Genomic DNA, 144,179 nt, shown 5'->3' on the forward strand with positions numbered 1-144,179 from the left:
GCCTGGATTCAGTAGCTAAATCAAAAATCTTGATTCCGTAATTAAGAAATAGCTTACAACTAAATAGCTGCAAGCTCCTTTGCAAACTCACTTTTGCATATTGCAGTTTCTTTTCCTTTCTCTTCTTATTTCTCTTTCTTCTGGTATCCCTGGACCGACCTCCCTCTCTCTCTCTCTCTCTCTCTCTCTCTCTTTTGGTGGTTTCTGTTGTTGGAAAACAATGGAGGATTGGAATTTAATATGAGGAGGATCATACAGATAGTACCTAAGAGAATTTTCAACAACAATGTAGTTAGAGAGCCTATTAATTTTCAAGGCTGCTTTAATGAAAGGACACAAACTTGGTGGCTTAAAACACAAGTTTACTCACAGTTCTGGAGGTGTTCCGGAGGCTAGATGTCCAAAGTCAAGGTGTCAGCAGAGCAATTCTTCTTTGCGGGCACTGGGGAAGAAAATTTCCATTTCCTTATGGACCCAGAGGTCCTTGGCTAGTCGCAGTAGGACTCAAATCTCTGCCTCCATCTTTACATGGCCATCATTTCTATGTGTGTTCTTTTCATCTGTCATTCATGTGATAAGGACATCAGTCATTGGGTTTAGAACCCACCCTGAATCCAGAATGCTGTCGTTTTTTAGATTTTCAGCCTAAGTATCCAAAGAACTCATTTTCTTCGGGATGGGGGCTTACTGGGGACTGAATTCAGGGCACTCAACACTGAGCCACATCCCCATCCCTATTTTGTATATTATTTAGAGATAGGGTCTCACTGAGTATCTTAGCATGTTGCTTTTGCTGAGGCTGACTCTGAACTCAAGATCCTCCAGCCTCAGCCTCCACAGCTGCTGGGATTACAGGCATGCACCACTGCGCCTGGCCAAAAACCTCATTTTTAATAAGGTCATTCACAGGTATTAGGGACTTGGATGTGATGCAGGATTGGACCCAACACAGAGAATAATGACAAATATTGTCTGAACAATACTAGAAGATAATGTTTTTTCTAAGGGCTGTTTAACACATTGTGATATTATTTCCCCCCAATACAATTCATATATCTTTAAAGCACAGTAGCCACATTAAAGGGAAACTGCCAAGGAATGTACTTTAGACATATTTCACTCACAAGTTTAAAGATGAATAAAAAGATGGGTAAAGCAGAGCAGGAAACAAAATCTCCAAAGCTTTGATGCTTTTCTCAAATGTTGATATAAAAAGCATGCATAATTAAATTCTTAGAAATCCCAGAAATAAAATATGCTTGCATAAATTGTCAGAAATAAGCAGTATTTCTTATATATTTCCAGCTTAAACCACAGAGAAATACACACACACACACACACACACACACACACACAGAGAGAGCTAAAATTTAAAAAAAAAATTAAAATAATTAAAAGCCAGAACATGAGAGGTTTGAATATAAGTAGAAAAATCAATAATAGTGAAAAAAGAAAATCTTGATGATATGTGTGCTTGGCCATCTTTTTTGATCACAACACTGTACATTTATATTTGAGTGTTAAATTAACTCTTATATTCCTGGCATTCAGAAGAGATAGAAGGGGAAGGAGAAGAAGAAAGAGGAGGAAGAGAATGTGAAGGAAAAAACAATCAGTAGCAGTAATTAGTTATCTACCTTCTTAATACATAGAAGAAATACTACTTTTTAACTAGCTTCACAGAAGAAAACATTTTTCTCTATGATGTAGTTATACAAGTAATTGATCAAAAGGAAACAATATAGAGGCACAGAGTAGTTTTTGAAGTTTTAAAAGTGAATACAGTAATAATTTTCACATGACAGTTTTTCCAGTGGAAGTTTATAAAAGCAAAAACCCAACTAAGAGAAGGTGACTCTAAACAGAATCAAGGTAATTTTGTCAGGCTTAATCCAATTCAATTTAACTTTCTAGAAGGGAATGTGTGCTTTGTATTTTTCCAACTCATTAAAAAAAAATAGCTCTTTTATCTTTCTCACCTTTGAAGAGAGTTATCTTGAGACAGTCCTACTCGTTGATGAAGGCAATAGGTATATTAGTTTGCCACAAAGCTAAAGGCTTAACACAACACAAATTTATTATTCTCAGTGTCTGTAGGTTATGGTTTCTGTGGGCTTAGGTATCTCAGCTGTAGAGGTCAGACGGGCTGAAATAACCTGTTTGCTTAGGAGTTCCTTCTGGAGGCTAAGATTTGTTTTCTGGCTTCTACACGTAGGTCACTGTGAAATTCAATTACATGCAGTTGTTGGGACTACCTGGCAGTGCGGCTTGTTCTCAGCTTCAAGAGCAGCTTGCATTCTGAGGCTCCTAGCTTTCAAAGGCAGCAATGATGGCTGATTCATTCTCATACTTCTCTCCTGCCTCTTCTTTGACTCTTCTACTCCTCTCCTTTCCTCCTCCTCCTCCTCCTTCTCCTCCTCTTCCTCCTCCTCTTCCTTTTCTTTTTCTTTTTTTTTATCTTCAGGGATAAGGAATTATTAAAAATATGTTTGGATTTTGGATTGGAGGAGAAAATGGAAGATATCTAGCATACAATATCATCTCCTTCAATTGATTATTGTAATAGATTAGTAAATTAAACAATTTATGTAATCCAATTTCACTTAGAAAGGTACATGTGATTACATTGGGCCCAACTGACAGCTTAGGATAATCTCTCTAATTTAAAATCAGCTGATAGCAATTGTAATTCTATATGCAAAATACCCTTTGCCAAGGAGGATAGCAGACTCATAAGTACAGTTGGTCTTCCATATCCATACATGCTGCATTCCCAGATCTAAGTGACTACAGACCAAAATTATTTTTCTAAAAACATTTGTACTGAGCATGTATGGACATTTTTCTTATCTCTATTCTCAAAATGATACAATATAACAACCATAACAGCATAGAATTTACAATGTATTAGATATTATAAGTCATCTAGAGATGCATTAGGGTGTATAGGAGGATTGGGAAGATAATATGCAAATTTTTCACCACATTATGTGAGGTACTTGGATGTCTACAGCAGGTTCTGGAACTAATTGGTAGCAAATAACAATGGACAAGTGTCCCATAACAGGAAATGAAGATTATGGGGACTAATGTCCTTGCTATCACGTTACTCTTTGATCATTAGATAATGATTAACATGGGAACTGGTTTTGTTCAGTGGTAGAGTGCTTGCCTGCCATCGTTGGGTTTAATTCCCAGCACTGAAAAAACACCATAGATATAGATATAGATATAGATATAGATATAGATATAGATATAGATATAGATATAGATATAGATATAGATATAGATATAGATATAGATATAGATATAGATATAGATATAGATATAGATATAGATATAGATATAGATGATATAGATATAGATATAGATATAGATATAGATATAGATATAGATATAGATATAGATATAGATATAGAGATAGAGATAGATATAGATATAGATATAGATATAGATATAGATATAGATATAGATATAGATATAGATATAGATATAGATATAGATATAGATATAGATATGTATGTATATTTTAAAGAATGGTCAGCTTGGGATAACACGGCTTTCCTTACTCTTGCCAAATTAAAATAGTCACATCTATAAGTAAACTAATAATATGCCTTATATAATATACAGATCAATTGAACTTTGGGAAGTAGTTTTAGAGTAATCAGTACCAGGCCAATCTTTTTGAGTGATCTATGTTTTTATGTTGGCTTCTTATTAAGGTGTTATATTATCTTTGTTTCTTTTTTTTTTTTTTGCAAATTTTTTGTTTGTTTGTTTGTTTGTTTGTTTGTTTGTTTTTTGCACCAGGGATTGAACCCAGGGTTGCTTTGCCACTAAGCAACATCCCTGGTCCTTTTTTACTTTTTAAATTTGAGGCAGGGGCTCGCTAAGTTGCATACAGCCTTGTTAAATTGCCCAGGCTGACCTCAAACTGGCCTCCTGCCTCACCTTCCAAGACACGGGGGATCACAGGCATGTGCCCTCAAGCCTGGCTCTTTGCAAGGTTTTAATGACCACACAAATCACTCTGATAACATGGTTTCCTGTTCTTATTCAGTTCCTTATTTTTGTACATTATACATTGCTAGTTGTTTCTTATTATCAAAAATGTAGACCATATTGCTCTCATTCTCAGGCATTGAGTTTTTCCTTTGTCAATATTTGGTGTATTTTATATATGATACCTTTGAAGATATGAGATTATTGCTCCAAGTGAAATGAAAGATACTTTTTGGTTGTTTTCCAGGAAGAAATCAATCAACACTATCACCAGTGATGTAGGGTAATATTAGTTTAACTGTTATCATTAATATTAGTTATACTGTTATCATTTTTTATGTTTTATCTAATTTGACAAATATCTCTATAATTTAAATATGGTAAAATTGAGTTTAGGTTAATTCTTGCTCTTTAACATTATTTTTTATGGTTTTTTAAAATCAAGTTTCTGGGAATAGAGACAAGAGTAAATAGTTTCCTTGGGAATTTTATATAAATATCTTTTTTAGGCTAAAAATAGTTATGCATCTCAAAGGAAATTGGTCAATTTATAATTAGAAATGACTAAATGTTAGTCACAGTCTGAATTTTTAAAGAACCAGTCTTAATATAAAAAAGATGTGCTTGATTTCCCCCCTTAACCTACACAATTGTATTGAAGGAATGACATAATGTTCCTAAAAAATGTTTGGCTATTATGATGGAGTTACATAAAACTGTGCTGTTTAGTATTTTATTTTAAATTTAGTTATAGTAAAATGAGTACCTCAGGATATTTTCCTTTGCTTATTTGAAACTAATAAGCCTCACCTCTTTTTTATTTGTATATTTTTCTTCCCAAATCACACACAAACCTAGATTGATTTTTGAAATTAGTAGACTAAAATAAAATATTGCCTTCATCCATTATTAATTCATTTATTGGTACATCATGTATTTATTCTGATCCTAAATTACCAGCCCAAGTTGATTTATTCACAGCTATAAGAATAGTCAATAAATATTTCTGAAGTGTACTTAAATTCTTACTTTCAGTAAACACATAACATCTATAAAGCAAGAATGGATAGATGTCCTGTACTTTTGTTTCTTTTTCTTTAATTAACTTTTAATTTTAGAGTAGGTTTAGATTCAAGAAAATTTTTTTAATATAACAGAGAGTTCTCATATACTCAACAGTTTCCCTCATTGTTAATAACTTATACTAATAAGGAACCCTTCTAACAATAAGCCAATGGTGATATATTATTAAGTAAAGTTGGTATTTCATTTAAGTTCACTTATTTTCACCTAGTGTCCTTTTTCTGTTCCAAGATCCAGTCTAGAAATTTTACCACCTTATTTTAGCCTCCCTGTCTTCTCTTGATGGAGAGAGTTTCTTAGACTTTTCTTGTTCTGGGTAAGCTTGACAGTTTTAAGGAGTAGCAATCAAGTATTTTTTTAAAATGTCCATCGGTTGAGATTTGTCTGATGCTTTTCTCAATATTGGACTGGGGCGATGGGTTTTGAGGAGGAAGACCACAGTGAAAAAGTGCCATTTTTATCACAAGGGCATACACTAAAATATAATTCATGACGACTTCCGTCTCTCGTGACCATCTGATCAAGGGTTTGTCAGGCTTGTCCCTGTAACGGTTCTCTTTTCCTCCCTTCCCTGTACTGTACAAGGTAGAAGTGAGACTCCTGCTCCTCCTCTGTGACAGTGGGAGAGCTACACCATTTGGTAGATAGGTCTCTTCCATTTATTTATTTATTCAATTATTTATTTATATTAGCATAGTTATTCATTTTATTCTTAGTGTTAGAATTCAATATTGACAATTTGTGCCTGAAATTGTTCTTTTGGCCACTGAGAACGCCTTCAGTTGGCAACTGTGTACCTTCAATATGTCCCCATGATTGTGGGCCTTTGTTTAACTGTTATTGGACCACTTCCTTACTTTGGACATCATGAGATATTCCAGTTCATTTCACATATTCTCTAGCGTAGCTTTAAATTTGGCCATTTCTTCAAGCAGCCCTGGTTCCTTCTACTGAAGAATGGTATTAGAAACCAAGATCTGGCCTGTGAGGTGACTTGGGTTATATTAGATATCTAAGTCTGTCCTTTACACCGGAACTCTTGGAACTATAATCCCAGGTGTCCAAAAGGATCATGGATGGCTGGTTGCAGGCCGGAGAAAACACAAGGTGCCATTCCAAAGGAGCGAGTTGGTGGTTTTATGATTTCCTGACACTGTGTCCCATGGATATACATTGGTACATCTTGTATATCATGTACCAACATGTCTTCTTTTCTGCACAATGTGGAATCATGAAAGGTAAGAATAATTATAATAGTGAAGGGCTAAGATTGCTGACTATATATCTTACTCTCTCAGCTACCCCAGGCACCTTCCTGTGGCACAAGATACCAAAATATTCACAATTTCTGATGCCGGCCAAACCCACAGCAGAATTACTTACCATGGCTACAGTCTACTAATTCTTCTATTGAATGAAAATCAATTGAGCATTTACCACACACCAAACATTATTCTAAGCACTATAAATATAATACTGAACATAATAGATAAAAGTCTTCTCTCTACAGAATATACAGTCTTACAGAGAAGATAAGGGACAGACAGGTAAACAAAGAACTAGTTGTAATCCCAAGAAAAGATCAAAACAGTAGGGTATTTCGGATGTTCATAACTGATACCCAAGTAAAAAGGATTTAGTCAAATGCCAATTTTATAGATGAGAATTCTGGGAAATAAGAGCAAGTATAAATACCAAAAGGTAAAAACAAGCTCAGTGGTTTATAGGAACTGATTAAAAACCAGAGGGGCCAGAGAGATACAGAAATATAAAAATTAGCACAAAACTGAGGCAGTGAGACTGAGTGGGACAACTTCCTACATTGATTCTGGGAGGTGAGAATTTAGTAGATGATGAAAGGGCAGTGGAGACTCAGTGGATGGTATGATGCAGGGGCACAGCGTGGTGGTTTGATCTGGTTGTCACATAGTGAGGCAAATATAAGGAACAAATTGTAATAGCTAGTTGTAGCTATTATAATTTATCTAGCACTTATGACATGCCAGGTACTCTCTTACTGACTTTGCATATATCATTTCAGTCATTACTTTAAAAAACATTATGAGGTAGGTATTAATTATCCCCATTTATGTTCCAGGAAATTGAGGTTTAAAGAGATTAAAAAGAGAAATGAAGACCACCTAGCTAGTAAATAGGGGAGCCAGCCAACATTTGAAACTTACTGAATTAGCAGGCATTACACAAACAAAACAAAACAAAACAAAACACAATGTTATTATGCAAATTGAGAAACGATATGGTCAGTTAAATGTTGAAGAAATGATATATTGAAGCTGTGATTTTCGATAACATTAATATATTTTTGCCAGGCATGGTGGCACACACCTGTAATCCCAGTGACTCAGGAGACTGAGGCAGGAGGATTGCAAGTTCCAGGCCAGCCTCAAAAATTTAAAATGGGCTGCAGCAATTTAGAAAGACCCTGCCTCAAAAACTAAAATAACAATAACAACAACAACAATAATAAATACTAGGGATGTAACTCAATGGTAGTGTATCCCTGGTTCAATCCCCAATAAACAAAAAAGAAAAATACTTTTGGCTAGTAATGCTCTTCTAATTCTGCCCTCATTCAAATCAATTCTTCCTTATACAACAAAATGATAAGATACTCGCCCCCACAATGTGACTGTCTTCTACCGGAACTGGAGAGAAGCCCTCTCAGACCAGCAAAGGAGGAGACCAGTGCCTCACCCAAGCTTTAGGGTGGAGTTCCCTGAATTTTATAAAATACAAAGGGTTTCCCTCAAGTTTCTAAAGGTTAGAAGACTGTTAAAGAAAACTAAGCAAGATGATAATTATTTTTGGAATGAAGTAAATTAAAACAAAAAATCTATACATGAAATGCAACACCGTTAGGAAGAGGAGCAACTGGGCTAGAATTGTTTTTAACCAATTTTATTTAGTTTGATGAATAAAAGCAATGAATACCAATTAAAATCTAATATGTCCCATTCTAACGAAGTATGATAAATTAAATTAGAATAAACAGCCATGAACCATGAAGAAGATGATTTGAAATAGATATTTAATTATTGAATTGCTCTTTCAAAGTTAGACTCCATCAAGCCTTCTGATATTTAGACCCACAAATTATTATACTTTTTAACACAAATTCAAAATTAGTATATGAATTTATGATATAAAATAAAAGAGCGTTTTCTTTCTGAGAACAGTTTTTTTGTATAAAAGAGTAAATAATTTAAAGAAGACTAAATTATTGCATTTTTACTAAAAGCTCAGGTTTTATTTTTTTCTTTTTTATCCTTTTGATATATTTATTATTTTTGTTTTTAAAGCAGTGAAGTTGTAAGAATCTCAACATAGATTAAAAATAAAAGAAAATTCCTGAAAAAAAATTTTCTGCTCATCCTTTCTGTCTTCACATTCTTTTTCTCTAAACTTTTTTTTTATTACCAAAATATTATGATAATTATAATACTATGGCACGAAGGTGCAAGGTTCAGATAGATGTTTTTATATCAAAAGTGGAGAATGAGTGACTTTGAACAACCCTGTAGTTTTCTTTGAACTGAAGTTGAAAGTTTCATGTTATTTATTGATCATTTCCTGAAACACTAGGAGTTCTAGTCTTATGATATCATTATTCTTAACATACTATTTGATGCTTTCAATTCAGAACATTCTATTTAGATATCACTTCTAGCTTCAATAGACTATCTTGAAATGAAGGATTAGTATCCTTGTTCTCAAAAATACTATATATAAACAAACTGTATCAAATACATGCCTTTCATAACACACATACTAGGGTGACTTTGAATGATGTATATTTGTTTCCCACAGTATTTCTCCTCCCCATATTTAGGAAAATATACATGAATATTTATACATTTAAAATGTTCAACATCATATATTTACATATATATATCATACCATCGATACACTTATATACATATATATATATTTATATTTACATGTACATGTAAATATATATATATATATATGGAATTTTTCAGAAAGTAAGTAAATTTAACTGTCAGAGTTATTTATTGGACGCACAGTTGCATGGTAATTCTTTAGCAACCACTATGTGCAGGTGTTGAATGTTAAAGGTACTGAATGTGTGAGGCACTGAATGTTAAAGAAGCATGTGAATAAATCAAATGAACTGATTTCCATAGGAACCCTTGCCAACTTTAAGTGATACCTATGTGAGAAAAAAAGATCTACTCTGAAATCGACAATTTTGGTTGCAATCAAGTAAGAAAAATTAAAAGCGATAGCGAAAGGGGCAGAAATAACAGTAGCAATAGGTTTATAAACGAACAGAGAAATAATTTTTATTTACTTTTTTATGTAAATATTTGAGAATTGTCCACATTCAACTGAGGTTCTAGGGTGGTCCAAAGAAAAACTAACCACCGAATGAAGCAGAATAGGATTGAAACAGAAAGCACATCTTGTCTATATTAGGAAATGGTCTTGAACTTATGCTTATACTAAGGCATTGGATGTGATTTAGAGTTTACATTAGTGGTACAACTGAGAAGTCGTGGACTTTCCAAGCTGCAGTCCCATGAAAAGCAGAGCGCAGAGATGAGCTGTGAATGATTTGTGTGGGAAAAGAAACAGACCCCAAATCCTTGCTGCTCTGCTCCCCTGGGCTGGGGTAAGCCTGGAGCTAACACAACGGAGGCCAGAGTTCAATGCCTGCAGAGCCCTGTTAGTTTTCATATACCCCATGGATATGGATTTTGTTCCTTTCCCTAGCCAGTCATTTTGTAAAACCTACTATTTGTCACAACAGGAACTAGGCAAGTGAAAGTATGGAAACCTAGAATAATGATGTGTCAGCGGCTTTATTATTTATCATGTACAGAGGACATGACCACATTATATTTCTACGATACTTCTCCTTTTTCCTTATTTACTGCATAATATCAGATTAGATTCTGGAAAAATATTTCTAATGTTTGAAATCCTAATGTAGATATTTTGTATAGTTTTAAGTGCTGATACCATTTTGTGTGGTATAAATAGCTTCATTTTCTGTTTTTCCCCCCATAATAAGAATACGATATTTATTTATTTGTTTGTTTGTTTATTTATTTATTTGCCATGTTGAAGATCAATCTCAGAGCCTCACACATGCAAGTACTTCTGGAGCTGGATTCCCTAGCCCAAGAATATGATAATTTTTATCAAGGAATCTTTGGTTTAATATTATTATGCATGCTTTGGGGGAATGTCATGGCTGTCTTGCATCCTCAAGGATTTAATCAGTGGTCTCTTCTCCCCTTTTGAAAGCAATATTGAAAGAGTATTAATTCATTTGTCCGGTAGTTATTGAGTCCCTCCAGTTCCAGAGGGCATAGTGGTTCCTAATTGTACCTAATAATAAACCAAAATAGGCACGGATCCTGACTTCAAAGAACTTACAGTTTAAATGATAAGAAATATTTTTATAACCAAACCAAACCTATAACTAGTGTCCTAATGTGATATAATGAAAAATGTAGCAAGGGCAAGGAAATGTATAGTATGTGTTGGAGTGAGATAGAGTATTTGACTATGCAGCCATTCTCCTCAGACAGAAATACTTCTTTACATCTGGCCAAGCACATATAATACAGAAAACAATGAACCCTCAAGAAGATAATGTTCCATGTGCATCTTGATTGTTTCAAATTAAGACTTCTGAAATATTAAAGTTGATCAAATATTAACATGGTGCCGGCATCTGTTCGGCAGTTTCTATGGATACAGAATGAGACACATGTTTACTTAATAATCTAAACTTCATTGTACCTCAGAGAACTGCCTTAACTTCCTGTTCACTCTCTAGCACCATTTCAGTGTTGCCTGCAGTCTGTAAAGCGTTATTGTCTGAGTTGTACTTACCTAGGGACCACTTATCTGCATTCCATAAAGCAAACTTTGGAGCAGTTCTGCTGACAGTCCTAGTCTCCATTCCAAGGGGCTGATGAGGCGGCACAACTCAAAGCAAACTGCTTGAAATCTGTGCTCCCCTTACCTGCCTTCACCTCCCAGTTGCTGTTCTCAAACTTAGGAGACAGAGAACACCTGTAAACAAAGAGACTTTCATTCAGTTTTAATTTTGGTTAACAGTGTGAAAATATTTATTACATGTAACTGTGATATTGACATGTAAAATATATATTCAATAGTCTATTATTTCAGAAACTTGAAATAATTATTTCCAAAAACTAACACAGAATACTATAATACAGAAATATCTTAATAATCAATCCATGCCAGTTCAAGGAAAATAAATATATAACTCTAACCATTATTTTAGAAAGGATGATTTACTGAGAATGTGCTCCAAGCATCATTTGAAAATAAACTTGTGTAAGTAACCCTAATGAGGAGGTAAATTTATGCAATGTTTTGCTTCAATACTTCAAAATACTGATACTAAACTACATAATTGTAATAAGAAAAAGCTAGATGGGGAATTGTAGAATTATAAGTTTATATTATTTCATTCGATAAAATTGCCCCCAAGTATTTCACGTCAAGTCTATGAAAAAGAAGAAAATCAGTATTATTTTTTAAAGCACTATTGAAATTGGTATAGTTGTATTTTACTTTTCTCAAGTATATGAATTTTTTTTTCTACAGGAAGTCACTGTTTTTCTCTGCTTCTGTTTTTCATAAATAAAAGGATAGGAATACACAACAGTATTTTGAACTTAAATTTTGGCCACATTTTCTAGGATATTAAGAAAATGTAGTGTGGCCCACATGAATATTGCAACATTGCAAAACATTGTGTTAATTAATTGGGTATTTTTTTCTCCTTAAGACACTGACTAATCTCAGTGCCCAATTTCTAGAACCTCTGTAAGAGTATTGTCTACGAGGCTCTATTTTTCCCCTTAAACAAATATCATTTTTTAAGTGAAATGTCATTTCAAAGTTTCAGGACTACAGAAAAAAAAGCGTCAATTTCGGTTCTGTAGGAAGATTTACCTCTATACTTAATTACCTCCACCATCTATTCTATCTCTGCTGAACACAATCAATTTATTTCACTTCCATGGTTATTGCTTGTGGTACAGTGAAGCATAACAGAGTAAAATGAAACTCCAGGAACAAAACGCAAAGGAGGTCAGACAAAAGAGGAATATAAATGGCAGGGGGCCACATAGAGATGTTGTGTGATGATATTCATATTTTAGGTTTACTGCTTCAATACATGGCTTGGCTGCCCCCACAAAAATTATTAAATCTTATTTTCAACTTGCTTATTTGTTTAGAATTTAGTTTAAAGAAATAGTCACATAGAATTTTTTTACCAAAGGGAAAATAATTGTGTTCCTGAGATGTTGGATAGAGGGGACCAAAATTATTGGTTGAAAGTTGAGAGAAGATTTGATGTCCCATTCTCCTCTGTGTCAACGGATTAGGTTTGAGAGGTTGGCAGGCATCATATCGTGAAGAATGTAGTTCAGCAGAATTATAGTGTGAAAATTAAAGGGAACTCTGCAAGAATTTTATGCAGAGAAAAAAATATAGTACATCAGGAAGATCAGTCTGTTCTGTAGATCAATTACAAGAGAAGCAAAATAGAAGTACAAATCTGTTAGGTGACTAAAACTAAGGCTAAAAAAAATGGCAAATTGAACTCTAATAATGGCATTCACACATCCTATTACTCTTTCTCTTTATTTTGCTGAGGTGGAAGCTAAAATATAGAGCAGTTAAATAACTTGCCCATGCTTACACAATTAGAAAAGGGCAGAACCAGAATATAACCAGTCTGAGTCTGAAGTCCTCTGGATGATACTATTTCTGATTAGGGATGGAGATGAATCTTACTTTGCAGTGGATCTGTACATATAATTAATAGGAGTTGGTCACTGAAATGATGTGAAACGTGGATGAGGACCTAGGCTAGATGATATGTAGGTATAGGGACAGATAGCATCTGTTGTTCTTCTGAGGCTATGGAAAAGAAAAGAAGAGCATATATAGACTAGAAAGAAAAAGCATCCAATAATGGTACCCTAGAAGACCCAAGATTATAAGTGGACAAAAAGGAACCCATAATGATGATTGGCACAGAAACCATAATGTCACAGAAACACATGGAGGATGGGATCTCAAGAAGGCTGCTGCCAACGATCCAAACTCTACAGAAAATATGACAAATACATGGTGAAAATTTCCCATGCATTTTGATTTATTCACAAAGAGGTCATTGGTGACCTTGGAAGGAATTATTTCTGGGCAATTGTTGAGGCTGATTTAATTAAGTATGATTAGATATAGCTGTAGACATGAACCTGAACTTTATGATTTATATTTTGAAGAAAAGCAGAATAGAAAAGGAAGCTTGTGATGACTTATTCACGGTCTATGCTAGAAATAGATTTCACCTGGGAAAGCATTTTTGAAGAGAAAGAATGAAAAACCACGAGGATAGAGTAAACTAGGAACATTTTTGGAAGAGAGAGAGAGAAAGAGAGAGAGAGAGATATCGATCCAGAAAGTAGAAAAGAGCTGATAGAAGGACAACATAATGAAGGATCCGAAGGGACCATGACATCTGTCTGCATTACCTGAAAAACTCACCTTGCTGAAATTCATATTGTGTGGGATTGTTCACACCCTGTGTTTTCTCCCAGGAAAAAATAACTTTTGAAAAATAACTTCCATTCCTTTCCAATCTTTGTACTATCACTTCGGTGTTCCCGAACAGAGTCGATACCCTCAGATATTTTTGTGCAGAAAATAGTACTAATTTGCACACATGTGTATTTGTGAGAGACAATGTGTGTGATTATCTGAAAAGGATCTCTGCTGGGAAAATTCAGTTGCGTTTTATACTATTCCCTTTAAAAATGATGGCTACTTGAAGTCTGTTTCTAGAGGTTTAATGGTTTGAGCCACACTATTTGCTAAATACTCAAATTTGGTATGCAGCTTTATGACAGGAAGTTGGCCTTCAGAGCAGGAATGTATGTAAACAAAGAAATGTGGCTCACAGGAAGGTTTAGTTAAATCAAATCCTGAAGGCTGCCCCCTCTCTGAGCTTCTTTCTGTATCTTGATTATTTGCAGATGCTTTCCACAAAGCTAGAGATGAAACCCAATAGTTAACCTCCCTACAACTCCCAAGGCTGTTCGCTGTCAGCCCTGAGTGTGGACCAGCTAAACCAAACAATGAGAAGGAAGTAAGAAATTTAATGCTATCCTGCTTCAAGATGCAGGAAGTACTTTTTTTCTCCCTCAGGAATCAAATCTCAAGACTGAACTTTTAAAAGAGAGACTGAAAACAAGTAATACAACTGCCTGGAATCATCACTATAAATATGAAGGGTTATAAGTTATAGTTGTTTGGTCCTTTGACATTATTATAAAATCACATGCCTGCTGAGCTTCAAATCCTATTGTCTTGCCAGAAGTGCATAGCTCTGCTTTTCTTGGCCATAAAAATGCTAAGATGCCAAGGGCTACAAATTGTCTTATATAAAGTCATGGAAATTTTATAGGTTAAAATAGATAAAGAGGAAAAAATGACATTTTTGTCAGTCTCAGAAACTCTGTCTTCATGGGTAAATGGAGAAAATTCCCAGATTCCTGCTATGTTGTCTAATACCAAGATGTAAGTCCATTCTTCTGGAAACTCAGAGCTGCTTTGTTTTCCCTGTTTAAGTTATTGGGAGGGAAGGGGTCCTAAGGAGATGAGACTGCTTTTAAATGATTGGAAGTCTTCTTGATGAGTTATCTTTTGCTAAAGGAACACTGGAGAAACAAACTGTGGGAGAGATTGCTGGGACCAGCCTAGAAGAGAAGCCAGGGTCACACTCCCCATGGGCAGCAGCCATCTTCCCAGCAGTTTGAGAGGTGAACAATGTAGGTGCCCACAGGCCCTACAATTTGCCTCAAGTTAGATGCAGTAGGAATCAATAGTTTTGCTGAGAGTGTTGCCAAGAGGGTGGCTGCTTTTGACCACCCACCTTCAGGAGTTCTGCAGGAAGAGCAGAGGTGAATTCTCAAGCATCTACCAGTGCCTAAGGGGGATGAAGAGAGCCACCATGTCTCCATGCTGAGCCTGGGGACAAAATGCCAGAATGGTGGACAGGACAGTGGTGGGGAGGGAGGGGAAGCGGGCAGACCTCAGATCTGGAAAGTATCTGTGTTTTCCTCCTTCTTCCTACCCAGGACCTGAGATGCTAGCACCATGAAAAGGGAGTAGGAAGAAGTCTGAGGGCCACATTGAGCCCACCCCTTCTTGTAGTCATTAATGTTTCAGCTCATACATAAATAAGGGAAAGAAAAGAGGTTTTTAAAATGTGAAACAAAGTTTTAAAATGCACACTAAAATGCGAAAGAATCACTGAAAGTGGTTGAAAATAATGGACTAGGACCAAAAATTTATTAACAAATGTGACTTTGAACCATCAAAACATGAGCTTCAGTGTTGCCTTGATTTGGACAATTACTAAAAACTAAAACTTCCATGGTTATAAGTTGGTGATTTGAGATCATTCAATAAATCTATGAGAAACAATAGCTCAACTTTGGAACAAGTGCCTTTGGAACAATGATTTAAGATTCTTAAATTATTATGAAATCTCATTTTGTTTGCTGTTTATTGACACTGAAAAGTCTGAGTTTTTTATTTGTTGGTAGTTCATGCACTTATTTATCTGGATATTTACTGGATATGCAGGAAAGATAATGCACATTATCTTTTAAAAATAAATATACATCATTTCTCACTGTTAACATGTTGAAAATACTCTACATACTATAGACCTACTTTCCTGACTTTCACAGATTTTTTTTCTTTTCTTTATCATTATCTTTATTAAATGTTTGTTGGGAAAGTATTTTGTCTAGAAAATGACTTCCTTTTTTTTCCTTTAAAAAATGGTTCTAATTAGTCATACATGACAGTAGAATGCACATCATAAATAAATGGAGTATAACTTCTCATTCTTGCAGTTATACATGATGCATAATCACACCAGTTGTGTAGTTATATGTGCACATAGGGTAATAATGTCTGACTCATTCTGCTGTCCTTCCTACTCTATACCCTCCCCCTGTTTTTACTTCCCTTTGCCTAATTCAAAGTAACTCTATTCTTCCCTGACTCCCTGACCCCTTACTGTGAATTCAAGCTCTACTGAGTAACATGGTCCATACAGTACAATGGGGGCAGGTTCTGTATATGTGGTTTGATGTAAATGGACCATAAGAGCAGTGTCCTATCCTGGTTTTCAGTGCCCCTTTCATACCACGATGAAAACCTACCATAAGAAGTCTGCCAGTCTCTCCTTCCTCACTAAAAAGAAGCCTCTGTCTCTCAAAGCTCAGTTTTATAAAGTTGGGTATTTTTCCAACTCTAGGAAATATTTAAAACAATAACAGCTGAAAATTCAGTATGGTATATTGATGGATCAGATATGACTACTTAAGCCTGCAGATGGAGAAGGTGGTCACATTACTGATCACTGTCTCCAGATGGCCTCCTGAGATAATTGGAGCAATGGCTAGGGACACAGGCCAACAACACCAGGGCTCAAAGTTTGTCTTGGTTTATATGATGCAACTGTCAAGATAGCACCTGTTAATTTAATTCTTTCGTAAAAGAAAATGATTAATATTCTACTTCTAGTTTATTTTAAGTTTTTCTTATTTCTGAAATTTATCTTACATGGAGTTGGTCACACCCACTGTCTTCTCCCAGAGAAACATGACTTTCAAGCACTAACTTCCATTCCTTTTCAGTCTTTGCTCTATTTTGCTTTGGTGTTTCCAAACTCCTTATTTACAGATATTTTTGTGTCTGTAAATTTTGTAATTTAACTGATGTCAAAACTTTCCTCTTTTGGGCAATACATAAAGGTTCTCTTTTGGCTTAATTTGGTTTGTTGTAGGTAAGCTTCCATTAGTGGAAATGTCATGGTATTTTATATCCATCTTCCCTAGCAAAACTGACTGAGAGAAGTGGACTTGCTAATGTTGGAAAATAATAAAACTATACATGTAGTTTTATGGAAAAAAGGACAAACTATTTTAGATAAATGTTTTAGTCACATGAAAAAGATCTAATAAAACTGAACATAGACTGACATGGCAGCACATGCTTGTAATCCCAGCAACATGGGAGGCTGAGGCAGGAGGATCCCAAGTTCAAGGCCAGTCTTAGTAACATAGTGAGACCCTTTCTCAAAAAATAAAATGACTGGGGATGCAGCTTAGTGGTAACACAGCCCTGGATTCAATCCTTAGTACCAAAAAAAAAAAAAAAAAAAAAAAAAACTGAATATGACCACAGAGTTAACTCCCTAGATACTTTATATATTTTTTAAATATTTATTTTTTAGGTGTAGATGGACACAATACAATATTTTTATTTTTATGTGGGGCTGAGAATCGAACCCAGGCCCCTCCGGTATTAGGTGAGTGCTCTACCACTGAGCCACCATCCCAGCCCTGATACTTTATATTTTTGAAACTAAAAAAAAGTATGGAGAATTTTTTTCTGGGGTCACCCAATTAAGACATAAATCCACTTGTCCACCATGCCCAGTGTTTTGTTTTCTCACTTTTTCCCCCTGACTTAACCACCCAATCATCCCTTCAACTTTGTTTTTAAAGCGTACTGGATTTGGCCATTCAGTGGAGAAGACGTTCTGAGAAGAGAAGGCCTTATGATGCTGTGGGCATGGCTGGGATTTCAGCTTTGGAAGTAATGATATGGCACACTGACTTCCATGGGAAAAGGTTTGTGATGGGAGAAACGGAGAAGCAGGTTCTAAATTCAAAGTGCAATTAATTGCCTGGCATAACTTAGGAGGCAAAGTGGAGTCATAGTCATTGTGAATTCTTGAAAAACATTTCTCTTTGGAATCAGAAGTTTGGCAGCAGGACATTTGAGTCTTGGAACCAGAGTTTCATTGAGCTGTGAGGACTGGAAATGCTATTTAAGTAATCAGCATAGAGGAAATGTTAGAAGCTATGAAAATTTATGAACTTTCTGGGGGAGTGAACTTAAAGGGCCATGGGTAAATACACAGCCATGGAGCAACTCCAACATATGGACGAGTGGGAGGGAGAGAAGAAATCAAAAGTGAAAGAGGAGGAAGAAAATGGAAAAGTGGAAAAAAAGTAGGGAAAGGTTGAAAAAGACTCAGTTTTGTACAGTGTCAGAGTAACGAATGAGGAGACAATTTGAAGGAGATATCTATTAGGTAAAATGATGGACATTTAAAAGAGACCTTAGGATGTTGTGGTAAAAAACTTTTTTGAGCTTCCAGATTCAGTGTTTTTGGCAAACTACAATTACAACTTTTCAGTTGTTTCAAAGGGGGAAAGTAAATTAAATTGCTTAGTCTTTCTTTTATTTATCCAAAATTAATAGATGAACAACTTTTTTTTTTTTTGGTTCGGTGTATTTGATGATCTTTTTGTGTCTCTTATGAGAAACTTGGGAAAACCCCTTCATCCTTGAGTTTTCCAACCAGTTTATGTCTAATGGTTGTGTAAACTTTTCAGTCCAAGCTACTCAAAAATGCCGTGATCTCTTTGAATCATTCAGTCCAAAAAAACTCTCAGACAATGATTTAAGACCATTCTATCTTTAGAACTGTATTTTGGCCTCAGCTGGGGAGAAATATTTATGCTTCCTTATTAAATTTCTGTTGAATTAATTGGGAGAACAACCATTGTGGCTTATAGGTGAAAAGGTTTTCCTTTTTATCTTTATACTTTTATAGAAAGAATCTTTGAATATGTCTCCTATAATTTCTTATTTAGTTTGCTAAAATAGAAAAAGCTAGCGGGACAAGTAACAAGGCTCAATTTGCATGAATATTTCTTTAACCCCCGGAGCAAAGGCTTCTGCAAAGGATACTTCTTAACCTTCAGGTCAAACTTCTCAAGAGACGCTGAAGATTTTTTGGAACAGAATGTATAAGAAGGCACAGATTGAGATCACAGGGAAAATATAATTTTAAGTATAACAAAGATTATTTTACTCCAGTTGACTTTTGATCCAGTTACTTAGGAACCTTACTCCAGAGTTTTGTGTCAGGGGATATAAGGTCCATTCACTCATTCCACAAATATGTAGCAAGCACCTACTAGGTGCTAGCTAACAGAGTGAAAACAGAGAGCTGGAGAGGCAAGCTTAGATTTTAATGACCCTCATGTTTTAATGTGTAGAATCATGCAAAAAATAAACCGCCAGTCTTGCAATACGTGATTAGAGCTTGGACCTGAAGTGAGAAAATGAGTCATGGGAAGGTCTCTGAGGTCTCCATCACTAGGGCTGGGTCATTGGGATTTTATTGCCATGGCTAGTGGGACGCCACTAGAGGGTTTTGAACAACAGCATGGGTCTATCTGATTGTATTTCTAAAAATATCCTACAACTGCTTTGTGTAGAGTGATCCTTAATGGGAAAAAAGTTAAAGGAGAAGACTCCGTTATTGATGTGCAGGAGAGAGTAAATTGAACTAAGATGGTAGCCGTGAAGGGTAGAAGTGGCTGAAGTCAACACATGCAGCATAATCGATAGCAAATTGAGAGTGCCAGCCTATGTATTTTTGACAGATCTTCTTAAAAACACAGAAGAGTATTATTCTTCATGTCAGCATGTCAGTGCGTGGGTCAGAACAGAAAAAAGAGCTATAATCTTATAAACAGGGGTCCCTGGAAGGAGAAAAAGTCACAAAAGGGTAAAACTCTGGTGGCGAATATTGATAAAGGGAGAGGCTGTGTTTCTGGGGGAACTGGTAATCTATGGGAAATCTCTGTGGTTCCCCCTTTAATTTTACTGTGATTTAAAAATTGCTCTAAATACAAAGTATATTTAAATAAAAGTGAGACAGTTTCCTTAATTTAACGTGAGCTAGACAAAAAAAAAAAAAAAGTAGGAGTTCAGATGATAATAAAACAGCAGGATTTTGGGGATTTTATAGACCTTAAAACAAAGACCAGTATTGTGATGGTTGCTATTTTATTTCTTCCACTAAATGCATTTAAAAATTATAGCAAAGAAAAAAAAGCAGTTCTTTTAAGTCCCTTTATCTAACTATGTTTCAATACCTTGTCTGTCTGTCCATCCTTCTTCCTTTCCCGCACCTCTGCCGGCCCTCTACCTTTGTGACAAGCACATCTTCTTTTTCCTTGCTGCTCATGGACAATTTAAAGCTTCATCTTCTTGCCTCTCCAAACTGCCCCAAAGGTCCATATGTCAAAGGCCTGGTGGCCAGCCGGTAGTGCTGTGGGGAGACCCTAGGCAGTTAGCTAGCAGGGGGCCCTCGTGGGAGGAAACTGGGTCTCCGATAGCATCACCTCCTCTTCCTCTGTTTTTCCTTCCCTGGTTGCAATGAGTGAACAGAAGTCCTCAGCCACAGACTTCCACCACGAGATACTGACTGCTCCATGCCAAAGCAATAGCACCAATTGTGCACTAATCTCTAAAAATGTGAGAAAGATATGATTTTCCTCTTTTTAAATTTATTATTTCAGGTATTTGTTACAATAATAGAAAGCTAATAAACACGCCTATATGCTAACAAACTTTTTTTTGTGTGTGTGGTGCTAGGGATTGAACCCACAGCCTTGTACATGCAAGGCAAGCACTCTACCAACTGAGCTATATCCTCAGCCCCACTCCTATATTCTAAAGACTGACCACAAACTTTAAAATTACTTTATATCACATTATTATGATTATTATTCTTGAGGCACTGTGGATTAAACTTAAAGGCCACATCTCCAATCCTTGTTATTTTTTTATTTTTAGATACAGTCCCACTAAGTTGTTGATACATCCATAAAATTGAGATCCTCCCGCCTCAGCCTCCTGAGTTGATAGGATTACAGGTGTGAACTATTGTGCCAGGTTATAATAGTACTTTTGAAGTCATTTTAGCACTTGCAGGGTTACGGATAGCTTTGCTTTTAGAGAACTTTTTAAATATCAAAATTATGTTTGCCAGAGAAAAGAACAACTGACCAGTTAAATTTGAATTTCCAATAAACAACTAATGTTCTTTTAGTATAAGTACGTTCCAAATATCTCATAGAACATGCTTATACTAAAATAAGTTTTCTATATTTTTATTTTCCAAATCTGGCAACCTTAACCCAAGTTCTTTCAAGAAACTTTCAATGCATTTTTATTTTTGGTTTACCCTATATTTCTTACTGTCAAAACACATCTATTTACTGTCGCCAAGAATATCTGTTTATGTTAGAATTTGTAGACTCCCAAAAGGAGTGTTCTCCTGGTTCTTATACCAATCTCTCTTTCCTTATCAGCATTTTCTAGTTAGTTTTAAAGAATGCAGTTCATATAATGAATGCAAACATCTTAACTCGTGACCCCTATCCGTAATGGGGGCAGAGCCTGTGACTTTGGTGCATATGGATTGAGGAATCTGAGCCAGTACTTCAAGTGCTAAAAGGGAAAGCATCCTTAATTCTCTTTTTCTCCTTGAGGAATTTATTTTCTTCAATAGTTTGACCAAGCTTGTACTTGAAATAACACATTTTCTTTCTTCTTGGACTTTGTATATACCATACATCTCCTGCAAGGCATGAAGTGACTAGCTGAATATTTTTAAATAATTGGGTTGGAGTGAGTTTTCCCCTCTCATGAACATACGATTGTCTTGCTATTGCCCTAGGTATTGTATTGCTTTGATTATTTTTCTTCCTCACATTAAATGCAAATGCAGTGGACCATTTGGTGGTTTTTCCAGCTCGTGGATAGCATGAGACTTATGATTCTTAAGAAGAAATGCTTATAATATAATTTCACTTTTGTGTTTTTATGTCTGGTTCTGTTTCCTATCTTAAAATGGCATCTTGAATGAACTTCATAGAGAGGCAATCTTTATCCTTATTGAAACCTCCTTCCCCCTTCCAGAAAGGAGAAGAAAGACTTTTCTTTAAATTATACTTTTCATCAAACTGAAATAAACTCAGGCAGTGAGTCTGGAAGTCTTTGAAGGGAGAGAGAGACACACACGGAGTCAGAGAAAGAGGCAGACCTTGTTTCCTTGCAGTTTGCAGATGTTAATTACCATGAATATGGGGGAGGAAGCTGAAGCAGCTGGCATGGATTTTTGACAACCACATTTAAATTGTTTATAAGAAACTCTCTCCAATAAACATGGGTGTTCAAGACGCAAAGATAGATTGTGGCATCTGAGAATTTTTAGAATTGTGTATGCCCAGAGACTATGCAATAGAATGCAAAGTCATCTAGAGAGAGAATGAAAACTGCACAAGTCAAGGGTGGGCCCCTTGAAGAAGTGTTGAACACTGCACTGCTTTCAAGGTGTGCAAGTCTTAGATGAAACTCATGAGAGGTCTATTGTGAGAAAGGCCCAGGTAGAATATTCTAAAAAGAAATGTTAATATTAACTCTCAATATTCTCATTCAGAAATGCAAAAGGAAAGCAAAGGAATTCCTTGGAAAAATAGAAGCATTAGAATTTTATCATCAACAAGAAAAAGTCATACTTCCAATCATACAGAATAAATTACCTCTGATTTAAAAGATAAATATTGTAATAACTTAACACTTTGTGAAGGAATTATACAAGTTGAGTGTCCCTGATCTGAAAATCCAAAATCGGAAACTTTTTGATTGCCTACATGATGCCACACGTGGAAAATTCCATACCAAGAAGCTTTATTTCATGCACAAAAGTATCTCAAATATTGAAATCACCTTCATGCTATGTGTATAAAATATATATGAAACATACGTTAATTTCACATTTAGACTTTGGCCTCCTTCTCAAGCTATTTCATGATGTATCTGCAAATATCCCAAAATCTGAAAAAAAGATACTAAATTCAAAACAATTTTGGTTTGAGCATTTTGGCCAAAATATATTCAACTTGTATTAATATACCATCTTCAACATTTGGGGAACTTTTGATATTCCAGTTCAGATTATCCTAAAGAAATAGAGCACATGAGGAGAAAGAATCACTTATGAGGCAAAACAATTTCATCAGAATGGGCAGAACTTGGACCTCCAGTCACCTGCTCATGTGTGTATTATAAATATGTGTCTAGAGCCTACTCTACCCAGAACAGCCGCAGACCCTGGAGATATAATGGGGAGGGCCCAGGAAGGTCCTGCATGGCATCTCAGAGATCATGGTTCTAGGGATAATCAAATGTGAGGATAGTTCACAGACTATTGCAAAGGTTTTAACTTCAACTTCAGTTTGTTCTTCTAAAAGAAAATTATACATGTATATTATACATATTATGTATATATTATATATGCACATATATACACATATATAATTTATTTCAGGTGATTTTTTAAATAAAATATGCACTGTAAAATGATTTTTTGTGTGTTTGTGTGTGTGTGGTTACTATTGACAAATGTATGCTGTAGTGCAACAATCAACACAGGCATGGTATGGAACATTGGCAATTGCCCTAAAATGTGCCTAAATGTCACTTTGTAGTCACTCCCTCCCTGAAACCCAGTCCCTGCCAAACACTGATCTGCTTCCTGTCACTATGGTTTTGACTTCTAAGATTTCATATAAAGGTAATCAAGCATTACATTTTTTTTAATGTCTGGCTTTGTTTGCTTAGAAGATTTCTTTTAGATTTTAACTGTGCTGTTTTGTGTACCAACATTATCTCATTGTATGGACATTCATGGGTGTTTTGAAAATTAAGTAAGAAAGTTCATATATAGGCTAGTGAGGTGTTCCTGATTAGTAATTATTGAATGATTAGTAACAATCAAATCACAAATAATTCTCATACCCTAGATATTATTTCCCATTGATATTTAAGGAATAATATTGTATTCAAGAAATGATATTTTGGGTTTATCATAGAGGTTCAGTTATAAATGAAATGAGAAGTTGGGAAATTTATCTGGAAGATTGAGGCTTCCTTTGATTCAATTAGTAGACATGTTCTGTAGATGGATTTACTAAGTTACATTCCTTTTCTCAATTCTGCTTTCACTCTCTGTGTGTGTAGATAGTGCCATACTTAGAAATATATAATCTCCAAGGGTCAGCTTTTATTGTTGCAGACGTGACAATTTATGTTGTTGCTACTTCAGCAATCAAAGAGTCTGTTAATGGCATCATAAAACTTGACACACCATTTTTTTTCCTACAGGGAAGAAAATTAGGAAGTTTAATTTCAATACAGAGATGGAACTCAGAAAAGTGACCACAGATAAATCTACAAGCTATTTTCAGAAAAGAGGTTTAATTTCCCATGTCTTATTCACTATGAGTACATTCTCTGAAATTAGCTCATTTTTATGTGTGATCAAAATCCAAAGAAATATTCATGTTATGATTTCTATAATCCCCGAAGTCTAGTCTCTTCTGTGCCAAGAATTTTGAAGCTAAATTTGGGGCATAGCTTGACCTATAATATATTTCTCATTTAAAAGAGTATATAGAGTGGTTCAGAGTTTGAAATTTGGATTTGGAGTTTGCTTTTAAGAACTGGTGATCAGGATTTGCAGATTTCAACCTCAACTCCCAAGTGAATCCAGGATGTATTATTGAGATCAGTAGGCTGCCTGCAATTGCAACCCTTAGGCTTGATGCTTAGACTTAAATACCACTTATCTGAAAACGGCTTAATCAGAACTTGTGGAAATGTCACTGCCACTTACACAAAACATGTACTCCATCAAGTGTTACATTCGTCTTTAAAATATTACTTCGTGTGCTAGTTTCATCGTTACTATGTTATTGATTATCAGAAGTTTTAATCTTAACTTGAGGTTTTTAACCCTTTCTATGCTAGTCCTCCCTTGAAGCTAGGGACCACTGTTGTGTACCCACTATAGCACTGTGGGGAGAGCTCAAGAAAGTACTAGTGTCCTTTTAAAAGTGTGTCCTCCTCAGCATGAAAAAAAAAATGACAAAAAGGGCATAATTAGGCTGGAAAGGAGCTAGATTTAGATCAAGGCATGACCAGGATTCATTTTGTATTTCAAGTTAGGTCCATTTCATCTATTTGAAATCCTACCATGAAAAGAGTCTGTAGTTCAATGCTTGGAACTGTGAATAAAATGAGGTAATAAAACTGTGAATAAAATACCACCACCTTCCCTTTTTCAACATTAGCCTAAGAATTCCAGTCTCTCTTCTCTCATTGTTGACACTGCCATCAGGAATCAGTGAGAGGGTAACAGTAATGTGTGTGCACTTGTGTGTGTGTGTGTGTGTGTGTGTGTGTGTGCACGCACGCATGCGTGCGCATGTTCCCATTTTTCTCATCCAATTCAATATTTTCTATTTAGTTTGGCATTATAGTGAAAGGCAGAGTAAGTCACAAACAAACTTCAAACTCGAAAAAGGCATAATTATTGCAAAAAAGTGAAGGGAACATAAAAACAGTCAGAAACCTTGTCTCTACGACACAAACTGTCCCCATAAAATAAAGCTTTTTGAATTGGTCACTATGATTCATTTAAACAACAAAGTTCCATTTCCAAAGAAATTTTCTGTGAAAATATATTGTATTTAAGTATCATCATATTTCTTGCAACTAATCTTTGTACTTTGTTTCTTGTCTTCTTTCTGCCTCACATAGGATAAATTCCTTAGGGAATTTATATAACCAGTGGCTTTGTTAGTGTGACTGCAACAAAAATGTGTTTTGTATTGGAACTGGATGCACAAATATATACTTGAGTAAATGTATCAAGTTATGCATATTAAATGAAAATTAAATGTTAGTTTTATAAAAACAGTAGTTACATGTACATCATGAGTGATAGCTGTTCTGCTTCATCCCATTCTATTTAATTATTTTTAGAAATGTCCTTTATAACTTACTGCATTTATCTCACAACCTATCAATTGTTTTGGGAATCAGGTATTAGGAAACATGGATGTACATGATGTATTTATCCCCCAATGGCTTGGAAGAATCTATGCAGGCTTGCAAAACCTTTCATAATATGGTCTCCCTGCAGTATATAATTCTGATTTTTATAGGAAAGGGCAATTGTGAATTTTGAGTAACTGTTGTCACATTGAGATTTTTTTTTCTGCATCTAAACTGTTATTTAAATCAGGAGTCCTGGCTTCTAGAATTTTCCCTGCTATATATTAGTAATGTGTTCTTGGGCACTCATTTCACCTATAGGAGCCTCAAGAATTCTCTATGTGTTCACATAAATAGATGCATAGATAGATAATGTGTATATGTATATGTTTATACACACAAACATATAAAATACATTACATATATGCATATTTGAATTATTTTAATGTTTTACCCTATGCTTGAATTATTTTTGTAAAAATATAAAGAAAATGCATAACTTAACTTATTACTTCTAAGTTTCAGTTTAGGGTAAAAACAAGTTGTGGATTACTTATCAACAATAAGTTTTAACCATGTGGTTATTTCCATATTTCCAATCATTGACCTTTCCATAGTCACCATAGAATTCCCCAGCTCTGCTGCAGAAAAACAATGTTTTGGCAGGAATGTAGCTCAGCAGTAGAGGGCTTTTCTTCAGTTCCAGCCCCAGCACTGAAGAAAAAAGTTTCCATCTCCATTGGCTTGTTAGTAGAGCTGGTAAACATTAGGAAAATCCTAATTAGAATTCAACATGCAATCTTCACTTAATGTCTAGCCAGTAGCCACTAATCCTGGCCCTAACATTTCTCTCTTCCTCTCTCTCTCTCTCTCTCTCTCTCTCTCTCTCTCTCTCTCTCTCTCTCTCTCTCTCTCTCTCTCTCCTCTCTCCCCTCTCTCTCTCTCTCCTTTCTCTTTCATTAAGAAAGAAAAGTATGTTCCTGTGTTCCTGTTAACTGAGACTTCTTTATATGAGACACTGAAATGTGAACCATGATGTACAATGCTTTTCTTCTCCTCTATATTAATTTTTTTTAATTGTAACTTTTCTTAAGGCTTTATTTTATTAGAATAATTTTATGTTCACAGCAAAATTAACTTTCAGAGAATACCTCCAAACCCCATCTCCTCACAGGTGTATCCAAAGAATGGTACAGTTGATGAACCCACACAAGCACATGGTTATCACCTGCAGTTCATAGTCTACATCAGGGTTCACTCTTTGTGTTGTATGTTTTGTGGGTTTGGGCAGATGTATAAATGGGCACTCATTTCACCTATACTATGACATTATACTATCATACAGCATATTTCCAATACTTCCCAAATCTGCTGTGCTCTATTAAACCCTCCTCCACCCTACCCTTTGTCAAACATTGACCTTTCATAGTCACCATAGTTTGGACTTTTCCAGACTGTCACATTGTAATCATGCATACGTGGCTTTTCAGATTGACTTCTTTTACTTAGAGGTAGACATTTGAGTTTCCTCTCTATCTTTTCATGGCTTGATGGCTCATTTCTTTTTAAAGATGATTAGTATTCCATTACCTGGATGTACCATACTTTATCTATCCATTCACCTACTAAAGGACCTCTGGTTATAACAATTATAAATAAAATTCCTATAAACATCTACAAGCAGGTCTTTGCACAGATATGTTTTCAACTCCTTTGGACAAATACCAGTATGGCCAGTTGCTAAATTCTATAATGAGATTAAGTTTAGCTTTGTAAGAAATCACCAAAACGTCTTTCAAAGTGGCTATAACCTTATATCCAGCAGAAAATAATAAAAGTTTCTGTTGCTCTGCATCCTCACCAGAAATTAGTGTTATCAGGATTTTGAATTTCAACCATTCTAGTAGATGTGCAGTAGTATCTCATTGTTGTTTTAATCTGGATTTCCTTGATGACATATCAGGTGGAACATCTTTTCAAATGCTTGTTTTCCATCTGTGTATCTTCTTCAGTGAGGTGTCTATCAAGGTTTTTGCCCCATATTTTAATTGAGCTGTTTGTTTCCTTATTGATAAATTTTAAAGTGTTTCTGTATTTTCCCTAACTATTCTTTATCAGATCTACCGTTTGCAAATGCTTCCAGACTATGGCTTGTCTTATTCTGTTGACCTTGTCTTTGTAGAGCATTTTTCAAGAAGAAGTAATGCCTAAGAGATCAAAAATGTAATCCACACTTAATAATAACCCAAATACATGGATAAACTTCATTTGCATGTTTTTAAATTATCCTTTTCAGTAAGAGTGATATTTAACTTGATGTAGTGAAAATCAATATAAACATAAAGCTTCCTTTAAATTATCATTGGAAATGTTTCACTTAACATCTTTCCCCAAAAATTTTAATGTAAATAGTTTAAGTTTTCTTATACATTATACTTTAGACCCAAAACATTAAGATGTCTCTATTAAATTTGTTAATCCCTATTCAAGACATATAATTTATTGTTTGACCAAACACAGTACGCACACACAGGACACAAACTTCATGTTTCTGGGCTGTGGTTAAGCCAGCTTTAAACATCAAAGATTCTCATTATACTGATGTGAATTGAACCACAGAGCCAAAGAATAGCCTTTTGTGGGGGAAAATGGAGCTTAAAAGAAATAGCTGAGCAGTTATGCTTTGCCCTGTTAGAGAGCAGATTTCATAGTGTGTACCATGAGATCGTCTTTCTCTCCACAGCCTCATTCCATGTGCCTGCTGGGGTGAGATGTCTTGTCTCGACACAGTCCAGACAAGTCCTCAAGAGCTGGAAGAGTGTTACCGTACATCTCTCAGTCACCAAAGTGGAGACTTTAAATTAAAGCCCATTTGGAGATATATATTGAATGTTCACATAAATATTTGATTTAAGGGTAAAGTTTTAAATTATTAATTACATAAATACTGTGTGATGGGCGTAGGAATCTGAAGGAGTAGGAGGGATGTTAGGTACCTTAAGTCATGGTATCAAGGGCCTCAGGAGATAGATGCTTTGCTTTCTCTTTTTCCAATAATAATACTTGTCTCCACTTGCAGATGCTTTATAAGGACATTAAATGACACATGCTGCTTATAAGTCTATAAAACTCAGTCAGACAAAGAAGAACCAAAGAACTGGAAAGTGCATATGTGCGCACCACTAAACTAGTTTTTGCCAAGGGGATATCTAAGGCAAAATTTATTTTTTGTCATGAATAAGCCAACTCAAAAGATGATTCTGTCCAAAGTGAAGGGTGATGCAGCAAGTGATAAATCATGGCACAAATTCTAGATCGAACTACTCGCACTCGATTTAAACACACTACAGAATAAAGTCAAGTAACTTTCCTCTCCAAAACAGTCCTTCAGATGAGAAGGGCATAAATAAGATTGGATAAAATTTGAGATTCCACAAGTCTAACAGGAAGCCAGGGAAAGTGTCCAAATGGTTTGGAAACTTGAAAAGTTAAAAACTTTCAACCGTAGGGTTTCACTTATTTAAGGCTATCAATTTTAATAAAATTATAGCTACTAGCTAATAAATTATCTAATCAGGTGACTAATCTAATGCTGATTAGGTTATTGTTATGCATCAGTCACAATCAGTGCAGGAAACAGAAACTACGCTAATTAAAATAGAAAGGGGTTTAGTACAAGTTTGGGAGCCTAGAAAATCATTTAAAGCCATAAGGGAATAAAACTTGTGGTCTATATGGAGTGTCAGTAGGTTTCAATTTGGGTCCAAAGTATCAGAAATATGTTGTTTCTCCTTCAAGTTGGAATATTATGGGAAAGAGATGCTAGTGGCAGAATTGCCCAGTGACCTCAAGGTTAGATAGAGGAAGTAGAGGCCAGCCTTCACATTTGTCAGAGCTCATTTGCTCACTGCTCTCTGCAGCTAGAACTAAAGCTATACAGGTATGGCAGCAAGGCTGGTATGTTTGTGTTCGGTAATAAGAAAAGGTGAGTAAGCTTATTAGCACCCTAGAAGAAAATCCACTCAACTATTAATGATATCTACATTGTGAAAGGCAATAAGATCTTGATCCTTAATGAATGTCAATTTTTTAACTGAATAACTCATCAATAATAATTCCATGTCTACTGACATATTAATAGTTTCCTATTAATGCATGTATTAATACTTTCCTATTAATAAATATCAAATTGTTACAACTTAATGGCTTAAAGCAATCTACTTATTAGCTAACACTTACTGTAAGTCAAGAGTCTGAGCAGAGCTGAAATCAAGGGGTCCTGAGGTTTGGGATCTTCCAGGCTGGATTGGAGGAGACTGTACTTCCACGCTGGCTGAATTACTTTTCTTGGAGACAGAGAATTCATAGAGCTTGCTTCTTCGAGGTTTCTCTGCACTCAGGGAAAGAAGTCCTGCTTTTAAATGACATATTTGATAAGGTTAGATCTTCCCAGGATAATGTGTCTTTTATTAACTCAAAGTCAACAGAGTAGTCCTTAATCACACCCTTTACTATATAAAGTGGCTCAATCATGAGATGATATCCCATAGTGCTCACAAGTCCTGCCTGTGCTGAAGGAGAGGAGACTACATGAGGACATGAGCCATGCAAATCTGCCTAAAATGCTACCTACCCACAACTGGAAGAAGGGAGAGCTTACTCCACTGGGAACTTTCAGCCTTACACTAAAGAATACCCCATCTCTAGGGGTTCTTTTGATGGCTTTCTGAAAGTATCAAGACAGTGCATTTCTGAGGTGCAAAGTGAGGGATAGTGACAAGTAAAACTTTTCTCTATAGCAGAACGATCAATTGAATAGATACAATTTAATTCCAGAATTTTCTATTACATTATTCCAGGACTGTAAGTTCCTGTAGGGTGCATCTTGGCATTTCCTGTTAATTTAAAAGCAAGGAAACTGAGAACCAGAATATGGACTTTACATTTTCGCATCTAGTTAGAAATGTAGCCATGATCAGAGACAAACTTGACCCTTTAAAAGTCCAATGATATTTGCCATAATACCATGGTATATAAGCCATAAGATTTTCATGGGAAAATTTTCTTGTTAGAATTGCATATAATTTTCAATATATGAAAGGCGTAAGACACCAATCTTGTGCCTGATTAACTGTTTTAACATTACATATTTACAAATGGGGACTTGTGATTATTCTATTTGCTACATATAAACAATGAGTATTTATACAGTATCAAAAAAGGTATGTGCCAAATATGAGATCTTCCCTGATGATATCTCTCATCTCCTTTGACCTTTTATCTAGGCCAGTGTCATTTTGTGATTTAAACTGTAAATACTCCCCAGTTGTCTCAATTTCCTTTTCTGCAAAGGATTTGTTGTCAGCTAATGTGTAACCATTTGGGGGTTGTTGTTAGTTTATTGTCAATTTCCCCCCAGCCAAATTGCAAGCTGCCTGATGGCAGAGACTTGTCTATTATGTTCACTGTTATATTATCTAGAATGATAATTGGCACAAAGTAAGGACTCAACAAACAGATATTGAAAGGAAGAATGACAAAAAGAGAAAGAAAATAAATGGATGGTTGAATATTTAGTTAGGAGGTCAAATTCATCTTGGGAAGCAGCAAGGCTAAGAAAATACAAACCAATATAGCCACCTGCCTGGGTAAAATATAAAAACACTGGAAACTCTTAGGTGGTATCTGAGAAGTTTAGACCCACTTCTTCAGACAACATAAGGTTGTCACTAGCTCGTCTGTCTTGGAAAACCAGGCAGTGAAGTCTATGATCCAATGAGCAACTTCTGCCTCTATTAAATGTCTAGCAAAAGAAACCATTGTTATGGATGATAATTTAAGGAGACAGGATATATATATATATATATATATATATATATATATATATATATAGAGAGAGAGAGAGAGAGAGAGAGAGAGAGAGAGAGAGAGAGCACTCAGACTGTCACATAAGCTCTTCAGGTGTTGAAAATCACTCCCATTTAATTTTACCTTCACTTAACCTTGACCTGTCCCAGCTTAGTTCTTTCCCTTTCCAAAAATCAATATAAGAACTAACCCTGCAGATTCTGTTGTTGTATTTGTTTAAAACTGACATAGACTCCTGTATATCACTTAGTGCCTCCTAAATAGCACTTCAACTAACCAACTTCTCTCTCAGTTCAACAGGTGGTAAACACATATACACCAAGGTCCATGGGATCAACTATATTGTATTCCTCGAAGTAATGAGTTATGATAAATAGTGATTTTTCACCTTTGCCTTGCCTTCCAGGACATTCACACCTATTGTTATCTTCTAGGTCACCAATTGCCCTAGTATTCCTGAGTTTCTCAGCTCAGAGGCCTTTCAATACTGAAACCATACAGGTTCAGCCTTATGGTGTTGCTTGGTTACTTTTCTTTCTTTTCTTTTCTTTCTTTTTTCTTTTTCTTTTTCTTTTCTTTTCTTTTCTTTTTTCTTTTTTTTTGTATCTGAGATTGAACCCAGAGATCTTAATCACTGAGTCACATCCTCAGCCATTTTTGTCATTTTTTGAGACAGGGTCTCCCTATGTTGCTTAGGACCATACCAAGTTGCTGAGGCTGATTTTTAACTTCCAATCCTCTTGCCTCAGCCTCACAAGCTGATGGGGGTTCTTTTGATTTTTTTATTATAAAAAAGAATATATGCTGCTGGGTATGGTGGTGCACACCTGTAACCCTAGCTACCAGGGAGGTTGAAACAAGAGGATCACACATTTGAGGTCAGTCTCAAAAACTTAACAAGGCCCTAAGCAACTTAGCAAGACCCTATTTCAAAAAAAATCAAAAACAAAAACATGCAAATATGCTGCATGCCTTGCAAACTTTATAAAATAACAAAAAGAGAACAGAAAAAGAAAACAAGACAAATTTCAAGCACACAGTCTAAGTGGGAAATTCTATTTGACTTGTTGGATTAAGGAACCATAAGGAAGGGTGAGCCAGGATGATGAAAGGAAAGGGTTTTAAAGTCATTGATGGGGATGGGATGGCTAAAGAACAGATGGTCCCTTTATGTGCCATGTAGTAAAAAGCAGGCCTCTGTAGGAGAAAAACTGAAATTAGTCGAGGAAATAGGAAGGGAAGCTTCTCTTTTTATTGTTATCTAAAGTTCTTTTATTTCTTTTCAAATTTTCTTATCAAGATGTCATTTTGTTAGATAATTTTTAAATTGTTTCTTACGTTCATTGTTTTAAACTGAGACTGCCTACTCTTCAAAACTGTTTAAAATTAATGGATTATCTAGGCGCTGAATAAGGAGAAAATGTTTCAACTAAGATATCAGTCTAAGAAGTTTTGGCCTAAGTATTGTCACTGAAAAGTAACAAAGCTCTGAGCAGAGATGTTTTGGTTGGAAATGGTGCAGAAAGAATTCCAGCCCCTGCCACATATTGCAAAGAACTCCCTGGTGCCCCTACATCACCACTTTCTCAGCCTGAACTGAGCCAACATATTGTTTTTCTGTCCAAGTAATTTTCAGTAACACCCACAGAATCCCCAGCAGTGATTGCATCTAACATAACACCTGGCAAAAATTCAACTTAATATGAGCAAAATGGAATCACAGAATTCATGACTCTGAATAAAACTTCCTCTATATTCTAAAAGAGAGGCAAGGAAATGAAGAAGCCTGTGTTTATGAAATTAAAAAGTCTTCAGCCACTAATTCCAAGATGAAATAAATAAATAAAACATGCATTTTTAATAACCTAGTTACAGGATCACTAAGAAAAGCGAAATTATCCAGTTCTACCCAGAGAGTGTCTGCATGGTAGTAGTAGCTTAATAATTAAAACCAAGTCTCTTAAAGAAGCTGATTTCATCAGATTCAAGAGACGTGTAAGGAGTCTGTCTTGTGTTGTAGGGATTGAGCTGGCTTCTTCCACTTATGTTGTTATTTCCAATCAGAGATATTCCACCAAGCATAAATGAATTGCCATTTTTTAATTTCACTTTGTGGCATACTATTATTTTATACTCTGTAAACTAAGCTCACAATTGAACTTAGTTTATCATTCAACGAAAGTTACCATTGTTCGACAAAACAGACACTAAGAAAAAAGGGGACTGCAAGTTGCCAGAACATTTGCACCATTTTGCTCAGTTTTTGATGCAATAAATTGCTCTGTCACATGGAAAATCGGTCACCTAAAGGTAGATTTTTCATGCACGAGACTGGATGCCCACAAATCCCATTACTACATAATAGGATCTATGAGGCCTCATTTGAAAATGTGCCCCCCCATGGTCTAAGCTGAATTTTGTCTCATGCATTGTCATATGAATAGCCCCACTGTTGGCTCCATCTCCACAAGCTGACAGCCCAGGCTTGGCTCCACTATAATGTTTTTTTGTTGTTGTTGTGTTTTGTTTTGTTTTAGGTGGAGTCCTTAATCACATTAGATGCTATTATAATTCCTAGGCCAATCAGACAGCTTGCCTTTGGTGTGGCCATTCTTCCCGGGTCCCGCTACTTTATGAGTAATAGACTTGCATGACATGGGCGAGATGACATTATTCTTGCAACATAGTTTCTTTGTGTCCAAGAGTTGATGCTATTTTTCTTTCTTTTTCTTTTTCCCCCCTTTCCCATACAGAAGTCTGGAACCCACAGGAGTGTTCAAATAGTTACAAAACATAAAACTTATCCATACATGTTTGCTTGTGATATTGTACTATTTTTCATGTGTTCTCTGAAAGCAACTCTCTCAGTATCAACCCGCTTTTCTATTTCTTAAGTTAAAATGGGAGAAAAAAAAATTTGTAAAGTAAATTCTGCATTTACATTGCAAAAATTTCATGTCAGTTTTGGGTATTATTAAAACATAATGTTTAAGAAAATGGCCTCAAGAGTTAAGGAAATAATGCAACTATGATTTAATACTATCCCTGTCTATAGAAAGTCTGGTTAAGCCTTAATCATTGTTGCTATTTGAAGACATTATGAAAGTAATTGAATTTCTTTGCCCATATAGAAAATTAAGATAGCAGTTCACACCTTTAACAATGATGAGAGATGTGTTCTATGATAAAGTTGTGCGTTTTTAAAGAAAGTTCACATAAAAATATGCAAAGAAAATGAGGCATCCCATGTAATAAAAATATTGTAATTTTCAGTTATTCTGGCAACATTCTGCTTTTTATGTTCCATGAATTCTCTTAAAACCTTATAATAATGTTTTGCAAATGATGTAATAACATATTATTCAGAGAGACCTGCTTTCCCCAAGCATACATGGATATATACCTAAGGACCATCCATAAAAATAACGAATGGGAAGATAAGAAAGTAATTCCCCCATGCAACTTCCCAAAGGAACTCAAAGCATATCCATCAGGAATGAAATAGGCTTCTAGCCAGCACAGAAAAACACCTGCAAAGATTATGAAACATAAGACACTAACCTCTTTGTTCTATGACAATGTAAAAAAAAATCACACCTTTTCCAGAGAGTTCCAACACCACATGGGAAAGTAATGGATACTGCACACCAAGCCTGCCTGCTAGACCTGTGGTGGCCCCAGACATAGTTTCCTGTTGGCATCTTAGAATCAGCTCCAGCAAGAGCTGCAGTACTTTCTGAGTCCCTGTGAAATTAAACCAAATGAAACCCACATAGAAATCTTATATCCACTAGTGTTTTAAAAAATCGTGGTCATGTGTATAGTGTCTAATAGAGACACCCAGCCTCTTTCTGGCCCATTCTGAGAGGGTGTAGAGGTGACTGTGTGACAGATGCACAGTTTTGCCACATAGGATGCAGAAAAACCCATGAGTCAAAACAGTCACCTTCATTCTGTATCTTACTGTTTGACAAAGTAGACAATGCTCTACCCTCAACACACAAGCATGCCAGCTACAAGGATTTTTTTTTTTCCTCCTAATCCAGGAGGAAATTTGGACCAATTACATTTTCTCTTTATGCAATGGGGCCAAGGCAAATTCTTTGGGCAGCCTTATTCCCAGAGGTGCCCAAGGGATCCAGCTTCTTGTTCTTGCCTGATAGGAGCATGGTTTTTGCTCGGGATCTCTGCTTCTGCTTTAACTCCAGCATGTGTTGATTGTCTCCCTCCCACACAGAAGGAAAAACAGATGGCAAGATGATTGCCCAGATTTGGGCCCCAAGAAATAATGCTTGGAGATTGTGGGCCAGTATAGAGGGTAGTTGTTAGAATAAATCAGAAATAGGAAAAGAGGTTAGAGACGTCAGAGTAGGAAGGATTCAGAAAAGAGGAAAATGAAAAGCAAAGGGGAGGTGGAGAATTTGAAGTTTTTAAATAATTCTAAAACTAACAAAGTGACCTTAATGAAGGGGGTTCATCTATAATGTGGTGTGATTAAGGGTTTCTCATATGATGGAATTATTTGGAATATGTTCAGATAATAGTTTGAGAAAATAAATCTGAGACTATTTCACAAAAATCATCTGTTGCTTGCAACAGATGAAACACAAGTTTTAGTTGTAAGTTGTTTCAGCCATTTACCAAATAGAAGGCCTAGAAAAGGCTTTACAGGCTATGAATCATTCTGTACTTTAGTCACTTCGATTTCTTTCTGATTAAGAGAAAGTCCAGGATGAAGCCTGGAGTGTAGGTACTGAAAACATCATTTGCCCAAGATGTCTCATACCTCTTAGTCTTTTAGGTTGCATGGCAATGACATTAATACTTCTTTAAGTCCTAGAACTCTATATTACTTCCATTGTCTATAGATTCATCATATCCCTGGCAACTGAGGATTGACACAGCGGATTTGAGACTCAGTAGGCTGTACTCCCCTGTATGATGAGTCAGAAGTCAGGTCCTTACAGTATTTTCTCTGCAGTTGGAGATTCTGCTGGCTGTAGCCACTGGCTCAAATGACCCCAATACTTTAGGTGTTCTGGTATGTCTTCCCTTTGCCATGTGACTCTAAAGTTCTTCCTACCAGAGGGATATGGCATATCCAGTTTCCTGGCTGTGGGTCTGGCCATGTGACTTGCTTTAGTGAATAGAACATAGCGGATACAATGGTGTGCCAACTAGAAGTCCAGGCCCCCAAAAGCCTTACCCCTTCAGTTTGGTCTCGTTGTCCTCTGTCACTGCTGAGTAGAATTTGCCTTGGATACCCAGCTTTGCCAGAGAGATGACAAGTGGAGAAGAGCCACATGAGCCTGGTGTAACCAACCCCAGGAGATCCCACAGATACATGAGCTAAATCACCGTTTTAAATGATACTGAGAACTTGTGGGTATGTTTTACACATGATTGTCATAGCCATATTTAACAGATAAACTGGCCCTCTATAATCAATCAACTCTTTGGGGACCAGGTGCATGGGGACAATGCCAAATATTCCAGGCCACCCTCTCCTTTCCACTGGTCTTTTTTTGTCTCTCTGTTCTGTGTACAGTGGCTTCTTATCAAACTACAGATTCCTTTTTACAACTTTGCTTAATCTTATTTTCATTTTGAAATGATGAAAAATACATAGTCCATTTAAAGGTAAAGAATGGATACATGCAAACTACATCCAGTGTCTAAGATCATTCAGATGTAGAATCCCTAAAACAAAACAGAAACTTGAAAACTGCCACTGAATTATCAGTCTCACCTCTTGGGAGGATACAAATTAGGATGAGTAAAGAGTAACCAAATTGCATTCATTGCTGAAGGTGGAGGTGTCTTTGGAACCCAGCAGAACTGGGTTACTTAAGCTAGGCACCAATTACTTATATAAGCTTTGGAAAGCTAAGTAAATTTTTCAAACATCTTTGTCTACTTGTGCTAAAATATGGATATCATCTCTTTCTCAGTTTATTAAGAGGACTAAATGAGAAAAACATTTGAGAGCACTTGACAAATTACAGGAAACCAGTAAATGTCAGCCCTTTTTCTTTTTTTTAACCTGATATGTACCCCGTTGTGTTTCCAACTTTATGACACCCTCCTTGTATATTTGTTCAAAGAAACATTGTATTTCATGGTCATTATTATTGATAAACAGTACGATTTACCACAAGCAATAAGAAATTTAGTATTATGTCATACGGAACTGTGTGAGACTCAGCCAAAGGAACCTGAGCACATGTTGATGCAGATGGATACACCCCTTGTTTTACTTTGATTTGAGATTCAAGAGAACCTAAAAACTCAAAACAACAATCATAGAGGTATGTCAAGTTTACTTTTTCTAATTGTTATTGAGTATCTTGTGTTCTTTCCCAAGTTTCCCAAGGGGATAGACGAGAAGTTGTGACCTCCATCTCTTGAAAAGTTAAGATCTTCATTTGGTCTTTGCACATAAAGACAGGCTCTCCACTACTCTTTAAAAATCCATAGTTTAACATTATCTTAAGTACCCACTATGGGCGAACAAAAACATGTTAATATGATTGTGTAAATGAACAAACAAAAATTGGAGGTATTTGAAAATATTAATGTAGTATTTCTTGTTTTAAAAGTTTAAAAGTATAGTAAGTTACTGTTTTTCTCTTAGAGCTTTTTGCAATAAGTTGTAGAAAACATGAGTAACTATATTTCAAGATTTTCTCTTCTATATAATCCCCTCTCAGATGTTTTCAGACACTAAAGAATTTTCCAAGGATTAACCTTTATAAAGCATCTTTTAGAAAAGAATACACAAAAGAAAAAGAAAACTATGTGAAATTTCCCAGAGAAACTCTGATTTACACTAATGAGTGTACAGGTCATATGGAAAATTAAACACCAAAATCTAAATTTTCAGGGCAAGGGAATTTATGCACACAAATCCTATTACCAGCTAATGGGATTTGTGTGGATCCCCAGTGACCTATTTAGAAAATGTACCCCCTGCTGTTTAGATGAATATATCATGTGAACCAAACCTGAATACATAGTCCTTCTGTTGGCTGCATCTCGGATCTGTCAAGTGATCCCTCTATGATTTCCACAGGATGCTGGCAACTAAATCAGTAAGTATATCGATCTCACTGACAGTGCAAAATGACATCTATATTTTCTCCCTCCTCTGAAATTTGTTTCAAATAGTTTTTAAAGGTTTCTTCCTCCCTTCTCTCTTCCTTCTTCTCATCTTGCTCCTCTTTCTCCTTCTTGTCTACCTCCTCCTTTTTATCACCTCCTTTTTTCTCTCCTTCTCCTGCTTCACCTTCTCTTTTTCTTCTTGTCCTCTTCTTCCTTCTTCTCATTCTTGGATTCAGAAAGGAAACAAAGGAACCATTAAAGCATTGGTATTCTTTTTATCTGGGCTTCATGAAGAGAAAGAGGCTCTTGTTGCAACTGCGGAACACATCACTGGTGTGGCTTCAGAATTATCTGTGATATATATATATATATAAAATTTTGTAAAATTCTTTGTATTTATAAGACAGGCACATTGGGCATGAAGAAAATGAAATCCCTGGAGCAATTGCAGATGTGGTAAAGTTTGCTCTTGGTGACTTTGAATTCACTTTGTGCAACATTCCTTTTCTAAATTGCTATTCTTTGTGGGATAGGAGCACATACTACTCTCATGCTGCACTCCGATGGGACCCAGAATCACACTCCAGATAAGTTGATTGTATTCTTTCAACTGATTTCTGCTGACCAGCTGATATAAACACTCATTTTCTCAAGTGTACATCTCAAATTCTTTTTTGGCACATGCAATCTGAAAAAAAAAATTAAACTAAATCAAACTAATAAACAATTGAAATATTTCTCTTTAAGTGTCTGAAATATGAGTGTGTTTATAACTAAAGAATTAAACTATTTGATAATGATAAAATAACAGCTTATATTTTAAGAAAATGTAAGGTAAGAAAATTTGGATAATCAATGTTTGTTGGTATTCCTCAAATCATAGCACACTCTGGGAGTAGCCAGATCATTTGCATCATTCACCTTGCAGAGGGCTGCCCTTTGAAATAAATCCAAGATGGGCAAAACCTAAGGTAATTCAAATTTATACTTATATGAGGCCTACATAATGATTTACCATAAAATAAGATTCCTTAAATCTCTTTGTTACTTAATATGGAAAGTCTAGAATATTGATGTTTCAACACCAGGAGCTGCTAAAACTTACTAGACTCATAATTGGTTTTTTGCATAATTGGTTTTTACTACACTTCTATTTTACTTATTTCATGTGGAAGTGTATTTCCACTTTAACATTTCATGATATCTTAGCAAATGCACTTAGTACAAAATCTTCGATTGCTTCATTTTCTGTTGATACAGGTATCTATCTCCATGACCTCCTGGCTTTATCCCGTTAACTCTACCTGTTAGAGCAGGGGTCATTGAATTCAATTTTAATTTTTTTTAAAAAAAAGTACACTTTATAAGGATTGATTTTTTGTGACTCTTAATTCTTTTTTAAAGTTTTCCAGAGTTCAAAGAGACATTTTTTAACACAATGAAATGATTTGTAATTACCATATGGACCTATCAGATACCTTTATTAAAAAAGAGAGAGAGATGTATTGTGGGATCTTAATAATCTATTATTTTCTTCATGGACCATGAGACATTTTGCTATTTCATAATTCTAGGAATTATTTTATCTTTACTCATCAATCATTTCCACTGTGTTAAAATAACTAAGATACAATCAAGAAAAACAATGAATCATCTAAGGAATGATACACAAGTGAAATTCAGTTTAACTGTTGTGTTCACAAAATTATTGGGCCAGTCACAATTTTTGTAGTTTGCTTTAGCTTTGACTGAACACAGTGAAGATTCTGAATGTTTATTTTCTTCTTTTTATGTTGCCAGACATCAGAGGAAGATATTTCAAAGTAATTTGGTGAACGGGATGATGAAAACAGGCAGAGAATAGCATGGTACACTATGTGGTGGTACATTGGTAATATAAACTGAATTTTAGATAATGGCTTTTTAGGTTGGAGATAGCGCAGAAGAATTTTCTTAAACTCAACCCTAATGATTAAGAAATATATTTCTAAAGAACAAAGGTAATGTGATTTTCTCACCCAATTAAAATTATACATATACAAGTGCACCCCTATATAATCAATAGGATGGATTTCATAACACAATTTTTGATTAAAAAAACACTACACATCCCATTTTGCTACAAAGATGTATGCCTATATTATTTCTATATATTTGATGGTATTTTATGCCAAAAGTCGCTGGCCATAAACACGTTTGCTATCATGACATTCTGATTAATTTTTAAATTCACATTTTAATTAAAAAGTTTGTCAGATTACTTGCAAAAACTCCTAAAATATTTTTTGCAATTAAAGAAAAAGTACTCATTGGACTCAGTAAATGTTTTTGTCTATTTTTCTAGGCTTTTGTCTATTTTTTGAGGGCTAAGCTGCATATATTTCTAATGGGAGCATTTATATGTTCCAAATTAAACCTTTCTGGCAAATCTATTAAAAGTGTGCTGCTTCTTCTTGCCAATTAATATTGGTTAAGGGAAGAAAGGGCCCACAGGATGATCACTGCTATCCTTGAACCTATAGGATATGAAAAATGTTAGGGCAAAGGGCCCAAAGGAGTGGACAAAGATCCTGGAGTGACCCACATTTTCTCTGAATGTATTTGTGTTTTCACAACATTTCCCAAATTTATTTCATATGGAACATGTTACTGTTGAGTTTGGCATTTGAAAGACAAATGCTGCTAATCAAATTACCAACTAGTTGGTTTAAGAATTTTCCAACAATACTTTTTAGACTCTATTCCCCAGTTCATCCCAGGACAGCAACATCAGCACTCATGACAGCTAAAAGGTAATATAAAAGGATCTTTTGTTGTTTTATGAGCATGTGCCAAGCCAAATTCCCATTGTAAACCTACATGTCCAATTACCAGAATCACTCTGTCAGTTCAGGCTCAGTGCACACATATATTTTTCCTTATTTGTAGACTTGTAATTGCTTGCATTTAGCTCATACTTTCATCCAAGAAAAGAGACATAAAATTGTTTATTGATTATACACATGCAAGTAGGTTTTATTTAAGCTGCTGAATACAACTTATCAACCCAATTAAATTAACCCTATAGCTATACTGAGTGGCAGAGGTCTAGATTCTCTTGATTATGTGGTATTAAAACACATCCACCGAGTTCCCAGTTCTAGTCATGTGTGTCAAGGACATGTGTCATACAGATGGCTTAGTAAAATCACATCTACTTTGTTTTTATCTGGTAAGTTCTTTCAATCCTCAACTACAACTAGTAGTAAACAATTCAAAGTTTCAGAGCTATTATGCCTCCAATCTGATCCAATCCCTTAATTCCTGTTATAGATTTCTAACCTTTTTTCTTTATGGGTGACCATTAGGATCCTACAACTCCTTTTTAAGAAAGGCAAACTGAGAGTCTAGCATTGAAGTTATGTTATTTTTTTCTCCAATTTTCTAGTTATTTGTTTAAATCATACTTGGATCATTATTTTCAAATGGATTTTATATAAGGAAGGGATATAGGAATACTTGTATATAGTAAAGTAAACTATAGCAAGCAATGCAGATGAACTTGACTTTTATAATCTAGGATATATTTTGGAGGACATATTGTGCATTGGGTTGTAGGCCAGTCTCCTGAGAAAGATAAAAAAAATAGCAACAGTGAAAACGGTAAGTCAGATGTCACACTGGAAGTTTATGGCAGACTTTAGCAATGTCTGGGGCCTTCCTTGTGGAAGGTCAAGCTCCACGGAGCTCAGGGAAGGATGCACAGGGAGGATGGCTGGTCTCAGACACTACTGTTCAATTGAGCGTCTGTCACGTTGGTCAACTTGCTCCTCCTCCCAGCTGTAGTGCTCTATCCTCTCTCGCTGGACTCCTGGCATTTCCTTTTATTTTCAGACCAGAGGTATCCTCCAACAATCCCTTGCAAGTATCTCCTGCCTAGCTTTACTGTTCCTTCCTGGAAAAAGAAAAATGCCTGGGATTTGGAGGCCTTTCTTGACGAAATTACTCTTATTCAGTTCATCTAAATGTGGATGTTACTCACTAAAACTCTTCTTCCTCTTGAAGAAGTTACCTCACTCCCATTTCCTTCCACTGATGTCTTTTCTCTTCCTTTGAGACTCCATCCTTGCAGAGCTTAAGGGACCTGCAAATTTATCAGCAAGTACAGAGTTTAAAACAGTTTTTAAATTTGACAACTTTTATAAGACCAAAACAGAATGCCCAATAAATCTGGGTAGGAGCTGATTACTACATATAAATGCTTTACAGTTTATTAGAACACCTCTATTATTTTGTAAACTGCCATGCTTCTAATCGACAGTGGAATGAATGTTAGATTCACAAGCATTTCTCTTGTGTGTTCATTTTACCTTTTAAAGAACCATGAGTGCTATATATGGCAAGTTAATTAGTAAGAAATAGACCAGAGGAAGCAAGCTAGGACTTATTGGTGGCTGCCAATTGTAAAATGCAAACTTCACACTATGATAAAATTCTAGAACATTCCTTTGTTTTTCCCAGAATCTCAGGTTTGAGAGGAACACATGTTGTGCAGGTAAACAGAAACCCATAGCCAGTGTGTATGGAAGGACAGACTCACACAACCACCTCACCATCAGACTTGAGCTTTGTTAGATCAGAGACCAGTTGTGTCCACCAAAGATTCCTAAATGAGACAGACCCACAACAGGGAAGGTACGTTAACATAAAGTGTGTTTAAGAGTCAGCTGAGGATCTTTATTTTCAAACCAAAGATTCCATGTTTTGTCATTTTCTACTAGCAGTAGATGACTAATGAGTAATTTGCAAGTAAGAAAATAAGAATAACTTTAGCAACTGCCAAACATGTAAGTGTTTTGTGAAAACTTCATCAAAAATTCAAACAAAGCCAGTTATATTTTTCAATGTGCAAAAATCTGTCTCTTTTAGCTTATGTCTTATCATTCGATTATAAGATTTAAGATGAAGTGAGTTCTCTTCCTAGTGGAAGTCTGTATCTAGTCCATCTTGTCAAGGCTGTATTAGCTTTTAATTCATTACAAATATTTGGGTTGTTTGGGTTTTTCCTCTTGAATATAGGAAACAAATCAAAACAAATTTAATTCAGTGAAAGATAAGCAGATATTTCAAGAGACAAATTGAAACACTTTTATTCCAGTTGCTATTTAAGAAAACTTGCTCTTAGTGTGGCCTCATTTGAATAAATGGCACATTCGAAGGTTTTGACCTAATTTGCCAAATTATAGAAATAAAAAAACTAAGAATCTGGAGGTGATAGGAGCCATTATAAATATTTTTGTCATTCCTTTTCTCTTGATTTCTCATCTTTGAATATATTTCACCAAGGTTTTCTCTTTTAAACTATTTTTGTGCTTTTCCATTCTGGGAAAATCATTGTACTAATGGAAAAATATTTCTTAGTTGTAGTCCCAACTGAAACAAGTTTGGAACTAGAATATCTTTAAGAAAGGAAGACTATCACATTCCTAATTTTTTTCCCTGAATTAATTCCAGGGTATGTGACAACAGAGTTTTCTTATTTTGGAGAATTCCTAATGACTTAGGCTGAGTAATGAAAGGGGAAATCTGGGTACCCACTTTGACTCTACTCAGGTTAATTTGTTTATGTGAAAGGACAAACATTGGAAAGATCTGCTTTTGAAGGGGACCCAAACAATCCTGATCTGATTTTTTAAAAAAATATATACATAATTTAACTCTTAGCAACTACATTAAAGAAGGCATAATTAATAATTTCCTCTTGAATTTTGAATGTACTTCTATAGCATAGCACTAAATAGACTTTGTTTTGAAAGCTGCTATTGTACATTTTATTTAATTTTGACACCATGAACTACTATAATAGAAAAATACAATGCATATACAGGTCTATATGTGCAGTCTAGCTCAATTCCTAGTGAAGTCTAGGTGTTAACAAATAAAATGACTATAGATTTAAGGAGAAATGTTACGGTTGAATATAGACTTTTTAATAAAAGAAAACTAAAATACTACACTCAGAACACCACTTCTCTCAATAAATTTTAAAGTCTTACTTTGCTTTGGATTCATCAGAGAAGAAACCCTGACTTGAATTATTTGCTTCCATAACTTCTTGATTCTATCAGCAATCATATACATCAAAGGGGATTTACAGTTTCTTAACACATGCTATTTGAAATGCATCTCATCTCAGCCAATGTGGTTTTTAAATGCTTTATTTTTTCCTACATTGTTTTCAAAGAATCCTATAATTTAGTATATAAAAACGTAAAGAGCCAACGATAAGATAAAATTGAAATTAGCTGAACTAACTCTAGTTTAATTAGCTATTTTTCCTACTTCCTTCAGTGGAGATGCCTACAGAAATAGTAACATTTTCATTAGAAGCGAGAGACCTCAAAGTGAAACCATATGTTCCACTGAAGCTAGTCCTTAAGCTCAGGAAATACCAATTATCTTTGTTGTTGTTTTTTGCTTTTAACTCCTAAAAATTTAAACATGGTTTTGCATTCCAGTTTGGCAACTACATGCAATTCTCCATCAATGTCACTTATTTTTGTGCCTTTAATCTTTTTTTTTTTTTGTTAGGTTTGATGTTTCCTCAAAGAATTTTTTTTTCTGAATGAAAGAGAAAATGTGATTTTAGTTCACACAGTTTATTTTGTATATTTTCTCACATACTCAAGCTGACTGTGAGCAGGATTAGAAATACCTTCTGTTCTCTGTGTAAAATAAGTTATAGAGGTTCTTAAGACTGCTCATCTATTTTGAATTTTGTGACTATTTTAGGGACCAGAATGTCCTATTTCTTGAATATAAATTTACCACAAATTATGTTCACATCAGTTCTAGGAAATAATACAAATAATTAGAAATAAAAAAAAAATGCATGACATGGCTGATCCTCACTGGATGATGTTCTACAATTCTCTTTGCTAAAATCTCCTGACTAATATATCTAAAGTAACTCAGTTCTGACCTTCCTTTGCCTTTAAAATTTTTTTTGTGGGCCCATAGTTATTCATCCATTCAAAAGTATTTATTGACTGACTGTATGAGATGAGAAATGTGGTGGTGGAGAATTCTCTCTCTCTCTCTCTCTCTCTCTCTCTCATCTGTACACTACTGTTATGGGGCAGTGAAGGGTTTGCATTTATTTTTCTATCATTCATTCTCTTATTTTCACATAAACCAAAAGATGGCACATAACATAAATTTCATCTGCAAGCTACTCTTGTCCTGCTTCTGATGCAGGATGTCAGTCGTTTTCAATGATATAGATTTTGAAATCTTATGTTTAGCCATTCAAAAACAATCTAATCTAATGACAATCACTACCTTTGATATAGTAACATTCAGTTTGCCATTTGCTCTTCACAGATAGTACTTGATTTAATTCTCACTAAAATATGATGGTTTGGGTTTGTTATCCTTTCCTCTTGGATGCTATATGAGGGTAAAGTCACCCAGTTAGGATGGAGTAGAATTGGTGCCAAACCTAGGAGGAGTTTTGACTTTGGACTATATTGTTTTCCTTCTTATGATCTCCTCTGTCTCTGAATTACTAGTGTGAGACCGTCCAGTAAAATTTAAGAAAATGAGAAAATAAATTTGATGCCTATCTTGATAAGTATGTTTAAATATGTAAATCTTTTAGATTTTAGTTTCTTAATCATCTGATCATAGTTATTTTTAACTTACCTCTTTCGTACTTCATTCATTATGGATCTGACCATGGATCATAGAACTTTAAAAACATGAGGAGGCTTAGATAGGATTATGTTCATCATTCATGTCTAAAATCAAGTTGTGCATGAGATGTTGTTATATGTGTATAATGCAAGAGAAGACAATCTGGCTGTTGTGTCAACAGAGCTACCAAAGGCAGTCTGCAGTCTGGAGGAAATCTATGCGATTCAGTTTTTCTTTTGCAGAATAGTGTAAGTCCTCCACCCTGCTTCTTTAGGTCGTCCTGAGGATCTGATGAGCTGCTGTGTGTAAATCACTTTCTAAATGTAAAGTGTTAGAAAATAGAACCTGTTATTATGAAGTATACTTATGGTGAGATTGCCACAATATTTTATTTCTAGATAACACAATTGCTTCTTACATTTTCAAATGCAGGGAATATATATTTTTTTTAAAAATACAGTTTTGTGTGTGTGTTAAAAGAAGGCAAACTGACACTTAGTAATGAGCAGAACTGGGAAAATAGTACAGGCTGCTGGCCCCCTAAAGAAATTTAGCTTGTGTGTTAAGTTTACTTTAAAAATTAATGAGAGTGTTGGAGTTCATAGTTAACCCTCATTAGAGCTCCTACTGGATAGACTAGAAAAAGGACCAACTGCTACCTATAAGCATGTTTTTCAGATTTCTGTTTCACAAAATAGATTTGAATCCCTAGCTCTTAAGGAGGGGAAAAAAAAATCTTCCAAGCTTGCCAGCCGCTCAGAGCAGTATAAAACAAAATGGAGGTGGGAGGACAAAGCCTTTCAGGATGGAGCAGAGGCCATGTAAACAGATGTGGGTGCAGTGAATAGAAAAGGTTGAATAGTTGCTTTGTTTCTTGCTCTCTGTTTGTGCCACAGAGGGTCCTCTCTATACAAGTCTTTCTGGCAGATGATGTGCCACATCACTCTTCTGCTGTAGAAACATACAGAACCCGATATTTGCTAAACATGGGCACCCTTAGCTCTTGGCTCTGTTTATTTTAATGAATGTTTATTTTAATGAATGTTTCCTATAAGACCAAACACTTATGGTAATTTTGAAAGAGAATTTATGAAGAACATAATTGAAAAGCCAAAGTAATTTTGCTTTTTCATCTACTGACAGATAACCATCAGTCTAAGGCTGCACTGTACAAAGAAAACTAGTGTTATGTGAATTTTAAAAACTTGCATCCATCATGGACAGGCATTAAGTGACATTACAGCTAAAGTGGGGGAGGTATCTTCATAATAAAAATATTTCCGAAGAGCAGTCCTGTTATGAATGCGGGCAACAGTGTTGAACTGAGAAATGTAACCTTTCCTCTATTCTTAAAGATTTAGATAGAAAACTGCAGGCTATTGTTGAAGTACTCTACACATGTCCATTGATTTATTTCATGAGGAACTGTTATTGTTGCTTACTTGTAAAAGGTCACAGACACCAGAATTTGGAAATCTGCCCAGGTTCCTGTAAATATCCCCTGAGGACTGGCATTTGTGGTCCAACACACCACACTGAGAGTGGGTGGGTGGGTGGAGATGTGGGTGGTGGTTGAGAGGTGCGGGATGCCTGCTGTACTTTTTATTATGCTCTTATTCTGAGCCAAATAAAATCAACATCAACCCCTAAGGCCAGCAGTAGCCTACAGCAATAAAGCATAAAAAGCTCCTTCATAAATGTATATGGTCATATTCAACTCTTCCTCTGCAGTAGATTTTTATTTCATATGGAACAGAACAAATGAGTCTCCTGAAAGCCAGAGAATTTACAGCTTGAATTTACTATTCTTCTAGCATGGTGTTAACTTCGCTAATACAAATGTTGTGACTACTTTGCAGAAATTCTGCACTGAAACAAATCATGCACACCCAAGTCCAAGAAAGGGGTACAACTCCCACCTCAAAAAAAAAAAAAACACAGGGAAGATGGATGAAATTGAGAAGGTGCCCTTTTGTTGAGTGGCATAATGACTAATGAATAATAAAAATACATTATCTTAGAATCTGCAGTTAACTTATAGATCCAGAGAATTCCACCAGGAACTCCTGCATCTTTTTGTGATATCCAATTATTGTTCTTTCATCGGTGACTTAATTTGTGTAAGTGTGTAGAATAATTCTTTAGAAGGAGGGGTTGGGGAAAGGGGATGATCCTTTGGGAATTTATCTGGTTTTTCCTTCTGTGTTTAAATACTTGCCTAATTCTCAAGAGGTTTGGAGCCATTTAGAAGTGTGTAAATAAGGTAACTTACTTCTGCAATTTCTTGCCCTGTTTTGCACTCTGACTTTGTGTGTGATAAAATAACATGATTGGAGAACACAACTAAAAAAAAAAAAAGCATATCAAAAATCAAGGGAAGGAGAGGAGGGACAGGGACTGAGAGAGAGAGAGTTTAACAGGCTCTCTGTGAGCTCCCTCTTTTCTCTACCTAAGAGGAGGCAGCCCCACAGCCTCTCCTCCAGTCCTCCCTGACAGGACTGGAGGCCCTTCTGTACATGCCCCTGTCTCATGCATTCATGGGCCGCGGTGACACCATGGCTCCTTTTGTTTGGAGCCAGATAATTGCCCTCTCCTTCTCTCAGCTGCCATATGGTGCAGTGGAGACCAACTTACAAAGACAGACAGGGAGAGTGAGGGAGTGAAAGAAGAAGGGAAGAAAGAACATGGAGGGACAGCAGATGAAACTGATTCATGTTCAGCGTTGATGGGGCAAGTGAGCAGGGTGGGACTGGGGAGCCAGAGGGTAAGAGGGGGACGAGCAGGGAGTCTGCCCAGGCGGATGTTCTTGGAATAGGAAACTTCACAGATGAGCAATTTGGCTGCTTCCTGTGGGAGGCTGGCTCTGCTAATTCTCCAAATATGGCACTTAAAATGGAATGCCGATGCTACCCTCATTTATATTTTGGCCTCAGTATTAAAATGATTTCCATTATTCCTAATTGTGCGTGCTTACTTTATCATCATCATAATAGTTCATTCTCTCATATCTGTGCCACGTATTATTTAATATTTTTTAGAGCTTCTCTCTTCACAAATTTCAATGTGCACGTGTTTCTCCTTAGCAAGCAGATTCAATCCCAAACAGTTCTATCAACACCGTATTCTATTTCAACGACATTTGGGAGCCTGCTTTTTCCAGGAGTCTAGAGTGTCTTGTGTTGGCATAATTTGTGTCTTTTATTTTTATTTTCATTTTTTTGGGAGGTGGGAACCATATGAATACTAATTTGTGGATGTGTTTATAATAATTTTTAGATTTTGAAGCTAAAATGACCTGAGTCCACTATGCAAATACATTTTGACACTTTTGAAAATGTTTGTATTGATTATGGCAAAATTTTTGGTTTTCCCTCTATTTTCTACGTTATATAATTGCTACTATATTGATAATGTTTCGTGAGTCAAAAGAGGCAGAGGTACACCACTTGTACCATAACGATAGCTTAATAGTTTGTGTTATTTCATCAAAGAAACAGCAAGTAGTGCCACTATTTTATACTTCATATACTGACATGCTTATGTGACATAAGGTGATATTACTTGAAAATGCTAATTATTAGTATACAGACTCTAAGGCATATTTAAACTATCAAATAATAGGGGAAGGTAAGTCAGTCATCATGTATTTCAGATAAAATTAGTTATTCAACTGATTGTAAAGGATACCACCTTGTCTGCTCCAATCCTGTTTTCACTTGACAGTCAACACACCACACTCTATCAATTTTTATTCTGCTTATTCACCCAACAGTTAGTTTATATTGCTGATCATTCCTAAATTCTCCCTTAAACTTGAAATGTACCAGAGTTCAAACTTAGGACTTATTTTTATCTACATCCTTGCTTACTTCTTTGAGGATCTTATCTAATTTTATGGCTTAAACATTACCATAGAATGACTATATCCACACTCACGTCTCCTCGACTCTTGGACTCTTGACTGTGTCTTTCCAGCAGCCGTCTCAACACACTCATGTTCATGTAAAAGGCACCTCACACAAAACTACATTTTTGATGTGTCCTCACTTAACCTGCTTCTGCCACTGGCTTCCCCAGTCACTTAAGGACAGCGCTAACTGGTCTGTCTCTCACCCCAAATTCTAGAAATCATCCCTTGTCCTCTTCTGCTCACACCAAACACCCACTCTATCAGTAATTCCTGTTGATTTTACCCTCAAAATACATCCAGAGTCTAACCACTTTTTATTAATTCCATTGGAATTATATTTGGCCAAGCCAACATTTTTAAAAATTATTTTAATAATCTACTTAATGGTATCACTGGTTTCATTCTTACCCTTATACTATATTTGCAATAAAACAGCCAGGGCATCTTTGAAATGATTTTTATGTCATTTCTTGTCCTTCTTGTAAACAACCTGGCTGGGGGTATAGCTCAGTTTGTAGAGTGTTTTCCTTGCATGTACAAGGCCATGGGTTCAATCCCCAGCACCACCAAAAACAAGCAAAAAAAGAAAGTCCTAAAACCTAGTTGCCATTCAACAATGAATGTATCAAGAAAATATAGTACATATACACAGTGGGCTATTATTACCCAGCCTTATAAAAATAATGAAATTATGACATCTGCAGGTAAATGGATGGGACTAGAGAATATCATGCTAAGTGAAATAAGCAAATCCCCCCAAACCAAAAGGTGAATGTTTTCTCTGATAAGCAGATGCTGATCCATAGTGGGGTGGGGGGATAGGGAAAAATGAAGGAACTTTGTTTTGTGTAGAGGGGAGGGAGTGGAGTGGTGGGGCTTAAGGGGCTGGGAAGGATGGTAGGAGGAGACAGACATTATTACCCTATATACATGTATGATTGCACTACTGGGGTGACTCTGTACCATGTACAGCCAAAGGAATGAGAAGTTGTGCTCCTTTTGTGTACAGTGTGTCAAAATGTGTTCTACCATAAAATAAATAAATAAAATTTTTAACAAAATCAAAAAACAACAAACCTGGCTACCAATGAGCTTTTGATTCTTATCTGAGCCAAACTGGATTCTTTCCTATTCTGAAAATGCAGGAGTAACATTCCAGTTTCAGGGCCTTTCTAGAATATACTTTTTCCAAGATTTGCTTACTTCCTCCAAGAGTTTTCTTGCATGACATCTTCTTGGTGAGAACTTCTCTGATTTGCCATTAAACTATCAACCATACACCAAGTACACATTATCCCTCTTGTGTGTAATTTTTTTCCATACCACTTTTCACTTTCTGAGCTCCAAGTTAAGAAAACAAATCATCCTATGAGTAGAGTAGCACCAGGCACTAGAGTCATTGATAATAGGTGATATGTTTTCATGTGAAATCTAAACAATAATCACCATATCTAATTTCTCTCAGAAATGGACTAGCCAAAAAGAAATAAGTGATTTAATGTTCTTTCTGCCAAAATCTATATGATCCATCAAAATATATAATTCTACTATTCTTTTTTCTCACCCGTTTCCAAAAGAAAAAAAAAATCAGTATGTCAGATGCCAAGAAATACATCTACAGAACATTTCCCAAACTGAACTGATCTTAATGTGAAAGGCAAAATACTAATAAAGGGTAAAATTTAAAATTAATATTTTTAGAATATTAATGAGAAAAGAACTGATATTTAGGAAAATAAAAGTAGCAATCTAGATTTGTCTCTTACCTCTAAAAACAAGTACTGTATTTCACTGCATAATTGTTGCCATTGCATTGCCATATATTCATGAGCATTCTGTGTCCCCTAATCTTGCACCAAAGACAGTTTAGTGAGAAATAATTTTAAGTAATACTACTAGCACAATTTTAAAAATTCACATAATTCTTTTGTAAAAAGAAGATTGGCATAAGATCTGTTAATGATTATGCTCTGAAATATAGTAACTTAAATGAAAAACTTGGAAATAAAACTTAAGTTTCACCATTATAACCAAAACATTTTGACAAATGGTAATACATGGTATTCCTCTGTTTAGAAGTAGACAAAGATTCTAACTGGCCTATTTTTTGTCCTTATTTCTTGTCTTTTGTGATCAATATGTATTGCAAAAACTTGCTGTGGGTACATTCTCTAGTGAAAAATTACTCAAAACATGTCAGAAGATCATTTGAAGTCAATACAATCAAATAAAGTCATCAGAGACGTTACTTTTACAAACTGAAAAGCCTGGCCCTTGGGGTCAGCAGTGTCTCTGTTCAAAAGTTTGGATGCCTTACGTGTTTCATGAAGGTACTTAATTATTCTGAGTTTCTGTTTCCTCATCTCTTAAATAAGAATAATAATATCCAACTCAAATCATTGTGGTGAGAGGGATAAAAACGTGTCCAAGGCACATATAGAATGCTCACAAAATGTGTATTTATTATTGGTATTAATGTAATAAAATTTTGATTGATAGGCAAAAGTTAGAAGTTTAGAATACATTTTTAGTCATTTGTTTTCTTTTAAAATTTAGAAGAAAGATTTTAATTTTATTTTACATCAATTACTCTTTAATGGTTTTATAGACTGATAAAAAGAGAAAATAATAGTGGGACATCTGGCACCTAGATCATCACTGTAACATGTTTCTTCTCAAAAGAATCTTGAAATATACAAAATCTCTACTGATAGCACATAAAGATAAAGTGACCTGACCCCAATCTAATGTTTCCCAGGGGATGAAGTTTGGGTGTGGAGAGACATTCAGCCCCAAACACATCACAGCAGAAGGTCTGGGATGGATTTGCGGACGGATGGCAATTACTGATAGGAATGGTGATGCTGATTTGGGATTACAGGCTCCTTCCCGGATGGCTCCCTTTGCATGTCTGCTTTTTATTTGTGTAGTTGTTATCTAGATTTTGTCTAATCTACCCACTCCTCTTCTCTGCTTGTTGAATTATTCTGGTGCTACTGCTGTGTTTCAGCACATGAATGCCTCGCCAAGTGGTTGGCACATGACCCGTCTCCCCTCCCTACCTGTGATAGTCTTCCTCTACCTCACCCCACATAAACCATCTCAGCCGCCATGATCTAACCTGGACAAATGACCAGACCAATATGTCAAAGATGTCAGAAGAACGACATTTTGAGGCCTTATTATTGGGGAAACCCACTACAATCATGTAGCATGTCCTACTAAATTCTATGTACAAGGTTGTAGAGGAGGAATTTTAATTGACTTCCCTTATTTAATATTTGTATTAGCTTATAGGACATATATTGGTCTTCCCATTTATTAGCCACTGGAACATAAGTGATTAAAATATGTTGTTCCACAAAGAAATAATAAATGTTGGAAGTGATGAATATGCTAATAAGCCTGATTTAATTATTACACGATGCACACATGTATCATAATGTGATATTGTATCCCATAAAGATAAACAATCATAACCCACCAATTAAAATGAAAACAAAATCTTGTTTCAAATCATATACCTAATACAAAAAGAGAAAGGCACATATCTTATGACTTCAACTCCAGGCAATTCTACTACCCAAGCTTATCAATTAGGACCTATAGACAATAAAAATATTATTTTATCTTGAAAGATCACATTGCTCAATCATTTTGGAAGTTGGATGCCCCAGTGCATTACACAACTTAAATTTAGAGTTCTGATTTCCTTTCTCCACACTGTTCTGTAGAGCATCTTGGCCTTCTTGGCTCACTGATTAGTTTTAGCCATGCATTATTACAAAATTTAGGTCTAAATAAAAGTGCAACTGATAAATTACAATTAAATCTTGAATCATTGGCCATCTTTAATTTTAACTACTATTTTTAATTAAAATGCAAAGAAATATCACTTGAGCTATGTCATAGAACAAAAAAGGGCTAGTTGTGTAGTGCAGGCTTATGCAATTTATTTGAGTAAGTGCTCTGCCAAGTTCATTTTCACCCATAGGGACTTTATGTTGTTTTTACTGCACACATGGGAAAATATCTATTCTTATTTCTCAGATGTCACTGGGGACGTCACAGTTCTTCTACAGTTTCCAGTATTTTCCTCATTAAGAAATGAATGGGTAAAGGGTGAAAAATGTAAACATGAAATTAGGTAGAGAGAAGAGTAGAAGAGGTGAGGAACTTGGTAGTCAACAAAGTGCTGAGGTTTAAAGAGCATCCTCTTGTTCAAATCCTAGGTCCAAAATTCGTTACTAGTAGGACCTTGGACCTCTTTGAACTTCATTGTTCTTGTTTCAAAAACCAGTATCTTAATAGTATTTGAAACCCTCAACAATAGTGAAAATGCTCAAATTAATACAGTTAGTGTGAAAATGTGAGTGAAGTAGAAGTGCTCAACAAGCACTGGTTTATCTTCTTCATGCATCTGTGCTTATTTTCCCAATTCCTGTATAAATTCCCACAGAGCAGGATCTTCATTTTAACATTCTGTATCAAACAAGGTTTAGCAAATTGTTGCTCACATAGCAATCACTGGGTAAGTGAAACAACACGAAAGGAATGTAATAACAAGAGGTGGTTGGAGAGGAAAAGGGACTCACATGCTAGGATATCTCTGGAAAATTCTCTCCATTTGGACAATGCTTTGCTTAGTTGAATTACTCAACAGTTGTAACATCAAATAAAGTAAATTTTTCTTCTTCAGCCTGTTCAATAATGTATCTTATTCCAAAGAGCACCTCTCCCCACCCCCACCAAACTATGCATTTTCTTCTTTAATTCATCAAAATAAAAATTTAAAAAATGGGAACATTTGTGCACCAAAAAACAGGGCTTACTACATCATCCATAACACATACACACACACACACACACACGCGCGCGCGCGCGTGCTTTCAACGTTTTCATGAACTCCTTTCTCTAAAAATATCTCATTTGAAACTCAAACCATATTGGGGAAATTCACAAATTAACTGAGGTGAAATAATTGCTTTCATTTTCCTCTGTTTTTCCAGGAGGGCTGACACATGCTGACATGAGGAAATATGACCTCCTCCACGTGTTTTCCATGAGGAATATGTTTGTTCTGCAGCCACTGAGTTAAAAGCAAGCTTCATTCCCTCGTGTGCAAAGGTAATTTGGAAAAGGAGCCAGAGGAGTCAGGGTTGCTATTTCTCAGTCTGCTTTAGCCATCGATGAGCTATTTTTATACCAACCGCAGAGATGTTCAGGTGAGGTAGACACCCCAGAGAATACAGGGGAAACACATTCACATGAGTATTATGTTATGCTTACTCACTTACTCAAATACCATAATTCTCATTTCAAATTTAAACCAACTTCTAGACTATTTGATCTCGTGCTTGAGTAGTGTAATCATGCTTTCACCATCCGGGTATTCAGAAAGGAAACCTGAGTGAGAATTGCCCTTCGCTCTTACTTGAATACAGTAATGAGGGTGCCATCTCTGTGCTCTGGACTCACTGAGGTATCCCTTTCTGTGACAAATACCCAAGTGGCTTAATGAGGTCAGCGTTCCTACTTGTCTAATTAATTTTTATTTTCTGGTTTTTACCCTGTTAGTTTCCACTGGGATGTCTATTTGAAAAACAATGTTCATTATTAAATATAGAGTAAAAGTTGTCCCTATCTCCATAGTTGAAGGCATTAAAGGATGTGTATAGCTTTCAGTGAGATTATAAATAAATGGATCATTCTTTCAAAGGTATTGAGTAAACTTGAGTTTCTGGGGGTTTTTTGTTTGTTTTTGTTTTTGTTATGTGGTACTGGGGATTGAACCTGGAGGTGCTTTATCTGAATTTATGTTCTGAAAAATACTTCTTACTGTATCTTTATTTTTATTTGCATTCTTTTTTATTTATTTTCAGAGCTACAGATCAACCCAGGGCCTCACATATGTTAGGCAAGTGTTACAGCTCTGAGCTTCACACTCAGCCAGTCACTTGGATTTTTAGAAGCTGTCTGTGTAGTCTGATCAAAATCCTGGTGGCACCCAATCTGTTAACCATAATAGCTCTTTAAGACTTGGATTTCTAAAAATTGTTCCTAAACTTCTTGAGAAAGAGACCTCTAACCTTAAAGATATTAATATTGAATGTGAAAATATAGACTCTCTGCTAACCATGCAAAGAAGCAAATGTCTTCTAAATGCTTAAATCAAAGGATCCCTTTGATTATACATTTCTATACAAGACTTTTAAAACAGTTCAAACCTCCCTAAAAAACAACCTTTAAAAAAAATGAAGTTATCCCTTGAAGTGCCACTTTTCCGCTGAGCACAGGTAGATATTTATGCAATTGTTTGTCGAGTGCCCAAACTGTGAACATATTCTATGTAATGGGCAAAATCCACCACTCTAGCGAAATTTCAAAGCAAGGCAGTTTAGAATGATAAATGTCACGTCAACAATTTGCACAACTTTTGGAAGCGTGTGGTTTTCACTCTGAAGTTCATACAGTAAGACATAACTAAGGACAACATTAAAGGGGCATTTCTCTTTCCACTTTTTTTTTTTTTAAAGAGTTTATGTCTGACTATTCCCAACATCATTCTGCTCTAGCTGCTTGGTTAATGGCAGTAACTGCCTGCTAGTAATTTGTTGGTTTATAGCAATTGCAAAAAATACTACTTGAAATGAAACTTCCATTTCATTATTCTGTTCCTAATGCCAAAGCCTGTTGTGGCTATATTCTTTAAACCTGCCTTTCATTACTGCATAGGAGGTCAGTATTATATGTCTGAGTATATGTCCTGTAGTATGAACACATACTTTTCAATCTCATCTTTAATGCATTGAAACTAACCTGAACTTTGGATTAGCATACGTTTGAAGTCTCAATAATTGAAAGGCTTTTATGCCTATGAGCCAAAATTATTTTTCTTTTAGACATTGAGATAAGAAACAGACCAACTTCTTGAGAGAATTGAATATGAAGTCTTTTAGATTTGTCCATCTTCTTCCCAAGCAGGAGCCTCTCTTGATGAACAACTTCCTCCTGGCCTCCCAGCCCCCGCCTGCCCCTCCCAGCAACTCTAAACTGAAACCAGATTTTAAAAATACAAACCAAGGCTTTAGGATGAGATTCAGCGCTCATACCATATAAATCTTCAAGAAATGTTGAAAATGGGGGTGCGCAAGAAGGAGAATTGTTTTTTATGGGCTGGCAGATTTTAGTGTTAAAACTGAAGCAGAGCAATTACATTCTTCATAAAACTACAATTTGGTGAACTCTGACCTTCTCCTCATCCGGTCCCCAAGAGTTCCTCATTCGAATAGCAATAGCATAGGGAGAAAGAAAAGAGAAGAAAAAAAGATGCACATTTACAAGAATTTAGCTTCTGGCAAGAATCAAATTAAATAATTCACTTCCTGGCTCATGGTTTACTTGACCTATCTTCCCTTGCTTTTCCTCTCTCCCACCCTCCCCCTCTCCTCTTCACAGCAAGAGGCAGTTTAACCATTGCCTGGGCTGCTTCCTGCTTCCTTTGCTTTCTGTTTTCAAATTCATGGGAATGGAATCTGCTCAGAACTCAATATTCACCCACCCCTCCACACCACATTGTTCAACCACACCAGCCACCTTTGACTTAGAAAAGAGTTAACCTAGTTACCTAATTCAGGAATAAGAATGTATCATAGAATATCAGCTGTGTTAATCCCATGTGGTGCCTGGGGTATTCCTTGCTCTTGGAAGATGTTCCATGAAAAACTGTTTTTACGTTCAGGTCTAATTTTCTTTTGGGGCATAAAATATATGGTTTCACATTTAATTAAGGAATTATTTTAGCTTACGATTTTTAGTACTAGGTCTATTTCTTGTATTCTATTATTTTAATAACTCCAGAAAAAGTCTCACTCAGTATGAAGAATCAATTTTCAATATTTGTCCTATCAGGAAATGGGAGAGTGAACTTTCCCGCGAAACATGAGAAACAAAACTAAGTCCAGTTGAATCTCAGTTTATAAATTCTATGTATCCTTGAAACCTTAGGAAAAACGCAAAAGAGGATCACACTAGTAAATGTTGACAAATTATTTAGATTTTTATTTTTAAGTGAATAGGATTCCTAAGTAGTTTCTTAGTTTGAGGAATTTTTCCCTTACAAGTAAATTACATACTTTAAAAAATAAGATCAAAAGAAAAGGAGCAACAATAATTTAACCCTGAAATATATTTATTATATTCTTATATTACCCATATCAATTTATTTTTCAAATTGAAGTGTGAAGACACTTGTTTATAGTTGGGTATAAGAGCGTACAATTAAGTGTTCTTTTTAATTGTATGAAAGGAAACTAATTAGTTCCTTACTTCTTTTTCTAAAAATATGATCATTTTCCACTCTTGATGTATGTTTCTTATCTTGTTTTCTCATTTCTATTTCTGCTGCTATGTGGTTAGTTATCATCACATTTTTTCCATTTATATTCCTGTGAATAATTCAGCATATTACCATTCTCCTTCCTAGGCATAGTTTTCTGTGCAAGATGCTACCAGATTTGCTGACTTACATGCCTCTCTGACAAAATCTGTGGTCATTTTCCCAAGAGATGCCCCAGGTTCACCTACATCAGCAGATGTTTTCAGGGGCACAGTTTCAGTTAGATGAGTTGGGAGAGCGCAGCAGCACATACTGAAATTCACGTCTTGAACAGTAGAGAGTCTCTGGGGACTGGGCACAGGTTTGACTGAAGCAAAGGATGTCAATGAGAACAATAGTGGTGAAAATAAAGCTGAAAGAAGTCTCATGACAGGCCTCAGGGACAACGATGTCCTATCAAAAATTTACAGAAAATGTTAAGGAAAAGCTATTGTCATTACTTCACATTTGCATTTTGAAAGCACATTCATACAAATTAAGTAGATTCCTTGAATTTCATGCACCGAGTGTCAGATCTAGAATAAAAGCCCAATTGTTTTTCTATAACTTCATAATCTTGTGAATTCAGTCTATATACTGCAGAATCTGACCATGTGTTATACCATATATCATTCGATGTTTTCTATGCTTAATTTAAATTGAAGTTTCTGACTTTTTCCTTTATATTTTAGTTAGTGAATGAAGCTATTCAAAGTTATTGTCATATATTGTGTACTTATTTATTCTTTCATTATTTTTCTTCCTTGGTCTTCTCTGAATTGACCTATAGCTATCCTGTTTTCAATTCTTGCTGAATTTGAAAAATTTCACATCAATTTGTATTGTATAGGTTGTTAGTCCAAATATTAATAGCTTTATTTTCATATATATATATATATATATATATATATATATATATATATATATAGTCAAACTCTATAAACTTACTTATACTATAGACAAGAACTTAAGCAAGGTTGTAGATGAACTCTCCCTAACTGGGTTATGCTAAAGTCATTTGAAAATTTACCTGCAGGGCTTCTTAAATGTTTTGTTTAATTTTAATAATATTTTCTTTGCATTAAACTTTCTAGCCTCATTATAGCTAATGTTTCACACACTATATATTTAATGGTATGTAGTAACCCATTTGTGGTAGTTATGCTTCATTTATTTATTCTGTGGTGTAACTACTGCCAACCACATTGCAACTGAAATAGAATTCCTTGATCATGAGTTTGTAAGTTCGGGTTTACCTGAAAAAGTAGTTATAGAAATGCATTAGATGAGATATCCCAAATTCTTATCATTCTTTAAAAAATTATTTCCATTTCTTTGACTGCTTTTCTCTTCTGTGAATTGACTTATCATATTCTTGAAAAATACTTTTATCATATTGTTGTCTTTTCATGTTGAATTATAAAATTTCTATATATATTAATGCTATTAATACATTGTCAATTAATGTTCTTATCCTGTTTATAGGATCATTTGTAAACCTGAAGTTTTAGTATTAACATGGCTATTCTATTGTACTTTAATACTAGTATAATCATAATGATACTCTTTTCCTTCATTTTTGTTTATTGTGATGTACTCAAATGATCTTTTTCTGTTTGACACTATAAAGATATTTGTGTGTGTGTGCATGTGTGTGTGTGTGTTTATATATATATATATATATATATATATATATATATATATATATATACAGGCACCTTGATTAATGATGGGGTTAAGTATCAGTGAACTTATAGTGATAATTTAAAACATTGTCAGTTTAAAATGCACTTATCACAGTACATCTTAAGAGCACTCAGAACAGTATAAATACCAGTTGTTTACCTTCATAATTGTGTGGCTGACAACACAATTGTGTGGTGCAACTCGCCACCATCACCCATCATCACTCAGGGAGTATCACTCAATATTTTCCCCTCCAAAGAGTTGCATCATTGTTTAACTTCCTCTTGTGTCACTTTCACAATTATATCCATAAATTCTAAAACTACCTCCAGTTATCCCAAATTTTGGGAGAGGTAATCTTTTTCTTGTGCCTAGTAACTTTACTCCATGGTATACTGCTTTTCCTAAGGCTCAAAAGTTTTACATAATATAATTTCAAAAGTTTTTTTCTTTCCTCTCAACAATCCCCATGGCTCAACATGGTGAAAGTGCCCTATTAGAGCCACTTGACTCTTTAGCCCTGCGGTGGAGTAACACAAGTGTATATGGTTATTTTTTGAATTTGAGTTTTGACATCACATAATATTGTGATTTTAAACCTACTTAAGTACACAGATTTGGTTTTAATTTTTCACAGAACTTTTTCTACATGTAACCATGAGTAGAGACAAACAGCCTCCTATTTTATGTGTCAGTGTGCAATGTTTCTTGACCTTTGTTCAGGGAGAGGAGATCCATTCCAGGGCACCTGTTCTTCACATGAGTCTCGGTTCTAGGTCTACCCTTCCTCCGCTGTTTTGGATCTAAGAACTGCAAACCCTAAGACTAGAACCCTTATCAGAGCAGGTAATGCTTGGACTATTGAGGGTTTTATGCATACTTTGGACCTTCATCTTTCTGGCATCTGGGATCTTTGTTCTTTTTCTTAAGAGTTGACCTTAATGCCATGCCATCCCTTGCCTCCTGTTCCCCTCCCTCCGTCCCTCCCCCTTCCTCTCCCTTCTTCTCTTCTCCCCTACTTATGGATTCATCTCATCTTATCTCTCTTCCTTCTCTCTCTCTCTCATTTTACTCATATTATTTTCTTGCTGTTGTTGTTGTTATTGTTGTATAAATGTAGATTTAATGAGCTTTTATTGAGGGCCTTCTTTATGCTAGATTCTCTGTGTAGATCTTTTTTAAAATTAGTTTTTAAATTTATATATGACAGTGGAATGTATTACAATCCTTATTACACATATAGAGCACAATTTTTTACATATATTTTATCTGGTTGTATACAAAGTGTATTCACACCAATTCGTGTCTTCGTACATGTACTGTGGATAATAATGATCATCACATTCCACCATCATTTCTAACCTCATGCCTCTTCCCTTCCCCTCCAACAATTCTGCCCTATCTAGAGTTCGTCTATTCCTCCCATGCTCCCTCTGCCTACCCCATATGAATTTGCCTCCTTATATCAGCGAAAACATTTGCCATTTGGTTTTTTGGGAATGGCTAACTTCACTTAGCATTATTTTCTCTAACTCCATCCATTTACCTGCAAATGTCATCATTTTATTCTCTTTTATTGCTGAGTAATAGCCACTTGGTACAGAATAGAGGACGCAGAGATTAACCCATAAAATTATAATTATCTTATATTAGACAAAGGTGCCAAGAATGTACATTGGAGAAAAGACAGCCTCTTCAACAAATGGTGCTGGGAAAACAGGAAATCCATATGCAACAAAATGAAATTAAAGCCCTATTTCTCATCAGGCACAAAACTCAACTCAAAATGGATCAAGAATTTAGGAGTAAAACCAGAGAACCTGTGTCTAACGGAAGAAAAAGAAGGCACCAATCTCCATCATGTAGGATTAGGCCCCAACTTCCTTAATAAGATTTCTTTGACGCAAGAATTAAAATCAAGAATCAATAAATGGGATGGACTCAAGCTCATATTATTTTTTACATTGAAGGATGAACTCAAGACATCATATTGCTTGAACTTTCTTCTTTTGATAGACTATTTCAATATAATTTCAACTTTTGAAATAATTTAGTACTTTCTCTGGTCTCTTCCAATCTTCTCCATTCTTGGCACAGTGGATTTAAGATACTCTTCCTGAAGAATATCTATTAGCATGCCAAGAACCTTTAGTTTACCTTTTTTTGTTCTAATCTAATCTGCAAGACCAAGTTTACCAAGGGGATGGTATGTAGTCCAAAGTACCTACAAAAAGTGTTTTTAAATAGAATATTATACTCCTTAACTATGAAAAGTGTCATTGAAAAGGCAATGCATTAAATAATCATAATAAGAAGGAAGATTATTTATAGCTGTAACAATTGAGATTCTACATGAAAGTAATGATTAGCAATTACTGCCTCTTTAAAGACTGCACTTAAATTTTATGGACTTTTCAGACAGACAATTTGTAAGTGTCTCATTGGTGATACAAGTGGTTCTGTTTCTAAATTCTCAGAAAGTGATAAAATTTAACTCTTTATTATCTGTTCTAAAATATTTAATTTGTCACGTATGAAATTGGTTCATCTATTTTGCCATGCGTATATTACAGTTTTGATGGGTTTTCTTCCACTCAATGTTAAATGAGTTTTCTTTTCCTGAGAATACACATGTTCCTGATTAAATGGGAAGTTAAGCCTGCTTATAGATTCAGCTAAAAAAAAAAAAACATAACATCAGCCATATATGGAAAAATGAAAAATGGTCACTAGTAATGTATTCACTGGGACTCCACTGGGATAAAAAGTGGTTCCGTTTCCTCCCTGACAAGACTCTTTCTCTCCATTGTGTCTTTCCAGAGCTTCCAAGCATGATCTCTCACTCTACATAGTAGTTTGTATTCTAAAGACTTATTCATGACTCATCTAGGAAGTTGTACTACCCTATTCATAAAAATTTTAAACAATAGAACAGTTCATGTATAGTTATAAGTTCTTTCTGATTTGCAAATTGAATATTTACAGCAGTCCTGAAAGTCAGGTACAGATTCTTAACATCATTTTACACATGGAGAAACTTGTCTAAGATCACAGCTGGAAAGTGCGACCACCAGGATAGGACTCAGACGCTCTGCCCCCTGATTCTCTGCAGATGTCCACTGTGCCTGCTCTTCACCAGTTACAACTCAAATCACAACTACTAAGTCGAAATCAGTGATGCTGCCCACAGTTTCAGATCAACTCGTTGATATGATTAATCACATTTCTGTTACAGAATTCTTTTATTAGACTGTAATTTCCAAAAGCATTGGGAAAAATGTATTATTCAAGTAATCTCTGTATGCGGGAAAATAAGTGTCATATTTCTTCTTTTACTTATGACACCAGAAAAAACTGATTAGAAATCTTAGAAATGAACCTAGAAAAGCAATTAAAAGAGAAAAGAAATAGTTAATTGTGTTAATGCACATCTCTCTTTGTTAAATGCAGATGTTCACAAAGTAATTGAAGAAATATTTATATCTTCCCAATGGATGAAATGTACACAACACTAGTTGTTCACCTGCTGCAACTGTTCTGGGCTTTATATTTATCTGACTATAGAGGTTGGTACCAAAAAATCAGTAAGAGAAACTCCTGTAGCTAAATGGAAGAAAACATTGTTTCATGAACCCCAGCCTCCACTTTGAGTTTTATTGTAAACTCTTAAATGAAAAGCAAGTAATAGACACATGCCACTTCTATTTGTTTAAAATTGCCAGTTCTAATGTTGGAAGGTATGCTTGTCATTATCACATAATTCAAGCAACATAAAATATTTTCCAGATTCCCTACGAAAACTTTTGAAAATGTGGTGTGTGTTGGCTTCTTTCATTTCTAAAAAGGTGATTAGAAAAATGAAGAGTGGAAAAATAGTGTGCTTAACAAATCTTTGAGTTCCACAACCCCATCACCCATTTCTGCATTTAAACTGATCATTTGCTGGCAGCAGATGGGTAATAGGATAAAAGTTTCCAATATGGCGTGGTGGGGATATATATTTTCAGACACAACATGAGAGAGTACAAAGCAGAGCTCTTAATGTGATTAACAAAGAGGCATGGAATCTGCTATCAATCTTCCTTGTTACTGTCATAGCACTTCCCAGGACTGTTAGAGAAACTTTACAATAGCTGAATGCATGTTGCACATACAGATGGGGAAGTGCCTCCGGCAGTTTAGGAAAATTTACTAGGAGTCCATTTTTTTCAATGTCTCCCTTCTGAGTCACCATTATCAGTCTGACATTTTCATCTCAAAAGTCCTACTTTAGCATTGACATGGCAAATAAAAGCGGTACCATCGTTTTGTAATCATAATTACTGCATTTGAAAATTTTACCAGCATCAGTGTATTTCACAGAGATTAACACTCACAAGACTTAAAGTATCTTTATCATTTTGGTGCTGCAACATTCCACCCCCATCCCCTGCAACAATTAGGGGGATCCCTTCGCATTTTTAATTTTTCTAATGAAAGAAAATAAAGAACTTTTCTATCTTGAGACTGTTTTGTGAAATGATGTTCTAATTGGTGTGCTATTTGAATAGTAAGGTGCAGACAACTCAAATGCACTATTATTTATGGTACTTTTTTGTAGATAAGATACAGAAATACCACAGGTATTGTTGTTTGTTTGCTTATTTTTTTAAAATTTTAACCCAGTCTTACCTGTAAAGCTCTAAGCTTTCAGTAGAAAATAATCTCTGCTTTCAGTCAGAGCCATAATATTAAAACTTTGATTTTAAATGCCTAAGATTTCCAAAAGAAAGTTGCAGAATAATGTTGATGGGTTTTCCTATCAGGTAAACTGTGGAGAAATTTGCTTGGGTTTGTATTACTTCTACATAGGGTCCAACAATACCCAAATGGATTCTTACTTCCAATTCGGTAGAGGTGAAGAGCCTAGATAGGGGATGGTACAGTTTAAGTGAGAGAGGGAGATTGAAGGAAATTATTTCATTTAACATTAAATTAGGTCCAAATTGAGTAGGGGGATAGAATAATTTCAAAACATGAAGGGAGCTTAGATTAAATTTAAGGAGTCTTGGAAAATGGTTCAAAGAGAAAATACTGAAATTCAGAAATTTCAAAAGCATTGGGGTTCAATGAGCAAGGAAAAAGAGCCTACTTAGCAGTTGTGCTGACCTACATGAGATTGCTCAGCTTGGATTTGTGGGGTGTCTAATCAATCTCCTTTGGAAGAGCTCTCTGCCACAGTCCCCAGACCAGGAAAGGGTTGAGAAATTCAATAGGAAGTTATGGCTGATAATCAAGACTATATATTTTACAGTCAAGCAGAAGATGGAAGGAGGTCAAGTCCTGGCTTGCTGACTAGACTGAGGATAAAATTTATTTCATGAGAAAATGAGACTAGTTAGTAGAAATGAAGGCTAGGACATCTTAGAAACCATAATCGTGGAAGACAGAGAGATTAGAATAAGACGAAAACAAAAGTTGGTGCCACAAATATTATGTCACTTGTCAAAACTCATAGACACTGAGAAATCAAGGAATTATAAGGACAGGTAAGGAAGTTATCGTATTTAAATAAGGTTTGATCCTTATTTTTAAATGTTATACATATTTATAAAGTGTTAGCTCTAATTACCAAGTACATGCTTGATTATTAATTTCACTCAAATGATATTTGAAGGGCGAAAAATGATTCTCAGGCATCTTTTTTCCATTTCGGGTGTTAAACTAACCATTGCCTGGCTGAGGCGTCTTTCCAAATAAGAAAATATTAGGTATGTGGACATGACTTTCCTTCTTACCTAGGAAGGGGAAGAATCGGACATGTTTTGTTTTTTAAAAATAATGTTTACCTCTCCTTTTATTTACATCTTTTCCATATCTGGTCCCCCTCCAGAAAATATTGGCTTTATATATATGTCTTATATTCATTAATGACCATTGGGTGAGTAATTTTCTCTCTCTCTCTCTCTCTCTCTCTCTCTCTCTCTCTCTCTCTCCCTCTTTCCGATGACACTTTAATCCTACTGACATCTTTCAACACATAATGAAAAATAGCTCTTCATTTTCCTGGTTTCCTGACTACTGAGTACTATGGCAACGGATGCTGGTTGACTTAGTAAAACTTGAAAATGTCACATTGCTCTTCATTCTTTGATGAATGCACGTTCATGAATATAGCTCCATGCAGAAACAATTAAGGTAGCCTTTAAAGGCACCATCACCAAAGTCACCCTAAAATGATATTCCCCAGGTGGTGTATTCAGAGCAAGCCATTCCTGGTATTAAAAGACAAGTCTTTTTGCCTCTGAAAACGATTAGCAATCACTTGTAGAAACATTTCTTGTGAAACACAGTGATTTCCGAAAATAAATCTTAACTCTAAATCATGAAACTCACTCAGACTGCTTTCTACCTCCAAAACTCATACAGCCCATCTAGAAAGAGAGTGAAAAGAAACAAATAGGCAAAGTATTTAACACAAACATATATTAGAAATTAATCAATTTTATTGACACATAAAACAAACACACATACACCTCACTAAACTATAATTAACCTAATTTTAACAAGAATTTGCAATACCAAAACATACTTAAGATTGTCTTGTGATGTACTGGAAAATATCTGCCTATGAATCAGAGATTGATTCTGTGTTACTAATCTATTACCTAAAATGGCTACGTGAATGACAATAGCGGTAATATTGAATATGTATTATTTTTACATTTATGTAGGAATAATTCACTGAACTTATACAAGTGGAGCATCCCTAATCTAAAAATCAGAATTCTGAAATGTTGTAAAATGTAAACTTTTTTGAATGTTGATGTAATGCCACAGAGGAAAACATATCTGACCTCATATATTCAGTTGCAATCAAAATACATGTGCGTTAGAATATTGCATAAAATTACCTTCAGAATATGTGTACATGATCTATAAGCAACCCAGATAAATTTCATGTTTAGTCTTATCCTCAAGATATCTTATTATATGTGCAAACATTTCAAAACCTGAAATTGGAAATATTTCTTGTCCAAGAATTTCAAATAAGGAATACTCAACCTGTAATGAGTATACACTTTTTCATTGTCTATACCCATTTTCTGATATTGCTATGATCTTATTGATAATTTCATATTAGATAACACTTACATTCTCATTTGTATAGGGTGCTATGTAACAAAATGTATTCAACCATAATTACCTCATTTTCATTCCAGTTATCTCAACATCTGTGCCAAAAAAATAGGTGATATATTGTATTATTTACATTTTACAATTGAGGAAATACTTGAAAGCTTAAAATCTAACATCACAAGTTCACAAAGTAAGAAAAATTTTACTGTTACCTAGTCCTTCTGACTGTATTCTTTTCTTATTATACCATTCTTTCATTTATAACTTAAATGAACCTTCTAAATAGTCAATATTCCTTAGAAAATTGAAGTTATTAAATAAGAATGTATTTTTAAAATTTATGGGTTCTTTCTAGATATACATGACAGTAGAGTATATTTTAACATATTATAGAAACAGAGAATGACTTGTTCCAATTAGGATCCCATTATTGTGGTTGTATATGATGTGGAGTTACATTAGTCATACATTCATATATAAGGATAGGAAAGTTATGCCCAATTATCCTACTATCTTTTCTATTCCCAATGCCCACCCTGCTCATTCCCCTTTGTCTAGTACAGTGAACTTCTAACCTTCCCTTCGTTGTTGTTTAGCATTCACATATTAGAGAGAACATTCTGCCTTTGGTTTTTTGGAACTGGCTTATTTCACTTAGCAGGATATTCTCCAGTTCCATCCATTTATTGGAAAATACGATAATTTCATTCTTCTTTATGGCTGAGTAATATTGCATTGTTTATACATACCACATTTTTCTGTATCCATTCATCTGTTCTGGGGCACCTAAGGTTGGTTTCATAAGCTTGGCTCTTGTGAACTTAGCTTCTATTAACATTGAAGTGGTTGCATCACTGTAATATGCTGATTTTAAGTACTTTGGTATAAACTGAGGAGTAGGATAACTGGGTCAAATAGTAGTTCCATCCCAAGTTTTTCCAAGGAATTTTCATACTGCTTTCTAGAGTGGTTGCACCAATTTACAATCCCACCAGCAATTATAAGTGAGCTTTTTCCCCCCACATCCTTGCCAACACTTATTGTTACTTGTATTATTGGTAATGGCCATTTTGACTTGGGGTGAGATGGAATCTCAGTGAAGTTTCGTTTTTGATTTCTTAAATTGCTAGAGATGTTGAACATTTTTTTCATGTTTTTTTGACCATTTGTATTTCTTCTTCTGTGAAGTACCTTTTCAATTCCTTTGCCCATTTATTGATCAGCTTTTTTCTTTTCTTTTTTTTTTAAATTTTTTGAGTTCTTTTCATATCCTGGAGATTAATGTTCTATCTGAGGTGCAGGTGGTAAAGACTTTCTCCCATTGTGTAGGCTCTCTGTTCATGTTCTTGATTGTATTCTTTGCTGTGAAGAGGCTTTTTAGTTTGATACTATCTCTAAATAAGAATATTTCCAAGTGACCAGTGATGAAGACAATCTGACAACAGTCATGACATTGAGTGACATGATCCCTGGACTGTGACAGAGAAGACTTCAAAGTCCATGGAAACACCATATTGGAAAGAAGCAGAAGCAAAGAAAATGACCAATATATTCAAGGCTTGCTTTAATTAGTTAATCATAATTCATGGAATAGCATAATAAAATGTAGAAAAATGCTACAATTTGGGAGTAAAAGCTATAATTATATGTAATAGACTGAATGTATCAAAAAGTGGAATTGTATTTCAAGCTAGCATTTAGCACATGTGCACTAGGGAGTCAAATGAAAATATTCTCTGTTGATTTTCAGTGTCTCCACGAAAGAAAGTTTTATTATAGTGAGCCTATAATAGAACCCAAAACATGAAAATTAGTACAGCTTTAAAAATTCAGTCATTCTCTGCAAGAAAAAGTCATAAATAAGTTCATGAAAGAGAAGATTAAAATAACTGTTTTGACCTACCTAACAGGATGCATGTTGGCCTCACAACCATGCAAGAGAAGTACCAGCAAGCTCATTAGAGAATGTCAAGACTCACTCAGAGACAGTGAAAGAGAAAGGGTCAAGAGTGTACACTCTGAAATAAGATGATCATGTAAACTTAGTCAAACATCTTAACCTCTTACACCCTAGTTCCCCCTTGTGTAAGATAGGAATGACAATAGTAATGCATCATATCACAGGATTGTTCTAGTGTTAACAGAGTGAAAGCAAATAAATCATGTATTTGGGTCCCATCAATAAAAATATTTTCAGAATGAGTAATACTCTAGGGATGGTCAAATTAGTGGAGCAGCTGTCGGCAGCTGGTATTCCTGAAGCCTCTTCAGTAACTTTGTACTAGTCTGCAATGTAACAGAAAAAGAAAATGATTGCATTGAGTGCATTTCAAAAGTATAACAGTATCAGAAAGTAGAATGACAACACTAGAAGTGAGCATATGGAACCAAATGTGAGTGGCTAAAATACCACAATCAAGATTGAAAATCCAATGAAATATTGGAAAAGAGAGTTTGTGACAAATAAGAAAAAGCAGTTTGGATGCCTTTAGTAGAGTATACAAACAGCTTTGTTAGTTGGTTAAAATAAATTTGAGGGATGAACAGATGCTTCATAAAATCTGGGATTGAAATAGGTAGGTCAAAAGACATGAAAATATTTTCAACTTTATCATAAACTAAAGGAAAGCATTAAAGTCACAAGACCAAGAGCCAATAGAGAAAAGAATATAAGGTGCTTCCTATCTTGTTGGTAGGACCATCCAATTTAAATATACTTCCAAAAGGATTTTGGATTACACTTTACCCAGACATTCTATTGTTCAAATTCACTGTTGAAATTTACCAGCATTACAAGTTATTTAAATGTTTGTTATTTAGAAAAAAGAACAGAAAAGCGTACATCATGAGAAACTGATTAAATACATTGTAAAATAAGTATGTTAGTGCAATTAAATTCTGCACTTTAAAATAATGATGTAAATTTGCATATATTGTCAGAGAAAGAAATGTCTGATTTACTAGTATTAAATAATAATTAAATATATGATTTTTTAGTATTAAATATTCAAAGATGGCTACAGAATTATGTAATCATTCTTTATAACACACAGTAAAAGAAAAAAACAACAGGTAAGAATATAGGAAGGAAGGAGAGAAAGAGAAGAAGGAAAAGAAAGCAAATTTAGAAACAGATATAAAATTTCAGTTGATTAGACATGGATGACTGTGCTTTCTTCTCTAATGAGAACTTATATTAAATTGAAAATAAAACCTTTTCCTTAAAAAACAACAACATAAGAAATATTTTGTCCACAATTATCCTAGATAAAATAGTTTTCTGGATCATTACACAACTCTACTCCTGACCAATAATCTCAATATGGTAGCTCAGAAGTAAAACACAGTGTTCCCTGTATGTCAGGTTTCAGGATGGAACCCTTTAATCCTCAGGGTAAATAACTTACCTTTCTGGCATGTCATTTTGTTCAAAGATTTTGAGCAAAAATGAATTTTGTACTCTTAATATACTTTCATAATATTCGAGTATCTTCTCTCATACACGTTTTGTAATTTCCCCCATGTGTTCATTATTATAAGCTAGAAAAATATCAATGAGTGGGTATTTTTCTTTAACAAATTCACATTTTTGGACACAATGATAAAAAAAAAAAGTGGAACTAATTTTAAACATCTACCTTTCCAGACACCTGCTGGCTTTCTTAGCTGAATGTATATTGCTCAGCCAACTTTTTAAATCAATTTGAATGATTAATTTTTCTCATAAGGAAACAATAAGAAACAAAAATCCCCAAAGTATTATAACAGCTGGATTAATATAAATAAAATCATCTTAATGGAAAAGAGAGGTTAAAAATATTTCATTTGGTGGATTTTAAACTATTTTTGTAAGCAGCAGCCGACTACAGAAATTTAAATGTGAGAAAAGGACAAAGAAAATTGATTCTGGAGCATATGAATTATTTAAGATGCTTAATTCATTTACATAGTCAGAAAATATGCAATTGTTAGTCATCTTTGTCCCCAGAGAAAGCACTTTGACAAGCATTTCCCAGACATAAGAAAACAGATGGGGTGACTAGTAAATCAGGTAAGTTGGTCAGAGAACATTCTTTGTGCTATATAACCAATCAGTTTTTCAGAACACTAGTTCCTCTGAATAACTCTTTCACCTTTAAGCCAATTTTATTAACTGCTAGCCTCTTCAAAAACTATTACAAACACATGAGTATACAAATGACAGCCTAATGTTGATATTAGGATCACATATTTAGAGATCCTTCTCCAAGTTATCCACAGCATTACTACTCACCACCTGCAGCCTTCTGAGAAATTTAGATCTGATCTGCCCCAGGTTTCATGCTGGTTCGAATGTGAAACTTGAAGATGTTAGGCCCCTTCTCTCTGCTGAACATTATATGACTAATAATCAGGAATAATATGAAATGATTTCATGTGAAGCAGAGGATTAAAAAACTCAATGAGTGGGTCTTGAAAAATCAATGAAGATTTTTCTATACCTTATGTTTGATTGTTGTTGCTCTTGCTCCTGATATCTTATTCCTTTGTATCTCACAGTAAGTACAGCAAAAGTCAGTTAATGAGTACACGGCCAAGATTATTCTTGCAAATCACAGATATTATTTTCTCCCACATCTTTTTTTTTTTTTCACCGTTTCACTATACCACTTCTCCACTGCTTTGACTTAAAAATAGAAAGAGGTGTGTCAATTAGTAAGATAAGATTAAATGTAGTTAGGTTACCAGGTTCTTAGGAGAGTTAAGCTGAATAATGTACTGCAAAATCGTTATTGAATTGCTAAGACCACAATATGTTGGTAACATCACAAGTCACTCCTACTTTTTTGGCTTCTTTATTATTTAACGATCTAAGCATTATGTTCATAGAATTCCTTGCTCTTTTGTTGGGTAGTAGAGATATATTTCGAAGCTATTCAACATGTAGCTCTTGTCTGAGAATGAAGGCAGATGTGACGCTTGATTCAGAAGTACTGATCAAACAGGGGCACCGTTGTCTATTACTGGTTTTTCACTTTGCAAAGAATGATTTCACATGAAAAATGACTGGACTTTTATCAGTTATGCTTCCTCCAAGAATATTTGAAAAGCAGTCCTTTAAAAAATGATGTGGGTTATTTATAACTTCCCGTATTCCTTCCTTCTTAATGGCAACACAATGTACGATATTTTATAACCCCTGTAATTTCCATTATCAGTCTGCAACTCTGCATTTCTTTCTTTGTTGACTCATATATTTGCAAATTATTTATTCATCCCAAGATATATCCACAGTTGAAAGAAAAGAATAATGCCAAGGCTGAGCATGAGTAAAGCTGGTTCAGTAAAAGGCACATAAATCTCCCCTTTTTTTTACTTCCCGTGTCTCAAATTAGAGAAGTACCAAAGTTTTAGAACTACTTTTAGAAATACTGAAAGATGATTTCTGTGAAATAAAGGTTCATCTTCCATATTGAAATGTCACTTTCTTTTCTGTCTAGTTAATCTTAGCTCAGTTTCATTCTCTACTCCAGGTAATGTTTAACTGTGCTGCAAGTAATTGTTTCACTGCTTTTTTTGAGATTTCTCATGGAAGTATGAGTCTTATTTGGACTTTTATTTGTTTTTATAAATTTAGCATTTCACATGAACTGTTTTGGAAGAACATATCAGAATGTCTTTATTTTCAACACTATTGTTTTTGCAAACTTGTCTAGACTTTATCTTGTTTGTTTCTTCCTATAACTGGTCTCATTTGATTATTTTAACTTACTCTTCATGCTCTTGAAGGTCACTGGCTTCCACTTACTTCCTTGAGAACTTTCCAGTTTTGCATATTTTGTTTGTAACACTGTAATTGACTATCTAAACTTACTGGGTAACACTATTACAATGCTCAATGTTCAAAAAGTGCTGGGTCCTAGGAAGTTTTTCTATGCCCAGAGTATTTTCTTTTCCCTTTTTTGGCAGTAAAACTCAGTCTGCACATTGACAACGAACTGAATCTCGAACTCAAATAAATTAGTTTAGCTTACTACTTATTATCTTCATAAAAGAGGAGACATATGTCTACCAACATCACTAACCTTTATTTGACTATTAGCATTGTGACATCTTTTTGGCATGAAGCCCACATAATTTTCCATACACCTATGCAGTCTAAGTGTATGCATGATTCCATCCATTTTCTAATTTTAACACAAACCAGCAATTTATAGGTTGACTGAGCATAATAAAAACTTAAGGAAACTGTTAATTTTATAAACATTAAAGTACATAGAACACATCATCAGCTTTCAAGTATAGAGATTTAAAAATGTTTCTATAGAAGGTGAATTTTACACAGTACATAAAAACTATTAAGTGCTTTAGGTCAAAAGAGAAAATGAAGAATATCATATTTCACTTAGCTAACAGTTATTTATCCAGTAAGTTCCAAGTTTTCAATAATTATGTGAACATAATAACTATTCAAATACTCATTCATTCATTTTTTTCTTTCTTTTTCTTTTTTTTTTTTTTTTTTTTTGGTACTGGGGATTGAACCCAGGGACTCTCTACCACTGAACTACACCTCTAATACTTTTTAGTTTTTATTTTGAGATAGGATCTCACTAAGATGCTTAGGACCTCACTAAATTGTCTGTCGAGGCTGTCCTTGAACTTGGAACCCTCCTGTCTTGACCTCCCTAGTCACTGGCATTATAGGCATGAGCCAATGTATCCATCTTCAAATATTATTTCAAAGTTATTGTAAAAGGTCTGTATTTATTGCTCAATTTAAGTTTTTATAGCTGCTGCACATCTGGACTGATGGGGCAGCTTGGGTTAAACATAGGAAAGTCAATGGTCTGAATCAGGCTCCAAAAATACCATTCTTAGGTCAAATAGGTGGATTAAATGAGATACTGTTAGAAAGGAATGTATTAAAGAGACAATTATTATAATCTAAGTGAGAGTACATAAACAAAAAAAGCAAGATATGTTGCAGTATATTAATTTTTCAGTTGATTTTAAATTGAGAAAGTAAAAAGGAAAGATTTAAGACTGAGTCTAAAATTTCAAGGCTTTGAATGGGCAGCTTAGCATTCATGGCACTAGCAAGGTAAAGCAGCTTTGATTCCAATTATTGGTTGTCATTTCTTCTCTTCTGCCAAATGCTCAATCTCCCTCCCAGTGCCATTTACTCCCAATAAAATTCTACTACATTCTCCTGTCCCACCAGTCTGTTAAATGATGGTAATAGGTCCACCTCATGGACTCAGAAATTAGTAATCTCTGAATGAATAGGAAATTCCCATTTTGCTGCTTAATTTTTATTCAGTGCCAATTACTCCAAGTATATAATATTCCTCTAAATAATTACTCTCAAATGTCCATTTTAAAGACCCCTGGAGTCCTCACCATACCTGCTTGGACTTCTGTTGTTTCCCTTTTTTTCCTATTCTGTTTCAAATCTAAATTTATTATCAAAATTCCTATGTAATAGTGCAGTCTAGGATTCAACCTTCAACCCTTACTGCCATAATATTGTCTTATTCTTACCTTAAATTCTTCCGGAATGGACTGACTTCTGGTCCTATCTTGAGATCTGTTCACTTTTGCAAATCTCAATCTTCGAATTTTGCCTGCCCTTCATAAATGCCTAGTGTGATGAGTGCTATTATAATATGTTTTGGAAATTGATAAAAAGGCAGGGTAAATGATAAATGCTGAACATGCACAGCTAGTTTAACTGTCTAAAGTTAGTCCAAGTATTGATTAGTATCAGTCCTATATCTGTGTGTGGATCTTATTCCAGGTTCTATATAAAATCTTCTCCTTCCCAGATACCAGAATATGACTTGAGATTGCATAGATATTAAAGGAAATGTGGTGCTTGTTCTGTGGGGGTACATTGATTCCGGCAAAAAGTAGAACATTCACATAATAATTCCCATCTGGAAGTTAGATTTATGGCAAAATAACCATAATGTGAATATTAAAAACAAAAGACTAATGAGCTTATTTGGGGGGGGGATGATGGATGGAACCCAGGGGTGCTTAAACACTGAGCCACATCCTCAGCCCTTTATATATTTGATTTTGAGGCAGGGTCTCACTAAATTGTTTAGGGCCTTGCTACATTGCTGAGGCTGGCTTAAAATTTGTAATTCTCCTACCTCAGCCTCTTGAACGGCTGGGATTACAGGCAGGTGCCACCATGCCCGGCGGAACTTCCATTTTAAGGTGCAAAATTTGCCACATTCACTCAACTACTCTCTTTTAGACATCAGCAAAATGAGGGTAAAAGACTTTACTTTGAAAGATACATAACAAAGGGAAGATTGCTCTACAAGGAAAAAAAATATGAATGACGGAGTGATAACAAGATATTTATATAAGTCAGTATAAAAACTGTTTTCTATCCTGAACTATTCACAGAATTCCTGACACCAAGTTTTTGGTGTATGACAAGAATATTGGAATTTAATTCCTGATAATATTAAATAGAAAGATTTAAAGGCTAGGAACATTAGGTTTGTGAGGGAGTAATACTGAGAGTCAGTTTGCTACCAAAAGAGAGAAATTGTAGGCCTATATATGCAAGTTAAATTCACTGGAATTTCCAGAGGGATGGCTGATGTTCAAAATAAGATCAAAGGTTTAAATGATTAATTCAGGATTTTTGATATTCAGGTACTTCAGAAAGAGAGGTCAACATAAATAGAAGGAGGGAAATTACCAAAGGCACTATACAGGAAAATCCCCCAGAACTGAACAAGAGACTCCATGATAAATGGAGCCCAAGGGATGATCAAAGGAACTACATGATCAACATAAGGGCACAATATTACACCTTCATAGGATAAGAGGAAAAGGTATAAGTGATCAATACCCAAGCATCTTCCAAAGATATGAAAACACAGCATAAATAAAAGAGGAAAAAATGACATTGCGCTTCTCAATAACAATGCCATACACTAAATTAGGACACTGGAAGAGTAACTTGACATTATGAGTAATTAAATAAGATTTCTGACCTAGAATTCTATATATAGCCAGCCACACTTTCAAGCTATTTGAGGAAAGGGAATATTTTTACATACAGTGTAAAAGAAAATTCAGTCTCTTTTGTTATTAATCTAATTGAGAATATGTGTGTGATATTCTAAAGGAGGAAGCCAGCTTGATTTTATCTACAGTACTAATTAATGTCATCCCTGTATCCATGTCTTCTGACAGCTTGGTCCCAAGCCTACTCTGCATGGAGCCCTGTGTGCCTTGCTTTGAACAGTGGGGTAACAATAAATCTGATGCAAAGAGAATTTTTGGAAGCATGTCTGCACATTTTTCCTTCCTTTTACTTTTGTATGTTGTCATGTGAATGTCATAAGAACCAGACTAGACTATTGGAGGTTTTGAGAAACTTGTGCATGTAAGAAAGCTGGAAAGCACAGCTGAGTCACCAGCAAATGCCATACTAGATGGTCATGGCCCCAGTCTATCTACCAATTAAACCTAAATCTATGAGTGAATCCAGCCAATGTCAGTTAAGCCCACTCAGCCAGCAGACACACCAGCCAACCACAGCTTTGAGAAAATAATTTAACTCTGTTTTTTTTTTTTTTTCAATTTTACACCATTCAATCACTACATTTTGGAGAGGTTTTTAGATTTATCTAATACAATGTTTAAAATTATATAGCAACAGAGATTAGTGTATACATTCTGTAAGAGGGTGATCCATCAACAGAAATAAAAGGTAAAAATTTATCCTTAAACCAAAGGGTAAAATTAGCTTCCTTTTTTATTATAACTTTTTAGTAGGAACTTTTTAAAACCATGAACTTATTTTAAACTCTTTAAATCATGAGAGATTGTGTTTACATAGTTTGATATCAAATAAGTTTTATTCTGTATTTTGTTGCTTTTCTTATTTGAATGAGAGAAGGAAAAAAAAGTCTAAAAATAAACTTGGATTACAGAGCTAAATATTAATGCTGTATTCTAGCCCAAAATATGAGGATTTACAACCATAAGTAGCTGATAGAAACCTGGTACCCCAGGAATAGGGACAAGATTCTATTGGCACAAAGACTGAAACTGGTGTGTTTGTGTGTGAGCACACGCAGGTTTGCATGTGTGTTCTGGAGAATGGAGCTTCCTGGGGAGCACAGATGGTTGTTTGTAGGGGGGGTTATAGAGACAAAAATTGAGGGTTAAGTGTTGTAATTTTGCTCTTGAAGTATTTTTGTGTGTGAGAGAATTGGTTGAAAATATCTAGTTCTTTTGGGGGGGCACATGGGTTTATGCACAAATTTTATGAAGAAAAAATTTACTGTGAAGAATTTTATTCAGCTCATGCTCTAACTGCAGTATCACATACACTGAAACATCTGATTGTGAATTAATAAATTGATGTTTATATGTGAAGGCATGGATTACAGTTGTTGTTCAAAGAAAATATTTCTCTCAAGATAGTGAAAATAGAAGCTTTTCTCTTATTCGGAGAGTATATGGGAAGAAAATACATGATTGGAAATTCAAACATATCATTTGAAAAAGCAAAGTTAGCTTTCAAAGTCTCATTTAACTAGAGGATAAAAACTTTTAAGTATAGTGTGATTTAAATGCACCCAAGTAAATCACTGTGCTTTGATGGAGCAAAGATTATCATTTAAAGTAGAAGTGTATTTCTCCTTCTGTATGAAACAGGCAGTACAAGAGATAAACAAGGCAACTGCATGATCATTAAATGAGGCCTAAAATGTTCAGTGATTTTGTATTTTGTGAGATTGTATTAACAATAACTTCACATGTTTCTTCTCCCTATGATCTCCTTAGGTCCCTGTTAACAAGAAAAGAAAATAAACAAAACAGACTCCCCAAATCTCCAATCTGAATAAGCATAGGAAAATACGAGTTCAAGATGACTCACTTAGTCTTTATTAACTACATCCCCATCCTAAGCCTCCTATATAGACAGTGTTCAATAAAAAGAGGGATTTCCCTGCCCACTGGAACCTACTTCCAAACACAGTTTGAGTCAAGCCCTGTATGTATGTATGTATTGGGCTCAAAACCACAACCAATCTCTCTCTTTCATTTAATATATTTGATAGCTCAAATAATTCAGATTAATTTTATATAAATTCTTCGAACAGCCGATGTCCTTTAATAAATGATGACTTGGCAATATGATATCATCCAGTTACACAAAGAGAAACATAGAACATTGTGAGAGTTTCTGCTAACCTGTGTTTTCCTATAAGACCAACACAAAGAACTTTGGCTATCTGTTTCCTCAGTAACAGGCTTAATGAGATCCCTACTCCTGCAAGAAACAATGGATGCTAAAGATTGAATTCCTTAAAATGTGTACTATTTGCTATTGAGAGAAAATAAAAGGCACTTTCTTTTGCTGTACATAATTCTTTATACAACAAATTGAAAATATTCTTCTTTTGTTGTAAAAATGTTATAAAATGGTATTTATGAGAACTCAGTATGAGAGTAACCCAAAATCAGCTCTGAGGGTATATGAAAATTCAGAACCAGTAATTTCTGTCAATAAATTTGGAAGAATTCAAAGGCATCAGCACCCATTTTGGTTGACCATTATTTATGGATGTGGAATACAGAGAGAGAAAAAGAAGGTAGCCCGTTACCCAATTAAAGAACTGAGCATAAGACATATAGGGACTTTTTTTAAAACAGCACTTAAAATTTTTTTTTTAGTTGTTGACGGACACATATAGGATAGGTAATGTAAAATATGATGTAAATTTTAAGTAAGCTTTATTTTTTGCTTCTGAAACTGAAATAATGCACAGATCTCAATTTTGCTTAAACTATGACTGCAGAAATTGTTTATGAGATGTTTAAGGTAATTTTTATGTTGCCTTAAATATGTGTATTCTCATGAAATATAAGTGTATCATTATTTTATCTTCATATTGAGGAACTTCTCAGCATCATCTTTATTTGATTAACATTTTTGGATTTTTCAGGATCTGGATTTCCAAACTTTCTTTTTCTAAGTTTTTCCCTCCCTCCTTCCTTCCCTCCCTCCCTCCCTCCCTTCCTTCCTTCCTTCCTTCCTTCCTCCCTCCCTCCCTTCCTTCCTTCCTTCCTTCCTTCCTTTTTATAATTTTGCCAGGGATTGAACTCAGGGGCACTCACCCACTGAGCCACATCCCCAGCCCCTATTTTGTATTTTATTTAGAGACAGGGTCTCACTGTGTTGCTTAGTGCCTTGCTGTTGCTGAGGCTGGCTTTGAACTCGTGATCCTCCTGCCTCAGCCTCCTGAGCTGCTGGGATTATAATCATGTGCCACCGCATCCATCTTTTTTAATTTTGTATAAGAGTTTTATTGAGATTTAACTCATACACCAAAATTTATTCATTTAAAGAGTACAATTAAGTGATTTTTTTTGTATTTTTCAAAGTTGTGTAAACATCATTAATATGTAATTCCAGAGCATCTTCATCTCACCCAACAGAAACTCTGAACCTACTAGCAATCAAACCTCATTTCTTCCAACCCCCAACACCTGGTAATCATTACTCTAAATTTGTTTTTAAGTTGTAATGTTTTTAATTGACTGAAAACATTGCAGGTTTATACTGTGTCCATGATGCTTTGAAGTAGATAAGATTTCTACACTTTTAAGTGCTCAAGAGCTGTTTGATAGAGTTATTTAATCATAACCTTGTTTCTATATGATCTTGTGAAAAAAAATGATAGGAACTTTAAGAACACACGGTATAATAGTTTTAAGTGATATCTTAAGTTTTATTCTTCTTAATTCAATAGCAAAAAAGTGCTGCAATTTTCTTTTCAAGGACTAACAACTATTACTGAGTTTAGCAGAAGTGATGAGGGGGTCATCTTGTGCTGCATTGTCTGGCTCTGTGTGCATGTACGCATACCTGTGTGGGTGGCATCAGGGCTGATAAATGAGGACACAGGAGCAAAACTGAGCTGACATGTTGTCATATATTCTCATCCCCAAAGAAGGGATATTTTTGCACCAAAATTTATAGTGTATTTTGAGATTTTAAACGTGACTATATGGGCTGGGGTTTTGGCTCAGTAGTAGAGGGCTTGTCTCACAAGTGTGAGGCACTGGGTTTGATCTTGACCTCACCTAAAAACAAATAAATAAAATAAAGGTTCTGTGTGCATCTACAACTGAAAAAAAAATATTTTGAAAAATGAATACATATACCTCAATTTTAAATGATCTATAGTGTTTCTATTTTTCTAATTTCACAAGAGGCAAGACACTTGGTTCACTTGGATCACAAGGATGAGACAGTGCCAGGTTTTCCCTGGTTCCTTCACTTCTGACCCAGAGGAATACATCCTGATGACACATCACAGAGTGACGCTGGCACTGTGCAGGCGGAGCTTGTGATCAATTAGACTGATGTGTGCACACCTTGTATATGATAATATTTTGGAAAAAAAGAAAAATAAAAACTTTTGCAGGGTTTGATATGATAATGGGAATGAAGTAATAAGGTCCTCATTAATAGGCAGCACAGGGAGGAATATTATACAAGGAATCTTCTGAGGATCTGGTTTGTATTCTAAAACACTGTTGTTGTTTTATTTTATTTTATTTTTTGCTTAATCACACCATTTAAAAATATACTCAATTGAGTTCTTATCTCTGAGAATGTCATCTTATATTTCTGTTAGAAATTCCTGAGTTTTTCTTCTCTGCTTGTCACATCTAGATCAAAAGTCTGTGATCTGTGTGAACTACAAAACTTCTATGTTCACATGGAGTTCAACGGCAGAAGAGGAATGGGGCCAGCTCCTCCAGCTTGAACAGCTTAAGGTCAAAGGGAAAGATAAAGGGACTAATTTATACAGGATTATTTTATTAAAAAGAAAACAAACTAATATTAAAAAAATCGCTGTTTGTTTGCCCAGATTCAATGACACTATCCTCCATTTCCTTTCAGTAATAACTTCTGCTTGTCTTTAGTTTTAATTTTTCTATTTTTTCCTAAAGTTGAGCACTGACAATCATTAAAATGATTAAACTGTGGTAAAAAGGAATTTTTAATACCTACATTGATATATTTATTTTCTTCTTTACCTAGATTCATTTGTATTTGCAAGAATGGATAATGGTGGATGAGATTTTAAAAGACTGAATTTTTTTGTGTCAAAGAAGATATGTTCACCAGCAAATTTCCACAAGGGAAAATAAGTAAGCCCATACAGAAGGGGAGAGACCACCAACACAGGCCACAAAAGAGCAATTTAGGGTTGTATCAGAAATTGGAAACTGTTCTTTCTCTTCCAGCTTTAGGATTCAATTCTCTAGAATTAATTAAGTTTTCTGTGTAAAAAAGATAAAGTTCAGAACCTAAGAGTCTGTTAAACATGAGATTCTTTTTCTTTTTTTTTTCTTTTTAGCAAAATGCTTTTTTCCTAACTTGCACTCAAAATATATTTCTTCTGCCTTAGCTGACTCCAGTTTGGCAAATGAAAACTTAATGGAGATTATGGAGCATAATATGTCTTCACAATGGCAGTATTTACAGAACAAATTGCTTTGCTGCTGCAGCTGCAAGTAAGAGTTCAGAGGAACTCTAAATGCCAGGAAACTTACAAAATGAAGGGCCTTTTAAAATCAGGATGTGTGTGCGTGTGTGTGTGTGTGAGTGTGTGTTGTGTTGTGTGTATTAAGGGATCTCATGATTTTTCTTATTTCCCGTAAATTTTTTTTTGATATTTCAAAATACTCCAATAGATTGATTTAAATAGATTGAAATATACATTGAGAAGAAAATCTGACATATGATTGAATATTTAAATATTTTCTGTATCCTTTAAAATGCCTTTATAATTAAGCTCTTATTCAGGTAGCCTTAAAATTATTTCAGAAGCATGAGTGTTTAATACTCACATCATAGTTTAGAAAACACAATCTAGTAGAATCTAAATGATCAATGCTATTATTATAAAATATCAGTGTAAATTATTTATCATATGCCAATTGTGATAGATATATTTAAGGTAAGTAATAAATATTGTGGTTGCCCAGAAAGCTAAGTTAAAAAGGAATATGAGATTGTCCCTTCTTTGACTTCATTTGTCAGGAGTGCTATGACTGATAACCAATACAACCTATGGGAGGGAAGTAACAGTACTTCTGCTTCATATATGTCATTCGTGTTATGATATTAAGTTTACTATGATTTATTACAGAGGGCTGAAGATGTAGCTCAGTGGTAGAATGCTTTCCTAGCATGCAGGAGGCACTAGGTTCAATCCCCAGTACAAACAACAACAACAATGCGCCCCCCCCAAGAACTCGTAGAGTGATTCATTACATAGAAAATAAATATACTTACAATCAATGTCTATTAAAATTTCTATATTTCTCAGAATATTTTCAATGTTTTCCTTTCACTGGTGTTTTTCTCTGTGCTTTCCAATATTTGTAACTCAACTTTCAAGGGAAAATTTATTTGCCTCTACCCATGGCCCCATCTGGGAACTTTTTATTACCTGGAATCCTTCTGCTTCAAAAAAGAAAAAAATGTACTGTATCCATCTGTATTAGGGTTTTCCAGGGGAACACAATCAATAGGATGTGTATGTAATTTGCAGAAGGTGTTTATTAGATTGGATTATACAAACAGTAGCTGAAGCATCCTACAATATCTGTCTGCACCCTGGAGAGTCAGAATCTTATATCCATGCAGGATGACAGCAACAAAAGAATGCTCTGGTTCGGGAAGAGTGGAACTGGTACATGTGTGGGAGTTTCCTCTTCTGCTTTTGGATCCATCTGGTCCCATATCCATCAGCCTGAGTCTCCCACATTCAGGGAGAGTCTTCCTCACTCAGTTCACTGACCCACTTGCCAATGGTCTCTGAACTCCCTTGCAGACACACCCAGAGGTGTGTGTTTTACCAGTTTTCTAGGCGCCTCTCCATCCATTCAAGCTGACAATGAAAACCACCATATCATCTTAGACTTTCTCTAAATCAGTAACATTGAACGCAATTATTCTTTTCCCACTAGGACTCTACATCTTGATTGCTAGGTTGCATACCACTTTATCTGCTGTCTATGAAATTGATAATATTTCCTACATAGTTAGATTCTGTGATCTGTTAGGACAGACATGACTATGTTGCTGATTTCATAGTCACCCTTTCATTGTTGTGACCAAAATACTTGACAAGAACTACTTAGGAAGGAGAATCTTCATTTTGGCTCACGGTTTGCGATGTTCCATTGCTCTGGGCCCCAGACCAGCAGGGCTAAGGGCATGACCAGAGAGCACTGCTGTGCTCATGGTGGTCAAGAAGCAGAAAGAGAGAAGGAAGAGCCAGGGAGAGGAGATAAAACCTCTGAGGTTGTGCCCCTAGTGACATACTTCCTCTAGGCACACCACACCTGCCTACAGTTTCCACCCAGTTAGTCCTTTCCAATGATTATTCCACCAAAGGAATCGAACCACTGATTTTGTTATAGTTCTCATAGTCTAATCATTTCACCTCCTGCATTGACACAGGAGATTTGTGGGGACACCTCATATCCAACCATAATAGTCTACCCTTGCTCCCAAAACCTCATGCCCATCTCACAGTGCAACATGCATTTAACCAATCTCTAAGAGTTCCCACAGTCTTAAAAGTTTTGGCATTGTCCAAAAGTTCAAGTCCAAAGTCTTCTCTGAGACTCAAGGAAAACTCTTGTCTGTGAGTCCCTATAATAATCAAAAGCAAGTTTTATACATCCAATATATAATGGCACAGACTAAACATTCCCATTCCAAAAGGGAGGAAATGGGGCATAGAAAGAAGGGTTAGGTTCAAAACAGGACTAAGTCCAGCTGAACAAACATTTTATGTAGTTCCACCTCTAGCATCTGGGGCTCATGGTGACAAGATATATACTCTGCAGGGCTTGGGCAGTCCTGACCATTTGCCTTGTTGGTTGCACTGCTCAGAGCATCATCTCTCTCAGCCTGTGTGTCTGCAGACAGCAGCTTTGCTCAGGAGAAGAGTCCATGTTATTGGTATTTCTTAGTTTCTGGATTCTCCATTCCAGTTTTGGCTTCAGCGTTACACCTTCATGCATTTCCCTCTCAGAGGGTGCCTGCAGGAGTTTCAACCCTGATATATTTTGGCTGGCATTTCCCCAGGTCTTCCTTAGAAATCTTGGTGAAAACCTCCATGACCCACTAACACCAGCATCCTTGCACTCCTGCAGAACCAGCACCAAGTTGATGCCAAGATCAGCTGCAAGCTCAAGTAGTACCTGGGACCCTTAGGACTGCAGTTTCAGCGGTGTCTGAGTGCTAGGAGCAAGGTGGCATAAGTCCTCGGTACACAACTTCCTGGGTACTCCTGTATAAGAAGGGTGCCTTCATTTTCTTTTAAAGTAGTTTTCATTTCTAAATCCTTGGATCTTGGGTATGGTCTTGCTGATTCCTGAGCTGTCCTTAAGGCATCGTTCCTGTTGACTCTGTACAAACGATCTCTTTAGTGACTGTAATCTCTTCAATAACCACATCTTCCTAGACCCAATTTTGCACACACTTTTCTGAACAAACTGCAAGTTTTAAAAATCCTTTTTTCTCTGCTTCTTGCTCTTGATTCTTACAGTACAGCTAGCTAAAGACTGCCAGTAATATTAATGCCACAGCCTGAATGCAGTGCTGCCTTGACATTTCCTCTGTCATATTAATTAGTCCATCACCTTTAAATTCAGCCTCATAAAAAATCTCAGGACATGGACAAAAATGCAGACAAGTTCTTTCCCATAATGTAGCACAGGTGGCCTCTGGTCCAATTCCCAACAGAGTTCCCATTGCTCTCTGAAACCTTGTGAGCACAGTCTCTAGTGTCCACATTCTTAACAGCATTCTGGTCTTTTGAACTCCTACCAGAATCACCAATTAAGTTCTTCTTACAGTGTTCTAAGTCTTCTTGAGCCTTGTGTCTCATATCCAACTTTTCCAGACTCCTCCTACAGAGCAGTTCTAAAGGCTTCTGAACCCCAAGGTCAGGTTAGTCACAACAATGACTCCACTTCTCAGTATCAATTTCCATGTTAGTCAGCTTTTTGTCACTGTCACTGAAAGAACTGACAAGAACAAGTTAGAAAACAAAAGTTCTTTTTGGCTCATAGTTTGAGAGGTTCCCTGTACAGTGGGCTGACCACTGCTTTGCCAAAACTGAGGTAGCAATTCATGGCAGAAGGGTGTGGCAGAGAAGCACTGCTGTACTCAAGACATCCAGGAAGAAAAGAGAGTGAGAAGGAGAAGCCAGGGGTCAATGCATAATTCCCAAAGGCATGCTCCACCTCCCTACTTAGTCCTTTCAGATTATTAACCTATCACATAAATTAACTCACTAAGCTAATCATTTCACCTTCTGAATTTGTTACTATAGGAGTTTTTGGGGGACTCATATACAAATCACCACAGCCACAGAGAGTAAAAGTCATAAGGAAGTTTGGCTTCGTTCCCCACGATTCTGCTCCTTCCATAAATTTCAATGTTTTGCTCCTCTACCCTCATCCTTATACATAATTCTTCTGGCCAAGAGAATGGTGTATCCATCTTCACAGCCCAATCTTCTAGTTAGGTTTTGGATCCCAACTCTCTGCTTCTGCATGATTCTGCTATTAAAATTTCCCCATTTTCCTTGTGCACATCACTGCCAATATATTGCCCAGCAATTGAGCAAACCTATTCCTTCTTTAAAAATTACAATCATGCCCAAAGGAATATCTCCTTACACTATACATCACCTTCTTATTCTAGGCCTATTTCCTTCCCTTCTCAGGCAAACTTCTCAAAGTGGAGACCATATTCTCTGTTCCATAAAAGAGGCAGTCCACCATGATGTGAACAAATGGATCTGGAAGTCAGTGGAAGCTGGAATCCTGTTCAACAAGTTGCTTGCTTTCATAAGGCAAGTTATGTAAACCACCTTTGAACTTTCTATATTTATGAAAGTAGAAAGTATATGCTTTATATGAACATGTGATGACTAAATTGCAAGGACTCTGCAAGGAATTTAGCATGTAAAAGTAACTGCTTTTATACTGACAAAATGAGTCTTTTTTAGCAATTCTTTCCACATCTTTGTCCACTCCCAGCAGTGCCATTGGTTATATTTTTTTATTTCTTACCTGGAATATTAAACAACTTCCAATTTGTAATATTTTCCACTACCTATTTGTTTTAATTTATTTTTTAATAAGACTTCCATTATCAAACAGAGATTTAAAAGTTTCATCTAAATCTAAGGGTGTACCTCACTGGTAGATCTAAGGTTTAGCATGTGTGAGGTTCTGGGTTAAATCATCAACACCAAAAAAAAAAAAAAAAAAGGATCTAATTTATTTGCATTATGTTGCTCAGTGGTAGAATGCTTGCCTAGCACATATGAGACACTGGATTCAATCCTCATCATCACATAAAAATAAACAAAATAAAGGTATTGTTTCCATCTACAACCAAATAAATAAATAAATAGATAGATAGATAAATAAAATCACATCATCTTCTGTTTAAAATGAATATACTAAAGCCATATTTATGGAAACAGGATCTTTAGGCAACTATTATGCAACATGGCTTTACAAGTTGGATTTTCATTTGTCATTTACTTTGCATTAAATGTAAGGCCCATTTTTACCTGGCCATTGCTCTCCTTAAACATCTTGTTATAGCATACAGAATTTCTATTGAAGTTTCCCAAATAGAACATTCTGTCATGTTTCATGACCTTTGTGACTCTTCAGCAACCTAGAATATTTCTACCATTATTTGATTAATTTTGAAAGATTCCTCTTCTCCAAGAAGTTTCCATTGACCATAAATTTCTATGTTTTCTATCCTTACGTGCATTTAATGCTCTTTGTGTATTTATATTCTATCTTTCTTATCAATCTAAAGTATCTGTGTTCAGTTCTATAATATACTTATCACTTTTCCATAAATTGTACTTTTGTTGAAGAAAATTAAGTCTTATCTTTGAATCTTCACTACCTATTATATTTTATTGTTCACAATAAGGACTAACTCATTTGTCAGAAATCAGTCTACTTACCTATATAGTTGTGTATGCATTTACTTGTATATTTATTTTTGTTTGTATATTTATTATAATAACACTAGTTTATATAACTAAATACATGATACATATAACATCTATATAAAATTTGATAAAAAGAAAATGAAACCACTTTCTTAAATGTAATCTATATTCAATCCAAAATTTTGATGCTTACCCTAAAGATTTACATTTCTGTATTAAGACATGTGAGATTTGTCTTTTTCAAAATGTCCACAAGAAAATCAATCCTATCAAACTATTCGGAGAGAATTCTCCTTAGCTCAAGAATACGTAAATTAAAACAAAACAAAACAACAACAGAAACCACTTTTCACAATGACATTCTGCTAAACCTATATGCTATTTCTGTAGAATCCAGCAACTGTATATTGCAGAGCAATCAAGTGAAGCCATTTCTCTGTCCAGTGCAATATGGGATAAATAATGTTCATCCAATCTTGGCACACCCCTAAAATAACTTCCATGAGATCTCTCAGGCTAGCTCCGTTTCTTTTCTCTGATCCAGATGCAAAGGAACTAGAGAGAACTCAGACCCTTAAGATGGAAAAGCCACTACATATACTTACCCTGAGTTTTTCAATCACCTAAGAGAACCTTGACCAACTAGGCACAAAGTAATGAGAAAACTTTTATTCTGTTAAGTTACTAAGACTTTTGTTTTAAAGTATACAGAAATCAGCCTATTCTAGCTAATAAAAAAACATTGTTATAGTAGATTCCTCAATGAGTGCTTAAATGCTTTTGTTTTTATGATAACTTTTGACATAGTAGCAAAATGAAATAAATCCTTTTTTTCTGAAGTTTCAATGAAAGTACTGGATAGAGAACTATCTGGTGATCTAACCAATCTTAGAGTATATTCTCAATTTGTGAAGAGTTGATTAAATAACAATGTTTTAAATTTTTTATTTTTTTTTTAGTTGTAGTTGGATACAATACCTTTGTTTTATTTATTTATTTTTATGTGCTGAGGATAGAACCTCGTGCCTCACACATACTAGGCAAATGCTCTACCACTGAGCCGCAACCCCAGCCCCACAATGTATTTTTAAAGTCATCTCTCAGTGTTATGTTTCTCATTTTGGCATTTGATGAATTTTACTTGCATGTGAAACAGGGCACTTTACATTCGGGTGAAAGAGTGAACCCACTTAATATATCTTAACTTCTTTCTATATCTACAGGTGTGAGAGCAGAAAACACAGTAGATGGAAAATAGAACAGAGGTCAAAATCTTCTGCATATGAAGAAGAAACACTAGATTTAAACCTATTTAAGAACAGATTTCCAGGAATGGTGTCCCTATTCTTTAAAGCTGCAGCATTAATCTTTCTGCTAATTCTGATTCCAACCCTATCCTTCAGGTAAGCTCTAAAATGTCCTGAGGACATAGAGTGACATTGAATACAAATCTAGCTAGAAATTGGTAAGAATCAAGTTGCTTTTCCCCTAGTAATCCTAAAGGTATTGCAGACATTCAGGTAAAGGAGGAAATCTCAGAAGCAACAATATCTTATGTAAAAGTTCATTTAAGAAAGTTTCACAAAGAGACATGTGTGTTTTGGAGGACCCTGGTAACAAATATTGAGACATGAATATTCAGTGTGAATGTGTTCAAATCAGGAATGAAGTCACTGATGGGAGATCCTTTTCAGAAGCAGTGATTAGTTTCAATCTGGGTGGAGACTACGTTTTATTTTCTTATTCAAAACAGGTCTCCACCACCATCCCCTCTTTCACCAAAGTTAAGGCAGTAATTCTTGCACAATTCTGATTTTCTCATCAGATTGAGTACTTCCTGTTCCCGTTAGTAATCTGGACAGTGTGACAGGAAGTGCTTCCCAATTTTCCCCTGTGTTCCTTCTGCAACAGAAGTTAAGGAAGGGTGTAGGCATGTGAAACAAAAAGAAGTAGGGAAATGGATGATAATAAATATCTGCAGTGTCTTTAGTAAAGGACTGGGTCCGTTTTTCAGTTTATTCCATGTAGACCCCATCCTTAGATTTTTAAAAGCACCTACTACAAGGTCTATGAAAATGGTAGTGAACCACAAGGCACCAGAGATACAAGTTTATCCGAGAAGGTCTGAGATTCCCTTCATCTTCCTCATCTATCAAAATGGGGCAAAGTACTACAGCCTTTTCCTTTTAGAAAGTGTGATAGCTTCAATTACTTCACCAGGCCGTAAGTAAGTAAGTGGTGTCTATAAAATTGTGAAAGTAGTTTCCATAAACCATTCTGAGAAAGCAGTCTCAATACGGAGGTCTCACTGACCTTGCCTAAGGGAATAAACACAGGTCCAAGTCACCCTCCCCCTGGCCGGTGTCAAACACCTTGTATGGTCATTGTCTTCCCAGTCTCTTTCTCATTTGCATGCCTCTTGGCCTCGGTTTCATTAAGCTGTCAGTGTCCTGCAGGAGGAAACATCTCCTTATCTGAGCTGATAGATAGCAGTGAAGCTTGTTCCCTTGTGTCTGCATCTTTCAGTGAGGAAGCAAGATTGGGAAACAGATTTATAACAATACATGGATGCACTGAATTAGAAAAGACAGTTTCAGAGCAATGACATGCTTTTTTTCCCCTCTAATGCACACTCCACCAAGATATGTCAAAAACAGTGCCTTAAAGCTTTACGAGTTCTGAAAGCTTCCCCGACCTCCTCCTTTTGTGGTCTGTTTGCTGTTGTTCTTTTCACTTCCCCTTGTTGTCTTTGTTTGTGTTTCCTCGAAATTAGGAAGACCCTTTCTGGATTGCTGTTAGGAAGAGGGTTATAAATGATAGCTCCCACTCTTGCATTCTAAGCCTAATTGCTAAAGAGAGGATCAGCAACTGTATTTCTTGAAGGAAAAGCTTTCAAAAAAGTGAATCTGTCATGTCAGCAGAGCAGGCCACATCCATCAATACAGGATGAAGTTCTCCCGGTTTATCATAAAGAGCTGTTGCTGGAATAAAATTACTTTGAAGATCATTTCAAAAGTGAACTTATTCACTCACTTGGAGGAAATAAAAAGTTGGACAGGGCCTACCTGTATCCTAAGTTTGCAATCTTCATAGCCACCATAATGGAATAATGAGCATTTGATCGATGATTTGTTGTAACTGATATTTACCTGATTCCACAAGTTCTGCCTAAATATCAAGGTTGTTCAATCCTTATACAAAAGAGAGAATAAATGTTATGTTTTCAGATGTCACTTACCAGGTATTACATTTTCCTAAGCAAGATTAAACTAGATAATAAGTTTCTATTTGGTGTCTGCGAATGTTCTTGAACCCAGTATCCTTGTAATATATGAATGTTTTCAACAGTATTCCAGATAGACTGGGCATACAGCCTGTTTGCCACTCTCCCCTGGAGCTCTATGAGCAGACTGTTGAGTTGGTAATGACCTTCCATTCATTGTAGACCCAATTTCTCTTAGAGTAATAAAACAACTGCCTCAAAGTTTACCATTACTTCTCTGTACTCCAAGCACAAACACTCGATAGAAATCCATTGAGGTCTAGGAACGTGGCAGACAGTCCACTCACTGTTGAGACATACAGATCTTACCTCACCATTAGGAACCTTATAATCTTACTTGGGATGTAAAATATCTGTAGGTTATTACAAAATAATGTGACTTATAACATGATAATGATATACACAGATGGCTATGGATGACTATGTGAAGTATATGTGAAAATGATGCCCCATTTTGTACTGGGGTTCCTGAAAAATTCCCTGAGAAGAACAATGTATATAATCAGATTGTTAAATCCTAAAGAAGAATTAGGAAAATGAAGCAAGAACACAAAAGAGAACCACAATTGTGGTTGAAACCAGTCTAATGTGGCTGTTCTTGTAATTTTACTAAGCAAATTATAGTGCTCCTATATATATTCGTTACAACAGTTGAATATAGTTTAAACTCTTAAATCCTGCTTACCAGCAAGGAAATTAAAGTTCAGAGAAGTAAATGGATTATCTATGACCATACAATCAATAAATAGAATATCGAACTGGTGAACATCTTTCTCTAGGAATGATTGTAACCTCAGTGAACAACGGGGCCATTGCACATGGGATGCACTATATTTTTGACCGTTAAGTTAATGAATGATTTCAATGCCATTCACTTATTGTTATATTATACCTTTATTTTACTGAGCAGAAAAAAAACATTTATATAAATGCTTGAATGCTAGGTTATGCATGATTGATGCTTTTAGAGATTTGAAAGTGCTTCAGCTTAACTTAAACTTTTATTTCTTATTTTAAAATTCCCAAATGTAGCATAACACACTTTTTCCTTTTAAATTTTATCGACATTGTATAGGATGATAGAAGCCTGTTACCTATTATTAGATGTCTCCCTGAAACTGTGGTTTAGGAAGTAAAAAGTTAGATTTCAGTTTCAAGGGAGCCATTTGCTAGATGTGTAATCATGGAGAAATAAAAATATGAAAGTTTTCCCATGTGTGAAATGTCATAAAATGATATCTGTCCACCCGCTTATTGCAAGGTTTAAACTGTGCTGCCTATGTTTGTTCTCTTTTATAGTACCGGCCAGTACCAGGCACTCAAAAGATTTTGGTATCCTTTTTCTTGCCCAATTTTTGAGTTGAATTTATTGTTTTTCATGAGTTGCTAGTATTTTGTTATACTATATATAAAAACCCTACAAATCAGCTTTTCCCAAGCTTTACAATAATTATTCTAAGGTTTAATTTTTTGGAGGTAGAAAATACATTTTGTAGACCTGTATCTTGCAGTACCTAAACTCTAACTTTAGTATTGAATATAACTTTTATTATAATATTTAACATGATAAAAGTTAATATAACTAATTTCTAGTCATGTGATTTATTTGAATGAAATCTTCAAATCATAGTTTACTTGTCTAAAGAAAAAAAAAACTGCAATTATGAACTGTGTGGACTTTTGTTTACCATTTTTCTATATCTATATGCATGGATACCTAGTTGGTACAAGGGACTGTATAAGATGCCACAAGACCTATAAGATGTGCTACTACTGGTCTATATAGGATGTGAAACAACTAGAGTAGGATTGGCAAGAAATGGTAAGAGGACAATGGGAAAGGTGTTTTGGAACATAGAATCACATGATTTAAATAGTGATTTATGGTTGCTAGCTCAAGAAGGTAAAAACTGAGATATGACTAAGGCTGTATACTTTCTAATGGGAATGGTGAAGTCATTAATGGAGAGGGGAACTGAGCAGAAGGAAGGTTTTGAGAACACTGAGCTCAGATCTGCTCTTGTTGGACATGAGATGGGTAAACTGAGTTGTACTAAAGGACACTTGGAGTTTGATACATAAGGGAGAATTTCAATGCCATTTGACAAATGTTGAAGTGACCATTAAATGGGCTTTGTGTGAGAAAAGATAAACAATGGTAGGTATCTACAGACATAAATTCTAAAAGTCCACAATGGAACCTGAACTAAAGGCATATTTTTACTTGCAGGGTTGGAGGGACAGGCCTATAGAGAAGCCAGCCAAGGAAAACGATAAAGAACAATTTTTAAAAAAATGTGAAAAAGAAAGAAAAAAAAGAAAAAGGATGATCTAAAGAAAGAATTGTTCTGAGAGTTAATTAAAAAATGCAGATAACCTAAAAAGATGAAAACTAAAACGAGGCTATTTGATTCGGCAAATATACTTTAGTTCATTAGACAGTACTCAGTTTTTACTGCTGACTTCTTATTTATTATTAAATTACTAAAAGTAGCAATATAAGAGAGATTCATATATATTTGCCAATAGCAAAGAGTAAATAATATTTTTTTCATAGTTCCTAATTTAGGGAAAGATCATTAGAACAAACCGTATTTTATGGTTTAGTCTTGAGATATGCCCTAAAAACTCATGTATGAGACATTGCAGGAATGTTCAAAAGTTGAGATGATTAGATTATGAGAGCTGTGACCTAATCAATGGATTAATCCAATTGATGGATTGAAAATTTTGAAAGGACTGACGGGTATCTGTAGGCAGGTGGAGTGTGACTGGAGCAGGTAGGTCCCGGGGGCATGACTTCCAGGTTTATATCTTGTCCCTGGTGTCTTGTGCTCCCTCTCCCTGCGCCCTGGTTACCATGAGCTGAGTAGCTGTCCTCTGTCACTCCCTTTGCCATGATGTGCTGCCTCACTTGGGTCCAGAGCAATGGAGTTGGCCGACAATGGGCTGATCCTCTGAAACTGTGAGCCAAAATAAACCTTTTCTCCATTTAATTGTTCTCATTGGGTATTTTGGTCACAGCAGCAAAGACTTGAATAACGCCCTGACTTACTTTTATTTATTTAATTTTTGGTAACTTCGGATATAACATGTATCATGTGTGTAGAATAGGTCAGGTTTTTATTGGGGGGGGCGTAATGTAATTCCACTGAGATTTATATATTAATATATCATGACTAAAGTATTATTTTACTAGTATTTTTGTCAACCCAATAACTTCAGATATAATAGAATAAAAAGTAACAAAATAGCTCAGTCAGGAGAAACTCTTCTCGTTAAAATTACAATGTTAATCATCATTAAAACAATATCTGCTTGTATTTTTATCATGTCTCCTAATTAAATATAGTTGCCAATATAAGCCCCCCCCAGTTGTCTTTGTTCTTATAGAACTGAACTTTATATAAAATTGGTCAGTTATAAAAATTATCTCATTCTACCATTTTGCTTCAGTACCTTAGCAAAATTTTTCTTCCCAAGAAATTCATGTTAGGTTATTCAACCTTCCAAGACTCCACAACACAGGCTTTCTTTTAGGGTTTGTTTTTTTTTTTTTTTAATTATGTGGGGTTTTTTTTGTGTGTGTGTGTTCCTGTATTACTAATGCTTAAAGAATAATTCAGACAAGCAGTTTTAAAAAACAGATCTTTTAACAATGCATTTTTCAAAAATATTGTTTACTTTTACTAGAATTCTTTGGTTTATGTGGGATTTCTGATGTTCAGATCATGATCATTTCAGCTATATTTGCCCCTAAACTCTTAACATTCTTTAAAACTTATTCTAGCCAATCTTGGCAAGCTAAGGTTTGATGCTTTATTCAATCCAAAATATATAGGGATTGATATATTTAAAATGAAAAGAAAACACAGACAGTTTAATCTATGTAAATGTCAGAGACTATGTGCAAGAATTCGAATACACCTGTCTGAGTCAGGACTGCTCTCTTTACCCTGAAATCACTAGCTACAAGTCTGGAGCAGCAAGTGGCTAAGTTCCAATTATGAGACTCTGTCTGGAAATGAAGTTAATGAGAGAGAAACAGAGAGACACAGAGACAGACAGATAGAAAAGACCAGGAGGAAGTGGTACTTAGTTGACAGACTGAGCATTATATTACCTCCTGGCTTTGTGAGATGTGAGAGCTAACAGATGACATGTTAGTCTAAGGTAGTTTGAGTTGAGTTTATGTCCTTTGGAGTTGAAAACCCCTGATGATTTCAAGCATAATAGATTTAGTTTGAGTTTTTCTTAGAAACATACTTGGATTAGAAGAAAACAGGAACATGATGCTGAGCCATTATTCTGAAAGTCTTTTGAAAGTCCAGAAGAGTTTCTATCATTTGTTATTTACTCATTTATTCAATTTGATTTTGTTTTTAAATTAGGGTCTGCTCTGTGTTGGGGTGCTTTTCTAAGAATTGCAAATACCAGCATGATCTAGACAGAAACTAAAACCTCTCATGTGGAGTGGTATACATTAAACAACAACAACAACAACAAAAATTCAAGTGACAAAAGGTGCTACAAATAAAAGAAAGAAGGACCGTGCACTATTAGGGATGCATAATTCAGGAAAGCCTCTTGGAGACAAACCTTAAATAACAGAAGTAGCCTAGCACACAGTGATCTGGATTTCAAGAAAGGATGGGCTTGTCTTACTCAAGAGACTTAAAGAAGGCCAGTGCATTGAAAAGCAATAAAAAGGGGAAGATCGGTGGACAATGAAGTCAGAGAAGAGACTTGGTTTTATATTTATTCTAATTGCAAAGGATAATTTGGGGAAATATTTCATTAGTGAAACCATGTTTTGTTTTTTGTTTTTAACTCCTCCTGTCTGTTCTAATGGAGACTATCTCAAGACCAACAAGAAGACTGTGATAGAGAAAGGAAGACAAAGACACTCTCCTGGATTTTTTTTTTTTCTGCTGTGACCAAAAGACCTGACAAAAACAATTTTAGAGGAGGAAAAGTTCATTTTGGCACTCACAGTGTCAGAGGTCTCAGTCCATAGATGGCCAGCTCCACTGCTCTGGGCCAGAGGTGAGGAAGGACATCATGGCAGAGGGCATGGCAGAGGAAAGTAGCTCAGGACATCATTCCAGGACGCAGAGAAAGCCCCTCCCCTCACCATGGACAAAATATAAAACCCAAAGTGACACCTTCAGTGACCCATCTCTTCCAGTCACACCTTACTGCCTACAGTTACCACCCAGGTCGTCCCTATCAGGGGTTAATGCACTGATTAGGTTAAGACTACCATAATCTATCATATCACCTCCAAACTTCCTTACATTGCCTTACATATGAGCTTCTGGGGGCCACCTCATATCTAAATCATAACAGAAGTTATGGATTTGAAAATGAGTGCTTAGGCTAATTACATACTTTGGAAAATGGCACAATAAAACCTACCAATGGTAAAAGGTATTGGAAGAGGGAATGGTCTATAGTTCAAAGAAAACATTACCAAAGGTGAAACTGATGTAGATCAATGGGAAAGGGAAAGAAGTTTGTACCCCTTGACTGACCTCATATTCAGATTGCAAAATGAAAGAATCATGGTGGTTTAAATATTTCCTTTGAATTCAGAAAGATCTGAGTTTGATTTCTGCTACCATTTCCCAGATTTGTACTTGTTATTCATTGGTGCAGCAGTGTTAATCATTCACGGCCTTCTGTTGTCATTGTGGGCGAAGGCGAGACCAAGATGAACATGGGGAGTATAACCTCTGCTTTTAGATCCCAATACAGAGAAAGGCAAAGGTGACATTAAAAAAGAAAAAAGTAAAAAAATTCTATACAGCAGATAAATAGGGAGTAGGAGAGACTGACTTGACGTGGTGTGTTAGCCAGTTAGACAGTGATTTCTGCTGAGGTGATACTTCACAGTGAAATCCCAAAGCTGGGAGGAAACAAATCAAGCAGATTGAGAGAAGAATGTTCAAGAGGTCAGAGAACATACAAAACTGGCTTGGGGTGTGAAGTCCTTCAGGAAAGGGAGCTGATGATAATCTTCATACCAATACATGAGAATTAAATCATAGCAAGATCATGCAAAAGTACATGTAGCTCTAGCAGCATATTCAATATTAAATAAAGAGTACGAAATTCTCCTCATTAGCAGTCTTGTTAAAACTGAAAGTTAGTATTGTATCAGGATTATGAGCTCTGGTTTTAGACATTGCTCCTAGCTACGAAACTCAGCTCTCCCATGTATGAGCTTAATAATCTTCATTTTCTTATTAAGGAAGCTTAAGTTCCTCTTCTGGAGAATGGGAAAATGTGTGAAGCCCTGGGAGTCCAGCCACCAGTTAGGGAAGACAAGGCCAGGAGATGTTTTGGAGAAACAAAAGAAGGTAATCAGGACAAGGTCATTATCCTATTACAGATGAGGAAGCTGACGAGGTTCATGCAGTCACTAAGGACTAGAATCAGAGTTCAGATCCAGGCAATCTGGAGCCAGAACCCATGAGAGATTTCTGATTGTATAACGGCTCTCATCACCTGCATGTCTTAACGCTATTTTACATTAAGTTCTCCTTGAAAAAACTTTAAAGCTGAAGACTGTGGAGGTGACCTTACATCTACTTAGGAAACAAGGCATCTTTCAAGGCTCCACAGCAGTCACTCTCAACCACAGAGTAATTTCCACCCTTCCCCTCACTGGAGGACATTTGGCAAAGTGCAGAGACATTTATTTGTCACAGCTTGGGAGCTGGGAGAGAGTAGTATCACCAGCACCAACAGAGAGGCAGGGATGCTACTCAAAACCCCAAAAGACTCAGCAGACACCTCCCCTCCCCACAAATGGTTATCCATCTCAGTCTGGCACTGGTACCCAGGTTGAGGAACCCTGGGGTCAAGAGGTAAATGTTCTAATAATGGAGTGAGCGGTGTATAGAACAAAAACAAATTCCAACCCTACGGAAAGGGTGTGAGAGAAAAAAGATCCAGGAATATTTAGAAAATTTTTTCTAAACCACAATAGACAAGAATTTTCACTTCCTCTGAAAGCTATAATCTATAAGGATGGCATGAGGGATGGCCTCTATAAATAACTGCCTTTTGATGTAACTCACTCTTAGAAATATAATATTGCTTTTCAAGGTCGTGAGATGGAGGAAGGAAAAGAGTTTTAAAACCTAGGTATTTTGCAAACCCATCATTCTTCTGTGTAATTTTTGAAGTATGTGAAGACAAGTAGTTGAAAGATCAATCAGCTCTTTCAGGAACGAGGGCTAAAAATTGGCGTATGTTAAATCCTGTTGATATACACGCTTCTGATTAGAAGTATGAAAATTCAAATTCAGTACTTCAAAATCTTGTTTCCACCCTGCAGGGCTCTTTGTCAAATTTTACAAATTGAATAATTATGATTCCTTTGGTCTCCTCACACTCTGGCACAAGTTTTTTTTTTTTTTTTTTGTAGAATGATCTGTTTCAGATATTATGGGGTAACAAGGTGACAGTGAGATGGGGAGCAAGAGTTGATTGACTTCACCAAAACTTGGAGTCATAACAGTCGTTTCAGGTTTCTGACACAAAGTAGGAAGAGTTTTTGTTAAAGTTGGCATGTGTTAAAGTCAAACTGAGGGAATGATTAAAAGCATAGGCTCTGGATCCAGATTTTCTGGGTTCAAATATAAATACAAATGTTTACTGTTTGCATTGTGTCTTTAAGAAAGTTATTCAAAACTCTACTGGACATTAATGATAATGCCTCCTTCATAAAGTTTTTTTTTTTTAAAGGAATGGATTGCGTAAAATTTGTAAATATTACTCAAACATGGTTTAATACTTTTCCGTAAGTATTATCCTATACAGGAGTGTGTGATCAGCTAATAGAACCACTGGAATATTTGAATTTATTCCAATAACAAACCACGTATATGAAGTAGGTCTCCACATGTGTATGAATCCAAATTATAGCTATTGAGACTATCAAAACAGAATCTTCTGGAATTTGACAAAGCATATACTAAGAAAATCTTTAAAAAGAAAAAGAATTATCACCAAATCATACTTGCTCTGACTTTGCTGTAAAGGATAACTCAAGAACCAAAACTAATGTGGTCTATTTTTTGGGGGGAGGGGGTCTTAACTAATTTTAAATCCAAGTCCCTTGAAAAGAATGATAAAATGAATAAAAGTGAACAAAGTCAACTCTCACACAAGCTCTTCCTTGGTAGATTCTCGTAGGTACCACATGAGGAGCTCTTCTTCTTCCTTGGAATGGGGAACATGATTTGCCTAAGTAACAGCAATACTCCAGGGAGATGCTGTTTGGAGAAGCGACAGGACACTCCTCATTTCCAGGTGGGATAGGTTATGGGAAGAAGAGAGTTCTAGGATAGGATCCCCAGGGAAGCGAAGTCCGGAGATGCATAGGATAGAGAAGGTGATGGTGCTCTCCTGTGTTCTCATCTTGGGAGCAGTCCGCTCTTCCTACTACTTGAGCTGGGAGAATTGGACATTTAGTGATTAAGACGGTAGTGCAGAGAACTCCTTTCACCACCTCCATTTTTGAAAAGGGATATGGAAAGTTTGTTAACATTTAACACCAAATACAGGTGCCTAGGATTTGAACACTCTTTAGACTCCTTTTCGGGAAGTAGCCCTTCAGTTTTAGTTTCTCCACTAGTAATGGGAGAATAATGCTTTATCTAAAACCAAAGACAAGCAAAGTGTCTAGAGATAGAATCAAGAAGAGGTCAGCAGAAAAGCCAAACAATTGAATTCAGAAGGGAAAGATGGGTCAGAGTCGTACACATCTGGTGAGCAGAGACAGAAACTTTGAGTCAGAACTAGATGATGGGAGACAGCACAAGAAGGCTCTGCATTTTATTGTAGTGGCTACTCATTGCTTTGACTCATATCTAGGAGTAGTGTAAGGAGCTCTGACAATAGCACAGTAATGAAAGCAACACCAATATAATGGAAGTTATTTTTCTTTTGGTTTCCTCTGAAATAGAGGGAAAATAGGAATGAGCAGTCACTCTGTGATGAATACAGAACATCAGAAAAATCACTTCCCATCTGCTAGCTAAATAGACAAATAACCATAAATCTTTTAAATGATAAAAACACTGAAAAATAGTACATATATCAAAATATTATTTTGACATCTCCTACCAGAAACCTAAAAGGAAATATTTGTTTAATATTTAATGTGCTGATTATTTTTTGTAGTGAAATCAAAGCTAAATTAATATTTTTAAAGAAACAATGTTATTGATAAATGGAGAATTTCAAGTTATTTTTAAGTCTTTCTAATTGTAGTGCTCCTTAGGACACAGTCTTTATGCCTGACGAATGTTTCCTTAGCTCATTCTCATAGCGACATTTGTAAAGAACATTACTATGTGTTTTTAATAAGGTGCATTAAAGCTTTTTTTAAAAGAGAGAGAGAGAATTTTTAATATTTATTTTTCAGTTTTTGGCGGACACAACATCTTTATTTTATTTGTATGTGGTGCTGAGGATCAAACCCAGCGTCCTGCTCATGCCAGGCGAGCATGTTACTGCTTGAGCCACATTCCCAGCCCTGCATTAAAGCTTTTGCATTGTTCATTTACTTCATGTGTGATATTTTGAAAATTCAGGTTTATCAGGGTATAATTTATATAATTTTTGCCGCTTTTAAGTGTATGGTTCTATTAGTTTTAACAAACAGATACCATTGTGTTGATTAATACTAGTTTAGAGTCTTTGTGAGGAAATAATTGTTAATGAAAGACAAAATCCTGAATTCCTAGCTCTTCAATGTTGATTCTGAAGGTTGCTTGAAAATTCTCAAGAGAATTTCAACATTGAACCTTTGAGACACTGAATAAACATTGATTTCTCTCTTTGAATAGAAATGAAAAAAATATAGACATACATGTATACACGTATACACACACATATATGTATTCACACGTACTAAACATACTAATATGAAAAAAAATGTTAACACTAAATAATAATAGATAGAAAATGATCACTGCTTATTATCCTATTTTGATTTTAAAATTAAACATCTTATACTACAGGTATATACTTTTTCATACTTTCAATTCAATAATTTGATGTGTTAATTGAATACTATTACCTGTTCTAAAAAAAATTTATATTTTATTGTCCAAACATGGCTTAAATGTTTTCTCAGTTTATTTCAAGTTGGATAAGTTAAATATTCAGGGCATGTATTTATAACTTAAAATATAAGTGCCTTTTGTAGCTTAATAGTTTTCCTGAAAGGACACACGTTCTTTATTAAGATCCATAAATGGTGAAATTGATAAATTTTTCAAGTGTTTTAGGTTGGTTGCACAAGAAAATAATAATGATAATGATATGATGTCAGAATAATGTTATATATTATTGCAAACTAATAACCTCCAGGGTGCTTGACTTCCATGAAATTCATTTCATATCTCATCTATTATGGAGGATCTGTGAAAAATAGTTTACTATTCCCCTTCTGAGATATTTGGCAATGCAGGCTAGGCTCATGAAAGCAAAGAGATTAGATATTGTCATTTTCAAAGAGTAAAATCTGTGAAAGCTGTTTTCTAATTCTAGAAATGTCTGAGTGATAAAAATCCCTTTATGCAAATAATGAGGAAGGAACAAAACCCGGTCATTTTTTTTTCTCAGCTTTCAAAGTACACATATACTTTTCCTTTAAAGCAGCACACTTATCAGAGGGGGTTTTCTAGATACACACATACAATCAGGGATATATGCTCAATCAGGGCTGGTGGATGTTCATTTCTTGAAAGCACTTACCCTTAGTATTGTGAAAGGGTTTAGTCCTTCCACACCTGGGTAAGAGTCATCAGTTTCTAAGTCAATGTTGCATCCCAAGTTCTGGTTGGTGAAGATGATATTCACAAGGAACACAGGGCTTGCTCACCCTTTTTCAGAAAGCATGTGGCATTGTTCATATTTTCACTGACTTCCACTGTCTACAACCAGGGTTCCTTGATGGCTCAATAAGGCCTTCCCTGAAACTCTAATAAAACAGTGCACAGAATATTACCTGAATGTGCATATGAATATGAGAAGCAAGAGTTTCCATTGAATCCCCACAGGAGTTTGTAACCAATATGCTACAAATACCTTTCAACAGGGACGAAATATAGAAAGTCTATATTTACTTTTCCTTTTTGACCTGAGATGCTAGTTTTGTCATCTTAAGAATGCACTTACTTGGAATTCGCTCTCCATTTTAATATACCTGGGCTTCTGCTGGTTCCCTTCTTTCCATTCCCACTTACATAATTTCCACAAAATACTCAGGATCAAATATATATATGATCTCATCCATTAAAAAGGCTTGTGAAATTCCTAATAGAAATTAAGCCTCTTGGTTCCCAGAACCCCATCTCCCCACCATGACATCAACCAGCACTGTGATTGTGTTACTCTTATATGCACATCTCATCTCCAGTGCAAAAGTGGATCTCTGTGAAGCCTTGTTTATTCTGTATCCCCAAAAGTATACCTCATCCAGAGACTTTCACAGAATGCATCATACATATTTATTCAAATCAAACTGAGGTCCCATTTTATTTCAAACCACGTATTCTCCATGCATACAGTGATGAATTAAGAAAAAAAAAAGAAGTAAAAGAAGGACCATCTCATCTGAGAAATCACCTCAGATTTTTTTCTGTCTTCATTCAACAGTTCCTTTTCTATTTTCCTTCTGTCCTTTTTTCTCTGGATGATGGTATTAGAAAGTAGGTTTTGCTGAATTCCATTACTTTTTCTTATCTTCTAGTATCCTGTATGAAATAACACAATAACTTATTTCATGAAAACTTAATGACAACATTTTTTCATTCCTTGAAATCAAAATGTAACTACAAGATTGAACATGCCATACTTTGGTTTTGTTGATTTTCTTTTAGAATCTCAGAAAATGTGAAAGGTCTCACCCATTTCTGACTTTCCAGTCATTCTTGTGATCACAAAGGTGACACAGAAGTTCTTTCCAATATATTAATGTCTAAATTTGCTATCTGTATATGTTCGGTCTTTTTGTTCTTTCCAAATTTGAAGATGATCCTACAAAAGCTCAGGACTCCTGAGTCAGAAATTGCCCTCCCCTCTACCCTCAGCACTTTACGTGGTCAACTTTTTCCTCATCCACACTCGCTGCAACTCTTGACCTCTTCTCTGACTATTCAAAGTGATTTTCTTTTCATTCTTTTTTATCTTAGTACACTCCTGTCTCAGGAAAATAGCCTCAGACATTTCATACAGTAGAATGGTACCTGAAACTCACACTTGCTTCTCTGTAAAAATGAATGCATTTTCTTTGACAGTTCCCTTGGGTCTAGAACCCTAATTCTCTCTGCTTTGACATTATTGGGTAGTGTTAGTTTCCACTGAGCTCCCACTGACATTTTTGTATAATTGATCTGCCTCTTTGGACAGAGCCTTTCTTCTTTGACACTAACTTCATTTGGTTATCTCATATATGATCATATCATTGTCTATGCTGTTTCTATGTCTGAAAGTTCTAATCCTTCTACATCATTCATGATATTTTTGGTGCACTGAACTATTTGATTATTTTCCATCCCAACTCTTTTCATTACCATACATGTTTCTATGTCTAAATGGAATCTTCGAAACAAGAACCTCAAAATTTTTTGAGATTCATTAATCTCTACTCATTTTAGTAACTAAGTCCCTTTTAACTCTATGATTCTTGGAGTCAGAACATCCATTGTAAATTATTAGGAAAATCTTGGTCATTTCACTGAGGCATCACATTTACAAAATGGAGATATGAATAGTTGCTCTGCTCAACTTTTGGTAACTATGGGAAGATAAAACATCTATGTGAAAATATCTTGGACACAATCAAATCTTGAATATGAGGTAATATGACTCTGAAAACCAACCTTGAGTCCAGGATCACATTATGGGAGTATTGGTAGTCCATGAAGGAATTTTGACTTTTATTTCAATGATTATGAAATGACCTGTTTCATTTAAAAATTAGACATCTAATGTGAAAGTAAAATCATCCCAGTAGTAAAATGGTACTGCCTGAGAAGGTTTAGAAAATTCAGAGAATTCCAAAAATAAAAATTTTGAACCAAAATGTTGCTTTGACAACCACTCTTTTACTTGAGAAATGAGATATAATGTTTGTGAGAAATATATAGCAATATCTCAAAAACCATATATAAGTGTCACTTATCTGGTAATGAAGTCTAAATTCAATGTGGTTATAGGTAATAAAAATACATAGTTGTAGGATTACTTACAGAAGTATGATTCCTTATACTTTCAAAAATATGGTGCAAATATGTTTATTCATTCATTCATTCATTTATTTTGTTTTTTTTTCCTTTTTAGTTTTTCTTTTTTTAATTCCAATTTGTTGTATATAACAGTAGAATTAATTACAATTCATGTTACACATATAGAACATAATTTTTCACATCTGGTTTTATATATATTCACACCATTCGTGTATTCATACATGTACTTAGGGTAATGACGTCCATCTCATTCCACCATCTTTTTTACCCCCATGCCCCCTTCCTTCCTCTCCCTTCCATTTGCCATATCTAGAGTTCATCTAATCCTCCCATGCTCACCCACCAACCCCATTATGAATCGGCCTCCTTATATCAGAGAAAACATCTGGCATTTGTTTTTTTGGGATTGGCTAACTTCACTTAGCATTATATTCCCCAACTCCATTCGTTTACCTGCAAATGCCATGGTTTTATTTTCTTTCACTGCTAATATTTCATTGTGTATATTTACCATATTTTCTTTATCCATTTATCTACTGAAGGTCATCTAATAGATTTATCTATTATCTATTGTGAATTATGCTGCTATAAACATTGATGTGACTGTGTCCCTGTGGTATGTTGTTTTTAAGTCCTTTGTGTATAGACAAAGGAGTGGGTTATCTGGGTGGTTCCATGCAGCCAATATGGACAGCAGTATGGAGAAATTATTTATCAAAGTATATTTGGCCTTCATTACGGGCTAGTCTTTTTGCTAGAGATAAAATAATATGCATAACTACTGGTAATCACAGCCCTCTTGCAATTTAGAATCCGATGAGAAAGAAAACCAAAGAATCTTAAAAACAAATGAAAAAAATCACTATTTTGGCAAGAGGTTCGTAGGATTCCTATAATAGATAATAGAACACTTATAATAGGATCACCTGCAATAGGCAATTTGACCTGGTCCGGAAGATCAGGGAAGACTTCTTTGAAAAAGCAATGTTCTAATAAGGTGAAAAGACTAATTAATTTTTGACTACCTACAGAGAAAAGGAAGGAGAACCAAGTGGAGATAATAAGTACAAAGGCCCTGGGACATGGGGTCGTGAATAGCACACAGGATCAATGACGTTTAGTGTTCTGCAAGAGGAAGACTGAGGGGAAGGAAGCATAAAAAGAGAAGCTGGATGTTCAGGGAGATGAGTGGACACGCTTCATGCAAAGGCTTAGGAAATTCCATGCCAAGGGGTGCTGATTCAATTCTATCTTTTAAAAAAATTTGTTAGGACTTTCTTTTATATTTTATTTTTTTAGGGGTGCTGAGAATTGAACCCAGTGCCTCACATGTGCTAGGCAAGTATTCTGCCACTGAGCCACAACCCCAGCTGTAATTCTATTTTATTTTTTATTTTAAAATTATGTATTGTCATCATTGAGTATGTGTACATATATGTGTATAAATATATATTTGTGCATGGTTTTACATATTGGCAACTGATTTGATTACATACTAGTTTTTCTCTGACACACGTATATTAATGATATAAATTTTATTTTTTAAACTTTTAAGTTGAAAATACTGAGTCAATTTGACCAAAAAAAAAAAAAAACTAATTTGGGAAGTAATGATAAACATGGTGCTCAGATATGCTAAAACCTTACTGTTGATGCACAAATTAATAAAGTTTGTGAAGACATGCTTTTGTATAATATGATTGTTTTGAGTGAAAGAATTGAGATTTTTCAGAGCTTGCTTGTTATTAAGTTTGATATTTTATTATAATCTATCAAATTTATTAAAAGTAAATGAAATAATAACAGTAAAATTGATGCTGTTTTTGAAAACTGAATTTTTTTATTTGTAGAAACCGATGTCTGTAACAAGTAGGCCAGATATTGGTCTCTCTTTGTGTTCTTAGATATTCCTCAGGAAATATTTAAATGAGTTCTAATCTGAGAGTCCTGGTTTATAGAAAATCAAAGAGTAAGTTTGATCTTTAAGTATGCTACTTACAGGGATGGAAAATGTTCACAGAATTCTGAACTCAACTTTACAACATTACTGGTTTGAAACAGCATTTTTTTTCTGGTTCACTGAAGATAATCCAAGCAAAGGAAATAAAAAAATATTGATAAACCTTTCCTAAAAACTTCATCCCTTCTTCTATGCAAGTTTTTAGGAAAGGTTTATCAATTCTATATAGTAATTTACTTTAAAAGCTGAGATTAAGTTATTCATGTTAAGTTTACTAGTAGTGTCATTAAGTAGATGACGAGGTGCCAAGAACTGTAATAAATTCTACAGCTTTATTATCTCACTTAAAATAATAAGTCTATGGGGTTAGAATTTTTAGAAACCCATTTTAAAGAAGATCATTGAGACTCAGTGAGGCTCAGCGCTTCAGTTGGGGTATGAGACTGGCCACTGCCAATGCAGAAGGGAAATCAAACCCAAGGATATCTAACTCCAGAGTGCCTGTGCGGTTCACACTGAGCTTCCTCCCTCTGTTCTCTCCTTCTGTCACTCATTGATACACACACATACACTTCCACAAACTCAAGTGCACACACACATATATAAACATCTTCTTCTAGATAGTTATAAGATGTAAATATTGGAAAACAATATCAAACGATGTCTTATAGTCATGACTTTGCGTGATCAAATGGAAACCTCAGAGAAGGAGCTGGATTGGTAATGAATATGCACCAACTTTCCTTTACCATTTTACCCTCCGTATATTCCAGTTACTCTGGGATCTATTTCCCACTGATTGATTCCACCTTCTCGGGCATCAGTATTGCTGTCTGACCAAACACAAACACGGGCACCAGGAGCAGCCGGAAATGACTAGTTAGACTATAAATCAATAAGAGATTAAAAATTCCCAGTACTTTCAGGTTGTAAGTCAGAGTCAGGAAGGATAGTGGCCAGAAAGCTACATTGCTTGGAACAGTCTCTGAATTACTGGCACTAGATATTGCCATATTGACTTATTGATTAAAACAACAGCAATAATCTATAGGCTTAAGTGGCAAGTGAATTAAGTGAGTGATTTTTGGTTATTAATTGTGAATGTAAATTTTTAAAATATAAAACTGTTACCACACTCTTGACTATTTCTTTAGCAAGTATCTTCTAAGGTACCTCTTGGAAAACCCAAGGGTTAAAATTATGCTTCTTCACATAATGATTTTTTTTCATGAGGACTGTTTAATCAAACTTACCATAATGCCATTCTCATATCTTGAAAAAAAAACTTCATAATGTCATAACAATTTCCTAATTGCTTTAAGTTTACTTTGCTTGAAACATGAATGGGAATAAAGGCCATATTTTATGAGGAATTGAAATCTTTTTAGTGTAGAGCTTGCCACACAGCTCTGTAATATTTCTGTAATTTTTTATTGACGATCTGGGTTATTACTCCTGCAGAATTTCCCACATTCTGAGTTTTGCTGATTGTATCACAGCAGTGTCTTTAGCATGATTTTTTTACACGGTATTTCTTGTAATTTGGAAAATAGCTCCAGAAGATTGAGCAGATTCCATTTAAATGTTTCTGGTGAGTTTGCTTCTTAAAGAGTGGGTGTATTTCCATCAGGAGGTATACGATTTTTCTGAGTGTCTTTTTGTGATATTGTCAGTCACTGATGATCATTGCCTAGATCCCTTATTTCAATACAAATTTTAAAATGACCTTATTCTCCATTTAACATTAACTTTTGTTAGAATAGCTCTAAAGAAGTCATATTGACTCTTTGGTTAATCAGAAGTATAAGTTGTTTAGAAAAGAGGGGATGGTTCTTAATTCTTTCTCTTTACTTACAAGATATGTGGTTCTCTTTCATCTTTAAAAAGTGATCAATAAAATTTTTGTGTTTTTTAAAATTTTCATTGTGAATTCATGGATTTATACTTGTCTTATGTGTTTTAACACATTATAGTTATGATCCTTCATGATGCTCAACTGAATCCATCTTTGGCCAGTGGGAGTTTATTTAGGTGTGACCCAGAATCATTAAAACATTATTTTTAAAGGTTTCATTGATGTTTTTGATTTTTGTTATTACAAATTGATCAAGGGTGATCTTATACATTTCCTGTCTCAGACCAGAAGAAACTATTTCCACAATAAGCTCTGGATTCGTTCAATGGAAATAATGTTAAGAGGTCACAATTAGAACATCTATGATCATTTATTTCAAGCTACATTTATTTTTAGATATTTTTAAAATTTACCTTTGTTTTATGATTACATAGCATATTTTTACAAATTTCAAAATCCAATCTACATGTAGGATATAGGCAAAGAAATTTAGCTTATATACTCACTTTTACCTTATTCTCATTTCTCCATTGATAAACTATTTTAAAAATGTGGACTATACTTCCAATATTTTCTAATTTAACTAAGTACACCCAACATACATTATGATATCCAACCTTTCCTAGATAATCTGCACCTTATTCTATATGATAGCCCCAAGACTTGACAACAACTTCACAGAATGCTTCTCATTCTAGCTGCATAGTCCCATTTTAGATGGATTTTTAAACACAACTTATTTGAAAAGTCCAGTGTTGATAAGTACTTGAGTTGTTTAATTATAGATTTATTTTTATATTTTGAGATTACATGTACTGCTATAATGGATAGCTTTCTCCAAATAATTCATTTTATGCTATTGTCATTCAATTACTTGATTTTATAATAATTATAATAATGTTTAATAGTTTACCTATTTTACCAGGTAGATAAGTCATTCCGTTTAACAAAGAAAAAAGACTTGCCTATTGATCAGGAAATGAACTACTAAAAATTTTTTTTTTAAATTTTTTGGCAGATTGATTGATCTAGTCAAATAATTGTAAATGTATATTGGAGAAAGAAATCAGGGCAGGAAGAGAGTAACATTTCTTCACCTTTCATTTGACTGAAAGTTAAATATCACAGACTGATACATTGGAGCAACCTTGTCTCAATGTCCATCAGAATTCTTCCCACCAGCCTGATCTCAACCTCTGATGGCATACCTTGCCTTCACAGCATTCATCTACTTTTTTTAAACAGTGCCCTTTGAAATTTTGTTTGTCAATTGTCATCTGTAATATATGATCTAAGAGAAAAATTAATGTTTAATAATTTCAGTACTTGAGCTGTTGAGAGTAAGGTATCAATTCCACATTGCTCAAGTCACTTGGCACACAGAGAAAGTACTAAATAGTCTTCCAGGCACTCCCTCATAGTGATGGGAAAAGGAAAAGTCTTTAAATTTTAAAACTCTACTATCTGCCATCCCTGTGGCCCTAAATATTCCATTTCCCTTATAGGGGTGACCCAGCCCATTTCTTTCAGAGAACCACTAACTGAGTCTAAATACATGCTTTCCCAGGGCCATCTTCCCAGTTTGCCTCACACCATCCTTGGCAGCCCCTCTCACAACATTTCAAGTTATTTAAAGCGTAACATTTGTATTGGAATTCATCTATCACCATTTCTCTTTGCAATCGCCTCTGAATTGACAGTTCATTTTTCAGGGAGAGCGAAGGTGACTTTTAAGCAGGAATCAAGGATGTGATTTGTATGCTGTTAGCATGGTTGCATGGAAATCTGGAATATCATATACACAACTGAGTCCTAACTTGTCCTTCTTCAAGAAAGAACTCATTTCTAGAGAATTGTCAAAGGCAGATTTGTTTCCAATTTAAAGGCTTTTTTTTTATTCTTAACAGAGCAGCTAATAACTATTGTTTAATATGGATGTTTTGTCATTTTTTCCTCCTTGTGTACTATCATTTCTACTCTTATGTGCATTCTATGAAGATAAAGAAAAAGATTGACAGCTCAGCTTTTATCCACCCTATTCCTGTCCTCCTCAATTACCCATGTGCGTGCTGACTTCTGTACTTCACAAGATTCTTATATCCCTTCCACTTATATTTTTATCATTATGACCATTTCCTCTATGTACCTCACCGCTGTTATATTCCAATATGGAAAAGAAACAAATAACAATCTTTCTATCAAATTAGAGTTTAGTTTACTCGTTTTCATATTTTATGACTACTACAAGCATGTCTTTCATAGGCAAGTTGCTTGTTTTGAGAAATTCTCTTGTTTGTAAGATTATAGTCCCCTTGTGGAAGTTTTTGAAATGCCCAGGCAAAACAGACAATGAAACCAGACACCCTGGGCATGGGGCCCAGGCACCAGTGTTTTGTAAAGCCCCTCTGGTGATTCTAAGGTGCAACCAAGGGGAAGAGCCACCAGGCAGGGCCATGCATCTCTTGAGTACCCTACATCTACATTTCTGAATCCTTAAGAATAAGCCACTGCTGCGGCTGGGGTTGTAGCTCAGTGGTGGAGCGCTAGCCCAGCAGGTGTGAGGCACTGGGTTCGATTCTCAGCACCACATAGAAATAAATAAAATCAAAGTTATATTAACAACTAAAAAAATTAATAAGAATAAGCCACTGATAATGTAAGGAGACCGCGATGACCCTGAACAGAATGATCAAATGTCATCAGTTCTGTAAAGCAATCATTCATTAGGCACCTCAATAAACAATCTACCATTTATAAACAAAATGAGATAAAATAATATTTAAAAAAATAAATTATAACTCTATTTTGACTAAATTGTAATGAAGAAAGAGTTAAGTGATGATATTTAAACTACCTATGCAAGATAAAGAATATAAATCACCAGGAATGATATTCAGCTTACCCAAGGATTTTGATGAGTGTAGCCTTCAGAATAGTTAACTTCCAAATCCATTTAGATTCTAATACTCTCATTCTATAGTTTGACTTTTATCCACATACCAACTTCTTTAATAGAAATTGCCCATATGCTGTACGATGCATGGTTGACATATTTTGCATTTGCTTAACAGCCATATTCCATGATTTAAGGTGACGTTCGTAAGGGCAAAACAGCCAAATAATATCTTAATAACAAGATGGTTTTAAAAGGGCACTCAAGGCAAAATGTGAATGTGGCATTTTAACATTGATTAGTAACATGAGTATAATGTAGATATTCCATCTAAAAGCTAAATTCAGCATGTCAATTCTGTTACTGACTTACACAGATATTCTTTCCTTTTGAGTAAATGGTAAAATCTTATGAGGAAAATCAATTTTTTTTTAACACACAAGGAGGAATAAGGTAATTACTGATTATATTTTTATGTATGTTAAAGTTTAAAGACTCAGGTTAATTTTTATTCTCATCATGGAAATATTATAATTGGTATATTCCTTAAGTGTAGAAGGTGATACCAGCTGTTCCATTATACATTGTATCAGCTCAGGGACTTAACTCATGTGCCTGGGAGCATATGCTTTTTAGAAAACATTTTAGTAAATGTTTAGTGAACATTTGGATGTTGTCACAACTCTGGAGAGAAAGTGCATTCTATTATTTTAATTATATTTTTGCATGTGGCTGTGTATCATTACATTCCTCTAAAAAGTGATTTTGAAATATGACTATACATATACATATAAAACTAAGCAATGAAAGTATGCATACACATATATATGAATTGTACTCATGCAAGTTGAATTCTTTAGAGAAAATATAACATATATGTGCTATGAGTTATGATCAATTCTTATTCCTTTTGCATAAAAATGCTTAAACCAAGTATTGAAGTAGTTCTAGTCAAAATATCTGTCCTATTAATTAATATAGGTTTGTTTTGGTTTAGGTACACTACAACTAAAAAAAAAACAATGATACCTGAGACAATATCAGTAACAAGATTCACAAAGATAAAACACAATCTGTTATTTTTGGAGATCTACTTATATTAATAACCTATCTCTTTGTGTTTCATCATTTTCCACAATATCCCATATTATAGAATTCTACACCATTTGAAATGGAAATTAAGTCATAGGCACGTGTTCCAGTTTCTGTGACGCTCATATTCAATGTGACGCATGAACAAGCAGAAGTATTACTAAAAGTTTATTGTAAGCATAAGCAAGCACGACAAGCAAGGCTTGGCTAACCACCATGACGGTGCAAGTCCATGAGGGGAAAGACTAGAACAAATCCTGTTTCAGAGCAGAGCAAATGAGAGGAAATACACCTAGGGGCATTGAAAGATAATCAAGTGCAGAGAGCAGAACATGAGGGGGGTTGGCAGCAAGCCACATACCCTCGCTCAGTGAGTGCTTGGCAACACCACAGGAGATCATGAGTACTCTCCAGGTGTGTGTGTGTGTGTGTGTGTGTGTGTGTACACACACATGCACAGAGGTAGTGCAAAGAATAAGGACTCCAGTGGAGATCCCCAAAAGAGAGTCAGCATCATAGTATTTCACCAGCTGGTGGAGAGGCAAGAGCCAAAAGAATTTAGAGGAGAATTACGTAACTTGGAGTTCGAATGGCGGGGCAATAAAGTTAGTGAAACCAAAGAATGTGTGAAGGTCAATTATCAGATGGAACAGAAAAGGAGAAAGAGGTAGGGAACAGGCTTAGTGTCCACACTCAAGGTGAGCATCAGTTACTGCTGAAGACCAGCTTTCCTGTATCTCCTGACTCAGGACAGGACTGGCTCCAGATGAGCTGGGACAGAGGTTCCAAGCTCTGATGGAAAGGGGTTGGGGTGTGCAAGTGATCTGAGATGGTAAAAAAGAGAAATGCAAAGGTTGGATACCAGAATTCTAGAAACAAATTATAATAAATTTTTTATTCCTATGGGATGCGAATTTTAGCACTATCTGCAAACACACTTCTGCAGAAAAAAGGAACAATCAAAATTTGAGTTTCATAGTTTTGTCATGAGTCATATAATTAACCAGAGATGTTTGTACTAGACCCCTAGCGTAACAGAAATAATTTAAATATTTTATCCTAACCTGTCAAGAACATTTAGGTATGCAAAGTTTCTTAATGGAGTGCTATCACTTAAGTCAGGACAAAAACATAAAGAACTCAGATACTGCCATATTTTCGGTCTAAGCAGCCTGGGGCAATACACTTTCTGCAGACTCAACTATCCATTAGTTATTCTTCACATAAGAATTATAACAAATTATAAGCATTAGAACGTCTGAAATAAAGATTTCTTTCTCCACCCACATGCTGGTGAGTATGTTATATGTCACTCCAGACATTTATTTTCTCTTGAATTTTATTGGAGCGAATTTGCATTTTGAAGGGCAGTACAAAATGATATATAAAATTTAAAATTAAAACAAGCTACATAATTCTCACACAGTTTGTTTATTCCTGATGCCAAATTTAAAATATGCACACTTGCACACACGTAAATGAAATTGTTTGACTTTGGGAATTCAAAGGAAAAACAGCATAATTAGAATCAATAATATGAAGCTCAATAAATGCCAAATTTTCTGTTGTGGTATCACAAATATTATCATTTTTTTTCCTAATTGTAGTGATTGGAGTAGAATCTTACTTTTTGCCTACAGGTCTGTCAACTTTTCTGTCAGGACCTAATTTTTTCATAAAAGAACACAATAAAGCTTCAAAGCTTTCCTGGTGTAGGGCCTCTGCAGCTCTTAACAGCCTAATCGTTCTTTTGTTGTTTCAAACAAAGAAGCCTTATTCCATTTGAGCAGATTGTTTTAAATGTTTCTTTTTCAAAATTAATTTTTATCTTTAAGAAAAGGTACAGCCTTTACATCACTATTCCATACAAGAAAGCAGGTTTCTTAACCGCTTTGTAGTCTACATGGCAATAAATGACAGACGTCTGCTATTTAAGCCCTGGGGAAAAAAAAATAATGTATTATCACCTCATTCCTGGCTAACATAAACTTGTTAATAACTGAGGTTTATGAATATTTATCACAAGACCAAATAGTTAAAGAGACAGACTGTACCACTCTGATTTTCAGGTAGCACTTCTGATATTTGTGTCATTTAACACTGGTTAATCCGACGACTGTGGCTTTAAATATATAGATATCTGAATTTGTCATATCTTTTGTGAATCTTTCCCTCTTTGCATAGCAACACATTCTGTTTAATTTCCACTGAAAATTACTCAAAGCTTTGTTTGCAGACAGTTTTAGTCTTGGCCAAATCTTCTATAGGAAGCAAAATCAGACCTGCAATCAGTAAAAAGAGTAGAAATAGACACAGTTGTTAAATGAAAATGTTAGAAGACTCAGCACAGGCCTTTGAAGATGCAATCTTGGAAGATGTGCGTGTTTTTATAAAGTGAAATGCAGCTCCACATTCCAGAACCTCCATTGCTTTCAGGGGTCGGTTGGCGCCTCTATTTGCTTCTTCATTCTTCACTCCTAGTGATTTCTTGTATGTGCTCTCTTTTCCCAGAGAGAAGTTTCAATTGAGCTGAAAGCCTGAGAACTCTTAAGTTCCGATGAATGGTAATGAGCATTGTCAAAGACCAGGGAAATTGAGTCCTTGGTTCTGGCTGCTGAGCCGCAGGAGTTAATTGTGTGGATGGTAATGAGACCAGGAAGGCAGCAGATGCTCCTGCCTTTACAATCCAAATCCCACCAACAAATTCCTCCCACAGAACTCTGAGGGACATCTTGGCACCCTGGAGATGGAGATAGACCCAGCCATAGCCACATGCCACCTGCTTGACCTATTGTTTAAAAAAAAAAAAAAAGAAAAAGAAAGGTCCATTACAATAACAAAGTTGTTTGCAGTCCTTTGCCATGACTTTATGGCACCAGCTTTACCACAGTAGAGGAATGGAGCATCTGATTTTGAAGATGTGCTTGCACACAAAACAGGCAACAACTAACAAGGAAGGTGTTCCGTGTTCCGTATATGATGCATATCCTTCTGATAAACCATGCCTGCCCTTTCCTCTTGTGACTCTACCTGAGGCTATTTTTTTTTCAGTAGCAGATTTTTTAAAGACCCTATGTTTTTTGATGATCTTAAGAAAAGGGGTCTTTCTTTTTGTCCCTACAGATAAATCAAAAGTGAAAAAATTTAGAATTGTTGTAAAAATTCATGTCTAAATAAAAAGCTTAAATTTGGTGTTTTGAATCGTTTTAGCCAAAATGTTCTGTGAATGACCTATTTTTATCGAGTTTGAGTTGTTGCCAGTGATCATTTAGCAAATTATTGTTATTAGCACTTAGCAAATTATCCCTGTTTTAGGAAAATGAATGAACAAAATGGAGACAAGTAAAATTCGAAGTGACCCTCATCCACTGGCTATTCAGGTACGTGTGGCAGTTTTCCATGTGACAGTTGGACACTTTCTATGAGAACAGCAAAATGGCATGAATTCTAAGAACTCAAATATATGAGTTACTTTCATTTCTAAGGACGTTAATGTTTGCTTTTTCAAGAAATCTTGGTATTATATTCCTTATAGGAAATAGTGGACTTATTTCTAGTATCAGGAAAGAGGATTAATTTAAATGACTACTGCAGATATGGCAGATTTGTGCTGCTTATATGGCCCTAGGAGGGAGCCTCCCTGTTTCTATGTCAAACAAAAGCTGCTTAAGACCTCAAGTTTTGATTCAACTAGTTGACTCTCATTGCCATAAATGCAATTAGTTAGGCTGGAAATTCTGAATGCATTGTATAAAACCTTTGATAATTATGCATTTAAAAATGCAGATTTTAGATTGAAATATTTACATGCTTTGTCAATTTATAACATTATTATGAATTCAGGTATTGGCTACATACACTCAGTGGTACTGGATCATTCTGTTTGTAGAGATGCAAGATTCTATAGTAAATAAAAAACTGTGTTATTTCCATAACAATAAAATATGTGCTTCTGACTTACTGAGAAGTCAGATATGGAAGCATGTGGGAACAATATGTAAATGCCAAGCAAGCTGTTTATACTGGGATATGCTCCTGCATAATAATCATAATCCAATCCTAGCAGAAACCTTTTGAATTTAAAACATTGTGAGTTACAGCAAAACAGAACGAACCACAGCAAATGTTGTACTTCCTGATTATATGTGAAAAAACTCAAATATTTTTATTTTTTATTTTTATTTTATTTTTTTTTTGCAAATTAGGGATTTCTATAAGTTTACCACTATCCAGTAAGATCTTTTAAATTATTTTATTGTGCTTTGGTGAACTGATCTGGAAAACAAAAAGGAGCATTTTGAGATTTGCTTTAATATATTCCTATTACTAGAAGAACATATTAAAACAGGAATGTGCAGCCATTTTGTCTATAAAAAATTTGTATTGAGAGTTGTGGAGAATGTGAATATTGCTTTATGATTTCATTATATTCATGTTAGAAATTCAGAAAGCTTATGTAGATTATTTGTTTCTTTAAATTTAAAGAATATTTTGTGTTATTCATTTGGATGGTTAAATCCAGTACTTTTGTCTAAGATAAAGCACATTTGCTTGCCTTAAATTATATTGTTTTACCAAAAAAATGTTAATGCCTTTCATTGAGCCTCACAAAAGAAAGCCAAGTTTCTAGAAAAGTCTATCAAAATAAATGATGCATTCTTGAATAGTCAAAGTATGTAGGATATCCAGGTGAACATTTTAGGCCTTCCTCCCAAACTTAGAATTCAATCATTTATTAAAAAATATATTGTGGAGAGTAACTTGTCCCGTTGGAGCCCAGTGGTGGTACACACCATGACACAATGCCAGGAGGTCACCAGGGGGGTGGTGGGGGGTCTCTGGTCTCAGGTTGGCATCACCATCCTTCACTAAGCTACCCTCTGTGTCCACGCCCTGCTCAGCTCTCTTACTCGAAGTTCACAAAGTTTCTGACTCTAACATGAGAATCTAAATACTTCCTTTCCTTTTCTACTCACCTTCTCCTTGCACCTGTTGCATCTGTTAATTTAGAGATGATTAGGTTGTGATTCTTTCTAGAGGAGCCTGGTCTCAGGAGATATGAAATAATTTGTGCAAGATGTCCTTCCTAAGGGGTCTGAAGTATTTGCCCCCCCCAAAAAAAATATCATCTCTAGCTTCACCTCCTCAGTGTTCCTTCACCTCTGTCTTGGAATCATTTCCATTAATGCTGTAGAATGATCATTCACATGGATAGCATTCAAAGTACAAAATGGAGACAATTGTTTTGTTTTTATTTTTTGTAGTATAGGTTGCAATAATGTTCCACAAGACAATTCACTTTACTGCATATTAATATTCTTTCCTTCATAGCTTCACAGTTTTGGAAAAGGAAATAATTTTTAAAGTGGTCAATACTACAAAGAAGTGGATTTTGGAGGGTGACAAAGTACCTAAATTTATCACCTACTATACTTTAGCTGTGTAAACATCTACTTAAACTTTGTGACTTTTAGTCCTCTTATACATTAAATGGTTCTAGGATTAAAATGGTGGACATACCTTGTTCTCCATGAAACATTCGGTCTCTATTCAACCTTGTTAACTGAACCTCAGCACTTTGTTCTATACAAAGGGACAAAACTCTCCTTTCACCCCAGGGTTAAGACAGTCCTAGTTTATGCCAATCAGGACAATTCCATTCTTGTTGCTAGAGATTGGTTAAAGAATGCCTGTGACACAATTCTGACCAATAGGAAACTTCTAGAAAACACTTTATTTCTTGATGAAAGAAGATGTATTAGGAGATATTATCTTTTTGGTAACTCTGTATCTGAGTAAAGATACTTTTCTTAGAACTGCAGCAGCTATCCTGAGATAATGAATGAACCCATGAAGAGTGGACAAACCAGAACAATTGGAGATCAAAGCTCAGGAAGGTGAGAGAGTCCTGACTCATGGGGGTGTCAATGAGCTGCTTAATCATTCAACATTGGAAATGTCTTATCTTTTGTATCTTGTGTTTAGAGATAATAAACTTATTCTTGAAAGCTTTGGCTTGGTTCCTTTATTTATATGCTACATGACTCTAACAATTGTAAACATTGCATTATTAAAATTACAGTAGAGTAATAAAAGAAGAAATATATGTAAATTGCTGGCACAAAATGTGCAGCAACTGTAATGTTTACTTTCATTTTACTCTAAGGCTCTTTAAGCATTAGTCGAGATGTTGCTATTTTAGATAGTACTTTTATAGTAAACAATCTATACTGTTAAATTTGCCCTTTTAATTACATTGTGGAAGATATGTTTTCTGAAATGGTTTACTGATATTTTGCACATATTTTACAAGATGCCTATATGAGAAACTGCTTTGGAAGTCAAATTCTCTTGGATAGCTAACATCAGCTATAATTAATCAATTAATTTTTTTTACAATTAACTTATCCAATTTAAAATAAATATTAGATGATAAAAATGCACTATGTTCTCATAAATGGTAGCTTGCAAAATGTCTTAAAATAGTCATTAATTTCAATCAAGGTCTAGCAATCCTTTGAAGATCTTTTATATACAGTCATGTGACAATGACAGGGATGCATTCTGAGAAATTCATCATTAGTTGTCATTGTATGGACATCACAGAGTATAATTACACAAATTAAGTTGACTGAAACTTCATTAGGCAATATGATCTTTTTAAACCACCACCATATATGGTCTTAATGTTTTAAAATATCCCTATATGAGGAATCTCCGTACTGTTTTCCATAGTGGTTGCACCAATATGCAGTATCACCAGCAATGTATGAGTGTGCCTTTTCCCCCACATCCTCGCCAACACTTATTGCTGCCTGTGTTCTTGATGATTGCCATTCTGACTGGAGTGAGATGAAATCTTAGTGTAGTTTTGATTTGCAATTCTCTAATTGCTAGAGATGTTGAACCCTTTTTCATATATTTGTTGATAGATTGTATTTCTTCTTCTGTGAAGTGTCTGTTCAGTTCCTTAGCCCATTTATTGATTGGATTATTATTATTTTTTTTTGTTGTTAGATTTTTTTGAGTTCTTTATATACTCTAGAGATTAATGCTTTATCAGAGGTGCATGTGGTAAAGATTTTGTCCCAGTCTGTAGGGTCTTTCTCTCCTCACTTTATTGTTTCCTTCGCTGAAAAGAAGCTTCTTAATTTGGATCTATCTCATTTATTGATTCTTAATTTTACTTCTTGTGCTTTAGGAGTCTGGTTAAGGGAGTCTAGTCCTAGGCCAACATGGTGAAGATTTGGGCCTATTTTTTCCTCTATTAGGCACAGGGTCTCTGTTTTAGTGCCCAAGTCTTTGATCCATATTGAGTTAATTTTTGTGCAGGGTGAGATGTAGAGATTTAATTTTATTTTGCTACATATGAATTTCCAGTTTTGCCAACACCATTTGTTGAATAGGTGTCTTTTGGCACCTTTGTCTAGTATGACATAACCATATGTATTTTGGGGTTTGTCCCTGTGTCCTCTATTCTGTACCATTGGTCTACAAGTCTATATTGGTGCCAATACAATGCCTTTTTTGTTACTATAGCTCTGTAGTATAGTTTAAGTTCTGGTAGAGTGAAGCCTCCTGCTTCAAAATTTTCTTGCTAAGGATGGGTTTAGCTATTCTGGTTCTCTTATTTTATTTTTCCAAATAAATTTCATGATTGCTTTTTCTATTTCTATGAAGAATTTCACTGGGATTTTAATAGGAATTGCATTAAATCTGTGTAATGCTTTTGGTAGTGTGGCCATTTTGACAATATTAATTCTGCCTACCAAGGAGCATGGGAGATGGTTCCATCTTCTGAGGTTTTCTTCAATTTCTTTCTTTAGTGTTCTTTAGTTTTTATTGTAGAGGTCTTTCACCTCTTTTGTTAGATTTATTCCTGTGTGTGTGTGTGTGTGTGTGTGTGTGTGTGTGTGTGTGTTTTGAGGCTATTGTGAACAGGGTAGTTTTCCTAATTTTTCTTTCAGTGGATTCATCCTTGATGTATAGGAATGTGTTTGATTTATGGGTGTTGATTTTATATTCTACAACTTTGCTGAATTCATTTATTAGTCTAGAAGTTTTCTGGTGGAATGTCTTGAATCTTCCAGATATAGAATCATGTCATCAGCAAATAGTGATAGTTTGAGTTCTTCTTTACCTATTTGTATCCTTTAAATTTCTTTCTTTTATCTAATTGCTCTGGCTAGAGTTTTCAGGATCATGTTGAATAAAAGTAGTGAAAGAGGACATCCTTGTCTTGTTCCAGTCTTTAGAGGGAATGCTTTCAATTTTTCTGCATTTAGAATGATGTTGGCTTTGGGTTTAGTGTATATAGCTTTTATAATGTTAAGGTATATTCCAACTATCCCTAGTTTTTCTAGTATTTTGAACAGGAAGGTAACCTAGCTATCCCACTCTTCAGTTTATACCCAAAGGACTTAAATTAAACATATTACAGAAATGCAGCTACGTCAATGTTTATAGCAGCTCAATTCACAATAGCTAAACTATGAAACCAATCTAGGTGTCCCTTAATAGATGAATGGATAAAGAAAATGTGGTATGTATACTCAGTGGAATATTACTCAACTTTAAAGAAGAGTGAAATTATGGCATTTGCCAGTAAATGGATGGGGTTGGAAAATATCATGCTAAGCAAAATAAGCCAATCCCAAAAAACCAAAGGCCGAATGTTTTCTCTAATATATGAATGCTAATTCACAATAAGGCAAGGAGCAGTAGAGAAGAATAGCATTACCTTAGGTTAGATAGAGGAAAGTGATGGGAGGGGAGAGGGGATGTGGGGATAGGAAAGATAGTAGAATGAAACAGACATTATTACTTTATTTATATATGTGACTACATGACCAATATGATTGTGCAACATGGACACTCAGAACAAGGAAAAATTATATCCCATCTGTGTATGATATGTCAAAGTGCATAAATGTATTCTACTATCATGTGTAACTAATCAAAACAAATTGAAAAAAATCTCTCTATATGAGCTGGGCATAGTGGTGCATGCCTGTTATCACAGCAGCACAGGAGGCTGAGGCAAGAGGATCCCAAGTTCAAAACCAGCCTCAGCAGTTTGGTTGAGCTCTGAGCAACTTAGTGAGACCTGGTCTCAAAATAGAATAAAATAAAATAAAATAAAATAAAAGGCTTCGGACATGGCTCAGTGCACCTGAGTTCAATCTCTTGTACACAAAAAGAAAAAAAAATGTCTGTACTGTTCATTGCTGTCATTTCAGTTATTCATACATTTAACTGCTTGTTTCCCTGTAGGTTACTGAAGAAATCATAGACACATGCATGTCCAGAGATCACATTTGTAGCTAGGTATCTGCTGCATGTTGTCCATCTATTAATCCATTTTCCCTTTATTTTATAAAGTTTTAATTTTTTAATGGAAGTTATTATTTGAAAAAAATCCTCCTTTTTTTGAAAAATTAAGCATCTCACAATTTGATAACTCTGCTCTTAAATGCACTATAAATATCCTAGATTTTGCCTTCTTAGAAGAGGTCCAGATGATGACTGATAATCAGGAAGTGAATAATTTCTAACAAATTCTAAGAAAATAAGCAACTGGACCCTAAAATTCCAAACTACCTAGCTGTATTTACTAGTAGTACGTTTTGCTATACAATTGATGGTAATGTTTCAACTATTACTTATACTTTACACGCTATACTGAAACATCTTTTCAAATGCAAATAATAAAATATATCCTAAAATAATTGACTTGAATTCAACCATTTAAAGTAGATGCTCATATTTCCAAGTCATATTAGCTCTTCTTCATCCTTTCAGAAGTTTTATCTTGAGAACAATCATCAGTCTATGAAGAGTAAGATACTTCTAGTTGGAATAAAACATGATTGGATAAATCAGACACTTATTGGGCGCATCCAGAAATATTGTACATTAAATGGATTTAATATCAATGCAAAAGAGCCCACCATTGGCAATGAACTATTGTCCCACTCCCACTTGCTTTCTGAGTTGGAAGCACTTAAGGATAAATGAACAGTACTCAAAATTCCCATTTGATGAAGTTTGAGGAAGCAGCGTTTCCATGAAAAAACATAAAGCAAGCTCGTACCTTATATACTCTTGACAAATGCAAAATACTCAACCTAAGAGACTTACGCACATGCACATGTACAAATGTGTGTGTGTGTGTGTGTGTGTGTGTGTGTGTATGTATGTTAATGGCACTGGAAATATTTTTGCCTTGAGAAATAGCTGTTCAAAAAGAATTAGACCTTTTTTTCTGAAAAGTGTTTTCCTTGCTAATGAAAACTTCATTGCCTAAATGGATAAACAGCATAATACATGTATAAAACATTGGATTCAGAGGGAAGTTTAATTTCCCTTCTCTTTCTATGAATTTACCTAAATAGAGAAGTTTCTTTTTTTATATATCTTCAACTTGTGTTTGTGAATTAGTGATTTTTAGGCCTTAGACCTTTCTAGGCAATCTTCTCCATATGCCAATTGTCTCTAAACTCCCTGGAGGAGCAAAATCTCACAGTGTATAGAATTTAAGTACCATCATGGTAGGATTTCTACCACTTCAGACAATAGATGACTCCTCATGGCAGTGTGTCTCAAACTCTAATGTGCATGGGAATCACCCGAGGACCTTATTAAAATGCACAGTGTGTTTGAGGAGGTCTGGGGTGCTGTCTGAAATTCTGCATTTCCAACAATCTTCCAGATGATGCCCAGTCTGCTGCTTGCCAGACCAGGCTTTGAGTAGCAGTGCTTACAACTAAGAACTGAGGCTCAACTCACTTAAAGTCTTATTGCCACTTAAATCTTCACAGCTCCAACTGTAGGTATATTCTTTTTAGACTTAGATGCTGGCCTCAGGATACCGCCCTGGTGAGAGAGAATTTAAGGGATTCTAGAATAGTTTGGATGATCAATCCTAAAATCAGACTTCCTGCCACCTAGTTTACCTTTGTGATCTAGTCTCAAATTTTGATTAAGCTCTTCATATGTGTTCATTTTCAAAATACTGGATCCCAAGGTGCCTGTTTTACTCTCTTCATTTTAATCTCCAATTCATAACCTGCCTGGTTCAGAAGAATTGGAAGTATAAAATGAACAGCAGTTCACCTACATGCTCCTTGCTTGGACTCTGTAGAGAGCCTCTTGCCAGATCCTAAGTCACCTGCTGGAACTTGGCACGCTACTATTGGCAGGACATCCCAAATACTGATTGCCTACTTGGATAAAACTGACCTAGCACCTGTCGCTGTATTTCATGGACTCCAACTCTTGCTGGCCTCAGACTTACGCTGTCTCCTGGCCTCTGCAAAGCTATGTCTCCAGGAGTGTGGCCCTCTTCTGGGCACTTAGCCCATATAGTTTTGATCAGAATCTACTGAAGTCTATTTCCTCTCTACAAGTCCAAGGAGAGTCTGGGATACAGTCTCATTTCCTAACCCTTGATCTTATGTTGATAAATTGATTCCAATAAAGCATTCATACTGTTCAGTGATTTCTTTTTTCATTACTATATTCCTGAGTAGATGAGTAGATGGAATACAAAGACAAAACAGAAAGATAAAATATGCTTGATAGAAGGCTTAATAGTGCTTTTTCAGTGAAATGTTATTTGACAAATTTTATCTTTGTCATTGCCAAACCATCATACAAAATTATATCCTTTTGTCTTCCTGCTATAGTTGGACATATTTAAAAAAACAAGACTATTAGCTTATATGATTTGGGAACAGGAACAGACAATACCAGATGTGTATCTGGTCCTAATATAAAAGAGGATAATTAAGCACCTGGCAGATTTTCTTAGTTGTACAATTAGACACTTTTTGGTGGCTCAGGATCTGGAGGTGTACATCAGTATGCTTGGTTGATTTTGTGGAATTTTCTTTTGGGAAGCAGGAACATTTTGAGAACATCATAGTTCAGTATTATAAGTTTTGTTGATTGTTTCACAAGTGTCCTTCATAAATCAAATGGAGAGAACTTTATCATTTCAGCATAAAATTATGTGAGCATCTAAACCAAAAAAATCTAAAAAGCTCTAAGGACTATAGATAGAATCAACACATTTTTCTTCAAGGGTGTTAGGCAGAAAAGAGATGTACAGAGGCTAAGTAAAGAAAACCAAGCGTCATTTTATGTCTACTCTGACCCAGCCTTTGTGAAAAATCCTAATCATTTAGATTCTTGGGAGAATTCTTTACAGCAAATCATTACTATGCCAATCTTGTACAAGACAATATAGACTCAGAGAAGTTAGGCATCTTTTCCAGGATTACACAGCTATCCGTTTTCAGCAAATGAAACCATGCATGAGTTGGGCTCAGAAAAAAAGCAAACTCTTTACTTTAGGTAGTTCTGGAGTATTGGAATTCCTTAATTTTACTAGCCTTTGTGTGGTACAGCTTTTTCCCTCTCCTAATTTCCCAGGATACATAGTAAAGTAATTATTTGGGCTTATTATGGCCATATGCTGCCACAGAGGACCATGCATTCCTTCTACCAGGCATTTGACAACAAATGCCAGGAGGAAAGATGGAACTGTGTGCCAATCTGCAAAAAGATTGTGAGATCCATGTTATATTCTTTGAGGTGAAAAAGATATTCTATGATGAAGTGGAAATGAATATTTGTTACTTCAGCTTTTTTATTTGATATATTCTAACAAAATACAAATTATTAGCTAAGATAATTAAATAAAATCCTCATCTGATGTTTAAAAATATTAGTGACTTTAATCTGACATTTCAATACTAAAAAAAATAGTGCTTAGTAGTATTCATGTAACACAGAACACTCTGTGCTAAGAGTAAGCAAAGTGGAAAAATCAGAAAATTACTTTTTATACAGATAAAGTTTGAGCTTTATTGTCAAATCCTAGGTTTTCCTTTCACCACAAAAGGAAGGCAAACATTAAAGAATTATAAATACAAAGATTAACTTTCCTTGAAACAGAGGTAATTAAAATAAATGTCATAAGGAAGGTGACAGGATTATTAGAGGTGCCATATTGCATATACTGGCTGGTATCTTCTCTCTAGGTTAGTAATTTTCAGACATATTAGGCTAATGTGGTTAAAGGAGGTTTGTAGATAAAATATGCACAACAGGGTGGATGTAGCCCAGTCTCCTCCCAGAAGTCCAGGGGCACTTTGCTCTCAGGCCTAAAGACATAGTGCCATGGACTTCAAGAGGTGAAACCACCTATTTTCCTTGTCAGCGAAGGCTGTCTTGTCATCAAAGGCAGATGGAATTTTAAAAGCAGTCAATACATCCTCCTTCACTGGCCATCTGAAAGGTTGCTTTTAGAAAGTTACCATCTTTTCAAGACTGTGTAAAATTCTAGAAAAAGTTGAGCACAACCAGGTCATCATCAGATCACTACTCGTAAAATATTATCAGTTTTCTTCCCTAATGCAAACCCTACACAGATGATGAATAACTTGGGAGATAGTTTTAATTAGTATTTTCTTTGAAGGGATACCAAATGAGGAAATTTTAAATTGCTGGAACTATCCAAAAGTATAAATAAAAGATGAATTTTGTGATTTTTTTGAAAGAGAAAAATCAGATTAGGGCTGGGGTGTGACCCAGTGGTAGAGCATTTGATGTCCAGGACCCTGGGTTCTAACCCCACCACGGCAAACAAAGGAAAAGAATGAGTATGCAGAACAAACTAGTATATCCCGAGGATCAATCAAAAGCACAGTAATTTCAAGTAGATACATATTACTTCTCAGGCAGAGATTAGCAGGCTGAAATTGAAATAATATTGGGTGACGATAATATCGCAAGGGAAGAAATCCATTCTTCATGAAAGGATTTGACGTTTTTCAAAGATTTACACCTAGAAACATATTCTTTATGACCACATATTAATTTACAGCTTATTTGAAATATTTTGTTAAGTTACATTGAAGCTCTTTTTCACAATTAGATTTAAATACACTGTTGGAAATAAAAGAAGAATTTAAAAAAATACTTTTATTTTCTAAGCATAGGGAAATAATGTCCTCTACGTTAAGGTAATCAAATCCAATGCTCTTGGATTTTTCTGGGGTAGACTTATCAAATTCACAAAGAAAACTCTCCTAGAACTAATGGAATTAGATTACCTTTGAATTCTCACCCCAACTTTGAATAGTCACTAATTCCTTTCTTTGCTCTTTTGGAGTTTGCAAAGGGGTTCACTAAAGCCTGAATTGATATAATTATTGGCTCAGATTGTTAGAGATCTAGGCCAGATGGCTATGGGTGTCTAACGTCCCAGTTGCTTATGGTAGTTTTCCTAGTTTGTCTATAGGGTTTGGGGACCAGCAATTTGAAAGGGCTACAAACTTGTAAAACAGTATTATTCATGGGGGCAGAATGTTCATCAGCGTGACCTAGTACTAAATACATTCATTACAGCCATTTCTATTCTGCACAATTTGCCACACAGCACTGGTTTCAGGAGGGGGAAAAGAAAGACAATGGCTTATAAAATGCTTTTGAATGCCTAAAAAGAGGGAGAGTTCACGCTGAGACTCCTCTGCTTTCTTTTTTAAAGGAAAGAACCTTCTTAGTGACTTTAGCTGAGCTCTGCTGAGAGTAAGCAAAGTGGAAAAATCAGAAAATTACTTTTTATACAGATATATGTTTCTGGGGGGCAAAATAGAGACTGGGAGAAAATAAATGGAAAAAAAAGTGACAGTGTGAAACAGCCAATTTGTAAGTGGATGGAGACGGCTGAGGAATCATGCAGCAGGTAGGGAAAAGCAGCAAGAATGGAGCCACAATGATAAACTTAAAAGGAGTTGCAGAGCAGAAAGAACATCATAAATAATCATATTTTCAAATAAGAATAGCATATCAGTTTCTGTGACCTGGATAGAGCACAGCCTCCCGTGATATTTCCAGCATTTTGATGCACACAAAATGCAATTTTCAGCTCAGGCATTTTATTTGTCAGTGTAAACAAGCTTTGGGTTCTTAGAAATGCATATCTGAAAAGTATTTTCATAAATAATGCATATATTATAAAAATTTGACTTGTAAACGATTGAGTTCATGTCCCCTCTGTATCATCGTGGAGACTCACCACCAGTATAGATAGGACTTTTTGGTAGAAATTGGCAAGCTACAGCATGATATATCTTTTACCTAAGGTAAAATGGGATTTTTTTTTTTTTTTGAAGTACAGGACAAAGAAATAAAGAATTTTGTCCAGACTCAGGAAAGGAATGACATAAGGTAGAAGTCTATTGTTAATTAGTTCCAAATTCCGAGGTGTTCCTTTAAATCTCGCTAATTAAGAGAAATCAAGAGTGCATGATAGCCCTTTTCTTATCTTCAAAGAATTCAGATGAAAGAAAACAGAAAATGAAACCTCTTTACTTGTTCTGTTCTTTAACACAGAGCCCCAAGAAAACCTGCTGGTGAACAGAGGCCGAGAAAGACCCAAGAATTTGCAGAGGGGGAGGGGAGGGAGGCGGTCGGCGAAGCATAATTAGAAGCAAGTTTTCGAATTTTATTAAATTCCTCCACCAACAAAATGCACTTAGAGGTATGTTAAGTTAAACCAGCACTCAAGGACTATGAAAAGCAAGACGAGTGCATGTTTGTGGCAGAAGAAAGGGCAATTAAGAAAACAAGAACAATTTAGAGTGCCACAGAAATAAAGGCGACCAGAAGTTGATTTAAAGTTTTTCTTGTGTAATTTGTCTCCCCTTTGTCGTGGCACGCTCAGGGAAAGTGAATGCATTGGATTGAAAGGAGGGAGGGAGGGAGGCGGGAAGGGAGGGAAGAGCTCCTAGGAAGGGCGCCCTCCTCCCCGGCCCCCAGCCCCCAGCCTGGTCCCCTCTCCCCGCCGCGCGCCCCCAGCCCCCGCCTTCCCCCTCCTCGGCTCCTCCAGCCCTTCCCAGCTCCCACCCTCGGCGCGCGCCCTCCCTCGCTTTGGTGACTCCATCGGCTTTTGATTTGGAAGCAAGCTGATTGGCTGGAAGCGATTCAACACACGCCGGGCAAGAGCTTTGTCTGAGTTGAAGTGAAGTTGTACAGATTTTCGACTGGAGTCAGCAATCGCGGGTGTTTAGTCTGCAGCCGAGCAGAGAAAGGGAGAGAGCACCGCTCCGGGAAGAGATCCTGCAGACTGCGCGGGCACCCTGCAAGAGATGGATTCCGACTCCACCAGGGGGACAGCGACGCGGAGGTGACACCCTTCTGCCTGGGGAGAGAGAGAGAGAGAGAGAGAGAGGACAGACGGCCGAGCAAATGCCAGCCTCGGACTCCTTGCCGAAATCTGGAAGTCGTGACACGGTGTGTATGAAACAAAAGTTTGGGAGCTATTAATTGCTGTGCTGGGTTATTAAGAGACGCTTTCAAGTTTCAAGTACCAAATGTCGCTTAGCTTTAAGTTGCCCAAGGAAGTTGAAGGGAATTGCTTTGCCGTTTTAACTTGCTCTGTGAGGGAAACCTCATAAACTGACCAATGCACCAAATGGATACTAAAATGCACTTTACGTTCGCTTTTGCACTCCTGATCATGTCTCTGAACCGCGAGGTACTGGGCAAGAATCTGAAATACAGGATTTATGAGGAGCAGAGGGTTGGATCAGTAATTGCAAGACTATCAGAGGATGTAGCTGATGTTTTACTGAAGCTACCGAATCCTTCTGCTGTTCGTTTTCGAGCCATGCAGAGGGGGAATTCTCCTCTACTGGTAGTCAATGAGAATACCGGGGAAATCAGCATAGGAGCTACAATCGACCGCGAGCAACTGTGCCAGAAAAACTTGAACTGTTCCATAGAGTTTGATGTGATCACTCTACCCACAGAGCATCTGCAGCTCTTCCATATTGAAGTCGAAGTGCTGGATATTAATGACAATTCTCCCCAGTTTTCAAGATCTCTCATACCTATTGAGATATCCGAGAGCGCGGCAGTGGGGACTCATATTCCCCTGGACAGTGCATTTGATCCAGATGTTGGAGAAAATGCCCTTCACACCTACTCCCTCTCTGCCAATGATTTTTTTAGCATCGAGGTTCGGACCAGGACTGATGGTGCCAAGTATGCAGAACTCATAGTGGTCAGAGAGTTGGATCGGGAGCTGAAGTCCAGCTACGAGCTCCAGCTCACTGCCTCAGACATGGGAGTGCCTCAGAGGTCTGGCTCCTCCATACTGAAAATAAGCATTTCGGACTCCAATGACAACAGCCCTGCTTTTGAGCAGCAGTCTTATGTAATACAACTCTTAGAAAACTCCCCGGTGGGCACTTTGCTCCTGGATCTGAATGCCACTGATCCAGATGAGGGCGCTAATGGGAAAATTGTCTATTCTTTCAGCAGTCATGTGTCTCCCAAAATTATAGAGACTTTCAAAATTGATTCAGAAAGAGGACATTTGACTCTTTTCAAGCAAGTGGATTATGAAATCACCAAATCCTATGAGATCGATGTCCAAGCTCAAGATCTGGGTCCAAATTCAATCCCAGCTCATTGCAAAATTATAATTAAGGTTGTAGATGTGAATGACAATAAACCAGAAATTAACCTAAACCTCATGTCACCTGGCAAAGAAGAAATATCTTATATTTTCGAAGGGGATCCTATTGAAACATTTGTTGCTTTGGTCAGGGTTCAAGACAAAGATTCTGGGCTGAATGGAGAAGTAGTTTGTAAGCTTCATGGACATGGTCACTTTAAACTTCAAAAGACTTATGAAAACAATTATTTAATCTTGACCAATGCCACTCTGGATAGAGAAAAGAGATCTGAATATAGTTTGACTGTAATCGCTGAGGATAAAGGAACACCTAGTCTCTCTACAGTCAAACATTTTACTGTTCAAATCAATGATATAAATGACAATCCACCACGCTTCCAGAGAAGCCGATATGAATTTGTAATCTCGGAGAATAACTCGCCAGGGGCATTTATCACCACTGTTACAGCCACAGATCCTGATCTTGGAGAAAATGGGCAAGTGACATATACCATTTTGGAGAGCTTTATCCTGGGAAGTTCCATAACTACATATGTAACCATTGACCCATCCAATGGAGCTATTTATGCCCTCAGAATCTTTGATCATGAAGAAGTGAGTCAGATCACTTTTGTGGTGGAAGCGAGAGACGGAGGGAGTCCGAAGCAACTTGTAAGCAATACCACTGTTGTGCTCACCATCATTGATGAAAATGACAATGTTCCTGTGGTGATAGGGCCTGCACTGCACAATAATACTGCAGAGATCTCCATCCCCAAAGGAGCTGAAAGTGGCTTTCATGTCACCAGAATAAGGGCCATTGACAGGGACTCTGGTATCAATGCTGAGCTCAGCTGCTCCATAGTAGCAGGTAATGAGGAGGGTATCTTCGTAATTGATCCACGATCATGTGACATCCACACCAATGTGAGCATGGAATCTGTTCCCCACACAGAATGGGAGCTCTCAGTCATCATCCAGGACAAAGGCAATCCTCAGCTGCATACCAAAGTCCTTCTGAAGTGCATGATCTTTGAATATGCAGAATCAGTGACAAGTACAGCTATGACCTCAGTCAGCCAGGCATCCTTGGATGTCTCCATGATTATAATTATTTCCTTAGGAGCAATTTGTGCAGTGCTGTTGGTTATTATGGTGCTATTTGCAACTAGGTGTAACCGAGAAAAGAAAGACACTAGATCCTACAACTGCAGAGTAGCAGAATCAACTTACCAGCATCACCCTAAAAGACCATCCAGGCAGATTCACAAGGGGGACATCACATTGGTGCCTACCATAAATGGCACTCTTCCCATCAGATCCCATCACAGATCATCCCCATCTTCATCTCCTACCTTAGAAAGAGGGCAGATGGGCAGCCGCCAGAGTCACAACAGTCACCAGTCACTCAACAGTTTGGTGACAATCTCATCGAACCATGTGCCGGAGAATTTCTCATTAGAACTCACCCACGCCACTCCTGCTGTTGAGGTAAGATCATATACTGCATAGATTCACTGATAATATCAGGTGTTAATATTCAGAAGTTGTATATGTATCAGTTCTTAAATGTCTTCATTAATGAGTAACAATATGCAAATTAAGCAGGATTCAAGCTACATGTGTACATGTAGCAAGTACACACATCTTAGCATACTGCTTTCAGTTTTTCATAAATAATTTATTTGCATGTAATATGTATGATATTGAAAAGTAAGCACGAAGCACACAAGGAAATATCTAAATATAGACCCTCACTTTCCAGGTCAAGATGCAGCACAGCCAAAAGTTAAAGGGTATTGTTATAGTCTCTACTGGGAAAAAAAAAAGCCTCCAGAACCCCATCTCAGTGAATGTTGTTTTATTTATCCAACTTTGTAAATATTTTGGATATCTAGATGTTTTACAATGCATTTTACAGCATTTTTTTTAGATATGTTTTGCAACAGACCATGTTGAACTATAAAGGAAATCAATCAGTTATTTAAAAGGGAGTCTTTTAAAAAGTCAATTGTATTATTAGATTACCCAACTCTCCCTGGGATGGAATTCAGTTATATTTGGTGACTAGCTGCACAGCCTGCCACAATCCAACATATGCAAATCTTTAAAATGGATATAACATGTTCCATTACTTTGTATGAAATAACAAGCAACTGTTTTTCTTTGCTTAAAGCCTGTGAGTACTTGGAGGATTTTTTTTTTTTTTAACCAGGAATCAGTTCTGTCTATTTGTTTTCCAGCAGGTCTCCCAGCTTCTTTCCATGCTTCACCAAGGGCAATATCAGCCAAGGCCAAGTTTTCGAGGAAACAAATACTCCAGGAGTTATAGGTATGCATTATCCTTGTGTTCCCTGTTATGTCTCAGATAACATAAATGCTGAAGTGTAAAAACCATATTTTCTATGATTGATGTTTCTAGATATGCCCTTCAAGACATGGACAAATTTAGCTTGAAAGACAGTGGCCGTGGTGACAGTGAAGCAGGAGACAGTGATTATGATTTGGGGAGAGATTCTCCAATAGACAGGCTACTGGGTGAGGGATTCAGTGACCTGTTTCTCACAGATGGAAGAATTCCAGCAGGTAAGAGAGTAATGACAGATAACACTTTATTTCTAGGTCTACTCTAATACCACTAAAATGAACATTCCTCCAGTGCTTCTATTTCCTATTTATTTGTCCTTTGCACTAAGATATCTGTGTCTGCATACTATTAGCACAACGAACAGAATTGAAACACTTTTAAATTATTTTCTTAAAATTCATAGTAAGCAGTTGGGAGAGAAGGAGTGAGAATGTGGACTTAATAAGACAAGAAAGAAGGGATGTGAAGGGAAGAATAGAAAACCAAACCACCTCCCTCCTCTTTCTACCCCAACTAGTGAGCCTTAGGACACTCTTGAGCAACTCTGTATGAAATTACTGGGTGGTTGTTTTTATTCAGTCTGTTTTGGTGCATGGTGGTGAACTGAACTGTAATTTGAAAGACACATTTCCTGTGATGGAAACCAACTCACAAAATCAGAGACTAAAATACACTGGAAAGGGTACACTTTAAGCACTAAAAATAAGAGAAAGAAAAGGTGGTGAGCATAGAATATGTCTTGCTACCTTTCATTGTACGTCTATACCGTGATGTCTTAGAACAGGGAGCCAGAGGGAACTATGCAAGCACTCAGCTGGATGGGGGAGAGTCTGCTAAGTTTTGAACCACATTTTCCTTAGTTTCCCTTCTCTCTGATTGTACAGGAGAAACTGAACCAACTGGGTAAATGCTGACTGCCTCATTGTAGCAATTCTATTCATTCCTAAAGGCTACAATGTTAGATCAACTTACAGGAACACAGAAGTGTTCTTTTGGCTACTTATATTCTTAACTTCTTTGAAGGTGGAGCAAATGACTGCCCTTTGACAAAGGAAAGAAAGATAGAACAGCATTCTATTGCTCATCTTGGTTCTAACATTTACAAATACAGATAAATAAGGGAGTGTAGAAAATGAACACAGCTGTTACAAGTTGTAGAAGTCATGGTGGCAGGACTCCAGAGTAGCAGTGGCAGCAGGAATGGTTACCAGCCATGCCCCAGGGTGCCTCTGGGCCAGGCTCAGCACTCTGGGCCCACTGGAGTTCTTTACCTGCATTGTCTGCTTTGACACTGGATTTTGGTGGTGGTGGCTACAGGATGTTCATATCTTTTTATTTTTTTCCCCCCAGATTTGAAAACCAAAGCTTATAGAGGTTAGAAAATGGATCCCATATCAGGCATTTTGTACATGGTAGATGGGAGATTTGAACCAATCTTCACCTTTCTAAACACTACTTTAGCATATATAGAAAGTAACAGGTTTCCCCCTTAATAAATTGAATGGCCTATTTGTTTTTATAGGAGGACTTACTAGCCTCCCTATTACCATTAAATGTTGCTTATTTCTGTTGTTCAGCAATGAGTGGGACATCTCTGGAAGGATGAATGTGCAGAAACAGCTGTGATGTACAATGCAGCTTGTATTTGCCCAATTATCCATTTTTTTACAAAAATTAATAGACCCTAGAGAGCACTTTTAAGGGAAATCTGTGACTATGTATGACCCAAGACACCTTACTCAAAAACAATCAGTTTTATTATTCTTATTTGGGTAATGAAGAAACTGACTGAGTTTCCATGACTCTGTGCTACTGTGATTCTCACAGAACCCCACCCTTGAAAAACATAATGTTATATTATCTAAAAAAAAATGCAAAAAAAACCCCGCAATGGGCATGATATCAATCTTGTATTATATATTAAAATTTGTATGAAGTTATTCATTAAAATATAGATTTTTTTTCATCAGAGTAAAATGGAGAATAAACTGCTCTTAAATAAATAACCTTGACATTTGTGGGACTAAATTATGCTAGTGACTTTATAAATTCTAGAATTATATAATTTTAATGGCTAATCATAAGTCTATTTTTTATTTTCTATTTTTTAGAATTAATTAATTTATTTTTGGTGCTGGAGATTGAACCCAGAGCCTTGAGCATATTAAGCCCATGCTCTACCACTTAGCTACACCTCCAACCCATATATATATATGTATATATATATATATTTTTTTTTAATTTTATTAAGAGGTGAAGACTCCTCTTTGTTATTTTCCATGTTTTCAAATTTACCACCTCTCTAATATATTTATGGCAGGAGAGTTATGTACCAATTGAATAATAATAATAAATGTTAAGGAATTAAAACAATGGACAATAGACCAGGACTCTAGGAAAACTGTGTGTGTCTTGTTCAGTGAGTAACTTTGAGCTCCATCCTTGTCACATTTCTTTTCAAAATGGGGAGGGGTCATTAACAATCACTCCACTGAGTTGTAGACAACCCTTTGCCAAACATTCCATGTTTGTACAATCACAAAATTCAGGGATATAATGAGAACTCTTTTGCTGGTGCCTGATGTTGTATTATAGAAGGTTATATTATAAAAGAAACATTTTCACCTCACTAGCTAGCTACCTGCCTCTGCATGGTGCATGGTCTTAGCTCTTCTGGAGGCACTGAGCTCCAGGAAGTCACCCAAGGTCCATCTAGGGAGTGTATTCATGTTTGGCCAGCATAGATGGCAATGTGAATATTGAGAACCTTTAGATGGTTTGCCTTAATTGGGTGAATCATTCTGATTATTATTTAATCCTAGCAATTTCCACAGGCACATTAAGGTACAGAACTTATCCTTTGTAAATGTAAATTCCCAGGAAATATTCTAAGTAGAGAAAAATGTAAGTCCACATCTGAATGTCATTAGCAGAGTTCAGGACCGTTTTCTCTAAAGCATGTATGTTTTTAGGATTTAAGTATCTTATTCCAACTGTTCTTCTGCATTAGCCTGTGAACAAATATAGATTATGTTGTGCTGCATTGCTTGCCAAAAGGGAGGGTCATTTCTGGTCACTCATTCTTTTAATTCCCACACAAATACACTACACTCTGAGCAGTCAAGTCAGCTTGCATTTTTGTCTTTTGGCTTGTGTTTGTCAACTATTTTCTTTCTTATTCATTCAACTTTGAACTATAATATCAAGCATATGTCTACAAAATCTCCCTTTTCCCAATGTATTTTGCTCTGCCAGGATGATTTGTAACAGCTTTTGATTTTATTTTATTTTTTTGATACTCCTTCTTCATTGAGTCTAATCTACTTTTTATCATCAGTCATCTGTGAGTACTCACTCTAAGCATTCTTTCTCATTTTTCTCTGTTCTCCTGGTAGATGTCCAAGCTCTGTTCTGGCCTTTCTTCCATGGATAGCTTATTATATATGAGTTAATATTCCTCTCTAGTGGCTCCTCCCCCAGTCAAATCTGTATTTCATACAGCTTAAGGAACATTTTCAGAGCATTTTAATCTACATGTTTTTTTTTCTTTTTTGGCTTGAAATTAATACCTGATTCTTGTTGCTCAGCAACACTGAACAAAACTAGCTTGGTATTTGAAGGTCAGTGAAATTCACTCTTAGCTTCGCAACTCTCAATTCTGCCGTATCTGTACCTTTTGCAAAAGATGAAGGCACCCCTTCCCATGCTACCCTGATCCTTTGTTCATTTTGCCCTGCCTTCATGAAAACCTGATTTTTCCTCACTTTGACACTGTATATGCTTTTCATTTCTCAAAGTTTATTTCAAGCTGCTCTTTCTTAATGACACCGACCTCCACCTCTACTCTTCCCTCTTTCTTGGCGTGTCCTCAGCATCATCTATTTTGATACATCAGGCTTTTATGACCTCATTTATTACCCTTGACTCAGAACTAGACCTTAAGCCTTTTGAAGACAGGGTGCTCTTTATGTGTTGTGGGCTCTTAGTAGATAAATGACTGGTCACTCTGTGACTAATGGCTTGTTAGAAACTTGGCTTTTTTTTTTTTTGTCCCTTATATTCTATGTTCTGCCTTCTGCCCCACCTTTACAATAAGACACACAGTAACAAAATATAGATTCATGTGATGGTAAGTCTCCTTTTCCACCATTCCCTCCATCTCCCAAGGAAAATTAACTACCTGGTTAGTTTTCAAGGAGTAACAGAACACATAGACACTTGCCAGTGAATCCTGATCCCTGGAGTGTAGGATGGGACCTTGGCAGCTGAGTTACATCTACACCGAGAATATTTTCCAACAGTTGAGTCTCCAGGGAGAAGGCAGAGAATATCAATGAAATTGCAAGAAACGCTGTCTTCTGCACCAATTCTCCTCCTCCTCCTTCGCTCTTCCTCTCTTATTGTTTTTGCTATCTTTCTGTTAGTCATTCTTCATCATTTTTCTTATTAATTTTCATTTTGAAGCCGATTTATTTATAACTAAAGCCCCATTTACTTATTGTGGTGGAGCTGTAAATAGCATTCATTGTTTAAAGATAATTCCAGTGATCAAAATAATTTGAGTGTGAACTGTCAGATTGTTTTAATGCCCCATTTTTTTAAAAAAAGATTTTATTGCTGTCTACACATTCATTGTATTCAGATATCTAGGAAACTTGATCATGTTCAGGATTCTTAGAAGCTTATGTAATTCTCCCCCCACTCCATCATTAAACTTTAAAACAAAACAAAGCCAATCAGCTATCAAGGGAGTCCTTCCCAAGCCTAAAGCCACAGAGTTTAAGGCCAGAAAAAAACAACTGAAGAGGTGTCAGCAGGTCTGGCCTCCTTCCTTTGGACAGGATGTGAGTAAGACAGTGGGTACAGGTTCCATTTCCATTTTCAGAAACCCAAGGAATTAAGGAGAAAAAAAAAATCATTACTACTATACTAGTCATTTCACTGATGAGAAAACCTCACTGCTATGTAAGTTTTTCCAGTTACTTTCAACTTGCTTTGCTGTTGTCCACATCAAATCCTCATGTGGTACATATTTTCAAGTAGGAATGTAGGAAGTCAAGACATCTAAGTCTGCTTTGATTCTTCAGTCACCCTTGCTTATTTGAATTTAATTGGTCTAAATAGCAAAGTAACATAAATGATAACATATGTGTGTCCTCTTGCACCCCCACCTTGATTCACATGCTGTTTGTATTCACACTTCTCTGCATTTCCCCACACTGCAACATATTTCTGTTGTATTTCCACCCTTCAAAGCAGTCCGGCTATTTCCCTCACAGTACTTGCTCTCATTTTTGTTCCTCAAATTTCCCCCCTTTCCATGAAGGTTTGAGGTCCAGAGGGAGTTGAAGAACAGAGCTATCTCAAAGTTTTCAGGGTTGAAGAAGAGTGGTTCCTATACCTTTAAATGAAGACAATTATTTTTCTTTTCCTGAAACTCGACATCAATTTCTTCACTTTTCGTCAGAAAAAACATAGTGAAAGTGTATTCTAGGCAGATAATTCACCAGGTGGTGGGGATACCACAGCCAGCACAGTAGATGACTTTCTCCCCTGCCAAGGGGCTTGTCATCCCTCAAAAGCCATCCCTATTGCAATAGTTGCGAGGAAGGGAAATCTTTCTTAAGTAGCTAAATCTATAAACATGGCTCTGAATATCTCCATATGGCTAATGTCAATCCAATAATTTTTTTTTCAAATTTAAGGGAGTCATTTAGCATTGTCCAAAATTCTGTTCTTTGGTCTAATTTGAAATCATGATTCTGCAAAGACCTCACTTCTGAAATAAATGGGTGGTTCCTGGAGTATAATTTCCATCATTGCATTTCCTGTCTTTCGTGTGGGTCAGTTTTTGTATTTGCTTAATGTGGGGGTCTTTCCTCCTCTTTGTCTGCTTTTCTCCTGTGTATTATTTGCACTGAGTATGGCCACTCACATTTCACTAGGGCATCGGGATGTCTACAAGAACTGAGTAACGGATTTTCCATGTTCTTTGACTTTTGGTGACTTTTCCATGCATTTGACTATTAGTATACTTTGGAGCTTTAGATGAAAACTTTGTAACAGGATAACTGCAGATGACAAATAAGTTAAGGATACTTCTCACTGCTACTTTAAGTAATAAATCAATCAATAGATTATATAATGTTTGAGAGAAGTTAACAAGGATAAGTACCTGATAGCCAATTAGATTTTCAGTGACTCCATTAAGACTAAAACAGGTCAGATAAACCTCAATATCAAGAAAGTCATCACTGAAGGAGATCATCTGGTAGTATTCTAAAGTTATGGATCTCACCTTCCAAGCTGTCTTTTTAGAATTATGTCCAGCTTTTCGTTCATTACCCATATCTTAGAGGTTTTCCATGATCCATTCGCTTCTCATTATTTAAGTAGAGGATATTCCTGCAGAGCACGAATTTCCTCATTCAATAAATGAGAAAAAAAATACACCAGCAGATATGACTTCGGGAGGTCTATAAAAATTGTATTCCGATTAAAACCATTATCGTGGTCCAGCTAATGTATCCCAGAGCAGGTTAGCATCATGGTGACAGTTTAAACCTCTCTCATTGTATCTAATTAAAAAAAATATATATATATATATATTTATTGCATGTTCCCCCCATTTTGAGGCATGCTACCTGTAATAACGAACCCTCAATGCTTTTCCTCGAGTGCAGCTATGAGGCTGTGCACAGAGGAGTGCAGAGTCCTGGGCCACTCTGACCAGTGCTGGATGCCCCCGCTGCCCTCGCCTTCCTCGGACTACAGGAGCAACATGTTCATTCCTGGGGAGGAGTTCCCGTCGCAGCCCCAGCAGCAGCATGCCCATCAGAGCCTGGAGGACGACCCCCAGGCTGCAGAAGGCGGTGAGAAGAAGAAGAGTTTCTCCACCTTCGGGAAGGACTCCCCAGCCGACGAGGACCCGGGGGACACCAGCACGTCCTCCCTGCTCTCGGAAATGAGCAGCGTGTTCCAGCGCCTCTTGCCCCCTTCCCTGGACACCTACCCCGAGTGCAGCGAGGTGGATCGGTCCAACTCCCTGGAGCGTCGGAAGGGACCAGCGCCCACAAAAACCGTGGGTTACCCACCAGGGGTGGCGGCCTGGGCAGCCAGTACCCACTTCCAAAATCCCACCAGCAACCCTGGGCCCGCGCTGGGAACCCACTCGAGCGTGCAGCCTTCTTCCAAGTGGCTGCCAGCCATGGAGGAGATCCCTGAGAATTATGAAGAAGACGATTTTGACAATGTGCTCAACCACCTGAACGATGGGAAGCACGAACTCATGGATGCCAGTGAGCTGGTGGCTGAGATCAACAAACTGCTCCAGGACGTGCGCCAGAGCTAGGAGAATTTAGCCAAGCTTTTTGCTTTCCATAGGTCTATGGAAAATGGGGCACAGGAAAAGCCCTGAAAGAACTGGCGTTGCCAAATAGTTGCATTTATCATAAATGTGTCTGTGTATATTGAATATTAAATACTGTATTTTCGTATGTACACAATGCAAGTGTGATTATTTTAATCTGTATTTTAAAAATACATTTGTACCTTATATTTATGTGTAATTTAACAAACAAATTTTATTTTTTTACTCCCATGACGAACATGTCTTTCCTAATCATATAGAAACTAGCCACTGTTTCAATCTGATGTACTATTCAACCACAAAGTGTAAAGGTACTGCTTAGATTAGTTGAGCTGGGGGTGGATTATTATGCCCTATGAACAACCCCATTAATGCATTGCGTAATTCTTAGTTCCATTAAGCTCTCCATCCTTTTTTTCCCCCAATGCTTTAAAATATTAAGCATTAGTAAAAAATGTTAAGCTATTTTATTATTATTATTTTCACTGCTCTCTGGTAGCTCCTATGGTTCAACTCTCACAGCTAAATTGAAAAGGGAAGTGAAATTTTATTTGCGGACTAGAAAGCATCTGAGGAATATTTATGAGATGACTATTTCAAATACATTTTTTAGACAATGATGTAAGCAGGAATAAAGTCAGTTTTTTTTTTTTTTTTTCGGACTCCCAGGCCCATGCAGGATGTCACACTGGCCGGGTCTTAAGAGTATTGTAGTGAATTTATAATTAAGGCAAAAAGTGGATTTCATTCCATCCTTGTAACACGAGATGCCATTCAAGGAAATGGAATTTGTTCTTTAAATGGGTAACAGTATGCATTTGAACAGTGCCAAGTATTAATGGACAAAGTCATGCCAGTGTCCCTCCTAGTGTAGTAAATATAATTGATTTATTTTGAAACCATCTATTTGAATCTTTCCTTCCTCTCACAATACTTGAATGTTTTTATCCTTTGCAATGTTATTGTTTGCTATAACTATTCACTTTTAGCTTTTTCTCCAGTGCATGACTTCATATTTTGTTATATTTTTACTACATGAACATTTATAAAAATCACATTTTTGTTATGGCAATTTTGTTCTATTTGCTGTGTGACAAATTAGAAGTTCTTTATTTATTGTGCTGTTATCTCTCTGTGTGGAATGCCTTGCTAAGAGCGATCCTTATTATGACTATTATCATTTATGATCAAGCTTCTATTAATGTTATTTCTCTTAGTACACTATCTTGATTGTATTCTCCAGAAGATTTTACTGTCAGTGAAAATAAAAGGAAAATTAAAGTAAAGCTAAGGAGCTGTCCATAATCAGTGTCCTGTTCCTATACATGTGTTGGAAAGGTTTGCCTGCACCTCACCTTCTTGAGAAGATGACTCAGTGCTGGCTTCTAAATAATAGAGAGGGGACTTCCAACTGCCCTGGCAAACAAGAACCCAATGGAAATGAACCTGACATCTGTCATGGGAATGGAAGTAGTTTATCAGATTTTAACTAGCTTACGTAAAAGTATTTGGAATGCAAAGGTTAAAAAAATGGGAAATAACAATGGAAATATTATTCAAATCACACACACACAGAAAAATGCTGTATCAGAACATTTTGTATTAAGTTGTAGAAGAAAAAAAGGTATCCTCAATATTTTTTCCAACAGGCTAAAATATCCTCCCTAGCTTATCTGAGGAGAATTAAAATACTAGGGAAAGTCAAGTAACCTAAAAGTGGCTAAAACTAAGATATTTGAATTCTCAAATGAGTACCACATTAAGTAGAATGTATTATCTCTTTCAGAAGGCACATTTGCCTTCACTGGAGGGATTGCAATTACAAGTGAAATTTCAGTTTATTTTTCAGTAGATTACACACACAAATGCTAACCACATTTAAATACATTTTGCCTTTCAACTTCACTTCCTTTCAATACATATTATCACGAAGGGAAAGTCTTTTATAACCTCACTGTTCTTAATTTAAAGCATCAATAGTAATTGAGGAAACAAAGCTGGGAATAGATATTTTGAATATGTGAAGTAAATAAAATGCAGTATTATATTCCACAAAAAAATTCTTTGTCTATTGTTCTTATACCATTTCATGCCACCAACTCCTTGCTTCTCCAGGCTTTTCCTTTTATTATTTTATTATTGCTTCTCCTGTTCACCATTTAGGGAAGTATTGGTGCAGGATTTTAGCTTTATTCATATTCCTTTTACTAGTTACACACACACACACACACACACACACACACACACACTTGTTGTATACCAGGGACTGAACCAGAGGTGCTCAACCACTGAGCCACATCCCTAGCCATTTTTATTTATTTATTTTTAAAATTTTGAGTCAGAGTCTTGCTATGTTGCTCAGGGACTCGCTAAATTGCTGAGACTGACTTGCAACTCGGGATCCTCCTGCTTTGATCTCACAAATTGCTGGGATTACAGGCATGCAACACACTATGAGTAATATTTTAGCAAAAGCTGGGATGTCTGAACGTACCATAGCAGTTGAACCTCTCAGAGAGTTTATGTCTCCTCTTTTTTGATGTCACACCTCTCTTCAGATTGAAACAAACAAAAAAGCATTTGAAGATTCCTTTCTCCATTCATTATTCCTTAATCCCTATGACCACCCTGGATTCCTTTAAATATTCTTCGGTGATAACCATCTATTAAAGGAACTATCTTCCATAAATGTAATTCAACATTACATCTGTTGCTTACAAATCCTCTTTTAAAACGTTTGTTTATTGAATGATTAGAATTAGCTTTCTTCAAACTATTACAAGTTATTAACATTATTATTCACTTATCATTCATTTCTTTCTAGTATTAAAAAGGCAAGGCTTAAATTTTATTAGTCATTGAAATTCTTCTCCTTTCATGTGTATATCAAATTTACCCTTTATTTTTAGGTAATTATTAAGACAAAATCTAGGTGAGTGGTCATATTGGAGGCACTGATGCAGTCACATTTATGAAAATCACCTCGGTGTCCTTGTTTAGTACTAATGTCCTAAAATACTCAAAGCTGAGTTTTATTATTGACAGGTTTGCAATTCAAAGAGGCCCCCAATGTCAAGCAATCATTCAATGAATTATTTTCATGGGAGAAAAGTGTATGGCCACTTCTAATCTCATGTAATCTCATATTTGGGAATTAATTTATTTTTTATATAATGTCCCTTTGTATTTCATAATTTCATATAGCCTTTCAAAAAACACTTCAGGACTGTTGAAAATGTGTTTATATTTCCATTCCAATTCAGAATATTTTGATAATGTATTATCACAACATTGATGATTAAGGAGAGTGAACTCTGAGTAAGCAATAAATAAAATTAAAATCAAATTATGTGAAATCTTAAAAATTTATGACAAATTTCAAAAACAATTTGAAAAGTGTGGGCATTTCAAAAGAGCTAACATTTTTAAATTAATAAGAATAATTTCAGGTTGAACTCACAAAACAAAACTTTCCTTAGGTTTGGAAGCTGCCTTATGAAGTGAAAGTGTAAGATACCAAGAAAATCATAATCATTTACAATGCTTTAGGATGCCTCTAACTGTGATTGATAGAAATAATTATATGTGCTTACATAAGTTAAGGTTTTAATTTGATATATTAGGCAATATTTGGGTCACTGAAGAATCACTTAGTTCAGCTAGATACCTAGAATAAATTTTTTTCTGAAATAACTGAATATCTATAACATTAAACTGTGATTAAAAACTTTATTGCCTACAATGTGTTTCATTTTTCTGTGTAACTGGAGTCATAGTCAAGTATATATACTCTTAATACTAGAACAAAGACAGATTGCTAATAATCTAAACAACAATAACAAAAAAATACTGCAGAGACATTATATAACAGATTCGAAAGTTGTTGTTTATATTCCTCATTAATTTATTATATTTTTATTATATGCTTTCTTATATGGCTTGAGGAGCTGTTAAAAGAATTTATAAGGAGCTAGCATCACAAAAATTGCTACCAAAATTTACATACTTTCTGACTTTTAAAATTGCAATAACACATTCTACTTTGGCATTTTAAAATAATAGTTTCTATTTCCTTTTATGACTTCTAAAGATGCTCTTAATTCTTGCTGTTTTCGCAGATTTTATCTCTTTAATTTATTTTTTTAATGGTACTCATCCTTGATAATTTATTCTACTGTCCCCATTTATAGCACCCCTTTTCAAATTCTCACATGTATACAGTTTCTTCTGTAATCACCTAGATCTTTATCAACTTCCCTGGTGTCTTTTCTTTATTACTGATATAATAGAGGTCATATTTTTGATAAAGCTATTACTTTTCATTCTGAATAAAGCTTGCTTTTCTGATCTTCCAATTCATTAATTTAATAAAAAGGTAAGTTTATACAATCAAGAACAAAGGGGTCATTTTTTCTTTGTCTTAAATTTTAAATTAAATATTTAAAATACGTAAAAACACCAGTATAGAAAACATTGTTTATGTAGGGAGGGAAACTTTTTTTTGTTGTTTTTTTTTTCTAAATATAAAACAGTTTTCTATATGTATGAAAGGTTGGGCTGGAAAAGGTAAGCTTGGAATTTGACTATAAGGTGAAGTTAAGTTCAGGCATAAAAGTAGAATATTAAGTAAGGAAGGCCCCTTGCCACACACACAAAAAATTATATATATAGCTGATTCTTGGGAATATAATGTCTGGGAGATGAATAAATTGAGGAGGGAAAAATATCAGATGTTAGTGTCTTCTTTATTTCCACTGCCAATGATCTTTCAAGAAGTTATAGGACAAAGGTTGGAATCATGCTACTCCTTCCCTGGACCTCCTTACAGGAGCCCAGGGTGAGGAGGTAGTGTTGAGGTACTTGTACTTTTGGAAAGCAGGTCACCTTTCAGTGCTTTTGGATGGTTGGATAA

The 144,179-nt window shown here is 35.6% G+C and overlaps 2 protein-coding genes across 7 annotated transcripts; both read left to right on the forward strand.

Moving 5' to 3' along the window:
• The first annotated feature begins 38,743 nt into the window (after positions 1 to 38,743).
• LOC110596967 (uncharacterized) lies at positions 38,744 to 118,068 on the forward strand. 5 transcript variants are annotated; one of them, XM_078022127.1, is made up of 9 exons: positions 38,744 to 38,876; positions 55,480 to 55,597; positions 81,733 to 81,842; positions 82,103 to 82,208; positions 86,447 to 86,575; positions 88,930 to 89,109; positions 97,243 to 97,351; positions 99,185 to 115,440; positions 117,875 to 118,068. In XM_078022127.1, exons 3-8 carry the CDS (start codon positions 81,809 to 81,811, stop codon positions 99,203 to 99,205), a joined length of 579 nt encoding a protein of 192 aa, XP_077878253.1. In that variant the 5' UTR covers positions 38,744 to 38,876; positions 55,480 to 55,597; positions 81,733 to 81,808; the 3' UTR covers positions 99,206 to 115,440; positions 117,875 to 118,068. The 5 variants fall into 5 exon arrangements, with proteins under 5 accessions (XP_077878253.1, XP_077878252.1, XP_077878254.1 ...); XM_078022126.1 differs by having other exon boundaries at positions 97,243 to 118,068; XM_078022128.1 differs by lacking the exons at positions 97,243 to 97,351; positions 99,185 to 115,440; positions 117,875 to 118,068 and adding an exon at positions 92,289 to 95,917.
• A 9,950-nt stretch (positions 118,069 to 128,018) lies between these two features.
• Pcdh18 (protocadherin 18) lies at positions 128,019 to 140,702 on the forward strand. 2 transcript variants are annotated; one of them, XM_005340129.5, is made up of 4 exons: positions 128,019 to 131,021; positions 131,774 to 131,862; positions 131,953 to 132,116; positions 138,582 to 140,702. In XM_005340129.5, exons 1-4 carry the CDS (start codon positions 128,535 to 128,537, stop codon positions 139,247 to 139,249), a joined length of 3,408 nt encoding a protein of 1,135 aa, XP_005340186.2. In that variant the 5' UTR covers positions 128,019 to 128,534; the 3' UTR covers positions 139,250 to 140,702. The 2 variants fall into 2 exon arrangements, with proteins under 2 accessions (XP_005340186.2, XP_005340187.2); XM_005340130.5 differs by having other exon boundaries at positions 128,020 to 131,021; positions 131,777 to 131,862.
• Positions 140,703 to 144,179: the final 3,477 nt, after the last annotated feature.

The sequence above is a fragment of the Ictidomys tridecemlineatus genome, chromosome 9, assembly GCF_052094955.1.
Source record: "Ictidomys tridecemlineatus isolate mIctTri1 chromosome 9, mIctTri1.hap1, whole genome shotgun sequence".
In the NCBI taxonomy this organism is placed as follows: domain Eukaryota; kingdom Metazoa; phylum Chordata; class Mammalia; order Rodentia; family Sciuridae; genus Ictidomys; species Ictidomys tridecemlineatus.

Bases quoted from the DNA above. Each gene is read 5' to 3' on its own strand.
- LOC110596967 (XM_078022126.1), top strand. From the start codon at position 81,809: ATGTTCACCAGCAAATTTCCACAAGGGAAAATAA. The intron at 86,576-88,929 runs GCAAGTTATGTA...CTATATCTACAG, and splicing joins AAGTTGCTTGCTTTCATAAG to GTGTGAGAGCAGAAAACACA. The intron at 89,110-97,242 runs GTAAGCTCTAAA...TTTCTTATTAAG, and splicing joins ATTCCAACCCTATCCTTCAG to GAAGCTTAAGTTCCTCTTCT.
- Pcdh18 (XM_005340129.5), top strand. From the start codon at position 128,535: ATGCACCAAATGGATACTAAAATGCACTTTACGTTCGCTTTTGCACTC. The intron at 131,863-131,952 runs GTATGCATTATC...TGATGTTTCTAG, and splicing joins AAATACTCCAGGAGTTATAG to ATATGCCCTTCAAGACATGG. The intron at 132,117-138,581 runs GTAAGAGAGTAA...CCTCGAGTGCAG, and splicing joins AGATGGAAGAATTCCAGCAG to CTATGAGGCTGTGCACAGAG.